Here is a 116,906-nt window from a genome sequence, read left to right on the forward strand (position 1 = left end):
AATTGAGTGTGGTGGAGGTGATTTGGACATTTCAGTACACAGTGTTTTTTCCAAGCGTTGCTCAGAGGTCGCTGACGGAGTGCCTTGTGTCAGGCAATGGCCTCTAATAAACTGTGCGATACAGTGTGAAGGGAGTGAACTGTGATACTGTGAACTGTGTGATACTGTGTGATACAGGGATCTGTGTGTTCAGGAGCGGCTGGAAAGGGGCTCAGCCTGGAGGAAAGGAGGCTCAGGGGGGACCTTGTGGCTCTGCACAACTCCCTGCCAGGAGGGGACAGCCGGGGGGATTTGGGATCTTATCCCAGGGAATAGGGACAGGACTGGCGACAGCCTGCAACTGTGCCAGAATAGCTTTAGATTGGCTATTAGGAAAATTTCTTCACCTGCAGAGTTTTTCTGGCCTAGCACAGGCTTCCCGGGGCAGTGGTGAAGTCCTCATCCTTGGATCACAAAGTCCTGTGGACGTGTGGGACATGGGTTAATGTGGGCTTGGCAGTGCTGATGAATGGTCGGACTCGATGACCTTGGAGGGTTTTGCAGTTCTGTGATTCCATGGAACCTTCCCCAAACACTCCTGAAGCTCCGAGGCGGGCGGGCAGGTCCTGCAGGTGGGCACGGCCGTGCAGCCGCGGGCCGAGCCGCTCCCGCTGCGCTCCGTCTGTCCCTGGGGAAGGCGCGGCGCTCAGCGGGATCGGCCGTCACGGTGGGTTTGTCCCGGGCCGCGCTGATGCCGAGCCTCCCTTCCCCGGCGGTTCCTCCCATGTCCCGCAGCCCGTCCCGCTGCTCGGCCCGCGGGGATGGTGGGAGGAGACTCCGCGGGGCGGGCAGGGCAGGGCAGGGCAGGGCAGGGCAGGGCAGCGAGCGGCGGAGCGCGGCGGCGGCGGCAGCAGGATGCGGGAGGCGCGGTTCAGGGACCACTTCTGGGTGAGTGGGAGCACGGCGGGACCGGGACAGCGGGGGCACAGCCAGCCGGAGCTGGGGGGTGGCACAGCTGGACGTGGGATCACTGCTCTTTAGTTAGAGCTGGCTCCAAAGCCAACGATCGTGGCCGTGGGGTGACGTTGCTGAATGCTCTGGCTCCATAAAACACTGGCAAAGGTTTCCCAGAGAAGGTGTGGCTGCCCCATCCTTAGAAGTGTCCAAGGCCAGGTTGGACGGGTCTTGGAGCAACCTGGAATAGTGGAAAGTGTCCCTGCCCATGGCAGGGGGTGTCATGAAATGGGCATTAAGGTACTTTCCAACCCAAACCATTCTGGGATTCTGTGATCCTGTGGGTGCTGCCCACCATGCATGTCTTGAGAGTTGTGGCTTTACAGCCTGCTCCATGCTGCCAAAATAATCCCAGCAAGTGGCTGCTGCCTTGCTGGAGGAGGTGAGTGCCAGGCTGAAGTGTTTGATGTCGTTAATTTACCATCAGTGAACAGCTTAGAGACACCATGGCGAAAAATGTTCTCTTGATGTGGAGCTAATCCTTGGCTAGTGACTTGCTGCCAGCTGTTGAACCATGAAGGAAAACCCACAGTTCGGGGAAAACCACTATTTATTCTTTTCAGTCTGAATTATGCTTTTATAAAAGGAGAAGTGCAGGAAACCCACTGCTGCAAAGCTTCAGCTCTGTGGCTACTCAGTTCCTCTTGTGGTGGACCTTCGTTCTAGGTATTGGCAACCAGGAAGTAAATTACCAAATTTGGTCTTCTGGGGCTGAAAATCCTCATCTGTGAATGGTTCTTGGGGTTTCCCAGATGTTGCCTGGAAACAGCTCCCATCTTGTAGGATGTGGGAGAGGCTCCAGGAAGAGCTGGCACCAGGTTTGGGGCTCCTGAGTGTTGAGGAGTAAGTGCAGAGCACCATCCTCACCCAGCATCATGAGGGAGTTAACGGTCATGGCATTGTCAAATATATAAATCCCACTCCCTGTTGTGGAGAATAAAGCCAGCTGGCAGCTGCTTTCCAGCTATTTGTTACACACAAGTTTTCCACTGTGCTCCCTCTGCTTTGCAGACGTGCAGAGGGGAGGTTTTGAGGGTGGTGGCAGCCCCTCTGTGCTGGGGGAATAACTGTGATGCCAGAAGGGCTGAGTTGACAGGGTTTGTGGTGCCTCAGCAGCATGTTGGATTGAAGAAGAGCTTCTCACCGCAGGGCTGACTTTGGCTCTTTCTGCCCAGTTTGTTCCTCTCCAGCAGTGGTGTGGTGCTTTTTGAAGGAGGATCCTGGAGGAGGGGGCTCAGTGGGGAAAAACACCAGGACAGGAGCAGCCTGCAGCTCCCAAGGAGGATCTGGAGTGTTGTGTGGGGTGCTCACCTCTGCTTGACCACTTTTACTATGAGCACATCTCTTTCCTGAATAATCCCTGGTCCTTCCTGAGCCCCAAACCATGGGTAGTGCCAGGGATTTTTCCTTGGTGTTGTCCTTTCTGAAGCCTGCATGCTCCAGGCCCCCTGACCAAGGAAACGTGCCTGGGGCAGGCAGCTGGGGTGGAGGTTGGATGGGAACGTGATTGATGTGACTCAGTGGAGAGACTGAGGCCCTTCTGCGGTCGTTGGGCCATGGAAAAGGCAGGTACCACCCCAAGCAGCTGCCACACCATGTACTGGTGACTGTGCATCAGCTGTGAGGGCTGGGGAGGAGGGGTGAGTAAGGGTAGGAGGAAAAAAGCCAAGGCAAGATTTGTGGGGGGCTGCACATCCAGCTTCCACCTGCTGCTGAGCGCTGTGAGTGGGCACACACTTCCTCCTGCAATTTTCCTCTTAGATTGCTTTGCGTAAGGCAAAAATAGAAGGAGAAGTCTTTGCTGAAGCAAGTGATTTCTTAGAATCATAGAAGCATAGAGCAGTTTGGGTTGGGAAAGACCTTACAAACCACCCTGCTGTAGTCAGGGACACTTTCCAGGAGATCAGGTTGCTCTATGCCCTGTCCAATCCAAGCTGGAACACTTCCAGAGATGGCGTAGCCACAGCTTGTGTGGGTACCCTGTGCCAGTGTTTTAATACCCTCAATCATAAACAATCCAACAATTCCTTCCTTATATTTAATATGAATCTCCCATTTCTTCATCTAAAACCATCATTCCTTGCCCTATCATTACAAAGAGCTTAGTGAGGCACAACTTTTGCTTTCTGTAGGTTCTTCACCTGTCAGACCAGGTGAGACCAAAAGGACCACTGCTGCATGCTACTGGGCAGGTGGTAGATGCTTGCCACACATTGTTCTTTAGAGGTGATGCTGCCTCAGCTTCAGATTTGCTGGTCCAACAAAATGTCAATGTCTTTTTTTTCTCCCTGCAAATTATCTCATCATTTCACTCTACCTGCAGAATCCCTAAATATTGGGAAAAATATATATTACTCTGGTGGGAGCAAATTTCTCAGTGGTTAGGACAGCCTGATGAGAAGGAGGAGACTTTGGGAGCACTCCAGGGGAGGTATGCTCCAGCTGATGGGGCAAAGTCTGAAAAATGTGCAAACTGTCAAAACCTAGGCCAGTTTTGCTGTTGGATCTTCCAGGTTTGAAATGTGACTGATTGTGAGTGATGATCTTATTTGTGGGGATAGGATGGTAAGGGTGAGGGTGGGCAGGGCTGGCACAGGGTGCCCAGAGCAGCTGTGGCTGTCCCTGGATCCCTGGAGTGTCCAAGGCCAGGCTGGACAGGGCTTGGAGCAGTCTGGGATGGAATGGGATGAGGTTTAAAGTCCCTTCCAACCTGTACCATTCTTGGATTCTGTGATTATGGGCTAAGCTGCAGCCCTCCCTTTGCTATGTCAGAGTAGCAGGACTGTGCTTCCAGCCTTGCCTGGGGATTGGTTTCATTTTAAACCCTAGCAATTCTGGTTCCTTTGGTGGGTGCTGTGTCTGCTTCTGCACTGGCTCCTGTTCCCTTCTGGAGCTGATGGTGTGACATTCCTGATGTGCTCTGTTGGGAAAACACAGCCCTCTGCACTGAAGTTTGCTCATGCTCTTGGGTCTCAGTAAAAAATGATGAATTGTCTTAAATAAAGTTTGCTCTCTGGCACCTCACTGCAGCTCCTGCTTGCTCAGGGACTGAAGTCCAGGCATGCCTGAAGCTGAACATTTTCTTGCCCTGCATGCTCCAACTCCCAAGTCACTTACTCCCACAGGCTGTGCATCCTGCCTGCCTGCGAAGGAGCTCTGCAAAAACAAAATACCCCAAACCTCGTGTTTGTTTGCCCTCACCCTGCCTGTAGTGATTGCCACGAGTTGGGCAAGCCTGATGTTTTGCTTTCATTTGTTTTTGCAATCTGCTCTTCTCTCACTGTGTGAGGTTTCTTCTTTCACTTTTTTTTCACTTTCTTAGTACATGTCTTGATCTCCACAAGCCTGTTCTTGCACCTATTTCAGGTAACCCAACAGCCTTGGGTCTCATCAGCACACTTTGGTGCTTTAAAACCGCTTGGTAAAAACAGAAATGACAGTAATGGTAAGAACCACTCTAATTCTGATCTGTGGACTAACAGCCTGCAATTTGGAGAGTGGAATTTTGGCCATTTTGCCTTCCATGAGGCAGTGCTCTGCTCCCTGTAGCACATTTAGTGATGCTGCTGAAACAGCCTGTGGCTGGGGGATGCAGCCCTGGGTTTATTCCCTGGCTGCTGACTGGTGGTGGCTGTTTCACTTCCCCTTTCCCCTGCTCGTCCTTCTCTAAATGGGGACTGGCTTGGTGGAACTTAGCAGCAGCATTGTGAAATCCCCAGGTCCTCGTTTCAAAGGAACAAGGTGGGATTTGTGGGGAGAAGAAGTCATTCATTTCATCAAGGCAGAATGGTCCATTGCTTTTGTTGTGTCTGGGACGAGCAGGGAACGAGTTTGCCCAGGGGAAGGAGACCTCAACTAGAAAAATACTAATCCAAAAGCTGCTTTTTGGAGGATGCTGGTCCTAGGTGGGCGGGTTTGCAGCGAGGCCTTTTCCTCCCTGCAGTGAGTTTTGTCTGTCCTGTTCTACCCTCCTGGATATGGGGTGGGGAGGAACCACAACCTCGGGCAGCCTCTCCTCACCCTGGTGCTGCAGGCACCAGCATCAGCACTTCTCTTTGTCTCAGCAGCTTCTGCAGGACCCTGAGCACAGCCAGCTACGGTTGCACAGTGTTTCCAACTGCTAAAATTGTCACCACCTTCGGGTGATTTTCTCTAGCAATACAAGGCTGAGGAAACATAATGAGAGCTTGGAATAAATATAGATCTTTCAAGAGATGGTCCATGAACAAATGCAGTGCCCCAAACCTTTCGGTTTGGGAAGGTTGGGACAGACTGATGGAGGGCAGGAAGGCTCTGCAAGGCTGGATCCATGGGCTGGGGCAGGCAGGGTGAGGTTCAACAAGAACAAGTGCCAGAACTTGCGCTTGGGTCACCCAACCCCTGCAGCTCCAGGCTGGGGCAGAGGGGCTGGAAATGCCCTGGGGGTGCTGGGGAAGGGGATGGACAGGAGCCCAGGGTGCCAGGGTGTGACACAGCCCCAGGGCAGTGCTGGCACTGCTGGGACACCTCCAGTGCTGGGGACAGCTCTGGAACCCTCAGGACAAGAGAGACACCGAGGGGCTGGAGCGTGTCCAGGGCAGGGAACGCAGCTGGGAAGGGGCTGGAGCCCCAGGAGGGGCTGAGGGAGCTGGAAAGGGGCTCAGCCTGGAGAAAAGGAGGCTCAGGGGGGACCTTGTGGCTCTGCACAACTCCCTGCCAGGAGGGGACAGCCGGGGGGATTTGGGATCTTATCCAAGGGAACAGGGACAGGAGAAGAGGAACGGCCTCAGGCTGGGCCAGGGGAGGTTTAGATCGGATATTAAGGACAGTTTCTTCCTGACAAGGGTAATTAGTCCTAGAAACAGGCTACCAGGGGCAGTGGTGGTTTCTCCATCCCCAGAGGGATTTAAAAGCCATGTGGATGTGGCATGTGGGGAGGTGAGTTAGTCCTGGGCTGGGCAATGCTGGGGAGTGGATGGACTTAATGGCCTTAGAGGTTTTTTGTAATTTAAACATTTCTGTGTTTCTCCCATGCCATTTGCTTCACAGGGTGTGTGTCTGCAGGGGTTTTCCGTGTAAAGTGGGGTAGAAGATGGAAGTGTCAAGCTCAGCAGCTTGCTGCGACTCAGACACGATCATGATGTGCTCTCGCATCCCCAGCAGAGCATTTTAGCCTGTCTTTTGGCTGAAAGTGTAACCAAGCCTCAAAACAAAACGTCACAAGCAGCACACAAATTGCTCCTCATTACTGAGTCCATTGGGTGCGAATCCAGGCAGCAGATCAGGAAGGGGGAGCTGCATGCCCTGTGAGCTCGGGAAGCATCAGGTGCTGCTTTGTCACCTTGAAATCATCTGTTTGCAGTTTCCATGGGCTGTCCTCTAAATAGCATGTGGCCTCAGGGCTCTGCCCAGCAGGGAGAACCAGGACAGATGTGTGCTGGAGAGGGATGTTTGGGCAGGGCTTGGTGCAACTCCCCATACTGTCCATACTTGCCTTTGGGTTAGTTTATTATGGTTTAAATCTTCTCCTCTGTGCCCATGGCTCTGTGCTTGCCGTGCTGCACTTCCTCTTCCATTGTTGTTGCCAGCCCTGCCTTTGCAGCCACAGAATTACAGAATGGTTTGCTTGAAAGGGACCCTCAACACCATCCAATTCCACCCCTCTGCCATGGCAGGGACACCTTCCACTGTCCCAGGCTGCTCCAAGCCCTGTCCAGCCTGGCCTTGGACACTCCAGGGATCCAGGGGCAGCCACAGCTGCTCTGGGCACCCTGTGCCAGGGCCTGCCCACCCTCCCAGGCAGCAATTCCTTCCCAATATCCCATCCAGCCCTGCCCTCTGGCACTGGAAGCCATTGCCTGTGTCCTGTCCCTGCATGCCTTGTCCCCAGTCCCTGTGCAGCTCTCCTGGAGCCCCTTCAGGCCCTGCCAGGGGCTCTGAGCTCTCCCTGGAGCCTTCTTCAGCCCGAACACCCCCAGTCATGCTGGTCTTTTTGATTTTTTCTGTGCCAAACCTGCCCAGAAGGTTTCTGCAGAGGCTGATTTGACTCTATACAACCCTACCTGGCTCCATCTGGGCTGGGAGCTCCTCCCATGGAAAACTCACATGGAGGAATTCAAAAGCCATATAAATGTGTCACTTGGGGACATGGGAAGGTGAACAGCTTGGCAGTGCTGGGGAACATTTAAACTTCATGATCTCAGAGGGTTTTTCCAACTTAAACAATTGTGTGATTCTGTGTTTCATGTAGCCCTTGCACCCTGAGGTCTGGCCCAGCCTTGAGTGCTTAGGAAACACACATATGCTGGGATTTAATCCTTCTACAGTAGGAGGAAGAGTGATAAAACAAGGAGCTTAGTGCACATTATTGATGGATACTCCCAGTTTTGCTCTTGAACTTTCTACCAGGCACAGAGAGCCCAGGTGTGCCAGGCAGCAGAGCAGGATGCAGGAGCCTCTGGGTGCCCCTGGACGTGCAGTGGTGGGGCTCTGACCTTCCCTCCTGCCTGGGCTTACAATGACCAGCAGCTGTGCTTTACATCCATTTTGTTTCCTTTTTGAGTGGGATAGGAATTCAAGTTAGGCTGTTCCTGTGTTTTGCAAGTGGAATGCAGTGTTTCCTTTTCACAGACCCAGCGAGCGAAGATGTGAGCTGAGAGCTGGCTGTGGGTTTATCAGTACTAACCTCATTTTGGAGGGACATTTGTACTTTGTGAAGGAAATTTGGTTTCTGCTTAGGTCTTGCTCCACAGTCCTGTCTTCCCATGCAGATCTGGCATACTTTGTATTTTCTGCCAGTCCCCCTCCACCACATCTCCCCTTCATGTCTTCCTTTTGGTCACTGACGGTCAAGGACTCAAATAGGGAATTCCACGTAATTAAGCTCTTCCTTTATCACAAATGCCAGCCTTGTTCCTTCTCCTTTATTGCACCAGGAACAAACTCATGAGAAATCCCCTCTTCTGCTGCCTTCAGTTCTGTGCCAGATCTCTGCATACTCTCATCCTGGCTTTGAACCATTTCCTCAATCTCTCCATCCTGCCACTGTCCTCTTCAGGTTTCTTGATAGCCTTTCATGGCTTTTGTTTCCTATTACTGAGCTTTGTATCTGCTCCTACTATTGCTCCCTTTTCTGCAGCCTTGCATAGGAATGTGAAAAGAATGGGGTAAAGTAAGTCAGCCTACATCATTGCTACATCTTTTTCTTTTTCTTTTTCTTTTTCTTTTTCTTTTTCTTTTTCTTTTTCTTTTTCTTTTTCTTTTTCTTTTTCTTTTTCTTTTTCTTTTTCTTTTCTTTTTCTTTTTCTTTTTCTTTTTCTTTTTTTTCTTTTCTTTTTCCTTTTCTTCTTCTTCTTTTTCTTCTTCTTTTTCTTCTTCTTTTTCTTCTTCTTCTTTTTCTTCTTCTTCTTTTTCTTCTTCTTTTTCTTCTTCTTTTTCTTCTTCTTTTTCTTCTTCTTTTTCTTCTTTCTCTTCTTTCTCTTCTTTTTCTTCTTCTTTTTCTTCTTTTTCTTCTTCTTTTTTCTTTTTCTTTTTCTTTTTCTTTTCTTTTTTTTTCTTTTTCTTCTTCTTCTTTTTCTTCTTTCTCTTCTTTCTCTTCTTTTTCTTCTTTTTCTTCTTCTTCTTTTTCTTCTTCTTCTTCTTCTTCTTTTTCTTCTTCTTTTTCTTTTTCTTTTTCTTCTTCTTTTTCTTCTTTTTCTTCTTCTTCTTCTTCTTCTTCTTCTTCTTCTTCTTCTTCTTCTTTTTCTTTTTTTCTTCTTTTTTTTCTTCTTTTTCTTCTTCTTTTTCTTCTTCTTTTTCTTCTTCTTTTTCTTCTTCTTTTTCTTCTTCTTTTTCTTCTTCTTTTTCTTCTTTCTTTTTTTTCTTCATGCATCAGTGCAATATATGTTTTTAAGGAATAATTTGGAAGAAAACGCTGACCTTTCAGAAGTCTATGGCAAGTGTGGGTGGCATAGATGTACCTTGTCTCAAATTGCCACCATTGTTCTCATTCTGGAGCCTCTCTCCCACCCAAAAAAAGGCTTTTATTTCATAAAGAGGCCCTGGCACACTTGCTCCCACTGAGCCATGGCCTGTGCAAATGCCTCAGGAGGTGGCAGTGCCATGGATTGCACTGGCAAGGACATGACTCTTGTTCTGTGTTTTCAGAGCACGGATCTGACCAGCACGGTTGGCTATGACAGCATCATTCAGCACCTCAATGATGGCAGGAAGAACTGCAAAGAGTTTGAGGACTTCCTGAAGGAAAGGTAGGGAGCTTTGATTTCTGCCCTCTTTACCTGATGTTGAAATGCTGTCCCATTAAGTTCACCTGGCTGCTTACCTTGCAGGAGATAAGGTTAGAAATTCTTGGCCTAAGAGAGCCACAGCTTTGTCCTGTCTTTGTCTCTGTATGTTGAGAACACCCCACAGTGTTAAAATTCAGTGTTAAAAAGTGGTAGGGTTAGGTACTGCTGTTATTAATCAGAGATGACCTAAGCAGGGGGTTCTGTGGCTGCAAAAACAGCTCTGATAATCTGGCCATGTATTTTGTCTTTATGGTTTTCCCACCTAAATATGAACATGTCCATTGTACGTGTAGAACATTGCAGACCGTGTACATTGAATTAACACCATTTTGGCAATGTCATTAATTGGAGAAAATCGGTGATTTTGGTAATGACATTAATTTAAGTGGAGAAAAATCAACCTCTGACTGCAGGACTCAGTACAGAGCATCCTGGAACAAACAGAATGGGGATGGACGGGAGGAGACCTGCACTTCTAAGTGTCTAATGCACCTACATCTGCTCAGGCTGTAATCCCGTGTTCCAGGAAAATTTGGGCCTTCCAAATGAGGAAGTGGACCCTGAGAAACAAGTCTCACTCATCTGTGACAGTGCAGAGAGTGACAAAACCTCCTCTCCACCCTGTGCCCTCTTTGGTCTCACAGGAGGTGTAGTCGCCACTGAAGCAGTGGCCAGGAGGAGATCAGAGGATCAGAGCCTGGACCTGGATTTGCCACTCTCTGGACTTGTCCCAGGGGTCCAGCACAGCTGTTACACAGCTCCAGCTATGGAGAATGTGCCTGCTGGATGTTTTGTCTCAAACAAAGTTAATGGGAATGTTGTTAGGTAGAGAAAAAAAAAATCAATCCATAATACAGATTTTTTTTCAATCTCCCTGTTAACTTCTGGAGTTTTTAGAGTTAAGGTAGGTGAATTTCATTGCCAGACTCCAGAAATCAACCACACAGGGGTCTCCACCTGTGTTAGTAGTTAAGGCATTCTAGAAAGTTATTTGTTTTATCCAGTAGATGTTGTAATGGCAGCTTCTGGCAATACTTGTTCCTTTCCACAAACAGCTAGGGCTGCCCACATGGAGAGAACTAAATTTGACCAGGCAAGTCCAGCCCTAATTGTCTGCAGTGATTTCAAAGCAGCTGTAAAAAACTGGCTGTTCTTGCACTGCAGTACAAGGGCTCTCTTCTCCTCCTCCCTTTCTTCCAAGAGGGGGAGATGATGTGGCCTTCAAAGGTGTTCTTTACATCACCTCACAGGACCTGGTCCCTTCTTCAGGTGCTCTCCCTAAGGATTAGTGCCAGGTGCAGAGGGTGCTTATTGCCACATGTAGACAGAGGGCAGGGATGGGTGGGATATTGGGAAGGAATTGAGGGTGGTGGAGCCCTTTCTGGCACAGGGTGCCCAGAGCAGCTCTGGCTGTCCCATCCCTGGAAGTGTCCAAGGCCAGGTTGGAACAGGGCTTGGAGCACCCTGGGACAGTGGAAGGTGTCCCTGCCTACCCTTGTCTACCCCTGGTGGGGTAGAACTGGATGAGCTTTCAGTTCCCTTCCAACCCAAACCAACCAGATGATCTCTCTCTTTGATTTCTCTCTTTCCTCAACAGAGCAATTATAGAAGAAAAATATGGCAAGGAGCTGATTAACTTGTCGAAGAAGAAGCCCTGTGGGCAGACAGAGCTGAAGTAAGTTCACACCTGCTTTTATGGGTGTCCCTGAAGCAGTGAAGGAGGAAGAGAAGGAAACTGTGAGACAAAACAGAATTTAAATGTGACTGAGATATTCAGAAGATGAGCTGAATCATTCTCATGAATGAGCAGTGCCCAGGGTTCTAATTTGCTTTGAGTTGGAGCCCACCAAGTTCCCCTCAGCCACAGATTAACCAGAGCACTGTGCATGCTCAGGGGGGTGTGGGCTGGTGCTACCTCCTTTGTTTCTGTATTTTATACATGCCCTGGTCATTTACTTCCAATTTAATGTTGAGGTGTCACTTAAAATGTTTTTGACATCTTTACTGTGCAATACTAATAGGGAGAAAAACTCTTTGCTTTTCCAACCACTGGCAAACACACACCATGCAGAAATTGTTCATCTATTTACAGTTTCATATTGAGGTGTCACTTAAATATCTTGGTCATCTATTTACAGTTTCGTATTGAGGTGTCACTGAAAATGTTTCTGACATCTTTACTATGCAATATTAATAGGGAGAAAAACTCCCTACTTTTCCAACCGTGTTGAAATTGTTCATTTGTTTTAGGAGGTTGCTGGAAGCATTTGTCATGAAACTTTGCATTTTTAATAGCATGCAGTGTTCAGAAATCTGTAAAGTAAGTGTCAAACCAAGTGAGCTGTGTTATACCTGCTGAGAGGAGAAAGAGCTGGAGGTACTAAGAGGATAAATAAATGTGCTTTGAGATACTTTGGCCACTGTTGAATGAGCTCTGTTTTAGAAGAGTTTCCCTGCTGCTGCCTGTGCCTGACTGTGCTTTCCCACCCTTTTTAATGCCCTGACTGTGTTTTTCAGCACGCTGAAGAGATCCCTCGATGTTTTCAAGCAACGTAAGTAATTTTTTGTAAGTGTAAGTGTGTGTTTGCCAGGACACTTGGCAGCACTAAAGCCTGAATAGCAGAGAAATCTCTAAAGCTGTGCAGTGCTGAGGCCAGGCATAGGCTGTACTGCTGGCCTGGTTCATCCCAGTGTGTGGGCTTTGGGACAAAGTGAGCCAGGACATGTGTGGGACAGCAGACCCAAAATTTTGGGATGTCTTGGGCTTTCAGGCCTGGCTGCAGCTCAGAGGTTGTGTTTGTGTTGTGCATAGGAAGCTGTGTGTGGGAAGCTCGTCTGGAGTCTGTTGGGCACTGTAACTCATACCTGAAACCTGGGGACAGCTCTGGAACCCTCAGGACAAGGGAGACAGCGAGGGGCTGGAGCGTGTCCAGGGCAGGGAACGGAGCTGGGAAGGGGCTGGAGCCCCAGGAGGGGCTGAGGGAGCTGGGAAGGGGCTCAGCCTGGAGAAAAGGAGGCTCAGGGGGCACCTTGTGGCTCTGCACAACTCCCTGCCAGGAGGGGACAGCCGGGGGGATTTGGGATCTTATCCCAGGGAACAGGGACAGGAGGAGAGGGAATGGCCTCAGCTATGCCAGGACAGATTGGATATTAGGGACACTTTTTTTGTGGAAATAGTTGTCCAGTCCTGGCACAGTCCAGGGCAGTGGTGGGATCCCCATCCCTGGAGAGATTTAAAGCCATGTGGATGTGGCATTTGGGGACATGGGTCAGTGATGGCCTTGGCAGTGCTGGGGGAAGGGTTGAACCTGAGGATCTTAAGGGGGCTTTTCCAGCCTAAAGGATCCTCTGATTTTAACTGGAGCATCTAAAAGATGGTGCTTTGGCCACTGTACCTTACCACGTGTCCCATCCTGCTGTGGTACCATCAGACAGCACCTTGAGGGTCAGCACTCTGCTGTCCTGTGCCCAATCCATGCCTTGCCCAATCTTTGCTGCCCCTGTGAACCTCCCTAACACGGCTCTGACCTCACCACTGCTGACAATTCCCAGCTGTGGGTTTGGAGCAGCTTTGGGGGTTGAATTTGGACTTGCTGGGGTGGTGTTTCCCAGTGTGGCCGCTTCCCTTCAGCAAGAGGAGCCTGAGGATCTTTTTTCTGTGCTCCAAGTTGTTACCTGCTGGCCTGGGGCAATGCAATGTGTTGATACATGCCTAGATTTACCTGCATGAGGGGCAGAGCTTTCTCAGACTGGGGAGCAGGTCCCAGCAGGACTGATCCTTATATTGGTGAGCACTGCTTGGAGGCTGCTTTAAACAAGCTGGAAATTTTTCACATTTCTGAAAGGGGATGTGTGATATGTTCTAAGCTGACTTGACCAACAATCTCTTTAGGAATATATATATATGTGTGTGTATATATATCTATATATATAAAAAAATATTGAATTTATTTTCTCTCTGCAGAGATAGACAACGTGGGGCAAGGTCACATCCAGCTGGCACAAACCCTTCGGGAGGAAGCAAAGAAGATGGAGGATTTCAGGGAAAAGCAAAAGCTGCATCGGAAAAAGGTCAGACGTGCCTTCCTGCAGGGTGCTGACCCTGCCCCAGCAAGGGGCTGATGCCCCTGCTGTCTCATGCCATGTCCCAGCTCCTTCCACGCCCCCACTGCCTGTGCTTCTGGGAAATACTGAGCTCCTTCCTATGTGTTGTAACTGTGTTGAACTGTGTAGTAACCTCCAACTTCCTTCTTCTCACTCCCACGTCTTCTTTGAGGGCTTTTTGGGGCCAGCCACAGCACTGGAATGTTCTTAAAGCATTTGTTTAAAGCGCTGTGTGATCTCCATAGGGGCTGCTAAAATGGCCAAGCCTTTTAACTTCTGGCTTGAGATTCCTTTGTCTGGAAAACCAGGGAAAGCTGCTAGAACCAGGGGCTGCTTTGGACTTAGCAGAGGGGAGTGGGCTTTCCGGTTTTGCCAGGGCCTGTGGAGGTGATACAGTAATATATATTGCTAGGATTTAATTTGTAGAGCTCCTTTGCATACACAATTAAAAGCTTAGGCAGAAGCACGAAGGATGAGTTTTGTGAAGGTGATTCGTGTGGGTGTAGGTCTTTAAACACAACTCAGTGTGGTCTGTGGCTCTTCCTCTTCTGAACCTCACGGTGTGTCCTGGGGCTTTGATGGTCAGTGATGTGCTGACCCCAGCTCTGTTGTCTCCACAGATAGAGCTGATAATGGAGGCCATACACAAAAACAGAAATCTCCAGTACAAGAAGACCATGGAGGTAAAGCAAATGTGCTGCTGCTTCTTGCCATGTGGGTTCATGCTGCTCACACACACACACACACAGAGCACTGGGACAGGCTTAGAATGAGAGGGGTTTCCTCCTCTGCTGTGACCCTTGAGGCTGTGAGTGGTGTGCAGGGTGTGCTCAGAAACAGTGAAGAGCACGCCAAAGACACGGCCATTGTTAGCCTTGCAGGGCTGGATACTAATGGTTTAGAATCAGAGAATTATTCAGGTTGGAAAAGCCCTCCAACATGCTTGAATCCAGCCATTTGCCCAGCACTGCCAAGCCCATCCTAACCCATCTCCCAAGTGCCACATCCACACCTTTTCTGAACACTTCCATGGATGGTGACTGCACCACTGCCCTGGGCAGCTTGTTCCCATGGCATGCCAAAGAGCACTAAAACCCTTTCTGGGAAAAAGTTTTTCTGAATATCTGCTCTAAACCTCCTCTGATGCAACTTGAGGCCACTTCCTCTTGTCCTGTCCCTGTTCCCTGGGAGCAGAGCCCGACCCACCCCGTCTGTCCCCTCCTGTCAGGGAGGTGTGCAGAGCCACAAGGTCGCCCCTGAGGCTCCTTTTCTCCAGGCTGAGCCCCTTTCCCAGCCCCTCAGCTGCTCCTCATCAGTCTTGTGCTGCTGCCCATTCCCCAGCCCTTCTCTGGACATACCCATGCCTTTGTTTGCCAGGATCTTTTCACCCCAATCCAAGAGCAGCCTGCCTTGCAAGGCTTTTCCCAAGCTGCAGGGCAGCTTTTGTGCCATTCTCTGCTCTGCAGGCAGCCTGTTCCTCGCAGGCTGAGCTTTTCCAAGGGCTGCCCCTGAGGTGTGTGTGTCTGGTGTCTGTCCTAGGCCAAGCGTCTGTACGAGCAGCGCTGCCGCGACAAGGACGAGGCGGAGCAGGCTGTGCACCGCAACGCCAACCTGGTCACACAGAAGCAGCAGGAGAAGGTATGGCAAACGGGGGGCTGCTGCAGCCCTGGAGCCTGGGGGTTTGGAACTCTCTGTGCTTTCTGGCACTGACCCCCAGGAGAATGCTGCTTTTGAGTTGAGGTCTGGGAGAACGCTTCCAGATTTGGGTGGCGGAGGTGGAATCGCTGGTGTGTGGTTTGAATGGAAGTGTGTAATGTCACGTGGTGAAGGGTTTGGAATTTGGGGTTTTAGAATATAGTAATAGGTATGGGACAAGGTGGAGGTTCTGGGGCATTGGCTCATCTTCCTTCTCCTTCCTTCTTCCTCTTGGTTTCAGGTAGTAGTTTTTGGATTGGACAGAAAATACTGCACTGTGGATGCAGGTGTTTGGTCATTGGGTCAAAGGTATAAATAATATAGATGTTAGCTTTTAATTGGATAGTTAGGCCTTAAAATACCTTGCAACAAGCAAGATACAATTCTATTTTGTAATTTTTAGCTGGTTAGCTAGAAGTGCTGTAGCACTCGCTGTGCTTTAGATAAGAATGTTCAGAATGAGTCTGAACACGGAAATCCTGACTCTGAAGGCAAAGGAAAAAAGAAGTCAACCACTAATAGGTGGCCACAGGGTGGAAAGGGATGTCTTTTCTTGCAGCTCTCATGCCCCATAGCTCTTCTCCCAGCTCTGGGTTTTGGGGTGAGATGGGATGGCTGGTGATGTTCCCCAGTGGGGCTGCAGTGCCATTGGGGATGCACCCAGCCTCTTCCCCACCTTCCTTGTCTCTCCCATTTTTGGCAGCTGTTCCTGAAGCTGGCTCAGACGAAATCAGCCCTGGAGGACACTGGTGAGTGTGGAAATGCCATGTTGGGAGGGTGAAGGGAGTGTTTCCAGGGTTAGGGGGTTGTGTAGCCATGGTGTGCCTCATGGGTGAGCTCACACCCAAGACAGTGGCAGTGAACAACTTCCCTGGAAAAGCCTGCATGGCCCCACCAAAGCCATGTCCTTCTGCTTTATCCCTGATCTCCCAACCTCTTCAGTCTTTCTCCAAGGCCTAGAATTGCAGTAATTTCACGATTATAAGACGCACCATTTTGACTAAAATTTTGGTCCGAACCCAAAGTGCGGCTTATAATCAGGTGCGGCTTATATATGGACAAAGAACGAAAAGTTGCTGTTTTAGTTTGGAGGACAGGTGTCTGCTGAGAAAGGCAGGAACTTCTCTTTGAAATGGAGAATGTAAACCCCCTCCCTCCAAATTATTATAATTTTGAAATCAAGGGGCTTTCAGGCAAAGATATGGGAATTAGGAATAACCGTTCTTTTCTAGGGAAATTAAAATAGAAACACAGTACTACAAAAAAACAAACTCCAAACCCTGACACAGTCAGAGTACAACCTGACACCCATCAGGCAGGGTGTTGGCAGCAGTCCCATTCCATGGTGGCTGCATCCTCCTGCAGTGACAGATGTGGCTCAGCTGGAGCAGTGCTCCTGTACAAGGTGCAGTTTCCCTCCGGAGCTCCAGTGGTGATGTGGAAAAATCCAGTTTTCCTCTGGAGTCCAGTGGAGAAAGGGGCTCCCTTAGTGTCCCAAACCTCTGTTTTTATCCTGGTAAGAAATGTTGGGCTCTTCCCCTTGGCTGGAGCAACTCCCAATGGGATGCAGTAATTTTATCAGTGCCACAGTGGGACTCAATGGCCATGAGCAGAAAATGACTGGCTGGAGGAAGGATGGGTTGTGAAAAGATAAAGAACACTGCCCTGCCTGGTTTCAATGGATGGCCCATTAGCAGAATATCTGCAGTTGAGATCAGGATCACTGCCCCCACCCTCAACAGATGGTGATAGAACAGATACCTTCTATCACACCCTGTATTGTAATGTGTGGTTTATACTCAGTGCGGCTTATAATAGTGAAATTACTGTGAAGGCATTTTTTTAAATGAATGTTAATCATGGAATCACAGAATCATAACATGGTTTGGGTTCGAAGGGACCTTAAAGGTCATCTCCTTCTAGCCCCACTGCCATGGGCAGAGACACCTTCAGCCAAAATATGATTTGTCTTGCAGACAGGAGTTACCAGCAGAGTGTGACCACAATGGAGAAGATCCGGGAAGAGTGGCAGAATGAGCACATCAAAGCTTGTGAGGTAAACGCCCCTAAACACCTCCACATGGCAGTGTGGTCCTCTGGGTTTGCAGTCTTGCAGGGCTCAGGGACAGTGCAGGTTTTGCTGTCTGTATTCCCCTGGCAGTGAACGTATTGCAGCTAACCCTGTGTGTGTCTCAGGCATGGCTTCTGGATTCAAGCCCCATGCTTCAAGGTTTATGCTCTTATATTATTATTTTTATTTTCCCACCACCTTCTAAAACTGACAGTGTCAAGGTAGTGACATTTTTGCCCACTACCTGCTTGCGTGTGTGGCGTGGCTGTCATCTTGAACAGCTGTGAGCTGGATACTCAGTGACTCCAGGCCAGTATGTCCTGGAGCCTCAACACCTGGAAGACTGTCTGAAGCTCTGGAGGACTTTACATGACTTTTCAGCCATGGTTGGAGGTGCTGGTGAAGCCATCTCCACATGCACACTGTGCCAAGGGCCCTTCACTTGTGTCTCACAGACGGTGCAGCAGTGTGGGAGCCCCTCTGAGCTGGGTGTATCAGCCTGAAGCAGACTGCCTCATACAGAAGTGGTCCAGCAGGGATTTCCAGCACATGCTGGGGAATTCCAGGCTGGTAGCAAGAGGGCTGAGCAGCTGCTCTGCTGCTGGTCTGTGATCTGTGACCAGGGGATGGACAGGAACTGCAAAGACAGATTTTATCCCAGATCTGCTTCAGGCTTGCAACCAGCTTTCCCATTCCTAGCTGTGCTGATCCCTTCCAAGTTACCTCTCTTCAGGCTGGTATTCTGCTTTTCCCTTTTGAACTGGAATTTGCTGTCTGTTTTGTATGGTGTGCATGGGTGTTTCTCTGCTGGAGTGCTTTTGGTGTCTTCTCTGGAAGCCTCTAGGATGGGGACACATTTTAGTGGTGGCTTGGCATGCTGGGTTAAGGGTTGGACTCAATGTTCCTCGACAGCTTTTCCAACCCTAATGATTCTGTGGTGGGGAATGGAAAACAGCGATTTCACTTTTGCAGATGGATGGTGTGGAAATTTTCCTCCCCATGTGTTGCAAAGGACGTAAGTGGTAACAAGTGTGGATGTTCATGGAAATGTGTAAAAACATGTGAAATTGAGGTGTACCAGGCAGTGGATTCCAAAAGGGTTTAAACTTGCTTGGAAAAGGGCTGGGCAGGAAAGAGCAAGAAAACCAACTAGTCAATACAGCTCTGTTTTCATACATCCCCAGTGTTTTTTTTTTCATTGCTCCATATCTGGAACATAGAAGTGTTAAAAAACACATGCAAGTGACACTTGAAGAAATGTGTTAGTGGTGGTCTTGGCAGTGTGGGAGTGATGGTGAGATCTGACGACCTTAGAGGGCTTTTCCAACCTAAATGATTCTGTGATTTAAGGGTACCTGTGTAAGGGAAGTGGGCTGGCACCACAGGAGTACAGGGTACCTTGGGAACCTCTGCTGCCTTCAGGAAGCTGGCTTGGTCTCCCCAGAGCTAGAAACGTGCTGGATGGTCCCCTCCACATTAGTCTTGCAGATTTTCCAAGCTCAGTACTCACCTTTGAATTACCTGGCTGCATAGAGGGATTATTTATCCTCTGGACAAGCCAGAGGATTCAGAAGACTGCAAAAGACCAACACCAACTGCTCTTGGCTGTCAGCTTTGTTGGGGTGAGAAGCAATCAGGACAAAAGAGATTTTTGCCTGGTTTTAAAGATGTTGTGGGTGGTTTTGTCTGTGTTGTTTCAGTTCTTTGAGACGCAGGAGTGCGAGCGGATCAGCTATTTCCGTAATGCCCTCTGGCTCCATGTCAACCAGCTCTCCCTGGGGTGTGTCCAGAATGATGAGGTACCTCAGCTGAAAATCTTCATTTTTCTGCATACAAAGCAAAGCCCAGTTTGTTTTCCTGGGCCCTAAGCTGTGTTACATTCGAGTTGGGCTGTGGCCCTTGACTGACCACAGAATGAGTGGGCAAGCAGAAGGACTGGCCAAAACTCTTGGAAATCAGGTTTCCTCTGGGATTCTTACATTTTTGAGGGTGGTGAGGCCCTGGCACAGGTTGCCCAGAGAAACTGTGGTGTTCTCATCCCTGGAAATGTCCAAGGCCAGGTTGGACAGGGCTAGGAGCAAGTGGAGGGTGTCCCTGCACATGGCAGGGGTGGATTGGGATGGGCTTTAAAGTTCCTTCCCAACCCAAACTGTTCCAGGATTCTGTGATTCCCCTGACACTGAAGCTTATGTGAATACTGGGCTTTCACCCTATGTGTGGTAAGCAATTGGGAAAAAGCCTTGTTTGCAAATGCACTTTATTTCCCTTTTGCAGAAATATGAGGAAATCCGCAAGAGTTTAGAAATGTGCAGCATTGAGAAGGATGTTGATTTTTTCGTAAATTTACGCAAAACTGGAAGTTTGGCCCCAGGTAAGATCTTAGTAGAATCTCAGAAGGTAGTGCTGACTGCTCTGTACTCCTCATGCAGCTGGCTGCTCTGGTCAGCATCATTTTGTGTGCAGAAAACACTGAATTTTGCATTTAATTTGTTACCATGCAGCACGAGTTTCTGCCACTTTTGACAGCCCCTGGAGATGACAGTCCCATTTTTTAGTTTCCTGATCAGGCACTTTCTCAGAGAGGGGAAAGACTTAGCAGCTGAATGTTGGTTTAGCAAGTATTTATGTCTGTAAGAGACTCATACTTTACCTACTGTCAACTTTTCCTAGCTCCTGTTGTTTATGAAAACTACTATAATGCCCAGAGAAATGTGACTTCTGCTAGAAGTCCAGCTCCTGTACCTATATCAAGGTAAGGTGTGTAGCACGTACAACTGCAGTTATTATTGCAAATGATGCTTGCTCCCTCAAAACAGACATGTTGTGCTCATTTCAGTCTATCAGAAGCTTGACTTAAGGGTATTAGAGGAAAATATTTCCTTGCATGGCTCTTGGTGTGAGAAAAGTTAAAAGTGTTTGTGGGTGGAGGGAGGAAGTGCAGAGCTGGGTTCATTCTCGTGGGACAGAAGCTGGGCAGGGAGGACACGGTGAAGGGTTTTTCTGTCACAGGAAAGATGATGACTGGGGCCAAGACTCATGCTAGGGATGAATGATTGCCACTTTGGCTGCCACACCGAGAGAGAAGTCATCTCCAGTTGTGGCTTCCTGATGTCTCACTCTGCGCAAAGACATGCCCTGAGGCTCACTTGTGAATTTTTGTCTGAGTCAGTGCTTTCTGGTCATTTCTTCCTCTCCTCCACTGTGTCAGGTTCAGCTCCCATGTTTGCCAAGTGGGCTGGGCGTGGTGAGCCCACCATGACTTGCTTTGTCAGGTCTCCATAAAGCCCAGCCTGGGCAACCCTCTTGTCCTCCCACCAGCCCTGAGGGGGCAGCTGGGGATGCAGAACCAGGGTAAAGGAGTCTCTTAGCCAGGCAGATCCTCAGCTCTGTGTTTCCTTCCTTCTGTGCAGGAGGGGACCCCTGCCCACCCCGACCAGTGCACCAGGTGAGTTACTGCTTCATGGGCTTTCTGGCCACACAGTGAATTTCCACTTCAGCCCAAAGTCCCTTCCCAGCTCCCCTGGACCCCCTTTAGGCACTGGAAGGAGCTTTAAGGTCTCCTTGGAGCCTTCTCCAAGTGAACACCCCCATCTCACCCAGCCTGGCTTGAGCCTCACTCTTGCATCCCATCCCTTTAACAAGAATGGTGTGCTTCTGCTCTCCTTAAAGTCACATAATGAGCACTTCTCACGGGAAACCTGAGGGGATTTTTTGTGCTCTTTGTTTCAGGGGAACCTGATTATGCCACAGTTGATGGCTACAGCTTGGTACATTTCTAGCAGCCACAGTAAGTACTCACCCTTGATGAACAAATGAGGCTTAAAATAAAGAGGGGGAGGGATTTTTTTACCAGGGCAGATAGTAATATGACAAGAGGGGATGGTTTATACTAAAAGAGGCTAGATTTAGATCAGCTAGAAGGGAGAAATTGTTCCCTGTGAGGGTGGTGAGGCATTGGCAAGGCTCTGCAAGTGTTGCAGTCCAGGTTGGACAGGGCTTGGAGCAGCCTGGGATAGTGGAAGGTGTCCCTGCCCAGGGCAGTGGGGTTGGAATTAGATGGTCCTGATGGTCCATTCCAACCCAAACCATTCTGAGATTCTGTAAGGAGAGATTTAATATGAGGTGAAACTACACAGAGGAGGGACAGTGGAGAAAGGTAAAGGAATGACATTTTGAGGTGATGCTCCTGTCAGCCCTCCCATCTCTTGTCTGAGCTGTAGCTGTGGTTTAGACAGTGTTGATCCTGTTCTCCAGGTGTTCCAGAAGGCAGAAGACACTGTTGGTCTGACCAGCGTGGTATTTTCAGTTATTCCCAGACACATAGAGCTGAAGTGCTTCTGCTTCTCAAGAGAATATTTGAGGACTCCAATAATTATTTGTACATTCAGAAAGCGCTTACTAAAAATCTATGCCTTTGATCAGCAAACGTCTTGGATGGATCTTCACACTCAGAGGAAGAAAAGGACCAGACTCAGGGGTGATCCATGTTGGAAGAAGTTTTTGATTTGAAGTTCTTCTAAAGTGTAGTCATCTGGAAGGTCTGGAGCCTCCCACTCTGTAGATAACTCAGAAGTTGTGTGCGATGAGAGGAGTGCTGCACGATGCTTTGGGCACACTGGCTTGTGCTCAGGATATGTGCATCCCTCCCAGATCTCAGGTTTTGCCTGTTCCTAAGGGCTTTTTCCTGTTCCTAAAGTCTTCCATTAGTGGGGATTAAACTTGTAATTTAGGTAAAATTTTATTCCTATCTCTCAGAAATCTTACTTGGAGGGGCATCAGCAGTTGCACTGCAAATCTGGCTTAGCTGTAGCTGTGCTCCAAGCTTCAGTGCTGACACTGCAAGCTGATTTTGCATCTACCCAGGGAGGGGCTGTGTCCCATCCAGCCTGCTGGGAACTCCCAGGAAGGATCTGAAGGAATTTATTCAGCTTTTCCAACCACCTCTCCAATGAGGGTCTTGTGAGCTTTTAGGTTTATGAGGTTGTCCCTGGTAAGCTCTGGAGACCAGGGGTGGATGGGCTTGGAGCAACCTGGTCCAGTGGAAGGTGTTGGAACTGATGCCTTTTTGGGACTGCTTAAAAACAGAGGCCAGACAAAATTAAGGGCAATAAAAAGTGATTATATTTATTGAAGGACCTTCAGGTACATTTGGGGCAGATGAAGCTCCCCAGGTGCTACACCCAAAAAATGGACAACGAGTCACAGGTTTTCATTTTTTTGTTAGTTTGGTCCATTTGCATATTGGAGGTTAATCTTCCAATTACAGCTTCAGGTTACCCCAAGTTTGCTGCCCCCCAACTCACTTTTGTTTAATTTCTCAGGGCCTGAGACAGTGAAGTGTCATTGATTCCCAGCCTAGAGAGGAATTGTTGTATCTGACCAAGAAAGGAAAACAGCAATTAACACTGGATATGGAGTTCAGAGTTATACACTAAAGAATTGCAGGATTACAAATATGTGAAAAATATAAAACCTAAAATCCTAAGGCATCAGAGCTAGGTGGTCTTTAAGGTCCCTCCCCACCCAAACCATCCTGGGATTCTCTGATTCTATGATTTAATTAACTTATGTGATTCTCTAAACTTTGGAACTTGTTCTGGCTGTGCATCGCTGGAAACAAACTTAACTACTGCTGGAGCCATGAAACTTGTTTTCTGACCTCATCTCCTGAAAGTTCCTGCCCTTGCTGTTCCCATGTATATGGATATGATTATTGCTTTGATTCAGAAGCTTTCCTGCCTCAGGGCTGCTGGTCTCTCTGATGTCCCTGTGTGCAGTGCTGCTTCACTGCTCCTCGCTGCCTTACGACGCTGCATACAGGGACACAGCACATGGGGATAAACACACAATTTACCTGTCTAAACCTGCTGCCAGGTCGCTAACCTGGGGCAACAGGATTTGCTGTTTTTACTGTGTTTTTTTCAAGTTGAATCTGCATGGCTTCTGCATGTGCCTCAGCCCACCCGTCCTTGGGGTTTTTACTGAATTTGCTTGTGTGGGGAAGATGTTGCTGAGCTCTGACATCTGCCCTGCTGCCTCACAGTGAGCTGTGCAGAGTGCACATGCCAAGGAATCAGCTATCCTATTTATTTCTGAAAGACCAAGGATACAAATACTCTTCTGAAGGAGCCTGCTGTAGTTTTAATTCTATAAATATATATTTTAAAAAATAAGTTTTGAGTCTCGTGTTCTGGATGTGCGTTCTGTTTTTGAGGTTGTCGTGTTCACTTTCTATTGGGGATGGGGTTTGGGATCCATGCAAAGCATCCTGTGTGGAAACCTACAAGATCACATCCTTGCTCAGCCTTTATTTCAGTCCTTGCTCAATACCAGCAGTGGGAGAAAACACCCCAGAACAGAATGGCTTGTGATTAGCCATGAACTGCAGACCATGCAGGGCTGATTGCCCTGGGAGAATGTCTGCTCTGCAAAAACTTGCATGGTTTATAATCTGGGATTTTTCCACTGACTGAGCACAATAGCTGCTGTTGGGCTTTTCTGGATGTAGAGGTCCCCAGTGAGGCTCGGCTTGTGCATTTACCAAAAGTACAGAAGTAATCCCAAAATTGGGCGGCTGGAGAAGGTTCCTCCTACACACACGTGCACTTTATCTTTCCTGCAAATACAAATGTACGGATACTGCAAATTCCAGGTCACACTTGTAACATAAAGACTTCTCAAGCCTTAAGTACAAGGTCCCACGGAGAGAACAGTGCCTGTTCAAGGCCATTAACTGCTCTGTGATGGGGGGCTCGTCCTCCTGGGCGTTGGGAGAAGCAGCTCCCACTGGGATTTGTGCCCTGCTCCAGCTGTGGCTCCCTGGGGATGGCTGGGTGCCAGGACAGGGATCTGAGGGACAGCAGCCCCTGGTCTGGGGCTGAGCCAGCATTCCTGCTGTGCTGATGGTGTCTCAAGCCCTGGGGCAGACAGAAGAGATCTCACACTCCTTATCCTTAAGCTTGTGCGGGCTTGGCCTCTCATCCCACATTCCCTGTGGCAGAAGCTTGGGCTGGCCCTATGGACAGACTTTGAGTCACTATTGCAGTCTGTGGTTCACTGCAGGCTGTCTGTGAGTCCCTGGAACAGTCTGTCTGTCCCTGTGGATGGTCTGTCTGTCCCTGTGGTGGACCCTGGTCACCCATGGAGAGTCTGACAGTCCCTGTGGACAATCCGTGGGTCCCTGTGGCTGACCCCACTCCCCTAGGGATGGTCTGTGGGGTCCCCACGGACACTTTGCGAGTCCCCGTGGATTGTCTGTGTGTCTGCATAGATGGTCTGTCTGTCTGTCCCTGCGCACTGTCTGTGTGTCCCTCTGCAGTGTCTGTCTGTCTGTGTGTCCCCATGCAGTGTGTCTGTCCCAGTGCAGTGTCTGTGTGTCCCTGTGCACTGTCTGTGTGTCCCCATGCAGTGTCAGTGTGTCCCATGCAGTGTCTGTCTGTCTGTGTGTCCCCATGCAGTGTCTGTCTGTCTGTGTGTCCCCATGCAGTGTCTCTGTGTCCTCATGCAGTGTCTGTCTGTCTGTGTGTCCCCATGCAGTATCTGTGTGTCCCCATGCAGTGTCTGTGTGTCCCCGTGCAGTGTCTGTCTGTCTGTGTGTCCCCATGCAGTGTCTGTGTGTCCCCGTGCAGTGTCTGTCTGTCTGTGTGTCCCTATGCAGTGTCTGTCTGTCTGTGTGTCCCCATGCAGTGTCTGTGTGTCCCCATGCAGTGTCTGTCTGTCTGTCTGTGTGTCCCCATGCAGTGTCTGTGTGTCCCCATGCAGTGTCTGTCTGTCTGTCTGTGTGTCCCCATGCAGTGTCTGTGTGTCCCCATGCAGTGTCTGTGTGTCTGTCCCCATGCACTGTGTGTCCCCATGCACTGTCTGCGTGTCTCCGTGCAGTGTCTGTGTGTCCCCACCCAGTGTCTGTCTGTCCCCATGCACTGTCTGTCTGTCCCCATGCAGTGTCTCTGTGTCCCTGTGCAGTGTCTGTGTGTCTGTCTGTCCCCATGCACTGTCTGTCTGTGTGTCCCTATGCAGTGTCTGTCTGTCCCCATCCAGTCTCTGTCTGTCCGTCTGTCCGTCCCCACCAACACTCACCGGGTCCCTCTGCCCCGCCCCCTCACCCATCCCTTCGCCCCGCCCACACCCCTGCCGCGCCTTGCGATTGGTCTCTGCAGCGGGGGCGTGTCGCTCCACCCTTCTCTCCATATGATTGGCCAGCGCCGCGGGGGCGTGCCCCTACGCCCATCTCCTTCTCTACGATTGGCCGGTGCTCTGGGGGCGTGTCGCACCGCCCACCTCTCTCCCTGTGATTGGCCGGCGCGGCGGGGCCAGGTCTCTCCGCCCACCGCCCGCTGTGATTGGCCGGCGCGGCGGGGGCGTGTCCGTGCGCAGGTCCGTGCGCGGCCGGGGCCGCCTCAGCGCGGGGCAGCGCGGCCATGGCCGAGGCCGTGCGACCCCCGCGCCGCGCCCGCCCCAAGGTAACGCGGCACCGAGGGGGGCTCGGGGCCTCCCCACCACCGGGGGGGGCGAGGGAAGGTCCCGCCTAGTGGGGGTGTTTGCGCCAGGCCGTGTTTACATGTGTGTTTGTGCGGCCTCTAATGGTGGAGGGTGGAGAGTGGGGGAGTGTGTGGGTGATGTTGCTGTGTTGTTTTCTTTTTTTCGTGAAAAGATTCCTACTCGTGCCTGCTGTTCTGCGCTCCGTGTCTGTGGGTTTGTCGCGTTTGCCGGCGGGTGGGGGCTGTTACAGGCCTTGGGCTGTATCAGGAAGTAAACAAGGTTGTTGTTGTGTTGTCGCGCTGCCTCCTGAGGGGTCCCGTGTCCTGTGGGAGAGCTGGGCAGGGTGCAGCGGTGGAACTTATTGTATTTATAGTGTTTTAATGTAGTGTGGGGAGACAGTCCTACACACATAGCCTGGGAGAAGGCTCCAGGGAGAGCTCAGAGCCCCTGGCAGGGCCTGAAGGGGCTCCAGGAGAGCTGCACAGGGACTGGGGACAAGGCATGCAGGGACAGGACACAGGCAATGGCTTCCAGTGCCAGAGGGCAGGGCTGGATGGGATATTGGGAAGGAATTGCTGCCTGGGAGGGTGGGCAGGCCCTGGCACAGGGTGCCCAGAGCAGCTGTGGCTGCCCTGGATCCCTGGAGTGTCCAAGGCCAGGCTGGATGGGATTGGAGCAGCTTGGGACAGTGGAAGGTGTCCCTGCACATGGCAGGGGGTGGAATGAGATGAGTTTTAAGTTCCCTCCTGATCCAGACCATTCAGTGGTTCTGTGTTACTCCATCTTGTTTGGTTTTGAAATGCTGAGAACATGATGCCATGTGCAGCACACAATAGTGCTGCTTTTTCATAAGTTGGTGCTGCAGTTTTTAAGTATCACCCTTCCTAGTTCTTTATCTTGTTTTGAGTGTGCTCCTTGTTCCCTATAATAGTACTGACAGCTTTCTGAAGGCTTTATTTTCTTTACATAGAATGTTTGTGAGAATGATCTGAGCTGTCTCACAAAATGGAAATGTTTTCCTTGGTTTCTTAGCCTCTTTCTTGTTGTCCCTGTGGACGACCATGCAGATCAAGGACATTCAAGTCATGACTGTCAAATTTCTTTGGAAACACTGAATTAATTGGCCAGTGTTCTGTAAAACCAGGGCTAAATCTAAGTGTCAGGTGTGGGTGTACTTCCTGAATGGAAGGCAAGTAAAGATTGCAGGGAAAAACAATCCCAGAAGAGTCCCTGTATCATTGTTTTGGTTTTGATTCAGCCCCCTGGTGTGTGTGAGGCAGTTAAAGCTCCAAACTGCTGCCTAAGAGAATTGGTTCCCTGCAGGAAGGTGGTGAGTCATGGATGACGCTGCTGTTTCATTAAGGACATGTGTGCAGTGACTCCAGTCTTCAGCCATCCCTTCCAGGTGAAATTCACTGTGAAACAATTCACTGGAGGTGTCACATGCGAGAACGCTGGATTCTCCAGTGCTGCACATGACCTATTTCTGGATTTCTGTTGCTATTACGGTGCTCACCTCTGTAAATACCTGGGTGTGCCCGGGGATGCAGTTTGCGGGTCGGTCACATTAAGGACCTTTCCATTCCCGTGCCACAGAAAAAGCTGTAGTCCTTTGAAAAGCTGGAATTCTTGTGAGCTGAGAGAAAGGCTAGCTCAGCTACAGAGCTGCCAAGTGGTGGAATGGAGCCCAGGGCTTTCTGACAGTAGTAGCCCCAAAGTTAGACTTGTGCAGCACCAGCAGCACCAGACTGATTCAAACACAGTGAAATGGCAAAACCAGTGCACTTGGAAACAGTGGTGTCCCTGTGTCTGCTTATTTCTGTGTGTGGCACTCAGGTTGATGCCTTATATATATATATATTTTAAATATATATATATTTTAAATATATTTTTCATATATTTGCCATCCTGCAGTTCTTTAGTGTATAACTCAACACTATATATATAATGTTAGCTGCTACTTTCCTTTTTTGGTCAGATACAGCAATTCCTCTCAAGGCCTGGGAATCAAGGACACCTCACTGCCTCAGGCCCCAAGAAATGTAAACAAAAATGAGTTGGGGGGCAGCAAACTTGGGGTAAATGTTTTTATTACCTGAAACTGTAATTGAAAGATTAACCCCCAGTGTACAAATGGACCAAACTTATAAAAGTGTGAAAACCTGTGACCCATTGTCCGTTTTTGGGTGTAGCCCCTTCATCTGCCCCAAATGTTCCTGAAGGCCCTTCAATAAGTACAACTGCTTTTTATTCTCCTTAATTTTGCCAGACTGCTGTTTTTAGGTAGTCCCAAAAAGGCATTGAGGTTGTTCTAGAGATGTTTCCTGAAAAGTTTGAAGTGTCCTTAGAATCTGAGGGTCGCTGATGATGTGAGAAGTGATCAGGCGTGGGGCAAGACCAATGACCAGGTGCCGTTTTCCCATCCCTGGCAGTGTTCCTGGACTGCTTGGACGGGGCTTGGAGTGACCTGGGATAGTGGAAGGTGTCCCTGTTTATGAAAAGGTTGGAATGAGATGGTCTTTAAGGTCATTTCCCACCTAAACCATTCTGGGATTCTCTGTTATGTGACTTTAGCAGAATTTCCCTCCTTGTTAGTTCAGAACTTGATTTCTCTCAGTCTTTCTCAGATGAACTCTCATTTAATGATTATGCCTTTTTAATTTTTTTTGCGTAGGAAAGGGAGAACTGAAAGGCACATAATAAATTTTAAAACCACCTGTGTCTGGGAGGGATGCAGGCTGATACTGAGAGATAAAGGGAGTTTATTTTGTGCCAGGGCTGCAAGAGGAAATGTTGAGATTGTAGAGCGGAGAGGACCAGCGTGTGTTTGTGAAGTATGTGGATCAATACCCTGTATAAATGTGATTTAGTGATACAGGATCCTGTGGAGATTATTGACTTTGAGGTAATTGTCAGGAGATGTTTATTATGACAAGTCCTGACTTAAAGAATTGCACTGATGTATTTTTAGCCTCTCACCTGCTGCTTTAGCTGGTGAGTCAGAGCTGTTTTGTGATCAGAAACCTTTACAGGTTTTAATACACCAGAAAACAGTATGAAAGCAAAGCTAGAACACTTTTTTTTGTAAAGGACCTGTGACTATATGTTCAGAGTGAAATTAACCTTGAGATTAAGGTGAGCTGGTGCTGTGGGCTGTTTTCATTTATGCTTTCTCTTAAGGCAAAAACATTCAGATGTTTAGTAAAAATATATGTGATACTGTGAGCAAGTTTCCAAAACTGTCATCTTTTCCCTATTATTATTTCCCCATATTAAAAACTTGTACTCATTTTACCTGTGTTCATTGTTACCTTATCTGGGTCATCCAAAACTGGAGCACTGTGACCTAACTCCTCAGTTTTGCTCCTAATAAAGTGCTAGGTCTACACAATTTACAGATTGGCTAATCACTTTGCCAGATTTTTGTTTTACAAGTTGGCAAATGATTTGCAGGTTATAAAAATCTTAGCACATTTTGTGTACTGTGCTTTTGAGAAGGAAACTAATCACCACCTTAGATTAGGTTTATGGGAATGATTTACTCTCAAACTAATTATAATTTCAAATTGGTTTATGGTTTTAATGGCACTATGAAGTTTTTCTATGTCTCCGGTGTGTATTGCCTGCTGAAAATAGGTATTTCAATAGTTGTTCAAATGTTACCATGGTTTGAGAATGTAGCTAAGGGTTACATTCCAGACTTGCTTTGTTTTGAAATTAATGTTTTGAAAATATCTTCCCAACCACTAAAATATTCTCTAAAACTTAAGATGGATCTGAATCACAGAATAACATTTTTTTTGTTTTGTCAGTATGGTGAAATTGAGTAACTCTTCTTAGGTATCAGGGTCCTGTTATGTTGATTATTTTCTGTGTTAATGAAACAGTTTGTCCTGTGATATTTATAGATTTTTACTTAGAAATGTTGAAACCTTGTGCAAGAGGTGGCCAAGAAAACACACTGGTATACTAGACAGTCTTCATAGAGCAGTTAGAGAACAAAGATTTATTTGGTATATTTATTTTTATCTTTAGTATTATGAAAATTAATATATTTAAAAGGGCTTTTGGAGTCGTAATGCTGACAAATACTACTTCTAGTGTTGATGGGACTTGGGCTGCAAGGTGGAGAGATTCACTTGGCACTGACACTATTAATTTTTTGTTTTCTTAGGAAAAGAAGAAACGAAGTAGTGAGGAGCACCAGGTACAAGAACCTGACGATGTTTTCCTGCCTCCTGTGGCAGAAGGGTCTTCTCAAGCCAGGAGAGTGCAAGTGGAACATCCTGGAGAATTTACAGAGATTCAGCTCAGAGATGAAGGAGACAGTAGGAAAACTATAAATGATGTGTCTGACATCCCCCAAAGTAATTTATCTTCAGCAAATGAAGGGGCTCTGGCAGTGACTCTGGAGCCTCCCAAAGATGCAGAAGAGGTCAAAGCTGGTCCTTCCCAGGAGGAAAGTGTGGGGGATGTTGAGAAGAGTGAGGAGAATAAGTTGGACAAACCTCAGAGCCCTGTGGAGGCAGTTGCTAGCGGATCTAGACATTCTGATTTATTGAGTAGTACCTTTCAGCCCAGTGCTGCTCCCCCTCTGTTAGTGATGGGCTTTGTACAGGGCAGAAGAGCTGAAAACCGACAAGACTTCAGAGATCCTCTTGCCTGCTCCTCAGAGAAGCTTCCCCTCAGCACCTCACAGCGCTCTGAGAAACCCAAGGCGCGCGTTCCGCGCCCGGTTTATCCAGACCTGTCCTTGGAGCTGTCCTACGAGAAACCCACCATCATGGCAGTAAAACCCCTGCTGCACCAGGAGAGGCTCTACCCAGAGCTCCCCTCCGAGCCTGAGCTGGTGCCATTCACCAGGGAGCAGCTGAAAATCTTTGAGCCCTGCTCCTGGCTGGAGAACGTTGACTCCTACGCGGAGGAATTCGAGAGTGTGGCTCACCAGGACAGGCACGAGTTCTACGAGCTGCTCCTGAACTACATGCGCTGCAGGAAGCAGCTGCTGTTGGCTGAGGCAGAGCTGCAGGCCATGGCAACAGACTGCCAAAATGTGAAGGGGAGATTATGGACTTTCAAGGAGCAGCAGAAAACTGTGCAGGTGCTGTTGCTGAAGCTACTTTTGAACCCAAACTATTTGGAAATTAACTTTACTTGCTGCAGGTTTATCGTAGTTAAGCTGTTTTGCTGTTAAAGTGTAACAGAACGTTAAGGGTTGGAGGGGACCTTTAAAAATCTTCTAATCCCGACTCTGCCTTCCATGGACAGGGACACCTCCCACTAGACCAGGTAGTTCCAGGCTTTATCCAACCTGGCTTTGAGCACTGCCGGGGTTGGGGAAGCCTTCCTGGGCAACCTGTGCCAGTGTCTCACCACACTCATAGTAAAGATTTTTTTTTCCTAATATCCAACCTAAATTCCCCCTTCTACAGTTCCTGATAAAGAATCCCTCTCCAGCTTTCCTGTAGGCCCCTTTCAGATACTGGAAGGTGCTATGAGGTCTCTACACTCCTCTTCTCCAGGCTGAACAGCCCCATCTTTCTCAGTCTGTCTTCATAGAGAAGGTGCTCCAGTCCTCTCCTCTTACCAACTTCTTTGCTTCCTCTGGACTTCCTCTAGCTCTAGCAGTTCTATGTCCAGAGATTATTGCCTCTGCTTTCCATCTCTCCACTCACCCCCAGTACTTCAGAATATCATCTTCTTGAGACTTATGACAGTTTGTTGTTTGATTTTTAACCTCTGGCATGTGCAGGGCGGTGGGATGTGTGTTGGTGGTTTCTTTGGGGTCAGAAAGGACGAGCTGTGTACACCCAGTTCTGTCCGTGGTGTCAGGTGAAGTTTGTACCACAGCACTCCAAGCAGATGTGGGGACACAAGGGGGAGTGACTGTAGCAGTGATGTCCTGCTGACCTGCTTCCAGCTGTAGGAACAGTTTCCATTGATGCCCTGTCTTGTTCCATAGGTGTAGCTGCAGTTTTTCTTACTTCCAGAGTGGGCATTGTACTCTCTAACACTTTTGTCTGCAAACCACAGGAGTTTATGGAGCTCTTTGAGGCACACATCAGAAAAGTTTTCCCCAGACTCCTTCTGTGGCATTTGCCTTTGGAGCTCGGTGTTACAGTGGGAGTGAATGAAATTGCTCTGATGCTGTTTGTAGCGTGATCAGAATTGTCCAGAGATGCTGAACGCCTATGCATAGGGTAGATTTTACTGTTTCTGTGGGTGCAGTTCATCAGAGTTGAGGAATTGAACGCATCTGGATTCTTTCCTTTTTCTTGGGGAATCACATGGAGCCTCACTGGATTCTCAGGTTTGCAGAGATAATTTTCTGTCCAAAACCAGTTTGGCTTTGCTCCTGCATCCTCTAAGGTCATCACAGAGTTGTCTAAGATTGCTTTATTTCATCGCAATTCACTATATATTTATTGTGTGTGCAGAATAATTGTCTTTATACCAATTTAAAATTCTTATTCAGCTAATTTAGGGAACAGGGTTGCTTTCAAGGTAAGCTTTCAAAGCTGGCTCTTAGGAATGTTTCCTGCATAAAAAGATTAACAGGAATGTTATGTATTGTAAGAATAACAAGAATGTTATTTATTGTGTTTTTCTTGTGCTGGAGAAGTAGAGATGAGGCAGAGGAAAACTGGCCTGAGCTTTTAATTTCAGTTTGGGAAAAGGTTAGAGTGCAGGTAATTTCTGAAACATGCAGTGGGGAATTGCTGCAAATTACAGTCTTGGGAGTGTGGGAAATATGTGTCTTGTTCCAGTGAATGTTTTAAGTGTAAAATAACAGATCCAAATATATATGGAAATATGTAAACTAAGGAGTTGGTGCACTCACTGGGAGTGAGACACCTGGTTTCGTTCACATCTCTCAGTGCTGCAGGCAAATAACTCCTGGCTGCTTCTAAACCTGAGTTACTGGAGGTTTATAGTATATTTTTTGTTCAGAAGTCAAGGATATGAATCTTCACTGATCAGCAGCTCTAAAAAGGACATAGGATATTGCCAAATGTTTGTCTTTCATAAAAGGGGATATTTCATAAATGAAAAGCTTTGAAATCTGTTTAGGAGAGGGTTATATCGTGCTTGATTTCTGTTAGGGTGACCCAACAAAATGTCAGAACTGCTGACATAAAATATTTGCTCTCTTTTTCAGGGTGTGTGTGCAGATCAGTGCAAGGTGACAGGTCACCACCGCTACCAGACAGTGGAGCTGAACGAGAGCGTGCTGGGCGAGCTGAAGAAGCTGTTTGAGGCCAAAGCAGAGCACGTGCACCAGACCCTGGCTCTGCACTCCTACACCTCCGTGCTGTCCCGCTTGCAAGTGGAGTCCTATGTTTACAGGTTGCTCAGCAGCTCATCCCTGCTGAGATCTGTGGCCCTGCAGCAGCAAGAACAAGGTGTGTTTGCCATCTGGACTGTTCCCAATCCTGGTCAAGGGTGCCCAGCACCTTGTGCAGCTGCAGTTTGGGAGTCTTGTGGTGGAATTTGTGTACTGGAGTGTTTCTCCTCTGATGTGGGGATCAGTGAAACCTTGTTTTCACAGGAAAATGTCCAGTTCCCTTGGCTTTATCACTGGGCAATAAAAGCTGACTGCAGGAGTGACTCCTGCTGCCTGAGCTGCAGATTGCTCTGATTACTGTGCAGAAACACTGTGTGGATGGGACACCCAAATTCCCAATCTTTTGTTGTCCAAGGCAATATCTAATACAGTTCTTTTTCCCAATTGTAAAATGAGCTGGATATTTTCCCTGCTTTACTTTTTCTTGGAAGGCCATTTGAAGTCTTAAGCTCTTAATATTTATAATTATCTTTTTGGTTTTCATCCTACGTGTTCATGCCAATATAATCTTTTAGCTAAAGTATTCTCTTCCTATGCCAGATATTTTTCTTTCTTACTGCTCCTCCCTTTCCACTCCACCTCCCAGAAAGTTTATATGCATAGTAAATGGTGGTTCTTATAAAGCTGGTGTTGAGGGAAAGCCTTTTGTGAGAGTAACCATAGTATGTTCTTCTTATAATTAGTGTTCAAAGCTTAATTATAAGATTAAACAAAGTACTCTAAGTATTCTTTTCTGACCGATTTAGGAGGCAGCTGTGTGGAAATATCTTGATGTCTGCAGATACAGTTTTATATGCAGCCCCAAACCCATTGTTCATGTTGCTACTTTTTGTCAAAACTTTGTTAATTCTGTTTTCAATTTACAGTTTCAAAGCAGTCAGAAAATCTCTCTTCAGACTTGAGCCACTTGAAGGAATGTATCAGTGTCCTTTTCAGCTTCACTCGCAGGGTTATTGAAGATCCTCAGTTTCACAGTGACCTTCTCATGTGGCTGCAGAGACTGGTGAGGGAGTAGACGTGGATATATCTGATCCAACACACAGGATGAATTTGGGAATGGTTTCTGAAAGTGTTACTGTTTCGCTTCCTGTCCCATGGGCAATGTTTTTGTTTTTTTTTTTGGTGGGGTTTGTCCTACTTGAGGAACAGAATCTCTTATCAGATCTTTAGAATTGATTCCCTTGTCTGATGGAGTCAAGCAGCATTAGTGAAGACTGGCACCTGAGCAGTCAACACTGCTTACACTGAACTTAATAATACTTACTGTGCTTTTACTTGTTTTGAAATTAGAACTTGTCATGTTTGAGAAACTTTCGTTCTTGCCAATTTCTAAATAAATTGGATTTTAATGCAGTTCTAGAAAAAAATAATTATGCCAAAGAAAATGGTTTGTTGCTCATAAGGCAAGCAAATTATTCTCCTGTATCACGCTATGGAAATTCAGATTTGTTAGAAAGTGTGAGAAAAGAAATTAACAGTATTACTCTAGTTAGCAAGGTTGTAAGGAAATGAACTTCAAAATTATTTACTTGATTTCAATTTACTTCGCTCTAGGTGTCTGTGCTGCAGAGAATTGGCTGTCCAGGTGACCATCTCTTCCTCTTCAACCACATCCTTCGGTGTCCAGCTGGCATCAGCGAGTGGGCTTGTCCATTCATTCAGGTGTGAATGTTTAATTCTTTACTGTCAGCAGGCTGGGGTGGGAGTGTGGGTAGGAGAGGAGAGTGTCTTGTGCCTGCTTAATCCCTCTTGACCCACACTGCCTCTCCAGGTGTGTGGAACCATGGTGGCAGTGAAGGGTTTGTCAGGGAATACATTTTTCCATGTCAGGCCAACCATGTGCAGGTTAACAGGGGAGCACATTTCACTCTTGACTGGAGAAGATTCATGAAAGGGAGTCAAGGCTTTAAGCACCAGGTTTTTGTTCTCCAAAAAGTGGAAAGCATATTTAGACTTGAAGCAACAGCTGTACAAAAAAGTGAGATTGGAGTCAACTCCGTGATGTGTAAGGGATCAGGAGGACCAGATGTTTTTGTGTCCTATACATTGAAGTGGGACTGGTTTCCCTGGAAAGTTCAGGATCAAAGGAAAGGGTTTGTGTGGTCTAGGTCAGAGGGAGTGCAGATATCCAAAGGCACCAGGGTGTTCTTTCAAAGAACATATTTGCTCCTCTAAGAGGAGAAAATGTTGGAAATGTAGTAAAAGGAAAAGGGCTACAATTGCACTAACAGGAAAGGCAAACAATGCAATGGAAGTATAGAACAGAATAAATTAGCTTGGGAAAGACCCTTAATATCATTGAGTCCAATTAACTTAATGTGGCAGGGATTTAATCTTCCTCTGTGCTCAGTCCTACGTGGTGCCCAGACCTACATGTGGCACAGAGAGAGGTTGTTTTTTTTTAATGGAGCTTTTGATCAGGGATTTTTTCCTCCCCTCTTTTAGTTCTTCTAAGTAATTACTTTGGACAAGTCAACAGTATTGCCATGGCAATACTTTATCCAGTGTGTGGGTGTTGCCTTTATGGATTCTTTTAAGTTTTAACAAAAAGCTAGTGAGAAATGTGAATTTCTGTGCTAGGAATAATTTACCCTTTGCTTATTTAGATTTACTTAGATTTTGCATTTAATTTCAGATCAAAGTCTTGGGTAACCCATCGGGTGTCTTTCATTTCATGCAATCTCTTGCCTTGCTTATGTCTCCTGTCAAGTAAGTATGAACATGATTTTACAAATATGTTCTGATTATTTAAGAGTAGAAAACACAATACACAATCTACTTGTAAAACTCTGAAAGTTCATTGCAGGCAAAGTCATAAAAGCAGGCACAAATAAATTCACAGTTTAATTCAAACTGTTTTTACTGTTTTTTAAAATTCAGCCTTGGCAGTGCCTCCTTGTGCTGTACACAGTATGATGCAGCTTGCTTTCAGCTGTGAAATAGCTTGTGAAGACTGACAGACCCACAGTTTTTGTTCTGAAATAACTCTTGCTTTGCACCATGGCCTGGTTTTTATACTATTTCTGCAATAGAATCCCCCAAGTAAAGGTGTTAAGCTGGTGTACACATTGACTGGACTTCTTTATTAATTTTTCATCCTTTTTTTGAAATTAGTTTTTAAAATCTAGTAGGAGCGTGGTGCTTGGAGAAGCTGTTTAATGAAATTAGTCACGAGCAAAAGGTGTAGGTTCTCCAGATAAAATGCATAACTTACCTCTCCCTCTGCCCAAATTTTGAGGTCAAAGAATCAAACTGCTGGTATTTAGGATTGTCACTGTGATTTTGATAGTTTGGGTCTGAGTTAAGTGGCAGTCTTGTTTATTGAAAGCTGTTAGTTTAAAGGGTTTTATTTTTACATTTCCTTTCTAGAGCTGCCTGGGGAAACCAGTGTGTGCTGAGGGAATGTGTGTTGCCCGTGTCTTTTGATACTTGTGTTTGGAACAGGGGCCACCTTAATGTGTCTGGGGTGCTGCTCTAAATGTTGATACCAGAACTCAGAGCCTCCACAGGGTCTGCTCTTACTGGTGAAAGAGCTGAGGCTTGTCTGTTATAGCTCCTGCCAGTCAGGAACGAGGTTATCCTAGAGTAATTTACAATCACAGGATTGTTTAGGTTGGAAAACATCTTTAGGATTGTTGAGTCTAACCCTTGAACCACTGTGTCCACTGCTGCACCATGTCTTGTGCCCCATCCACAGGCTTTCTGAACACTTCCAGGGATGTTGACTACACCACTGCCCTAAACAATTGGTTACAGTGCCTGAACAAGTTTCCATGAAGAAAAATTTCCCTAATATCTGATCCAAATCTCCTCTAGTGCAACTTGAGGCTGTTTTTAGTTCTATCAATTGTAACTTGGGAGCAGAGCCCCAGCTTTCCCCTCCTGTCAGTCAGGGAGTTGTGCAGAGCCACAAGGTCCCCCCTGAGCCTCCTTTTCTCCAGGCTGAGCCCCTTTCCAGCTCCCTCAACCCCTCCTGGGGCTCCAGCCCCTTCCCAGCTCCGTTCCCTGCCCTGGACACGCTCCAGCCCCTCGGTGTCTCTCTTGTCCTGAGGGTTCCAGAGCTGTCCCCAGCACTGGAGGTGTCCCAGCAGTGCCAGCACAGGGGACAGCACTGCCCTGGGGCTGTGTCACACCCTGGCTGGGACAACCCAGTGACCACTGGCCTCTTGCCCACATGGACTCCTGTCCAGCTGCTGGCACCAGCACTCCCAGGGGCCTTTCCTGCCAGTAATCTTTCTGCTTTACTTGCTAAAGTAAATTTCTAAATTTCTTCCTCTTACATCTAGGTTTTTTAGTACCTTCCCTTAACTGAAAGATTACTGAATTCAGAATTTTAAATTTTCTATTTTTTTTACACTTGATTTTTCATTTTAAACCAGAAATCGTGTAGACTTCATGTGCCATATGAAACCAAGTGAAAGGAAAAGTTCCTCTTCATCTGGGAAGGAATCTGGGAACTGGACTCTGGTAGATGAAGGAGGAGAGGAGGTATTTCTCTTTGTTTTGTTCTTTATGCTTTAGTTCAAGCTCATTTATCTTTGTGAAATGAATGAAGAAAATCTTACTTGTTAAGTTGAAAATTATGATTTGAATTTACTTCTGCTTTAGTCTCCTTTTATCTCTGTAGAGTCTCCACTGTAGAGTGGAACTTCCAGTAGTGAATATTAGCAGAGAGAATTCAAATATTTCATTTTTCTGTAAGAGAACTGTAATTAGTACAATAGTGAAGCCTTTTACTATTGACAACACCTCTATTTGTCTATAGGATGAGGATCCTGAAACAAGCTGGATTCTACTCTTGGAAGATGACTTGATTGCTTTGTTGTCACAGTTCCCATTTCATGAACTCTTTCAGCAGTTCCTCGGGTTTACATCTGAAGGTAAATCAGTTACTAGAGAGTTATTATTCATTTTGCTTGTTCTAATTAAATTAATGACTGCCACTACCAAGAGTGCTACTGTATTATGAAACTCTCTGAGAAGAAAATAATGAACCTGTGCAACAGCTTGCAGGCTAAGGAGATGAGAGTATATGCCATGTGTATGGATAAATAAAAACCTCATAGCAATATGCATGCAAAACATTAGAGTCTTTTCCCTTAGTTTGGATTTTGTTTTCAGGTAACTTTAAAAAGTGCTTTCAGAATTATTTTTCCCCCTTGCCTCTTAGTTATAATGTTAATGTAATTTTTCTCTGATTTTTTTTGTGTTTTTCAAAGTCTCTGGACAAATACATGAAGGTAATTGCTTGCCGGGGATATGCTTACTTCCTGCATAGTTTATTTGTACTTTCATACTTAGTAGGTAGTTACTGTTAATTTCATAAACAAAGCATACATTTCAGTTTACAGTATGGTGAATTGTTGTTTTGAGTGCTTGTTAAGTTAGTTAAAAATCCAGGAATCACTTTTTTTTGACTCTTATTTTTGTGTCTCCATCTTAGGTGCTTATTTTCCTGAAAAAACATCTCCCCAGAAGATGATGAAGATTTTTGCCTTTGCAAACTCCTTAGTGGAACTTTTATCTGTGGGATTAGAAACGTTTAATAGAGCACGGTACCGACAGTTTGTGAAGAGAATTGGTCAGCTCATCAAGTAAGAAAGTTTTTTTTCTCTGTGGTGTGGTTGAATCTATTTTAAGCATGTATTTGATATTCAGAGCTGCTAAAAAATCCCCAGAGCCAGCCATCAAATAGTCAAAAAAACCCAAACCCCACCCAAACAGTTCTCAGGTTTTGCTGTGGCATTTGGTGAGTTCAGGGTTAGCCAATCTGGGAATCTAAAATGGGGAATTGCAAAACCTAAATGCTGTGGGCACAAAGGGTCCAGGTGAGTTGTGGAACACCAGGCTGATTTCCATTAGTGATGTTTTTAGGCTTGTCTTGAGTGGTTGCTGAAACCCAACAAACAGAAATGCCATTTCCCCTATATATAACTGAAGTTACTGCTTTGTTTCTTTTGTTACCCAGAATTGTTTTGGACTTTTTAATTTGCTCCCTGAAAATTGTTGTCCTATTGTTGCAGTAAGTAAATGTAATTGAAGCCTAAAAGCTGCTCTTTATTTTTAAATCTCTGGCATTCATTCTACATGGCTTCTGTGTGCATTCTGAAGGGGGAATACAGTCAAATCAGAAACAAAATCTATCCCTTTCTGTTATGGAGGCATTGACTTTCTCAGTGTAATTATTCTTGTATGAGCTTTCTGTATGTACTGCCCTTTCATCCTGTACAGTTACTTAAGGCTCCAAAGGTCACACACAAACTAATTTGTTATAACTGAATATTGCACCTTGTTTGCTTGCAAAACCAAGGAAGGAGAACCTAGAAATTTGACAGATGCAATTTATATAGAAACCCAGAGGGCAAAATAGTGGACATGTCTCTTATGTCTGGACTCTGGTCTGGTTATCCTTGTTTGTGTTTTCCTGTGGTGGTGACATACTTAATGATTCTTCTTTGGCTTGTTTTCTCTGCTGTGTAGGATGACATTGTGTCATGTGAGTGACCACTGGGCCCAGTACGTTAGTGGCAATAAACAATATGGATCAGGAGAGCAGCCCTACTCCGTGGAAAAATTGCAACTGGAGTTTGATGAGCTGTTTTTTAGAACTGTTCTACATGTTCTGAAGGCAAAAAGGTGGGTAATCCCTTCACTGGCTTAGTTTTGGAGGAGTTGAATACTTGAACTGGGATTTGGAATAGCTTTAAATACTTAAAGGTTGAACCAAGACTGAAACAAGTAGGATTTTTCAGTGCATTGGTAGCATGAAAGTGGGGAGGAATTAGGCCATGAATTGTAGCAACTGACAGAAGCTCTGAAATCTTGGTCAGTTCAGAATGAGGTTGGCTTAGAATCTGAGGTGCTAATACACATCCTCACATTCCTAATTATGTTTATGTAGCAGAAGTGTGGGCCAGAGATGTCTGCTTTCCAAATGCTGGGATTTGTCAGGGTGGAGCTGTTCCTAACTGCCTGTTCAAATCCAACAGGTTGGGAGTCTGGCTGTTCATGTCTGAGATGCCTTATGGAACCTTGTCCAGCAACATGCTTTGGAGGCTCTTCTTTGTCATGCACTGTGCTGAGAACGAGCACCTGGAGCAGCTCTGCTCTACTCTGCAACCTGCTGACTATAAGCAAAGACTCAAAGGTAAAATTCCACCCCCCCTACCCACACAGAACCAATTCTAATCCATTCAGCTGCTGCTTTATCAGCTGTGGGTTTAACTCTGTACTGGTTGAGTTCTAAAATACACCCTTGAGAGCATGACTGCTCCAATGGCCGCAGAAATGTGTTGGGCAGTTAATGGTTTTCCATACGTATTTGTCCAAATTGTCATTTTAACAACAATTGATAGATTTGCTGCCCTAGTTTTCTCTGTGGCTGCCTCAGAGCTGCAAGAGTGACATGCAGGAGGTACTGTTGTCTATCCCATCTTGACCTTCAACAGTACTTGGAGAATGAAATTTAAATCCTCAAGTACAGACTTCGTGTCACTTCGGGTCAGTGTGCAATTTTTTGGTTGGGTTTGTTTGTTGATTTTTTGGTTTTTTTTTGTGACTGGTTGACTCTTGAGCTGCTGATAGTTATATAAATAATGTATTTTTAGCATCCTCCTTTTTTTCCCCCACTAAACTTGCTAATTTTGGCTTTAGTAACTCGCGTTGTGGGAGGCTGCTTATCATCCCCAGCTATGTTTCCTTTCTCTCAGGCCTTCTTTTCATGCATTTCTTGTCCTAAGTGGCACATTTTATTTTTATTTCCTCTTGACTTTTGTCCCATGTTGATCTCCACAGTGAACGTGGTGTCTTCAGCTATAGCAGGGCTATTTAGAGGCCAGCTGGAATGCTAGTTTCCCTCTGCTGCTGCATTCATGGATATTTCAGGATTTGATTGACAGGGGGACAGGTAAACAGTTTACTACTCCCTGCTTTACAGCTTCTTTGCTGTCTTCAGGGAGAGCAAGTAGAGTTACCCCATTTGCCAGGTTTTGATGGAGAAGCAGGAGAAAATGGTGATTCTGAGAGGTTACTGAGTGTCTTGGCTCTGTGCAAATTCAGCTAACATTTAAGGCCATTTACACAGAAAGGGAGAGAGATACCAAGATTGTAGTTGTGTGCACTTGATGAAGTGCTGATCTGATAAGCACTTGCCAGCCAAAACAGTAACTGTTACACTGGTCAGTAGAATGTCTTTGGTTTTGCTAGAAAAATTTTAATGCATCTATTATGAGTTGCAGTAACAAACACAGATTTTCTTTTTTTAAAAAAATATATAATTATCTTTTTCAGGCATTGTTTTGCTTCTAGCTAACTTCTGTTTCAAAGTCCCTGGTATGCTGATGTAGGATTTCTGTATCCTCTTCATTCTCCTCAGTGAGTTCTGTCAGCATAATACTCTTTTTCACCAGTGTCTAGACAGGGAATATCAACAATTCTTTCAGTGAAACCCATCTAATCTTCTGAAATATTTTCTTTTAACCATCATTTAACAAATTAATGCTTAATTTCCTGTAATTCATACCCTGGAAGATCATGACATTAGTGTTGTCTTGGGAGAGAACCTGTTTTAGTGAGTTCCTCTCCCAAATTAAACATGAAAAAATGTCGCTGAATCTCCAGGTGGAAGCAAGCCTTGATAATTATTGGAAGCTTTAAGCATCAAATCCACAGGGGGTGGGATTAATACCTTTTTGGGACTATCTAAAAGCAGGGGCTAGACAAAATTAAGGAAATAAAAAGTGTTTATATTTATTGAAGGGCTTTCAGGTACATTTTGGGGCAGACAAAGCCCCCTGGGGGGGCCAAAAAATGACTGATGGGTCACAGGTTTTCATATTTTTGTAAGTTTGGTCCATTTGCATATTGGAGGTTAATCTTCCAATTACAGCTTCAGGTAATGAAGTCATTTACCCCAGGTTTGCTGCCCCTCAACTCACTTCTGTTTACATTTCTCGGGGCCTGAGACAGGAAGGTTGATTCCCATATTCCCTTGATTCCCAGGCCTAGAGAGGAATAGTTTTGTCTTGACCAAAATGGGAAAGCAGCAGCTAACACTCTATATGGAGTTTAGAGGTATACACTAGAGAATTGCAGGATTACAAATACATGAAAAATATAAAAACTGAAATCCTAAGTCATCAGGAGCATGTTCTAGTGAGTGGCTGTTCTAGTGAGTGGCATCCCTGCCCGCAGCAGGGATTTGAAACTAGATAATATTTAATATACCTTTAATCCAAACATACTATGATTTTATTTGTGGTCACACTTCCCTTGCTACCAGTATCAGGATTTGAGAAGTCAGTGATTTTTAGGGTGCCCTGCACTTGAATTGTACTGTGATTTAGAGGAAAGGAATAGGGTCAAGTAGCAAGTGGATGGTGAAAATGCTGTTTCTCCTCTGTGATATGACAGGATTTAGATGGAGTCTCTGCTTCCCTTATTTCCTTGCCCCTCTTCAGTCCCAGGCTGTGGCTTGGTGTGGGTTTGAGGTTGGTGTGGAGCCCACAGCTGACCCCTTCTCCCCACTGTGGGTCACTCTGCTGTGCCTCTAGATACGGTAATGATGTGGTAATTTTTAATGTCCTTCTTCATCCTCTTAAAAAAAACCCCAAAGTACAAGGGGAAACACAATTGTCTGTAACTTCTGCCATAAAGATAAAAAAATTAGGAATTGGAAGTGAATGGATGAGGCACCCCCTGTTTGCCTGCTGTATCTATTAGCAGTGTAGTTTCTCTTACTGTTGGATGTTTTCCTTAAATTGCACAATCCTCTAGCGTACTGTTCCATGAGCTGTTTTGCCTGTACAAGCCTGACCTTCTCAGGTTGGGGTAGAGTTGCAAAATTCTTGAAAGCCCTTAAAATAGAATGTAACCTAAGTGCAAGTGTTTGATCACAAGCATGCTGAGGCACACGTGTGGTCAGGTTAGCTGAGTGCATAATGGGTGCTTTTTCTGTACATTTAGCTGATAAAATTACTGTAAGTAGTGTTTGTGCTAGCATGATGTGGTTCAGAGAAGGCAGATCACTCTCCAAAACTTTTTACAACTCAAATGCAGCTTTCAGTGCTTGTTTTGCTGCACAGACTCTTTTTAAAGTTATGTGGAAGAAATTAAAAATTCATTTTAAAACCCTGTACGAGTTCCTTTGTATCCTTAACTTCCTGTTGTCCAACACCCTGAGGCATGGGATATTTATTTGCTTTTGGCAATATCTCTTTTGAGTTTAAAAGGAAATCTCCCTTGAATTTGAGTGAAAGCATCTCTTAGCCTTCCTGCTTGTGCAGGTACAATTCTCTGTTTTCAGAGATAGATTCCAAACAAGTGCATCTGGTATTTTTTCTTGTATTGTATCTGGGAAACTAAAACTGACCTTTCTTTATAGCTCTTGGGCATAATGAAGACCTGGGGCTAGTTACTTGAATACTTTTTATTTGTAGTTGGCATGGAATGATCTCCACAGATCACTTCTTTGGGATTTGAGTGAATAACTATATAAATGCTGCTGATGTGTGTCCTATTGCACTTTTATCATGTTTCTTTCACTTGACTTTTTTTTTTCTAGATCCAGAGCACCTTGCACAGTTTGAAAAGTATCTCCAATCAATGAACTGCTCGGAGGAAATCTGTCTGCTCACCACATTTGCTCAGATGGCACAAACCAAACGGGCTGATGTCGATGAGGATTTTATCAAAATCGTTGTTTTGGAGATATATGAGGTGAGTAATATTACTGGTCCATTCAGGAAAAGAATTAAAATCCTGTCTTTATTTGTAACAGTGGAAGGTGTGAAGCTTCTGTAGTTTGTACTACTATGGAATTTAAAAACCGCTACTTTAAAAAAAAAAGTACTGAATTAAAATGGTGTGAAGTACTTGTTGTTTCTGGGAAAAAGAACAACTTTTCTGCAAGCAAAGCCAGAATGATACAAATAAACAAAAATACATTTATTTTGTTTTATTTTTCTCATGAAGGCTTAACTTGTAGCTCTGGAGTTCCTTATGTGGTGTTTTTTTCTGTTTTGGTGAGATTATTTTTAGTGTCTGTGTTGTTCCTGTGTTTAGTTTTAGACATTTTGTTTGGCACTGTGACACAGAACTTTCCTGGTCTTTTAGGGTGATCAGTTTCACTTTTCATGTGGGCATTTATCAACTTTGTCTATGATGACCAAGAGCAATTTAGTCTTGTGTTTTCCAAAAGACATTTTATTTCCATGTTTAGTGGAGGTCAACCAGAAGCAGTAACTTCTCCCTGCTCATCTTCTCAGGTGTCCTATGTTAGTCTTTCCACAAGAGAGGCATTCTCCAAGGTTGGTCGAGAACTCCTGGGAGCCATTGCCAGCATCCACACACAGATTATTTCTGTACTGCTGGATAGGATTAGAGAGACCATTGAGAAAGTGGGGATGGTAAGTGCTGATATCTGTAAGTTAAATAATTTAAATCAGACACTCAGTTAAACCTAAAGGCCATACCAGGTTGTGTGATAAGACATGGCTCAGTATGAATGGATGTGTTAAAGGCCTGTCTGTGGGAGGTTTTTGGTCATACCTCCCTTTCAAATAGCAGGGCACAGATTATTGTGTGCTGAGTACTGATTTGCACTTTTTGCTCTCTCTCCTCAAAGGTTTCTTTATATCTGTTTAAAGAGCTGCCCCTGTACCTGTGGAAGCCTTCTTCATCTGAGATAGCCCTGATCCGTGACTGGTTATTAAATTACAGCCTGACAACAGTGGAGAATAAACTGGCTTGTATTATCTTGGAAGGGCTGAACTGGGGATTTGGTGAGCATGTAAGTATTGAAAACAGGAGCTTTGAACCTCCTTGGTTTTTCAGAGCAAAAGTTTAACTCAACCTAGGATTAGAACAGAATTTCAGAACAGTTAATTGCGTGCTTTTATATTATGGCTGTACACCTAATGGCACAAAATGGGAATTTCATAATAATTCTTCAGCACACTGCCTGAGAATTTGCTTGTGCTGCTCTCTTATAGTGCTGCAGCTGAGTTTAAAAGAGATATTTAAGGGATTTTTCCTCTGTGAATGAGGCAATAGCTGACAGGACAATTTTTTATGAGTCATATGATTAAAATACTTTTTGACTGCAGGAATAGAGGAATCTTCTGAAAAATATGTAGGAGACTGGTGTGACTATAGTTTGCATGCTGGTATCTAGGTATGTTTTCCACAGTGCAAGAAAAGTAGTGATTGAAATGCAACATTTCAAAACCCTGAGCATCATTTAAATTACCATGAATTATTCTGTAATATTGGGTTGCTCTAGGAGCTCCATGACTTCAGGATATAATTGAGGGTGAATGCTGTTTCAGAAAAAGGAGAAATAGATGGAGGGAATAATGTTGCCTGTTTGGCATTGCATTCTGTGCATTTGGTCATCCTGAACTCCTCTCTTTGCCATACTGATGGTTGTACATGAATATTGACTCTTTCTCTGTTTCTTGTGGACATGTAAAGTGAATGTTAGGGAAAACTAACAATTCTTTCCTTTGCAATAGCAATGCTATGTCTGTACCCTTTGATATGGGGAAAAATGGCTCTTTGATGTGGCAATTGATAGAGGTGTTGCTGTGTTTTCATACAAAAGTGTGGTGATGGGATTTGCTTTTGTTTTTAAAGGCAAGAGTTCAAGTGTCTGTATTATGTAATTAAAAAAGGCATTTATGGATTTTTGGATTAATTATCATGCACGTGGAAAGTGAATATTACGATGCCTTTGAAAAAATAATCTCGTTATTGGGCTTTGTATTGCCCAGTGTGAGCCTGGTACTCTTTAACATTGAGCTGAATTTTTTTCACTGGGCAAGATTTTTGCCTAGATATTGCAGTAATTTATTTGAACAGCAGGAGAAATATTTGGATTTATTTCTCTGTGGTGCAGCTGAATGTGGAGTTGTAGAGACCTCTTAAATGACTCAAGGCTTTGTGTTCTGATACTGTTTTTAGCAGAATACTCTTCACCTGGATCCAGCTGTCCATTCTGAAGTTGCATTGATGGTCCTGGAAGCATATCAGAAGTATCTCTCTCAAAAACCTTATGCTGGGCTGCTTTCTGAAAGCATAAAACAGGTATCCTTTCTCCTTACTTACTAGGAGTAGCTTATGGATGGCTATGAATGGGAAAAGCTCCTTGTTTTCATTTTCTTTTGTTTTCATTCTTTTTAAAGCTGTTCTTTGTCCAGCTATAATTTCATAACCAACACTCAGTGTTGCCTGCCCCCACAGAGCTTTGAAAATACTGTTAGGCTTCTGTTGAACATTTGTGTGAGAATCACAGAATCATAGAATGGTTTTGATAGAAGGGATCTTAATGATCATCCAGGCAGGGACACCTTCCACTATCCCAGGTTGCTCCAAGCCTTGTCCTGCCTTGCCTTGGACACTTCCAGAGATCCAGGGGCAGCCACAGCTGCTCTGGGAAATCTGTGCCAGGGCCTCACCACCCTCACAGGAAACAATTTCTTCCTAATATCTGCTCTAAATCTGCTCTATCTCAGTTTGAAGCCATTCTCTGTGTTCTGTCACTCCATGCTCTTTTAAACAGTCTCTCTCCATCTTTTGTGAAATAGACATTTAATTTTGACTCACTTACAGGTTTGTGAACTGCAACAAACTGCTCCTCCTTTACTCATGCAGAGGTAGACAGTGCTTGCTAATGCAAGCCTATTTCTCATTATTGGTGATCTTGTAAGAGCTGCAGTGAGCTCTCTTCTTACTTGAAGACTCAAGTGTTAATCAATCCCTTTTGGAGCTTTTCAACAGTGGGCTGTGTTATGTGACCTGAACACACCACAGACACTTATTAAATTGATTTTACAGCACACTGGCCTCAGGAAGGGATACCTTCAAGTTACAGAATGTGACTGAAAGGATAGAAAGGTCAAGGTTAAAAATCCCTGTTTTGGATATTTGTCACATGTGGCATCCACACACATACACACTTGTACAGAATAACAGCTTTGGCAAAAGCTTTGCAAAAATTTAATAAGGTATGTACACACATTTACTTATGCCTGTAGTCTAACTACAGCAATCTTTCATGCATCTTCTTAAATCAGTTTCCATGCTAATGGCCTTGTCTTCTTGCTGTGGATACACTCAGAGTTCATCAATTGCTGTTTCTTCTACCAGCTCTGTTTGGCTTACAGGCCGGCTGTCAAACCCCTCCGTACTTCTCCCTTTTTGTATTTGAGCTACAAACACAACTGCCAAGGATTTTTGCGGGGCCAAAGATCTCCAGTCTTCAACAAGGCTTTAAGCCACCCAGTGATGCCCCAGCTCTTGTAAAAACTATTCAGCCACCCTGTCTTTCATCCACCAATAACTGATTGACTCTCTCTTTCAAGTTTGCAGTGCTTTTGTAGATTGATTCACTGTGATCTGATAAATTCATGCAACACATGCTTTAAAAATCCTGGCATCCATGACTGTGGGCTAACAACAAAATATCAATAGCTGCTCTATTTTGCAAAGTGGCGTATGTAATGCTATCTGCATCTAGTAATAACCCACTTTAAGCCACAGATATGTCATTGCTTTGTTTAGCTAACCAACAACCAAGTTTATTCAATGAGGACAGAGCATGAGCTACTGCAGCTATTGCAGATGCCAAAATGGATGCAGAAGCAATAGATGCAGGTCCCCAAAAAGCCAATGTCTTATCCTGACATTGAGAAGTAAATTCATGTCTGAGTGATCGTGTACCTCTTATTTTTTGAGGCATCATTGTAATGTTGGGCATCAATAGGATCAATCACCCAAACTGCAGGGACCTCCTGTTGTCCTGCTTGGAATAGCAACCCAAGCATGATCACCACAGATTAAAAACACACCTTTTGGTAGCTGCAAAGACACGTTAGGGGCATGTAATGTATGACTGAAGTGTAGTTACACCACAAGCTTGCATTTCTGCATACATCCAGTGTGGCATTTACATTCTGAGGCAGCCCCCCTGTCGTCTTGTCTTTCCCCTTTTAACTAAACATTACACAAGCATCCATTTGCAATGATCCCAGCAATTCTAGTTCCTGTGGCTCAATGGTAACCTGAGGCAAATTTGCTTAGAAAATGTCCCAAAAATCTACATTGTGTACAGGATTCACTGATTTACAATTAAAAGCTTGTAAAGGACAAGACTAGTTATCAAGAGGTACACCAACAAGACACATTGAGAGTGCATTTTTCAGGATTGTAGACTGATAAACACAGTGTGTCTTGATGTGTAGCCTCAACCAGTGTCACCCACACGTTCTGCTTTGGTTGTTGTGGAATCTTCCATCGTGTTCCTTCCTTTGTGCTCCAGGTAAGGCTTAACACAAGGAGCAGGAATCCAGTGTGGTCCATTTTCTGTAGAGACACAAGCATACCCCTCTCCCCAGGTCATTAAATCTACAGGACTACTTCATTGGCCACGAACCAAATCTCTCCCTTGCACCTGAGCAGGCTTTTGCAGCTCTGATTTCAAAATTAAAGAGTAGGGATGGTAAAGCAAAGGAGGTAAAGAAATTGTCTCTCTGTAGGATGAAAAGTTCAGCACATAAACTGTCCAGTCATGCCTAGGGGGGTTGTTCTTGCATTCCCCCTTTTTGTTTTTGAAGCTGGCATTTCAGTGTGCCACAAGCATGTTCAACAGCAGCTTGCCCAATGGAAGAATGAATATCTGTACTATATACAATATCCCAAGCAGCTAAAAAATGCTCTTTTCTGAGATACATAACCAGATCTATTATCAGTCTTAATTCACTGAGGCATTCCTAAAACAGCAAAAGCTCTTTGAAAGTGACAAATAACATTGCAGCTTTTTCACCTGCATATACAGTTACTCCAGTAGCCTGAGAGAAAGTATCAATTGATACGTGTCTTCCAAAATCAGCAACCTGAGTGATGTCTTTGCCAGAGTTGCAATGCTTGCAGCCCTTTAGGATTGGTCCCATAATATACAGGAACATGTGAACCATGACAGTCAGGTCATGCAGCAACAATTGAATGAGCATCATTGTTACTGAGGCCAAATTGCAGTTATAATGCTTGAGATCCCTGATGGGAAAATTGATGAGATAAGATTGCTTGTTGCCTGTGATCAGGGACTGTTAAGGCAGTGTTGGCAACAAGAGCATCAGCTACAGTATTTCCTTTTGTGAAAAATCCTGGTAAAGAAGTGTGACTGCAAATGTGCAGTACAAAATACAGTTCAGTGCGTTGCTGAATTATATTCCAGCAGCACATCAAATAAAGGTCGATGATCAATTTCAAATAATACAACCTTATCCAATTTTCGGGTCAAATTTGCTACATAAGCAGAGTCTGTCAAAATGTTTACAGCTTGAGGGAACAACTGAAGTGCAGTGGCTGTGGCTCACAATTCCACAATTTGAGGTGAATCTGTTTGAAATTTTATCACGTGTTACCAGTTGCCATTGATTTTCCAAGTTACTGCAGCTTTCCCTGTTTTTTCAGAACCATCTGTAAAAACAGCAGGTTCAACAATAGAGCTTTTTATACTTAACAGTTTTGGTACTTCCTGAAAAAGTTTTAACAAGGGGTGGCTTAGTAAATAAAACACCTGCCCTATAAAAGCAGCATAATTGTTGGCAAGACACCACTCAAAATACCAATTCTGAACAGGCAAAACAATTCTCTTAGCATCTCAGCCTGTTAATTCAACACGTCATTTACAAGCCTTAATAATAATTTCACCAATTAATTCAAAAAGACCAGAAGCAGTTTTTATAGGTCTAAAAGGTAAAAACAGCCATTCTAAAATATGTAAAGGATCCTCCCACTGATCACTCCATTGCACAAGAATTCCAAAAGGAGTTATCTTGTCAATCAGAATAAATAGTTGCCTGATCAATGTGAGAGACAGATTTCTCAGACAAAGCTTTCTCAACCTTCTCAAGAATAGAAAGGGCTTCTGGGGTCAACTTACAGACATCAGTAGGATTTTCTGACCCCTTCAACATTTCTAAAAGTGACTGTAATTGCAAATTGGTAAGTTCCTTATTAATTAGCCAATTAATTGAGCCCATTAATTTCAGTCAAGTTTTCAACCTTGTTTTGTAATTGTGTTTTTTGAGGTCTCACTTGTTTCTGGGATATGATGAGACCTAAATATTTCCGAGGTTCAGCAGTTAGATTTTTTTCTGGGGCTAAACTCAAACCATAATTTTGTAAAGAAGTTATTGCAGAAGGTTGCAAATCAGTCAATTGCCCTTGTTTATTAGCTGCTAACAAAATACCATCCACGTAATGATAACAATAACAGTCAGGATGTTTTTGTCTCACCAGAGTTAAGGCTTGTGCTACAAACCACTGACAAATAGTAGGTGAGTTTTCCATGCCTTGGGGAATTAATTTCCACTGATACCTCTTTGTTGGCTCAGAATGGTTAATTGTTGGCACTGTGAATGCAGATTTCTCCTTGTCTTGTTCTGCTAAAGGAATTGTAAAACACCAGTCTTTTAAGTCCATCACAACAATATTCCATTCCATAGAAATCATGGCAGGGGATGGTAAACCAGGTTGTAAAACTCCCGTTGTAGCCTTACAGAATTAATTTGTCTCAGATCATGTAAAAGTCACCACTTGCCAGATTTGTTTTTTATAACAAACAGCAGTGTTCCATAGACTGTGTGAAGGTTCTCTATGTCCTGTGGCTAATAGTTCCTGAATCAATGTTTACAGGGCAATTAATTTTTCACTGGGATGGGGCCACACAGGTTTGGTGGTTCACCAGGTCAAAGCAAGAGTGGGTTGCTTAATGCCCTGCAACACAGTTAAAATTTTGTAGTAATTTTCACTCCCCATTGACTGAGGCAATCCCGACCCCACAGATTCAAAGGAGCAGAGGTAACATACAGCTCTACAGTTGCTTTTTGCCCTTCAGGGTTTGTGATTAAAATGGTGTTAGCTGGAATTCCACCCACTGTGGTTCCCCCTAGGCCAATACCCCAGTGTCGCTTGCTTGCCCAGGCCATTGTGAGGGTCATGAGTGCAAAGACACAACTGTCACATCAGCCCCAGTGTCCAGTTCAGTTGTATCTGTCGAGGTCTTGCATTCTCAGAAGTCAAGGTACACGTCAGTGTAGGTCACTGAGTGGTCGTTGTGCCCAAAAAACTTGAGGTGTCCCAGTAGGTCCAAAGCATCCAGTGGAAGGTGGTTGATTCTCTGTTTTGGGAGCATAACTCAAAAAAGGAACAATTTGAGCAAGGCGAGTTCCTTTAGGTATAGTAACTGGTGGATAATTAATTGAAATCATATCACAGACGTGTCCTGTATTGTCAGAGCCCAGCAGGGTTGGGGTCTTTGGGGTTCTCGTGGCAAGATAGGAAGAGACACACACACCAATGTGATGCAGGTCTAATCCACTTTATTGCTTTGTCTGTGTACATTTATTGAGCAGCTGTCACGTAGCGAGCGGCCTTGTTCTCATTCTAATGGTACATTATTGATACTTATTGATACTTACACAGAAACTCTGTACTTTCTCATGGCTATCCTCTAATCCTAACATCCTACTTTGCTGCTATTCGGCACCTTGCCTAATCTCTTGCTTGTTACATCCATGGACTTTCTCATTTCTAATACATCCTTGTATTTTCTCATCTTCTGTTACATCCTTGTACTTTCTCAGCTCTGTTTTCCCAAGACTAAAGCCTTTCGTATTTGTGCAGCACAGCTAAAGCCCCAGCACTTCCCCCTCTTTTTTCACAAAGAGCATCAGCTACTTTATGCATTTGGCTGTGCAAGCATTGCAATATGCGGGGGGTAAATAACAGAATTATTATAAAAACCCCCAGTATGGTCATTCCTTGATGGAGAAATGTGGCTAACCATTTGTTTAGTCCTAACGACTGTAGCCAACCTTCAAATGACCATGATGATTCTTGCAATTTGTGTAAGCCTTGCCTTAGCCTTGCGATTTTCGAGTGAATAGATTGAGAATGATCAGAGATTCATGCAGCACATGCCCTCGTGAGCTAAAAGCAGATAATCTATTGAGGCTTGATTTTGCAAAATAGCATGATTAATACTAGCAACATCAGCTGTCATCTCCTGCAATATTTCTGAGGTTACATTTAGCTCAGCTTTGACCCAAGAAGCAACCTGCTTCAGAGGATGCATTGCTCTAGCAGCTGTACTTCCCGGGAGAAATGTTGAAGTCATGACAGCACGTAACCTTGACCAGAATATAGGATCTTCCGTCTCTGTGCAGTCTAATTCATGGATGCTTCGCTTAGCTCTTTTTCCAGATGTTATCTGCATCACCTGGGATATGTTTGGATGGAATAAAGACAATTTACCTAGATAACATGGTCCTCCCTTGGGATTGGCAGGAATTCCCGCCCATGTACAATTTCCACATGTCAGAAACATACCCAGAGGGAGAGATCGGGCTTTATTGCCTGTCATGTTACTCTTTGAATAGGTCAGGTTACTTGTTTCCCTTTCCTGCAGATCAGAATCAACTGTTACCCATGTCTTTCGATTTGTTTTCAGCCAATTGGAGTACGGTTCAGATGTTACCCACACTCCTACCTTGGTGGCATTGGTGGTGTTCAGACAACCCCAAATATCTAATTCTTCTGGTGGAGATGTTCTGTTGTCAAACAAATTCTTAATTACCTCACATCGCCAGACTCCCTTTCTTTGTGCATCCATAAGGCCAAAGGTTGTTACTGTAGCATTAACTTTTGTGAATTTCAGACAACTTTGATTCTTAACCCATTCTCTAAACTCTCTCAGTTGCCACACTGGTACTCCTATTAAGCAAATGCATTCTACATGCAAAGAATCAACAACCAAATTTAATGGAACAGTTGCAAAGTCTCTGAGAGCCCACAGGACTTAGTGAGTCCCCATTGACTCAGCACATCTTGTCCAGTAATCCACAGTGGTGTATGCACAATGTATGGGGTAGTCCAGGCAACATTCCCCTCTTCATCTTGGACTTTAATCCTCTGCTTGGATACTTTGGTAATTGTAGTGCCTCCAATTCTCATAACTGAGGGTGCTTGTATTGTTGGCCATTCAGGTGGCCAAAGGCTAGCAGGAATTATAGCCTGTGTCAATCATTCCAATTGCAGCCAATGTTTGTCCATTCTTGCTGATGAAAGTCACTTGTCTTTGTGGTCTTTGCATAGTGGTTTGTTCACAAAAAGCAACCTGTAAGGGTTCTGTTGATCCATATCCTCCACTCTGCTCTTCTGTGCTGGTCCGGGTCACCTGGCTTTTAAAAGGTATTAGCTGAGCTATTTTTGATCCTGCATGAATAGTTACAGAAGGAGCAAATACATTTATTATAATGTCAATTGGGCCTGTATAATCTGCATCAATGCTCCTAGGCAGCACAAATAATCCTTGCCGGGACGCTGATGATTTTCTTAATAGTAAAACTGACAGTCCGTTTCCCAGGGACCCTGTACAAGTAGAAGGCACAGCATATAGTTTTTCATCAGAGCTAATTACTGTTGCTGCCACGGCCAAATAAAATCCTGTGCCCCCACTGGTGTTGGTACAAGCTCGTAGAGGCAGCCAGGGTCCGTGGGTATTTGTTCCCCACGTCCAGTGGTGCGTGGGCCACTGAGTTTCCCGACAACGGAGCTCCATCCTTTCTGAGCCGCGAATGACATTCGGCTGCACGGTGTCCCCACTTACTGCATCGTACACATTCTCCAGGAAACTGAGTTGTGCTTTGTGAAGTCTGAGGTGAGTGAGAAGTCTGAGGTGGGGCCCCTTTCTTTTTATTCCTTCGGGGGCAGGTCTTTTTAATGTGCCCTGTTTGCCCGCAGGAATAATAAACTCCTTTTAACCCCTTACTACTCTTTCCCTGTCCTTGAGCTTGTTTAAGAGCAGCAGCCATAGCAGAGGCATGAATCTTTGCTTTCTCTTCTTCCCAGAGTAAAGGGGCACAAATTTCAACCATCTGAAAAAGGGAGTAACCCAGCTGCAGTGTAGCTGTCAGCCGCCTGCATACCTCATTTGCGTTCTGCAGTGCGAGCTCTTTAGTTAATGTGTGCTTCAATTCTGGTGTTACATCTGGTGCCAGAGCTATAGCCTCTCGTAGTCGATCTACAAATTCACTAAATGGTTCCTGCATGATCTTTGTATATGGATGCAATGGTGTCTCTGTTTGTGGAAGGGCAAGAAATGTTGCTAAAGCTGCATTTTGAGACTGCTGTAGAATTCTGTTGTGTAGAGCAGCCTGCCTCTCTGCGTCACGATACGCTCCTGTCCCCATCAGCTATTCAAGAGTAGCAAATCTTAACGGGTTGCCCGCAGGTAATTGAAGATTTTTTAGCATGTTTTCTTCTAATTTTGCTTGCCACTTATTTAACCATAACCTATAGGAAGTAGGTCCCAGGATAAATTCCATTATACTTTTTGTATTGGATGGTGTTAGCAACATGTATTTAAATATAGCAGTTACTTGATTCTGCACCAGCTTATTTTCAATCCCATACTGCATAACAGTCTTTTTTAAGTTAGTGATCATTTTCCAGTCTGAAACCTCCCATCGATCTCCCTGTGCATTGCTTGCCACTGGAATTGCTACTGGTTCTAAAGTGAAATCTCTGGTCAATGGAGCCATTTCTGTAAACCCTTTCCAGCACTTGTGGTTATCAAAAGAAGGGTCACGAGGTGGTAGTGTTTCCTCATTTTTCTTATGCTCGGGTTTTTGTAATCCTTTAAAGAGCCAACTAATCAGCCCGTACCCTGCTTCTTTCTCAAATTCCGGATTACTACCAAATTGGATCTTTTCTTCTTCAGAAATAGTTGCACTCAGGCCATACTTGGACTGCAGATAGTTGTCTGCTTCTGCAAAAGTCCATTCTTCTGCTCTCATTCTTTCTAGGACCCAAAGCCTACGATCTTGCAGAACTGCGGGGTCTGGCCCCTTTCTTTCATTTAGCTCCTCTCTTTCATCTAGCTGAGTTGCAATATGGTTTAGGCCACTTACAATTGCATCATGAGCCTTTTTATAAGCCTTTTTAATATCTCTCTTTTTTTGATCCAGCATCAAGTCTTTTCATCTCCTCCAATAATTGTGTCATAAGCTTAGCATGTCCCTCCAAGTTACAGCCAGAATCGTCAGGGAGCGGGATACTTGCAGGATCACCTTCCATAGGGGAAGTGGTAGGAACTTCTACGGGGGGAGCGGTAGGCTGCAAAGGTTGGGGCAGACTCTCCTCCGTGTAGGGAGGTAGTTCATCATCAAACATTCCCCACGCCTCCCTGTCTGCCATTGATATTGGAACGGCCGCTTTCTTGTTCTTTACTGCCATAGGCGAGGGAATGGTCGGTAAGGAGGAACTGTCATGCCACTCTTTTTGCTCTTTCTCCTCCCGACTCCCTTGTTGGAATACAGTCTGCATTGCAGCTGTGACTTGTGCCTGCCCTTGTAAATCTTCAGTTAGTAAGCTTACGTCTCTATAAACTTGTACTAACTTTTTTGCCTCTGGAGACCCTTGCAGAATTTGCTCCCGCAGTTCTTTTCCTATCTTTTCCCGCGTGCCAACCGAATAAATCGGAGTTGTTTCTGCTAACAGTCCTTTCTGTCAGCACCACAATAATAACTTTGTAACTGTCGAGCGGTCCAGCTGCTTATTTGTCTTTTCTGCAAGCCTCATGAGGCTTTCCAGCGCAGCGCGCTCCACTGCTGATGCAGCAGCTCCCATCCTGCTCCCTGACTCACCGGTCAGTCGTGGCTGCTGTGTGCCTCTCTCGAGCACCCTGGTGGGCTGTCCTCACTGCATCATCTGCAGGATGACTCGCCCTCACTCGCTCTGTCTGGCCCTGTGTCACAGCACCATCACGTTGGGGTCACCAGATGTCGGAGCCCAGCAGGGTTGGGGTCTTTGGGGGTCTTGTGGTGAGAAGGGAAGAGACGTGCACACCAATGTGGTGCAGGTCTAATCCAAATTTATTGCTCTGTCCATGTACATTTATAGAGCAGTTGTCACATAGCGAGCGGCCTTGTTCTCATTCTAATGTTACATTATTGATACTTATTGGTACTTACACAAAAGCTCTGTACTTTCTCATGGCTGTCCTCTAATCTAACATCCTGCTTTGCTGCCATTCGTCACCTTGCCTAATTTGTTGCTTGTTACATCCATGGACTTTCTTATTTCTAATACATCCTTGTATTTTCTCATCTTCTGTTACATCCTTGTACTTTCTCAATTCTGTTTTCCCAAGACTAAAGCCTTTCATTTTCCCAAGACTAAAGCCTTTCATATTCGTGCAGCACAGCTAAGGCCCCAGCACTGTATAGTCAGGACAATTACCCCACTATGTACATTAAGTCCCAATAAGGTGGCACTAGATCTTCCAGTCAAAAGAGCACTTAAACCTTTGCCAGTAGGTCCCCATGTTTCCAAGGGTACTTTAACAACATCAGGAGTATTAATAGTTACTGTGTCTGCTGAACCAGTTGTTGCCCCTGAGTATTGTTCACAAATGGATAACTGCAGTGCTGGGACGGGCTGTGGTTGCTGAGGTATTTGTGTCCCTTTGTGTTCTTTTTCACATTTCTCTGCAGTAATTGTCTTGCATGGTGTTTTGATTTACACTGTTTAGCAAAGTATCCAGTTTTACCACAATGATTGCAAGTAATTTTATTACCTAGATCCATTTTAGATTTCACTTTTTGTTCAAAATTTTAGGGCACTGTGCTTTTAAATTCTCCACAAGAGAAACATTTTCATGGAGGCCTCAGGACTGCTGCCAGTGCAGCCATTTTATGCTGGACTGTGCCAACTTTTGAGCAAGCTGTTACATCTCTAGAACAGAGGAATCTCCTGGTAGAGCTTCAATAATTTTTTGGCAGTCCTCATTTGCATTGTCTCTGGCCAGCTCTTCACACAGAACTTGTCTTAAATTTTCATCATCTACCTGATTTTCAATTGATGCAGCAATTTTTTCTACAAACTGCGAAAAAGGCTATTTAATACCTTGTCTTACTGGGACATATCTTGGCTTTGGAGCTACCATTTCCACTCTTTTAATTACAGCACTCATACCTATTTGTTGAGCCTGTGTTAAAACCAGAGAATCCCACTGTGCCTGTAAATGTGGGTTAGCAAAAGGCCATGGCTGAGCAAAGCATCAACTCCTACAGCATGGGGAGGGTCTTGCTGAGGTAGTTGTATATTATTTAAAGCTGTTTGCTCAGCTGGTTGTCTCCTGGTGTTTTGAAATACTCCATGCTGTACTGGTTGAAACAGAATTGTAGCCAAATGCATAATATCATAATGAGCCAACAGATCTGCATTAATAACACGAATTAATTGCATTACTTCAGGAGAATTAATACCAAACTTGGTCACTTTCACTTGGAGTGAAAACACCTGATGGCTGTAATTCTGTCCTGAGTTAGGAACTGCTTTAAACACAGGAAAAGCCATTTTATCACCAGCAACATTCGTATCAACACTCTGCATATTCAGTGTCTTTGGTGGACCTATTTTTTCCAATAAATCCCACTCTCCTACTTCAGTTGCTTTCCTTTTAACATGTTCCCAGAATTGTAAAGGCTGTTGAGCAGTTACAGTAACTTGACAAGAAGGCAGAGTTCTTGAAACATCAAGCTTATCTCTGTTACCAGTTTTACAGCAAACCGATTTATGCATTAATTCAGACCTTTTAAGTCTCTAATTTCCTCAGAATTATCAGTATCAGTAGGCAATGGGGGATAAAGAGTTAATGCTTTAATTTGTTTGTGCAGTTCAGGAGAAGCAAGCAGAGGAGTGGATGGCTCAATTTGTTTCTTTTCTAAGGTCATTTTAGGCAGCTGCTGTGTTGGAGACTGAGGATTAGATTTAACACCCAGTGGCTCACCTTTTCTCCAGGTGTCAGAATCAGGTCTGGACTGGCAGCTGCACCCAGCTACTCTTTAGTTTGACTGGCTCTGATCCCATTGCCCCCAGCCTGGCAGTTCATCACATCAGGGTATCACCAAATATCACTGTTGGGTGGGATGTGACATCCACACACACACTTGAACAGAATAATATCAGCAATCTCTTTATTGTGTGTGTTCTCCGGTTTATACACTCTCAACAAAGTGTGATCTTAAGCCATTGACCACATCAGAATAGCTTATTGTAGTCATTGGTGCAAACCAAATCAATATATTTGGCAAAAGTTTTGAAAAAATTTAATAAGGCACATATACACATTTACTTATGCCTGTAGTCTAACTGCAAAAATCCTTCGTGTATCTTTTAAAATCAGTCTCTATGCTAATGGCCTTGTCTTCTTGCTTGCTGTGGGTACTCTCAGAATTTATCAAATGCTGTTTCTTTTACTAACTCAGTTTGGCTTACAGGCCAGCTGTCAAGCCCCTCCATAGATATTCAGTCAAAGGTGCTTATAGTTACTTATTCAGAGGTTTTAGCATTGTGCTGGGCTTTGTCCTCCCAGTATTTTACTGTATTTTCTCTTCCTCTGTCCTTTTTTCCCCCAGCCTTTTCTTCCCACACTCTGAATGTTCTTTGTTGTCTCTGCTCTGTTGTGACTGTGTTGTGCACAGCTTAACCATGGTTTGTTACCTTGTGAGTTCTCTTTTTTTAAGCCAGTGTCAGCCCTAGCTGCCACTTGTGCTGTTGAATCTGTCCTGACTTGCATGAACCTGCAACTAGAATTTGAGAGAAAATAGTGCTTAGGTTCCTCTATTCCTATTCAGAGAATGAAATATCTGCATTGCCCTCCAGCTCTGAAATTTACACTGCTCTGTGAGAACTTGTATGTTTTTTTTCCTCCAGAGATTCACAATTCCTTGTGAACTAGACATGGTCTTTGTGACAGCACACACATACATTTGTGACCCTGTCTTTCCACGTACAGGCTTTTTTCTAAGGGGAGGCTGCCAGGTTTTAGGCTTTTTGTTGTCAGATAATATTTTTGCATAGATTTTTCTGTTTCCTTTCACTAGCAGTCTTAAATGTTTTAAGCATTATTGAATGTTGTGTCTAGCTTTTTTTTTTTTTTTGGGTATTAAAATTTAATTGAAGGTCAGCATCTAGCTTGGAAAAGTTTAAGTGTAAGTTGATAGTGTTTACCTAAAGGGATTGGGGGGAAGGAGAGTGAGGTAGAAATGGAGGCCACAGGAAGAGAGTGTTTAGGTAAACTGCATGGTGTGTCTAAAACATGATTGCTGTTAGTCTAATCCTGGAAGGTTTGGGTTGGAAGGGACCCCAATTATCATCCAGTTCCCCTTCTATGGACCAAGAGCCACACGTGCTGTGTCATAGGTGTGCTTCCTCTCATTCCTGCTCCTGCTGCTCTGTTCCAGGTCTCCTACCTGGCCAGCATCGTTCGCTACGGGGAAACACCAGAGACTTCCTTCAATCAGTGGGCGTGGAGTTTGGTTTTGAGGCTGAAGCTGCACAGGAATGACCGTGGGGTGCAGCAGAGCGGGCTGGCCGTGCCCGTGTGCGACGGCGCGCTGGACACGGCAGAGTCGGTCACGCTGCATCCCCTGCTCAAGGCTGTGAAGGCAAACATCCCCCTTGGCTGCTACCTGGCACTGGCAATGACCACCCTGGGCCACAGGTGAGGGATTTTTTTGGGGTTTGCCTTGGGTGGATGGCCCCCAGGGACTGAGGAACCTCCCTAATGCTGGGCTGCGGGTTGTTAACAGCTTAGTGCCTGTTTAAAGAGTAAAGGGTTTGTAATGGAAGGGATTGAGCAGCTTGTCACCTCTCTCAGGAGGAGGAGCTGGGCCTGCTTAGTCTGGAGAAGACTGAGAGGGGATCTCTTTGATACAGACAAATATCTCAAAGGTGTGTCCAGAGGATGGTGCTGGACTCTTCAGTGGTGTCCAGCGAGCAGATGAGGAGCAAACACAAGAGTTTCACCTCACCGTGGGGAAGAACTTCGCTACAGTGATGATTCAGGGCCCTGGAACAGCTGCCCAAGGAGGTGATGGATTCTCCCTCTCTGGAGACATTCCAAACCCACCTGGACTTGTTCCTTTGTCTCCTGCTCTGGGTCAACCTGCCTTGGAGGAGTTCAGACTAATAATCTCAAACCCAGATTTCTGTGATTCTCTGACTGTAGTTTCACAGAATCCCAGAATTATTTAGGTTGGAAAAGACCTCCAAAGTCATCAAATCCAATCTGTGGCCAATCCCCACCTTGTCACCCAACCCAGAGCACTGAGTGCCATGTCATTCCTTGGACACCTCCAGGACTGAGGAATCCACTGCCTCTCTGGACAGGCTATTCCATTGCTTAATAATCCTTTTTGTGAAGAAATTATTCCTGAATTCTTTCAAGCAACGTGCTGTTTCCTTTATTTTGCTAGCAGTATTTTTTTTGCCTTTTTTGCCTGCACTTTAGGATCCACTCCTAAGAAATAGTACTGGAACTGGAGGTTAACAGTGATTCCTCTGGACAGGAGTAACTTTGAACCACATGTACTGAAAGGGTTGTTCTAGAGGTAATTTCTTTTATCAGGGCAGCACTGCATTCAGAAAATAGTGAGGAGAAAAATCCCACTCACTCTGGGAATGATTATTAAAGTGCATTGTAAGAGCAGTGAACCTCTTAGCCATGACTGTGTACCAGCACAGTCTTTTCCAGTGCTTTTAGCTGGTTTGTAGGTAAGGCTTTTGGATGTATTCAAATATTCTTGTTTGAGGTACAGAGCCACACAAAATTTGGTCAGTTCACACCAGAACTGTTTTCCCTGTGCCTGTGATCCCTTTGGTTATGTGCTGTGCTATTCAAAATTTTCACTAACTTGTTTTCTTTGTATAATACTGTGTTACTCTTTTAAGGAAAAATAATCTGGGCTTTCTTCTCCTTCCCCAAGGAAGCCATTGCTTCATGATAAGATTGTGCCATAAATACTTTAAAGCACTGGAGTAGTTTGAGACTGAGAGTGGAAATTTTTCCATCGCTTTGAGCATGGAAAAATAACCAAAGAACCTCTTTAGTCTGTTCCCCTACACCTTCTCTGTTTGGCCTTTGGCATTTCTTTTTCCTGGAGAGGGAGGCGAGTTGTCCAACTTCGGCAAGAATAGTGAACTTTAAAGTGATAGAAACTTGATGAAGACTTGCATCTCCAGTGATTTTTGGAAGATGGGACACTGATCCTCAGAAAGGAATTTGTGAAGGAAGCAGATACTTAGTAAACATTTGAGAAAGAAATACTTAGCAAATCTGTCAGCAGTTGAGTGACTCCTACAGCTGAAGAAAAAACTCTGTATTTAGCTATTTAGATTTTCAAAGATAAAGTGTAAAGTTATGAATCTATTACATCTCAGTTAATGAGAATTAAATCAACACCTTGTCTCCCTTTCTGCTGATAGTATGTATTTTTCTTGTATTTTCTTCTGCTGAATGTATTTTTCTTGATTTTTGTTTTGTTTTCTGACAGCATCGAGAAATTCTGTGCTGAAGGGATCCCTCTTTTGGGTGTACTAGTCCAGTCTAGACATCTGAGAACAGTAGTCCATGTGCTGGATAAAATTTTACCCTTGTTTTACTCTTGCCAGTATTACCTCCTGAAGAATGAACAGTAAGCATTATGTGTTCGTAATATGTTAATTTTAAAGATTTTAGACATTTGTTTATTTAGTTTATTCATAGTTGCAGTGAAAGTTAATAACAATTTTTTGGTTTAGACACCTGACAGTCTCCCAAACAAGTACTGAGTAAGATTTGGGTGCTGATGTTGATCAAGAGCTGTATTTAGTCCCAGTGAGCTGCCTTGAATTACAGGCTGGTGTGAAATGTTCACACTGCCCAGTGTATGGCTGAACTGGAGCAATTAAATCTGCATTGTGGTTGTGAATCAAAGCCTTTCCATATGTGTCTCACTGGTGCTCTTGGGCTGGTTTTAAATTCTCTAGATGCAGGCATTCTATTTGATATACAGTAGGAGATATTTTAATTTAATTTGTTGGCATTCCTAGGTTTTTATCTTATGTGGAACTGTTCCTTCATCTGGACAGTGGAGTCCCTCAAGGGGTGACCCAGCAGGTTACCCATAAAGTGACGCAGCACTTGACAGGGGTGAACTATGGAGAAAATGTTAAGCTGCTCAGCAGTATGATACAGGTAAGAAGATTATTTAAAAAAGGGGAGAGAGTGTTTAAAACCAAGCTTATTTGACTGAGTTAGTGTTAAAGGTTAGAAAGGACACTGAACCTGGCAGTTCAGTTACAGAGTACCCTGCATAAAGCATTAGTAGTTGGGTTTTTTCCTGAAATGTTGCTGCTTAAACTTGCTTTAATCTGGTAATAAGTGTGAGACTAACAACAATATTTGCCTTTCAGACTTCTTGGAAAATTCATTTTCCCATACCAGGTCAAAACTGTTTAAAAAAGGAAATGCAATATGCAGCACTGCTTTCTTATTTGTGTTATTTGAAGAATGCAGCAGACATATTAATGTTTGCAAGCTCTACTTTTTACCATTAATTCAGGGCTCTGGAATGTAAAAATGTTCTTGAGTTAGGGAACAGTAGTGGGATTTTTTTAAGTACTGAGAGGTCAAAACCCAAGGCCCTCCAACATTAGGGAGAGGTAATGGGAACAACTTAATCTGGGAAGGCCTTTTGCAGGATCAGCAGACTGGACTTTGGAAATAGGTGCTGTTTATGCCTGCAGGAGTCCTGCTTAAGGCTTCTGTGTCTGTTTTTGCTGATTGCACAAGATGCTCTGCTCTCCAGGCTTCAGAATCTGCAGGAGTTTGGAGGCTGAAGATGACAAAGCTCTCCTTACTTGGGTATAGAGAGTGTTGTTGTAAATTATTTAGTTTAAGGACAACCCCACATCTCAAGCAGTTCAAACAGTTCTTTGATAAATTCTCAAGCTTTACTCAGAGCTGCGAGCTGTTGACCGGTTTTCCCCTTTAATTTGCCAGACTCACATTTTTCTGAGTGACCATCCAAACGGAGTGGGGCCAGCTGCAGTCCTGGAGTTCTGGGTGCAGGTGCTCACCAGCCAGCAGCTGTGGCACAGGGACCGGGCCACGCTCTGCCTGCTGGATGATTTGTGCAAAGCTGCTTTTCAGTACAGCCAAGAGGACTGTGTGCAGAAGCTGCTTTACCAGCAGCACAAGGTAAATAGCTGTGGTGTTTTGGTGGGGCTGTGGAGTAAATGGTCAGCTTATGTGTTGCACAGTCGGATTTTTATGTGAATGTATTTTCCTGAAGGGCAACAAAAACAACTGTGAAATCCTGGGATGGTTTGGGTTGGGAGGGACCTTTACAGCCCATCCAGTTCCACTCCTACCATGAGTAGGGACACCTTCCCAAGCCCTGTCCCTATTCTTCTTCAGCTCTTCCAGGGATGAGGCAGCCACAGCTTCTCTGAACAGCCAGTCATGATGATGAGTGATGATGGGGTTATCTGATTTTTTTTCTGAGTGTTCAAGAAAATTTCTTTCTGAGTGGATCAAGATCAATGAAATGTCTGATATTTTAACCATAGTGATAATCATTACTGCTAAAACCAGTTTGGAACATGGTTTTCATTCATGTGAGTTCTACTGTGGTTTGTCTTCTTTGCATTTCAAATATTTGGAGTATTTAGGACAAAAATGGAGATCTCTACTGAAAAAAACCAGACACAGTCACTGCAATGGTGTGTTGTTACTGACATGGAAAGGCCAAGGAGGCATTTCAGTGTTGCCTGGCTGAGCTGGGGCTGGAAAGTAGCAATAGGAGGTGGAAAGGAACTTGGAAAAAGATTTAGTGATACACCTCTAGCTTCTAAATCACCTGGTCATGAAAAAACCTAAATGTTTTCTGTTTCTGTGCAGAATGCTTTGGGCTATCACTGTGACAAGGGTATGCTGTCTTCACTGGTCAGCTGGATCGTGGCAGGCAACGTCACACCATCCTTCGTGGAGGGCAGTGCCAACTCCTCTCAGGTGAGTGCCACGATGGTGTTTTATGGTGGTGGGAAAAAACAGCATAGTGGTCTAAGGCTCTGGGTTTGTTTTTGGTGTTTTTTTGGGTTTTGTTTTTTGGGTTTTTTTTGGTATTTTTTGGTGAGATTTCCCTCTCGGTCACTTTTTCTTCCTGTCCCAGAATTTTCTTGCAAAGAAGTCCCAGTTTAGCCTAAGAGAATGCTGTGGGTTCATTGCACTAAAAGGAATATGGATATTTTGCACAGAGAGAGTTTGTCTAATCTGTCCACGATATAATAGGACTTATTAGTTAAATTTTCTTCTAATCTAGTATTGTTTTTGATCTGTTTAACAAGACAAAATCTGTAAAGCCTGACTTTTCTATTAGATTAGTCTTCATCTGATAAATCTTTTGAATTTGAGTTACTTTCTCTCTGCTTAAGTGAGCTCCTTATTCAAGCAAAAAGGAAAAAAACTCGCAGTACCAGAGAGAGGTGTGTAGTGCAGGTGGAAGAGAAGAGATCTTATTTTACTGAGTTTGAAAAGGTTGTTTCCCCTAGAGCTCTCTGGGTAATTCTGTCAGTTGTGTCTGCTTTTCTCCTTCCTTCCCAAGATTGTACAAAGGGGAAGTTTGAATTTAAGGATAAAGAGATTTTGTAGTTGAGATGTGATACTGCTTTTTGCAACTCTGCAATGAGAATCTGTCAAACACTTATTCCTCTTCAGAAATCATCAAGCTTCCCGATCCTGCCCCCTGCTGTTTTGTTACCAATATTTCTGTCATTTCTGTGTTGTCCAGGTCTGGTTTGCATGGATGGTGTTAAATATGGAGTCAATATTTGAAGAAGATTCACAGCTTCGCAGAGTTGTGGAGGGGGAACTGGTTATCAATGCTTTAACTCCTGATCAAGCTTTGAAGGTGAGAGAACTGCTCATCCCTTTTTATTAAGTAGAGAGAACTGCTGGAGAAAAGTGTTCCCTTGTATCATTTATTTTTTCTCTTATGTACTACTTTCTTACCAGGATAAATGCATAAATAATGCTTTACCTGGCTGTGCAGGAAAAAATATTCTGTAGGGAAATTTTCTTATACATTTTGTGCATATCTGAGTTTCTTTACATTTAAAAGCTACCATGGAAATACCTGATTTTACTATATCAGTATTTACAGAAAACTAATTTGTGTCTTTGCATCATTTTCTGAGTCATCTAAATGCCTTACAACCTTCAGTGGATTTATTCTATACTCCTGATATAGGGAGTACTTATTTTTCAGGTGGAAAAATGTGGCTGTATTTCAAACAGATGATTTCTCAGATGACCTGAGTTGTGCAAAGAGTGGCCTTTACTTTTCTCTGTTTTCTGAATTTTTTTCCAAGGCTTTCAAAAGTATTTAGGTCTCTCCTTTTACAAGGCGTTTAATCAGCTGTACTTCAGGCCACATTGCAGAATTTTCCAGCTTCTTGCCCAAATTCAGTTAGAAATTCTGGAGTGAAGCAAGTGGAAACCAAAGCTGTCCATTCTCAAAGTGTGCCTTTTGGCCCATCCTTCATCTCAGCTATTTCAGTGTGTTTCAGTGAAGGAGGCTCTGTGAAAATAGGTTTGCTTGCCTGTGTCAAGTACAAGTCTTGCATCCTTGGAGCTGGTCTGGAGAACACTTGCTTTTTGGCTTGTTTTGTCTTGATTAAGCTGGAAAACAAAAGGAGTGTGTGGAAAAGGATGCCAGAGGTCTGGTGTAGGGAGTGTCAGGGTCTGCTCCCAGTCCTGGGAATTCAGAAAAGTCTCCCATTCCCTTGCTTCAGGCCCAGTCCAGGGGAACTTGGAGTGGAACTGTTTAACAATTTAGTGGGTCTGTGTTGTTGCTAAAATAGGATGCTGCTACTTATAAGTTGCTTTTTTTTTCTGCTTTTGCTTCTATGTTCTTTCTTGACATTAGTTATACTTTGCATTTCAAATTTTCACTAGTGCTGTATCAAATGTAATCTGGAAAAAGTTAGAAGTAGCATGCTGGAGATCTAAACTGGGGACATCTATTTCTGTGAGGAAGAACAGTAATTAACTGTAATTAACACCAGTGGCCCATATGTTGGCCTTGTGTCAGAGCATTCATGCTGGGGTTTTGTAGGCATCAGAGGTGTAGAGCATAGCTGTGAGATGGGCAGCTCATCCTTCAAGGCCTGTAACAGATGTGTGACTGCTTCCAAAGTTTTCTCTGCTGTAATTACCAAGTGTTCATGCTGTGTTAATCTGCTCAGTTAACCTGTGTCAGCCTGTCACAGCACCACACTTGTCTGGAAATGTTGTTTCTGCAGAAAGCCCAGACCCAGCTGAAGCTGCCCATCGTCCCTTCCCTTCAGAGGCTCATGATTTACCGCTGGGCTCACCAGGCCCTTGCCACCCCTGCAGGTCACCCTCTCATGCCACTGATCTGGCAGAAATTCTTCCTCCTGTACCTTCACCGACCAGGACCACAGTATGGGTGAGTCTGCCCTGCTCCAGCAGATTAGTAAGCATTAATTAAGTGCACAGCAAGTGAGAGTCAGTGCATTACACTGACTGCTCCTGAAAGCAGTGGGTACCAGCAGCTTCTCTGGTGAGCCAATTTATCTGCAGAGATGCTGATTGAACATTTGCAAGAAGACTTAGTTATGCTTTTTTGTTCATTTTTAGATTACCTGTAGATGGCTGTATTGGAAGACGCTTTTTTCAGAGCACAGCTCATGTTAACTTGCTAAATGAGATGAAGCAGCGGCTGACAGAGGTGGCAGACTTCCACCACGCTGCCAGTAAAGCACTGAGAGTGGAGAGTCCTGAGGGCAGTGACAAGTCACCAGAGAAGGCTGGCTGCTCACCTGTTTACCTGACTTCACCTGAGCTGCATAAGGAACTCGTCAGGTAAAAAAAGCCTGCCCAGTTCCAGGTTAATCAACACAACTGCCTAAGTAACTGCTACTATAGCACAGTTGTAGCTGTGTGAGAAATGGAGGGTTGTGACCCTAGATGTACTGCAGGCACTTACTGAAAGCATAAAATCATAGAAGCATTCAGGCTGAAAAAGCCTTCCAAGATCATCAAGTCCAGCACTGTCAAGGCCACCACTAAACTATGTCCTCAAGTACATAGCTGGGCTCAGATCCATTCCTCTGTTTGCATAACTTGTTTAGTTTGAGAGGGGGCTGGTTTTACTACTAAAAATAAAACATTGTTGATAGGTTTGTCACTCCCTTTAGGGGAAAAGCTTTGCTTTTTAATGAATGGTAGCCCCATGCTGGCAAAATATTTGTTATTTAGGCATATCTGCTACTCGTATTTACAAATGTAAAACTTATATATATGTATGTATAAATGTAAAAGGTTGCTTGGTGTGCATATGTTTGCCACAGACCAGGGCCTAAATTTAAGTCTGAGTAAGATTACTGCATCAGGAAATTTACTGTGGACTTCAGCACATGGTTCAGTGCAGTTTGTTTGGTTGGCAGCCTGAAGGTGAGCTCTGACAAGTATTTTCTATGCCACCTGAGAAATGGTAAATCTGCTTACCAAAACTTTGCCACAGGATTCCCTTTTTGTCTTGGAGTAGGCTAAGGAGAGGGACACAGTGAATGCTCACTTTTGGTAGGGATGGTAGCTCCTAAGAGATATCTATACCTCATGTCCACTAAACCAGAGGAAGGTTGTGAATATTGTGAGGAAATAGTTGAAAGGATTATTTGAAATAATTCGAAAAGGGTCCCTTGTTTGGGGATCTTAGGCGTTTGGACTCTGAGCTGCTGCTCAGTGCTCCCCTCAGCATTCAGTAGGTACTGTACAAACAAACAGGGGAGATCATAAATCCCACTTGGTTGTCTTTGAAAAATAATCCAGAGATGCTCACTGGGTGAACTAGATTAATATTTTCAGTCTTTCCTTTCAAATAGGTTCCCCACTCCAACAGAAAACCAGACTGCTCTACGCCCAAATAAATCTTATACTCAGGAAGTTTAATGACCTGTCTAGGTTCCTAGACAGGAGGGAAATTATTGGTAGGGGTTATAAGGGCTGATGGTTGGAATTGGTCTACTTCCATTTTTTCACCAGTGACACTGATGAAGGAAGCAGGAGTTTGCTAGTGATATTTAATACCATAGTGTGAAGATTTAATGGCATTCTAGTGCTTCCTTGTCAGGAAGGCTTGGATGGTGTGGTTGTGGAAATGGTAGCAGTCAGTGGACTGATGTCAGCTGAAGAAAAAGGTGTATTTATGTTAAAGTTTTAACAAAGGAGGAAATAAGAACGAACTAGCCATGGAAAGAAATTAAAAGATGTGGCTTAACTCAGGCATGACTTTTTTTGAAAGGCACTGCAGAGAGATGGTGGAGTGAGAAGCCAAAACTTGCTCATGTGTACTCTATTTATTCCTTTGGTCTTTTGAAAGGGATTGTGGTGATACTTTTTGATATAAGAGACTATTCCAGTCCTGGGTCTTATACTAGTTTGCATAAATATTTTCCTTTTCAGAATTTGTCCTCTTACTCTTTCATTGCTTCCCATCATATTTTTCTAAGTACCTTCTTTCCACTACTGGTTTTCAACTTGACAGTAAATGAGTGAAAAAGCACTGGAAATGTCTTTTTTTTTAGCCATGTCACCTTGTAGCATTATTTGTTGCCTTAATTCTAACCTTAGAACAATCAAATTCACACTGATTTTTTTTCCCTTTTTTTTTTTTCTTTTTTTTTTGCCCCTCAGGCTTTGTAATGTTTTAATTTTGTGGTTGGAAGAAGAAAGTTTCCAGAAAGGAGATACATACATTCCCTCTTTACCAAAGCAGTATGATGCACATAGACTTGCTAAAGTCATGCAGAATCAACAGGTGGGTTACTAATAACACTGGCAGTCTGAAATCTAAGGTGCACTTGCCAAAATGAGTCTTTGAAATTAGTGAGAGAATTGTGTTACTGATACACATACAGCATGTATGATACCTTCATAGCTCTAACCTTTTCCTAAAATCCTGTACAATTCCAAACTGCCTTCCTTTATGTTTGAAAGAGGACTCATGTAGATTCCTTGCATATCTGTAATTTCTTGCAACACAATCCTTTTTCTGTACAGCTCTGTGATTATTTTCATGTTCTAAGTTAGTATTAGATGATTATTTAAGTTGCAACTTTAAATAACAAAAGTCTGGATGCCAAAAACCTGCTTGTGTTGGTAGTCTGTAAAATGTCAGCTTCAAATATAAATTAGTGAGTGTGATTATTCTATTCTTCAAGCCTAAAAACTTAGTATAAACAAAATCCTGCAAGAGGAGAGATTTTGGAAGGGCATTTCCTTAGGTGACTGCTGGAAATGCAGCCTGCTTTAGCCTGGCTGCAGTTAATCATGCCATGATATTTTTGACTGTCTTGGTCTCTTATATTCCCTTTTAAGAGCAGATTTTTAATAATCTGTCTTTCCCTTTGTCTCTTATGTGTTAGAAATTATACCATGTGTTGGGTTTCATCTCTAAGTGTCACAAATGCTTTTCAGTAGATATGTGTGTATGATATTTGTAATAAAAATAGTTCAGTGTTTTTCTTCAGCTTAGATTTTTTGCCTTGAATAATACATCTCCTATGACTTAAAACTGCAGGTTATATTTTTTATGTACTTACTTTAGTTCCCCAGCTACTGGGATGGGTGGACAGCACATGGTGCTGACCAAAACGGGATGATAATTTAATTCTTTTGTGCTCCAGGATCTGTGGATGGAGTATGTCAATGTGGAACTCATTCACCACGAGTTTCAGGAAGCACTGAACCATTGGCTGCAGGTTCAGCTTGAATCACATGCAACCTGTCCTTCTTCAGGGGAAACAGATTTCACCAACCCTTTGTCAGGTAAGAGATAAAAATACCATTGAGGAAACTGCACCTTGAAGAGTTACTGGGATGTCAAAGCCCTTGTTTCCTTAGGAGCTGGAAGATGCCTGCCAATAAAGATGTTCATATGGTTTGTTTCCTGTCAGTACAATATTTTCCATGAAGTTGTCATGGTTTTCTCATAAAATTTTGGAGTGAGAGGCTAACATTAATGCTTTTTGGCTTCAAGCTTGCTGTGTCAAAGAGCACAGCTAAGCTGTCATGAGCGAGCTCCCCAAAAGTTCCTCTGCACAGAGTGTGCTCCAGGCATTTTCCCAAAATTTAGAGAGAGACAGGTACAAGCAAAGGTAAAACCAACTGCATCTGAAAACATACTGTCTCTGGGATTTTATTTAGTTTAGTTTAGTTTATTTGTTCGATTTCGTTTTGTGTTGTGTTTCCCCAGAATTTTGGCATGGACAAAGGGTTGTTCTAGCACAGAAGGGGTGATGGTCTTAGCTGGTACATTAAGGATGTGGTAAGGAGATTGGATTTGGGGCTGATCCAAAGAAGAGGAAGGAGTGAGGGAATAGAAGGGAGCTGGAATAGAGTCATAGGTGAATTTACACTGTTTGGACAAAGAAACTTGAATGGAAATGAGCAGGAGGAGAGGGCTGACCCAGAGAGACTCTGCTCCAAAAAGGAATTGACACTGACAAGACTAGAGGTGAGGATGAGTTGTAGGGAAAGGAAGACGAATTTTGCTTAGAATTTTGTCTGGGTGCCTGTGTCAGATGAGTAAAATAAATGGAGTGACAGGAAGACTGGAAGATAGGAGTGTTTGGGGAAAACCAGCAGGTCTTTTGATCCTAACCTTTGTGTGATGGAAGAGCTGGTCATGAAAATTAGCTGTGTGGAATAAAGTTTGACAAAACCAAGATCAGTTGTGTGATTTTTTTTTTGTTGTTGTTTTTTTAATGGAGAAACCTGAGAAATATTTGTCTGCAGTTAAAAATGCTTCATGCAGAAAAATTAATGTTTTTGTTCACTTTTTCCTAAACTTTTCTTATTGACCAAGCTTGCTTCTGCCTTTTTCAAATTCTTTTGTAGCCAAAATGAGGATCTTGAATAATTTGAAGAAGCTTGATACTCCCAAGCCCCCTCTGCCTCTGCAGACAATGAGAGCTCCTGTGCCAGTGATTTCCTCTGCCACTCTCGTCAGCCAGAAGGACGCGATCCAGCTCATGCGCAAGGACCTGAACATCTTGCAGCAGCACGCCAAGTGAGTCATGTCTGTGCCCCTTGTGCCTCACCAGTGTGTCCAGCAGTGCCTTAAAATCATCGTGGAGTCACAGAATGGCCTGGGCTGGGAGGCACCTTAAAGCTCATCCAGTGCCACCTCCTGCCATGGCAGGGACACCTTCCACTGTTCCAGGCTGCTCCAAACCCTGTCCAGCCTGGCCTTGGACACTGCCAGGGATCCACAGCTTCTCTGGGCACCCTGTGCCAAGGCCTCCCCAGCCTCACAGGGAACAATTCCTTCCTAAAAATGCAGCCTCATATGCAGTGTTAGCACAAGGCTGTCAGTACTTGATTTCTGCTTCTTGCCCCTTTTTTCTTCTCTTCACATTATTATTCTACTTCTTCAACTGATGTAAGAGTGCACAACCCTTATCTTATGTCTGAGACTACATCAGATGGCATCTAACTTACTTTCTTATTTGGCATATTTCCTGAAATAAAGCCTCCTTTTAGGCTAGGTTTGTAGACAATGAGTTATTTAACCCTTTTGCACTAATGTAGTAGTTGCAATATGAAGCACCCAGGAGAGAAATCAGATTTCTGGTTCTGCTAGCTTTGTGAATGAAAGGGACTTTCTGTTTTTAATGTTCCAACTCAGATAATCCAGCTGAATTGTTTTCAATAACAACTGGTCAATCTATAGCTGTTCTTACTGAATGTAGTAATTTAATAACAATAGTATTAACCAGAACAAAAACTACTAAGCCCATGAGAGGCTGTGTCTAAACAATTCCAGTATCAATTTTAGGTGGGTTCTCTTTTCTCTCTTTTTGGTTTTTTTTCATTTTGACTGAATTGTCACCTTCCAGCTTGCTTTTTTTTTTTTTTTTTTTTTTTGTCTGGTGGAAAATTGCATTTCCTACTGAGATTATTCTGTTTAGCTTCCTTCCAGGTTGTCATGTCAAGCAATTCAAAAGAACTCACACATACTTGAGTAGTTTTGCTTTTATGAACCTGTTTTTTTATTTCTTTGAAGTACTATTACTTTGAAGTTTTAGCTCAATTTCATTTAATAACCTTTTATGTTTTCCAGGAAAGTGTCATGAGTCTTTGTACAGCACAGTAAATTGAAGTCACGTCTTTTACAAATTCTTAGCATTGCCGTTTTCAGGAAATATTTTGGTAATTTTATTAATAACTGCCTTTCAGAACTGCAGCTCTCTGGGAGTCTCAGCATGTTGCTCTGAACAGTGAGATCCTGGACACAGTGCCTAAGCTGTATGTCAACAGGGAGGAGCAGATCACCCTCCACCTGCAGTGCCGGGGAACTTCAAATAAAGAGTGCCAGGGAGCAGCTCAGCTCACCATCCAGGTTAGAGGCATGGCATCACCTCTGTTTTGGGGCTTTTGAACACAGAGGATGAGTGTGAAATGGCTCAATTATTACAGAAGTGGTAGCATTTAACCAGTTAAATCCACATGCATATTAGTGATCTGAAACACCTCATGTGTAATGCTCAAAAGGAGAAGCAGATCAACAGCTGAAGAATAAGCTGTTGCATAATTTGTTATGCTCGTGGCATCCATTCTGAACTACTTCCCAGCGTATGGATGTGGGAATTTACTTGCTCATAGGAGTAGAAACTTGAAAATGTTTATGGAAATACTCCCATGATGCTTAGTAAATTAATTTTTTGATTCCCTCTAAGTTTCAGTCCCTGTGGATTAAAAGCCTTAAGATAAAAGACATGAATTCTATTAGTGTGTGTGATAATTAATTAGGAACTTGACCAAGGATGTGTACTTGGGCATGATGTACTAAATCTGATCAAAGCTCTCAGGAGGAAAGCCATTCAAATTCAGAGTTCTCTGACTGGACTCTGCTTTGTTTTTAGAAATAGCTGCAACATGGAAGAGTTTTAGCAAAACCATGTTAGTTCTGAAATGAATGTGTGTCTTTCTGTCATTTAGTTTGAAGGGAAGCACAAAAATGAAGCAGTGAGCCAGCAGCTTCATGCTTTGCATAAAGAAGTGAGACAGCTGCAGGCAGAAGCCATGAAGCCACCTTCCCTGGGTGTTGTGGAAGCAGCTGTACACGTGGAGAATTTCATAACGTAGGTTGCTCGGATGCTTCTCTGGGCAGTGGTGTTTGGGTTTCCATTTTGGTATATATGAGTTAAAATGTGGAACCTGTTTGTGTGTTTTTGCTTGTGCTCATCGGCTTGGGCCAACAGAGCTGGAATCCTGAGACCTCTGTGTTTGTGACAGTAATTCTTGTTATCAGAGGGTCACTCAGGCTCAGCAGGGCACACAGTATTGTGCTCTACTTCTGTTTATTGTTTTCTACTTTTTTTATTGTACTGTGCATTATAATAGCCCTCCTAATGCTGTAAAAAGGGCACTGAGCAATGACAAGGATGCTGTGCTAAACTTCAGGAAGTTCAGGCAAACTTGTACCACAACTATCTCAGCTATAGGCTAAATTGCATGATTTGAGTATGACTCTCAGTGGGATTTCCTCTTTCTAGTGCAGAACATAAATCTTTAAAATAGTGCTACAATTTGAAATAGTTATTCAGTAGGTGAAACAAAATGGTGCAGTGGAAGCAGGCTAGATAATACCACTTTTCTGGGGGAGCTGTGAATAAAATGGGATCATCCAAGACCCTCTTGAAGACCTTTTATGGTTCATCCCAGAGGTCCACCTTTGCAACTTCATCCTCAGTCTTCCAGATTTCTCCTGGGATTCTCTTAGTGTAACTGGTTTGCTGTAGAGTGTAATGATTGTAAAAGTAAAAGGATTTATGTACTACTTCTCTTGTTCATTCTTGATCATTAATCTGAAAAATTCTGTGGATGAGCTAGTTCTTGGGATTTATGTCTGTGAAATTACATCTTCTTCACCTGTTTTAATTCAGACTTAGTGAAGACAGGGATTTGATCTCAATGAAACATTTACTTGGCAATACACAAGACAAGACTGATTCTGTTTTAATTCTTTTATTGTTGAGCCTGTGAAATAAAATGGGGTAGCTTTTCTTGCAATACAAAGGCAGTTGAGAATGCCATCAGAATATAAGGAGTACATGATGAAAGGGAGAAATAATCCATTGGAACTATGCTTCAGAAATCTTTCAGTGTTCACTTTCTGAGACTTTTTAAGGTTTGGACGTATCCATTTCAGGCAGCAAAATTACATAAGTTAAATCTGTGACTTTTCAGTCAGAATATGAGAAGATGGGATACTCAGTGAGTATCACAAGTACTCATCTCTAGACTATATGTTGCCAGGAAGCCTTTTTTTATTGTCACAGATTATTCTCTATATGTAAATTTAATTTGTCTTTTAAATTTGATATTTTTAGGGCCCTGATAAATATCTACAAGGTGCAGCCTATGCCTGCAATCAAGAAAGTTGGAATTGGTTTGTTTTTCACATTGGTAGAATATGTGTGTGATGAAACTCAACGTAATCCTCCCACAAGACAGTTCTTCACATCCTGCATTGAGATTCTGGGCCAAGTGAGTTTATTTCTTGAATATGAAAATATTTTCTTAATTTTTAAAATTTGATTTTTGATGCTTATTCTTACTGCAGTTTCACTGCTGTTAGTGAGGGGAGGAGGTCCTAAACATGTTCAGAAGCCTAAAAGTTAATTTCAATTCCAAAAGTTAATTTCTATCCCATTTTTTTTTCGACTAACTGTGTAATATACATAGCCCTTAGGAGAGATAAAACTTGCATTTAAGCAAAATAAAAACTGTTGCTCTGAGGTGCCTCTGTTTAGTGTTAATAAATTATCATTGTGTTAGTTAAATGCTGGAGTTTTGGGCAGGTAAACTAAGGTTTGGATACTTTCAGTTCATTAAAGTGTTTCAGCACAGACTTAGTTTTTACTTGTTTTCTGGTTGATGCACATCTCGTTAATCTCTGTATTTGGATACATTTCTTTTAGAGCCTTCCAATGTTCTCATATAGTGAGTTATATCAGAATTTTGCTGATGGAGAAGTGCTTGGTGGTGGTGGTGGTGGTAATGTTTGCTGTGTTTGTGCTCTGCTTTGGGTCCAGATACTTTTATCTTGGATGGAGCTGATTTCCCTGTGCAGCTGTCCTTGAGCACCTCTAACAGCTGAAGTGCTGAGAAGTTCTTCACAGCTGTAGTTTTGTTAAATTTTTCCTATTATCAAGCAAGGCGGGTGAAATCAGGATTAATTTTCTAACGCTATTCCATCAGAAAAAGATGGTATTTCTAGGTGTTTTTAGACAATGTATGTTACCACAAATGCTGGTCTAAAGCAAGCTAGGAAGGTGTGTTTGTTTTATGATATATCTTGTGGAATAACAGCTTTTAGTTGATGTTAATCTTATAATCTCAGTCTTTTGTTTTGAGAAAAACTTCCCTTTTTATAAAAGGACCAAAACTGTGGGTGCCTCAACAACAAGCTTAAGAGGTGTATTTTACAGTTGACTGATATTTGGCTGTTATTTTTCCCACCATTCCCACTTTTCTCAGGTGTTCATCAGTGGGACCAAATCAGAGTGCAAGCGTCTGCTCCAGACCATCCTGCAGAACCGGAGGCTCTGTACTCTCCTTTCTCCTTACTTCACTCCTGTTGCCTCTCCCAGTGAATTTGTGACTTTATATGAAAAAGTCGTGGCCTTTCTGAGTGAGGATAACAGCGATGTTGTCTTCATGCTGCTGACAAAGGTGAAGTCTGGTCTGTGGGTGTTCTTTTCCTAAAGACCCTGTCCTTAAGCTAAAGAGGAAAGAGATGCAAATCTGGTACTTTAAAATAGCATTGACGTGTTCTGTAGAGCTGTGTCAGTCATACTGAATAGTAAGTGTTGCATTTTAGTTCAAGAGAGGCTGGAGTCACAAGCAAATAGCATAAGTAACCTTTTCCAGCCCAGATAGTATCAGTATGTGTTTCCCAGGGCTTACTGCTGAAATTTAGACCATCTCTCAATGATTTCTGCCTGGTATCTCTACAAAGACATTCATCACAATAGCCAGTCAATGCTGGATATGTAACAATCAAAACACAATTTCTGATAGTGTCTGCATTTTCCAGCTCTGTTTGGCACCCATGTCCTTCCTGTCTTAAAACAGATTGAGGTAACAGCAAGTGGTTTGCACATCTCCTGTTACTCATACTGCCAGTGGAGAAATAAGGGTAACACTTGACCTTTGATATTGCTCTGATCCTTCTCTTTAGTTACAGGGAAACAGCTGGGAGCAGGAAGCAGCCTGTCCTGGGCAGGACTCTGAGCTGACCATGGTGGCAGTGGTCGCTATTGTCCCCACTGACCAAGGCCCATCCTGACGCTCAAGGGCCTATGAAAGCTCTGCTCTACCACCTGAAAATGTTTGGGCTGTGTCTGGGTTTCCACACAAGTTTAATGCTTGTGTGGAAACTCAGACATGTCTTTATTAATCTGAGCCCCTCTGCCAAGGGCTGTTTCACAGATCTAGAGACTTCTGCACTGTGCTACATGATAGCCTTTGAAGAGTGAGGTTTGGAGTTAGGGCTAATGAGATGCAAATTCATGAGCTTTTTCTTAAATACATAAAAATGTCATGATTTAATTTCACTGGTGACTTCTCCCTCCTCCTAAAGGTGTTGTGTCTGTTGAACCCCCTGCTTACAAACGCTCCCTGTGCTCTGTTGTAGTTTGACATCACACAGTGGTTGAGCGTGGCCAAGCCGCCTCTCTCGGAGCGCACCCAGCTCCTGGAGTCCATTCACTTGGCTCTCAATGCATGTGGCATGGAACCTGAAGAAGATATTTTGATGCCATTTAATATCTTCTGCAAGCATTGGACTAACCTCCTCCAGTATCAGTTCCCTGACCACTACAGTGATTTCTTAAGGTTGTTTGTGCAAAGTGAGTATCTGAGGTGATGCATCCTAAGCCTTTGTGCAGAACCCTTCTGGCTTAAAAATATGAACTCTGTGCAGTAAACTGCAGAGTGATTTACACTTCGCTAGGTTTCTACCTAGGGCATTTTTATGTGCCTTTTGACAAATTGTAGCTCTTCTGTGGTCAAGGCACACACATCAGTGACAAGAGATTTTTCAGCCCATGTAACAGGGGAAGGGTGGAGGAGAGTCTTCTGTTAATGGAAGCACCTATTAATGGTTATGCCATGGTCTGTAATGCAGAACCCTTGTTTTTGATTACCCTTCAATATCAGGCAGAGAGCTGGAATTATGAAGATGTGTAACTGACACTGAAATCTGCTGAAAATGTCCTGGTTGACATTTGATGCCACCCATATTCTGATGCCCCCCCTCAAATGAGAACAGAAGTGCTTCTGTTTGTCAAACCGTATCTGCTGAGGCAGCCACTGTCTCTTAATGTGTATTTGCAGCCAGGAATGTACAAAGTGCCTGGAAAGCTGTCTAAGAAGAGAAACATGTAGATGCCAAAAGGAAATGTTGATTACATTTGCAAACTCGAGATATCTCTCACCCTTAACTTGGGGCTTTCAAACTCCCACGTTACCTATTTTTTCATGTAGCAGGGAGCTCTAATTTCAACCTTTCTTGACTTGTTTGGAGAAAGGGACTAACATCTTTCTGGTCTTCACAAATGCATTCCCTTCTTTCTCCTAAGGTTCATCAGAGCAGCTTCTAAGCCCTGACTGTTGGAAGGCATCACTTCAAGCTTTGGGGTGTGATTCAGCAGTGACTGAGCAGGGCAGTTCCAAGAAAAGTGATTCTGCTGAAGGTCCTGTGGTGAGGGATGCTGCAAACACTCTCCTCTCCACAGAACAGGTGAGTGCCTCTTGAGTTGATATATGTTTTTTAGGTGAAACAGGTGCCCTCCAGTGACAGATAACACTGCTGTGCAACCTTTCTGCAGCTGATTGATAGCTTCCTTCTTTTTACAGGTCAGAGAGACAATAGAGTGGCTTTCTACATCCTTCTGCAAACTCCGACTGGCCTCTGTGGACTTCAGGACTTTTGGCCTGTTTTCAAAATGGACTCCTTATGTGCCTGTAGTGAACACATTCCTGGAATATCTCATTAAACGACTGATTGACACTGAAGTTGCTAATTTAGCCCAAGAGCCTGTTGGCAGTAGCAGAATTTTAGCAGGTATTTCTCTTTAAATGCAAATTGCGTAAGAACAGACACCTGATTTCTCTAATTCCCTCTGTTACAGGCCAGTTAAATATACAGTAAAATTTCCTTACTTTGCATTTGTGCAATAATGGTAATATTAAAATGCAGATGGGAAATGTTGCTGCTACTTCATGACCATGTAGGATTTGATGCTTTATAATCTGAGAGGAAGCTTTTTTATATTTGAGCTTTCTTCAAAATTATTTACGAGGCAATTGTACTTTCTTCAAGAAAAATAGTCTTTTGCACTGATCAGAGGTTTGGAAAGAGACACTATTGAATTTCATCATGTATAATTTAGATCTGGAGAAAGTTAGCTTTTCTTTTAATTTTTAATTAATTTTAATTTAAATTTTAGTTAACACATTTTAATATGCGCAGATTTAAAGTGTGATCATCATTGCTCCCACAATCTCTGGTGTGTAAAGTTATACTAATAAAATGTCTTAACAATGCAAAATGCTTATGATGGTTGTTAAAACAGCCCTGTTGTTAACTGGAGTAAGCATATTGTATTTTAAATTTTTATTTGGCCAGAAAGGTTTTGATTGAATGGTTGGACTGAATGATCTTAGAGGCCTTTTCCAGTCTTGATTATTCTATAATTCTGTGAATGTTAGAGTGAGAAAAGGATATTCTATGCAAATTTTAAAAAGTGTAGTATGTTCACTGTTTTTGATTTGAAGGAGAAAAGCAGCTTGTTTTGTTTCCTTTTAGCATTGCAGTCCTTGTATTCAGTCATTGCTGGACTCTTTAAACCATGGATATTGGTCTTGGAGAAAGAAGATGCAAGGTATATATTACATTTAATTTAAATTAATTTTTGCTAAGGTAGAGACTTTAGTTCTCTAAGAATGGCTTTCATTATTACCTGGTTTTTAATAATTTGTGACTGTCTTGACTTCCATTTAAATAGTTCTCACTTTGTAATTTCCTTAATAATTACAGAAGTAATTCATGAGCTACATCAAATTTTCCAAGGTTTGGATAGAATAATTATTTTAGATATGAAAAAGATCGTGTAATAATATGAACAGAGCTTGTTTATTTGAAGGATTTCACTCAGTTTTAAAACCACGGAAACTTGAATTTCAGATTCCCTTTTTTAGCATCTGTAATATCTATAACACCTGTTTAAAAAAAAAGAAAAGCCAAAACAAATATAACCCCCAATACCAGGGGTATATAAAGACACTTCAGGTTAAATGGATGCTGTGAAGATCTATTGCCTTGTGTCTGTCTTCACAAAAAAAGTTAGTTATGTTACTGTGCATTCAAATTTTGCTTTCTTTCAAAATTAAAAGCTTTTGGAGTTGTGAGTGCACCTTCAGCACTGAAGCTGGAAGTTGTCTGCAGCTGGTGGTGTCATAATGTCATTGAAAAACTCTGTTCTTTCAATTCCACTATGATATATCAAACAAGTAATTTCTGCTTACTCAGTGGATCTTCATTGTGATAGTGAACTGTGCAGCTCTTCTAAGGAAGAAGAGAGGAGTCCCAAAAAACTGAAACTGGGGGGACTGCTGATACCTGTACTTCCCTGCTTAGAGTATTTAAATTGCAAATGTTTCAGCTCAGCTACCTGAACACTGAAATTTGTGTTGCGCTTCTTTTCAGTAGCCAACCCTGCTACCCTTGGTTGGAGAGTGACACTCCTGTAGCCTCCACTGTGGTCTGTCTGTTTGCAGATTGCATCAAACTTTTGCATGAGAGCTTCAAAGGTGAGCATAAAATCCTAAGCCTCCCCACTTGTTGATTTGGAGAAAAATCAAAACAACAACTAAAGTTTAATCTGCATTTTTTTTCTTTGAGTGTATTTTAGTGTAATTTGCAACCTTTCCATCTTCAAAAATAGATTTTCTTCTGAAATCGAGTTTTATCTGAATTTTTTTCTGTTATTAATTTGGCTATCTTCTTTGATTCTAGAAAAGCTGTTGCCAAGTCACCATGGGGCTCTCTGGTTACACCTAATGCATTACTGTGAGTGTTGCACAGCCCCCAAAATGCCAGAGTTTATTCTCTATTCTTTCCACACTGAGTTCAGAAGGCTTCCATGGAAGGAAATGCATCCAGACCAGATGCTTATGGAAGAGTTCTTTAAGGTGAGTTTGTGGCATCTGTTGAATGAAGTTCATAGTCAGTGGTGCCCTTGAAGATAGCTGGAGAGCAGGACACAGTTGTTTTACCAAGCAGGCTTTTCAAGCTTGTTTGTAGCATTCACAGCTGCTCCATTTAAGATGGATTTTTGTGAAGGAGTGTTTTTCAGTCTTAACAAAGTTGTGGGGAGCTGTACAGCTCCCTCTTTGTTGAACTGCCAGAATGTCTCATTTATTGCATGTGTATCTAATGATTTTCATTAGATTTAATATATTTTGCTATTCCCATGTTGTTCTCACTTCCAAGTCAACTGAGACAAGGAAGAGGTGCAAGAGGGGGAAATGATGGAGAAAAGACATTTGTCTATTCCTCTGCTGACCTAAAATGCTGCTGTAGATTTACAGTTGGCTAGGGAACTGGAAAGTATAAAAGTTCTTACATCTTATTTTACACACCCTTTCCCCTTTCTCCTTCCTAGATCGAAAGAGGCAGCCCCAAGAGTTGTTTCTTGTTCTTGGGTTATGTTTTATGTGAAGTAAACTGGGTCAGTGTCCTCTCTGATGCCTGGAATCCCAACCCTCACCCTCAGACTCATGGCATGATTGTCTGTTTGCTGTACATGATGGTCCTGTTGGCAAAGGAGGAACAACTTATAGGAGAAGAGGTAATTTTTTGTGACAGTTCATGCCCATCTCTTAAAAATAATCCTTTACTAGAAAGGAGACGAGATGTGGCTAAATCTCATTCATTATTTCTGGGAGACTCTTCAGGTGTCTTGATCATTTTCAGGAAGTCCCATTTCACATCAGCCAGCTTTCTTGCACTTGCAGTATCCTCTGCTCTCCATTTCCTCTGAGGCATTACAAGATGCTGCACCAAGATGTCACCAGCAGGCTTTGACCATCACTGTATTTCGGTTTAGGAAAATTACCAGAGTTTACGTGCTTTGACCTGAATATGTTTCCTTATCAGAAGCTTCTTAAGAAGATAGCTGTTTGCACATGGTGTGAGTCAGCCTCAGGAATTCCCTCCTTCCCTCCAGCAGTGTGTTAAACTGACACACTATCAGGAGATTTTTGCCTCTCAGAGCACTCCTGTGACACCTTGATCTAAATCTCAAACTTTCTCAGCCCTGTGTTCCAGGGCATGAGCAACCTGAGGAGTACTTGTTGTACCAGTGTCACATTCCTGAAGAATTAGTGTAATTTAGGTTAGTTCCAGATTATCACCACAATTCCTGTGTTTGTTCATTCTAAAACCTGTAGAAAACATAAGATAGGATATAGAATATTCTGAGTTGGAAATAATCTTCCAGCCCAGCTCCTGTCCCTGCACATTCACCCCAACAATCCCCCCCGTGCATCCCTGGAACAGTGTCCAAACTCTCCTGGAGCTCTGGCAGCCTCGGGGCCGTGCCCATTCCCTGGGGAGCCTGGGCAGTGCCCAGCACCCTCTGGGGGAAAAACCTTTCCCTGATATCCAGTCTAAACTTCTGACACAACCCCATGCCAGTTGGTGTTCCTCTGTGTCCAGGGCGCTCTTTTTCACTGCAGATGTTTAAGAATAGATGGGAGCTGCTCATAGACAGAGAGACTTTTACATCTGCTGACTTGCACTGCCTGTGTGAGCTGTGGAGCTGCTGTGCTGTTCAGGGTGGTATTTATGAGAATAAGCACATGAGGAGTTCCCCAGGCTGGTGGATGATTCACTAAATGGAAAATTGAGGGACATTGCTTCTCCTATGCACTTACATTAATGTAATCTTAAAAGTAATATTTTAATGCCTCTTTTAAACCTGTACTGAAGTGACTTTAACTTGAAGGGTCTCCATATCTTTCTAGCTGTTTTTATGTGTTTACATGTTGAATTTTAACATTTTTCACAGACTTTTGTACTTGGTTAGAGCTGCTGCAACAGTTCTGCAAATGCTACAGATAAAATACATGTGTTAGCTTACTGCTTGAGTAAGGAATTGCTTTTCAGACAGACTTCCTAAGGTCATCTATTTCTGTGGGTTTTCTGTTCCATCTCCTTCAAATTCTGAAGCCAGAACTTCTTTCCAATATTGAGTACTGTGAGTATGAATTGAAAACTGCAAAGAGGTGTAGCTTAAACTCGTGTCTTTAAATCTTCAGGAATCTCCACTCATAAATCTTCTCGGACAGACCAGCTCCCTTCCTTGGCAGCTTGTGGGCATTTCATCTTACGAAAGCATCATCAGCTACTGCAACAGCCACTACCCTCCCTCTGTTATCCTTGCTAAGGATGCTGGAGCTGAACTCATTGTGAAGCTCCTGAAAATCTCAGCAGGCTTTGGGGCATCTTCAGATGGTCACATCCACCTTGTGAGTTGAACTAGTTTTGGAGCATCTCCATGCTGTTCTTGGCTTTTGTGAAGTTCTGCTTGTGTGTATTATGGAACATGGAAAGAGTTCTGGATGTGATTTTTCTTTTTTTTCTTTTTTCCTAATTGATTTTGGTTTTGTTTGACAGGATGCCACACTGAAGTGCCGAGCGTACATTCGCCAGGTGGTTCAGTTCCTCAGCACCTTGGAACAAAGTGGAAAGATAACCCTTGCAGTTTTGGAACAAGAAATGGCCAAGTTGCTAGATGATGTAGTCATCTTTAATCCCCCAGGTTTGTGTTGTGGAAATGGCAAATTACTTTAAAGCTGTCAAAATCCTTTATTTTGCGTTGTGGATTGATGAACATCTGTGACAATTTAATTATTTGCATTACTTTCAAGTCTCCCTCGTGGTGCTTTGGTGATGTGTACATAGGTGGTATATTAGCACAAAGTAAAAATATGAATCTTGCCCTAAAGAGCTGTCAAGAGTGACAGAACCAATACTAGAAACAGGGGTTATGTTTGTGAGTAAAACTGGCTGATATATAGGAGCTTTAGTGATTCATTTGTTTGTCATCTGCTGGTTTGGGTTTTTTTCTAATTTTTTTTTCTTGTCATTTAACTCTTTTTTTTAAAGAGAAGAATGGCACAAATCCATTCTCCTGATTCTGAGGGATTAGGAGTAATGGGTTCAAACTGAAAGTGGGGAAAATTATGTTAGGGAAGAAATTCTTACTGTGAGGGTGGTGAGACACTGGCACAGGTTGCCCAGGTAAGCTGGGGATGCCTCAGCCCTGGCAGTGCTCCAGGCCACATTGGGTGACCTGATCTAGTGGAAGTGTCCCTGTCTCTGACAAGAGGACTAGAATGGTATTTAAGGTCCCTCCCAGCCCTTAATATTCTACGATTCTGTGACTCAGAAATGGTTCTAAATTGTAAACCCAGGAGAACTTGGCAGTGTTGAAGTCAAAGAGGTGTACTGGTGTACCCTAGTGGTATAATTTGTCCAGACACCCAGGATTGTGTGGGGAGATTACCTAGATCTCATTTTTAGTGCTGGTACTGTCTTGAGGGTCCTCTGTCCAGCTGTGAGTTCAGGTGAAATCTGTGTCTCGCTGTACTCCACAGAAATGCTTGTAAGAGGTTGTGTGTCTTCCTGCCCATGGGTGTGTAACAAGGAAGAGGCTTTTCCCAGAAAGTGTCCAGTGGTGGGGCTGAATCTGGGTCCCAGTGTCTCTTCCCTGAAAGGTTTCTCTGTTTTGTGACTTGCAGACATGGATCTGCAGACGCGCCACCTGTCCCTCAGCAGCCTGTTCATGGAGACGCTGATGATGCTCAACACCTCCAGCATCACCACGGCCGAGTCTCTGCGGGGCAGCCTGCGCAGGTGGATCGACAGCAGGGTGCAGGGGCTGCTGGCCATGCCCCTCCTCACAGCTGCCTGCCACAGCCTGGCCTCCGTGCGCCACATGGCCGAGACCACCGAGGCCTGCATCACCTCCTACTTCAGTGGTGGTAGGAGCTTGACTCTGTTTCACAGCCTCTGGTCGCTCTGGGATGCCACTGAGCACAAATCTTCTGAGTTATGGACTGGTTTGGGTTGGGAGGGTCATTAAAGATCACCTTGTTCCAACCCCTCTGCCATGGGGAAATGGCTTCACGCTGTCACAAAGGTGACGGGATATGAGAGACAAAATTCTTCCCTTTCAGGGTGATGAGGCCCTGGCACGGGTTTTCCAGAGAAGCTGTGGCTTCTCCTTCCGTGGAAATGTCTAAGGCCAGGCTGGATGGGGATTGTGGACAGTGGAAGGTGTCCCTGGCCATGGCAGGGGATGGTAGAAGATGGTCTTTTATGTCCCTTTCAACCCAAGCCATTCTGGGATTCTGTGATTGTGGTTTGGGTCTTACAGCTGCTCTGATTGTGTGTTTTCTTAATATCCATACCCATCTCTCTGAAAACTGATTTGTTCTTTGTAGTGTTGCCATTTTTGCAACTAAAGTAGAGGACTTTATAAAAAAAAAATCACCCCAAGAGAACGCAAGACATTTTTCCAGTTCTCTAGTGTTCTGTCAGCTAATTTAAGAAAAAAATACTCAGGTTTGGTAGAACTCTGAAAGTGTGGAATGAATGATTTTTTTTCTTTCTTTTCTTCTTTTTTCTGTTTACATAATCCTTGTGCAGCTACATTTTTATTTCTTTCACTGTGTGGAAGATTTCAGTACACCTGAGGGAAATACTTCTAATTCCATTTTAGTCCTGGCTGACTGCTGGGAAAATACCTCACCTTGACCTCAAGGAGGTGCCCTGTGATAAGGGAATTTTTCTGTTCTCTCCATAAGAGTTGCATGATGTGCTGATTACCTGAAAAACAGCTGAGCCAGCCCAGATTCTCTTAATTAGTAGTCCTGATTCTTGGATTTTACCAAGTGCTGCTTTCTCACATGCTTTTTGTTCTTTCCTTCTGCTTTCTTCAAAGATTCCCCTCATCACCAGGAGTTGGGCTGGGGCCCTATACTTGCTTCCCTCCAAGTTCCTGAGCTAACCATGGAAGAATTCCTGCAGGAGTGCCTGTCTTTAGGAAGTTACTTGACCCTCTATGTCTACCTGCTGCAATGCCTGAACACTGACCAAACCCTTACCAATGAAATGAAAATTCTGCTGACCATCAGCAAATGGCTGGAGCAAGTGTACCCCAGGTATGAAACCTGAAACTTCTGAACTTTTATTATTATGCCTGGACTTTTACTATTATTATTTAGATTAAAGTTTGTTAAGAGTTGTATAGCTGGTATAATTAGGTGGCCCTGGTTAATTAAGTTAATTTCAACAGAGTGCTGGATGACACGACCTGTCCTTCTGTATCTACTAATACAGGGTCTGTCCTTCTGCAGTGCCAACAGAAAGTAGCTGTGGTGGTTAAATGGAAGAAGGAATTTAATCTTCTAGAAAAGTCATTTTTCAGTCAGACAGTCTTGGTTTCAATGACAGCCCAGATTTGTACTCTGTAAAAATGACTCGAAGCAAGCCCTGAATCATTCTGGGTTCCACTTCCCAGCGTGTCCACAAGGTGGAATGAGTTATGTGCTAAGTATTTAGTCTGGCACACTGAGAGAACTGGTGTTGAAAGCTGCTGGATGGAGACTGTGCAGCAGCTCTGAACCAAATCTGGAGCCAGTGGATCTGATGGGTCAATGGCCTATATTACTGTAAAACATCTTAGATAACTGGGTTTTGAGGAGAAAGGATGCATAACTTTGGGGTCAAAATAAAAATATTTAATGTGTGTAACAACTGTAGTTAGAGTTGCTGCTGAAATTGCCAGGATTTAGCAAACCTGATTATTATTTTTCTATGTTAATGTTGATAATATTAATATTTTCTGTAAAAGAACAGTTTGGGAAAATGTATGTTCCCACTGTTTCTTGAAATTCAAAAAATACCTTCACTGTGGTAGGTACTGTAGTAATTTCATTGCCAAGGTTATGAAGGAGATAGCAAAGCCACCATATAAAGCAGATTAAACCTTGCTGTAAACATCAGATCTGAGATTGCCTGCAATGGGAAACGACTGGGAGGAGTAATGTGAGGACAGTCTGATGCAGGAAACTCGTGCTGGTGCTTTATGTGGAAAATCTGAGCTTGTTAACTTAAACTGCCAACTGTTTGGGGAAAGATTAAAAATAGCATAGGGAGAACTTCACTTTGGACTTTACTCAACAAAAAGCTTCAGTGTTTCCTTTTCTCAAGGATCATATTAAATATCTAAATTGTTGTGGTAACAACATCCAGTGCTTCCTGAAGTGTTTTATTGGTAAGTGAAGAAAAGAACAAAGGAGTAGAGATACAGCTACATTCCTTTTGTGCCAAGTCTTAGGCAAGTTTAAATCCACTTATGACTGCAGTATCATTTATTTCCAGTTGTAAAGCTTAAAAGGAAGCACTGTTCTTTGTCCTGTTACAGGCCCTTAAAACTGCTAGCTGGTGGATCAAATCCATAACAGTAGCAGTCACTGCAGTGTAATAATGGGTGGGGTAGTATAGTTATGCTGTACTCGTGATAAAATTAGTGTTATCAATTAACAAGCTGAATTCTTCATGGACCTAATGAGGAGGGAAATAAATTCTTAACCTATTCATATGACTCTTTAATTTTTATTTTCTCTTACGTTTTTCTTTAAATTTTACCTAAAGCTCAGCAAAGGAAGAGGCAAAGCTGTTCCTGTGGTGGCATAAAGCCATGCAGTTATCCTTGGTGCAGCTGGAGCAAGATGACCCCATTCTGATTGAATCTGTCCTCCGGACCCTGCTGTCCATCCAGGGCCGGCAGAGCCAGCTGGCTGAAGAGAGACTCACTTCTGGAATACTTGGTGCTATTGGGTTAGGCAGGAGGTCTCCTTTGTCACCCAGGTGAGGGCTGAGGCTGTGTTGGATTAAGTGGTTTGAGTCATGGCGTTAAACAAACTGCAGCCTGGGTGCAGAATGCCAGTCTGGGTCCAGCACAGTGTTAAAAGATGATCAGAGTCCACATTGCCCCCAGATCTATAATGTTCCTTGAGCCTGTCACAGAAATAGCACAGTGAGTGTGTTAGTCAGATTAAGAAACAAGTATGAACCTCTACAAAGGTTGTGGTGAAACAAGAGAGAAAATGCAGTTCTAAACCTGAATTAAGAGTCCAACTCAAGCAAAGTTTGTATGCAGACTGTTTGTTAGAAGAAGGTACTTCCACCTGATCTTTAGAAAACTACTTCAGTTGACTTCTCAAGATTTTGTATATAAACAGATACATTGCAATTTCTGTCCTAACCTTGAGGTATCTTAAACATTAAGAGATGGACAAAGGAGCATGTGCTTGCTTGTTATTGACTTCACCTTCTAAACAGAGACACCAAGTTTGTCAGGTGTCAAAATATAGTTCACTCTGGAAAGAATGCTGAGAAAAGAGCCCCATAAATGTTTGTGGAATAACAATTCAACCCTGCACCTGAACGTAACTTTGTGTTTATAAAGCCCTTCTGAGATGCAGTACTGTTCAAATTGCCCTGAATTCTTGGTGTCATTCAAGTAATTCCCTTAATTTGGGTGATAGAAATGTTTTACATTTGTCACCTGAGGGGTATTTCAGATGCAAGGTGAGGAGTATTTCAGCTAGGCTTAAAACAGATTCAGTATTTCCCATCAAGGTATTATATTATCTTCTAGTATATGTTGTGTCCTATTGTGTGTATACTCAGAGAAGCTGGGATCCCCTCCCACCCCTGGAAGTGTTCCAGGTTGGATGAGGCTTGGAGCAGCTTGGTCTTGTGGAAGGTATCCCTGCAAGAGATACCTCGTGGGCAGATCTTAACACTTTATCTGCTGTTGAGCCTTGCAGATCTGGTGTCACCCTGCCCCTCTGTTCTGTCCCCGTGCAGGTTCCGGGTGGTTGCCCGCAGTTTGTCCGCCTTCCTCCTGGTGCAGATCCCTGCAGAGGGCCAGGTGCGCCTCAAGGCCGGCTCAGAGCCCAGGCTGTCCCAGAAGGCTCAGCAGGTGAGGTGTGCCCATCTCTGGCTGCTTTGGCATGCCCCCTCTGCATGCTTGTTTAGCTTTTCGGGTGAGCTTTGTAAAAGTTGCTGCAAGCATTTCTTCAAGGTAAATCCTGCTCTCACCTTGTTGCTAAAGTTTGTGTTTGACTCTGTCCTGAAGTACCCTGGGTAAAACTTTATGCAGTGTTCTGCCTTAATATGAAGGCACCATTTCTGAATCTTACACATTTAAAATGGGCTGATTAACTTATGTCTGTAAAGCCTGACTTCGGAAAGTTTGGAGCGTAGCAGGTAGAAGGAATTTAAAACAAACAGGAAAAAACAGTGCTGCTGTGCTTTGCACTGCTTTTCGGTGATAAAGCAGGGCTACTTTATTCACACTGACATTTATTTATGTGAGGTCAGGGCTTAAAAGCCCTGTGACAAATAAACATTCCCCCTTTAGCATGTGCACTGACCGTGGTGTTCTCTCAGTAAGTGCTTGAGGAGAGGAAGGGGGAGTTGGTTAGAAACCAAAGCAAAGTAGCTTGGTACAGCTTATTTCTCTAAAAAAAGAACAAAACTTGTTCAGAAATATTTTCTGCATTTGCCCTTGCTTCCTGCCAACATAGACTTACCTATATATAATTTTTAACTTGACAGTTAATATCTAGCTTTAATACTATTAATGGGAGCAAAACAATACCTTTATGAAAGTCAATATATTCATAAGAACAACCTGAAGTGAAGATTTTAGTGTGTTGCAGCTTATAGTTTGACATAATTTCTGTGATACCATCTATTGAGTTAATGAAGTAGATATTTGACAATATTTGGGTTACAGAATCCTAGGAAGTATTAATAGGACTTTAAACAGTTAATAGTTTTTGTGTTGATCTTGGAGAGAGAGCAGCTTGGAAAATACAAGTTGACTTGAAACATTATTATGGGATGTTAGTTTGCTACTGTTTTTTGGGGTTCTGTAGTAGGTGAGGATCCTTTAGGGGAATTGTGGAGATAGTATTGTGTTATAGGCCAAAATTCACTAAACTAACAGAACTTTCCCTTTTCCCTGTAGGCACTGAGTGCTCTCGAAGCCATGTCATCCAACAAACAATACATGGATTACCAAGAGCAGCTCTCCCAGGCCTCTGTGTTCATCAAGCACCCTGAGCACTGCCTTCAGGATGGCAATAACCTCCTGTCCCTCCTGGTGAACACACTGTACCCAGAAGTGCATTTTTTGGACAGCATTCGGTAGCAGTGCTGGTGGTGGCTTTGGTTTACAAACAGTGTCCTTATTGCACAAATTACAGTAATTTCATGATTACAAGCCACACCTGATTATAAACTGCACTTCCAGGTGTCGACAACGTTTTGTTCTTTGTCCATATATAAGCCGCACCAGATTATAAGCCGCGCTTTTGTTCGCAGCAACTTTCACAAAGTTGCCAATTAGTAACAGAATCGTGGGAATGCGGGGTTTACTGGCTCGGCTTGGGGCCGTGTGGGCTTGGCCTGGCTCCTCTCCCCCACCGGGGAGCTGCCCCAGCCTGGCACAGCTCCCCCCTCCCCTGCCAGGGAGCTACCCCAGCCCGGCTTGGCCCCCACGCTGCTGCCAGGGAATGGTCCTGGCCCGGCTCAGCCCCCCTGCCACCGCTGGGAAGTGTCCCCGGCCTGGCTCCCTGCTGCCAGCCCTGACCCCGCTCCCCTATGGCCGCCGGGGGCGGCCCTGGCCCTGCTCGGGGCAGGGCGGGCTTGGCTTGGCTCGGGGCTGCTGCGTGCTCGCGTTTCCGGTTGGCAAATTTCTGAACTTTTTTTCATATATTGGCCACTCCAGAATACAAGCCGCACTTCCAAGTTCAGACCAAAACTTTAGTCAAAATGGTGCGGCTTATAATCGTGAAATTACTGTTCAGAGTTCCATTTTAATTAAGTCAGACCTGTGAATAAGAACTGCACACTGTCAAGTTTTCTCCACTTCAAGGTTTTATTGCTTTCCTCTTGATTTTTAGGCCTGTGGAACCACTTAATGGTTTGCATTTTGGTTTTGGTTTTGTTTGTTTGTTTTTGGCTTTTTTTTTTTGACTGAAAGCACTTGATTATCTTCTGTGTGTGGTGCCCTTTGGAGAGAAGGGTGCCTGGGGATAGGTGTAAAAATCACAGCACAGCTCTTCTTGTAGTGTCTGCTTGGTGCCTTTTTTTATTTTACATTGTGTCATCACTCAGGCTAGTTCAAAAGTGAGCGGAGGATTGTGTGTAAAAGAGGTTTGACTTTCTTAACCAGGATACCTCTGAGTCTTACCTGATGAGTGTGTGTCTAACAATTTTTGTGAAATCTCTGTATTTGAAAGGATGGTATTTTAAATCTTGACTTTTTTGCTATCCCAGAGAAATCCGTAGTTTAGAGGCATGCCTACAATCTTTATCCACTTCTGTAAATACCAACAAAAATGGGTACTAAGAAAATTTTTTTTCATGTTTTCTAAATATTAGTGTGTCTGCATCTGTATTGCTTGATTAAATGCAAGTACAGTAATTTCACGACCATAAGGCACACCGGAGTATAAGGCGCACCTCCGGGAGTCGGCAAATTTTGCAACTTTGTACATTATATAAGGCGCACTTTTTTTTTGCTGATGCAACAAAGTAATGAAATAGTAACGGAATCCCACGATCGTGGAGTTTACTGGCAGGCGCTCAAATTAGAAACATTTTTCATAGATTGGCGTAGCCTTTAAACGCAGCCCCAGGAGCCCTCTTTGTGCTGTGAGCGCCGGCACTCCCGCCCGCCCCCGGCACCGACTGGCGCAACGCAGCGGATCCGCGGGGCCATTCCCCATCACAGCTCTGGTGCCGCCTGTCCCTCGTGGCTCTGCAGTGCCGTGGTGCCACCTCCCCCTTGCAGCACAGGGCTGCCGTGGCTCAGGGGGGCACAGGGCTCCTGTGGCCTTGGGGCTGCTGCGGCTCGCACTTCCCTGTTGGCAAATTTCTGAACTTTGTCCACATATAAGGCGCACCGGAGTATAAGGCGCACCTCAGGGAGTCGGCAAATTTCGCAACTTTGTACATTATATAAGGTACACTTTTTTTTTGCAGCGAGGATCTGTGCTGAGCACAACAAAGTAACAATTTAGTAACGGAATCCCGTGATCGTGGAGTTTACTGGCAGGTGCTCAAATTAGAAACATTTTTCATAGATTGGCGTAGCCTTTAAATATAGCCCAAGGTGCCCTCTCCGTGCCGTGGGCCCTGGCACTCCTGCCTGCCCTTGCCACCAGCTGGCACGGCTCAGCGCCGGGGCTGCCGCGGCTCGCGCTTCCCTGTTGGCAAATTTCTGAACTTTGTCCATATATAAGGCGCACCGGCTTATAGGGCGCACTTTTGGGTTCGGACCAAAATTTTAGTCAAAAGGGTGCGCCTTATAGTTGTGAAATTACTGTAACTTGTAACCAAGTTCAAGGGGATTTAAATCCAGAGATGTATTTTCTGGATCTCCAGTGTCTGAGAGGGGAACAGTCAGCTATGATCATATTAAATAGAATTCCTTAATTCTTAAGTCTGGTTGTTTAGGAAATGTTTGGCAACCACCACTTAAACTTATTTTCTTCTGCCTGGCTGGACATGACATGACAGGATTTTAGATGACACTGTGAAGAGGTATTTTTGTTGTATTAAATTTGGTGATCACTTGTTAAAATTCTGTTGCCAAAGCATGAACCATGAGCCTGTAAATCTGTTGTTTCAGCTGAATGACCACTGGTTTTGTTGCCTTGTCTGATCATGGGATGCACTTTTGTTTAGGAAAAGCAGAAGGTGAATTTTCCCTGGTGCTTGTTTGATGTCCCTTTAATCACTGATCTGTTTGAGCTGGCCCAAGGTCCTGCAGTCCGAGTCCCTACACCTCTGTGAAGGAACTGATCACTTTTTCTTTTCCTCCATTAATTGTGCCTTTGTGGTTTTGACATGGTTGCACGTTAAAATGAGTTTTGGTCAATAGGGGATAGAAATGTGCTACCTACTGTCTGGTCAATGATGCTTTGAGCTGTTGCTCTTAAACCATGGTTCTGGTGCTAGAGGACAGATCACCTTTTCCTTCTTGGCAGGTTCTGCTAATTATGCCAGCTGGGTCATTAGATCACCGTCATTTTAATGTGGTCTTAGAGTTCTTTGCTCTATCTGCGAGCCTATAAATAAATATATATATGTACATCCCTCTGTATAGTAACCAGATACCAATGCAGCATGGTTTTTAACAAACTCTTTTGGAAAACTCATGTCTGGAGGAATAATTTCTGCTGCTTTCCCCCCCAAAGACATAAAAGCACTGGGTTTATTAGGTTCAGTGTTACTGATCAGTTGCATATAAATGTGAAGAAGTCAGAAGTATGTGTTTGATGTGCACTTTCAAAATGAGGAATTGTTTCAGCTGTTGAGTTTTTACAAATGTTGTATTTATAATATGCTCTGTCTGCAAAGACCATGCAAAATAAAAATGGAAAATCAAGCAGTTGGTGACAGACACTGTGGTATTTTCAACTTTGTAGAAGGATCCACATCAGATAACAAATAATTTTTCTATGTGTCACCTGCAGTCTTCAGGCTTGGCAGTGGCTGAAGTCTGAACCTGTATTGTTCTCTGTGTACATGTGAACTCCAGAGCTTGGGAGTCCAAGTGGTGCCCAACAGATTGACTTTTTTATGCCTTCTAGTTCTACTGGAAGGACTTTGGCACTCCCTACATCTTCCAGATGAGTTGAATACCTGAAGTGTGCTGGTGGGTGCACTGCTGTGTTTTGTCTCTCTAGTTTATACTGGCTGGAGTGGGTGTTTGAGCCTCCTGTGAGGACCAGAGGGAATGCAGTTTGTCTGGGGACATGAGGTCTGATGCTTCTATTTGGACCCAAACGGCTTGAGTTAAGGAAGTAATTTTTGAGGAAAAAAATTCAGAAAGCCATGCCTCAATAGCATGCACAGGTAGAAATGAGTTCTCATTACTCTGTCTGTAAATCATAAGGGCTCAGAAATCCAATTCAATTTGTCCAACTGATGTTTCTGAGGTCTCTTTCCTCTGTGACACCTATGAAGCTGAGCTTACAGGTCTGTGACTGTACTGTCTGCTGCAACTTCCCTTTTCTCTTTGCATCTCCTGTTTTCATTAAATCTGGCTTTGTCACTGCTGGGATTTTAAGCAGGGATTCAAAAGATCAGGTTCAATATATCCTTGCTTTTTTTTTTTTTCCCCTTATCATTCTGGTTGAGTCGTTTAGAATTCTGCTTTGCTTTCTCAGTGCAGATATTATGAAGTGGTGAACTTTAAAATAATGATTCTCAGCCTGGGGTTGAGGTTGTAAGCTTGATGGTATTTCAGTGGCAGTGTGGTGGTTGTTACCAGGGACAGGATTGTTTGGGGAACAGTTTTGGAGCTGCTGCACTGGGATGGTTGCACAGAGCATCAAATCTCAGTATAAACATGAAAATAAGTTCAAACCACCTGCTCTTTCCTAATTCTTTCTCCTTCTCCTCGTCTAAGCCATCCTGGGCCTCTGCCTGCCTCTGCAGGTTGACCCACACTGGAATACCATAAGCTGGATCTGTTTACCTGATCTTGGAGGATGTTCACAGGGTTAAAGATTTGTCTGTGGTTGGCCTTTGTGACTTTGTGCCCTTTGGGACTTCCCCTACCACTTCATAGTAGTGACTTCATCTCAGAAGAGAGATTTAAGAAATTAATAGTCAGACCTTAAAGAAACTCCTTTGTGTAACACAGAGATGGAAATGGTTTAGAAATATTCTTTTTGCTATTAAAAAATCCCCAAACAACCCAACAATTTTGTGTATTGGAACATTTATCACAAAGCTCTGAGTTTCTGGGCACAGACTAGTGTTAGGCTTCTTGTATCCTACTTTCAGCTGTACCAGTTTTTGGAAAATGTCTTTTTCGCTTGGACTCCTCTTTAAAGTTAAGGTTTCCTTTAAACTCTAAAATAAACTCTTCTAGAAGCTTAGGAATAATAATAATACTTATTTTAAAAAAGGAACAAACTCCATCAGAAATTCCAGTAGTGTTTTGGCACAGCTAGGATTTATGTCATGTCAGTAGCCCACTTGGGTGTGGTTGGAGTGGTGAAAACGGCTTTCCAGAGTGATGTTTGGAAAATACCGAAGCAAAAAGCTGTGAGGCAATTTTATACTATTGCCTGCTTGTTAAATACCTGTAACAGGCTAAAAACACACAGAGAGGTTAAAACTGACCATGTTTTGCTCTTCCAGCTCCATCACTCTTCTCTTTTCCCCATCAAGGCTGCTCTCCCTTGTGAGGAGAAGCAGGGCTGGAACTCATAGCATGGTGCCCTTGCAGATCGTGCAGTTCCAAGCTCCCCGAGGCTGATGTGACCTCGGGCAAGGCTGGCTCTGTGCTCCCAGGGGAAGGAGATCCGTGGGGATGGGTCCTGCCTGGCCCCTCAGCTGCGCCCCAGCGCTGCCCCTGCCGCGGGCAGGGTCTGGTGCCTGCGGTCGCAGTTCTCGTAGGTGCACTCTGGCAGCTGTGCCCTGGCAGGAGGAGACAGGGAGAGGGTTCAGGCTGCTCTGGGCTTTGCCAGGGGCTCCAGAGGATGTCACACTGCAGCACTCTGAGACACATCACTCTTTGGTAGATTTTAAGCTGCAACTGCTGTTCCCCACCTTAAAACTTTCACATCTTAGAGCAATCTCCTGCACCTTTAGCATCCACTGTGCTGCTGTCCTGTCCTGCCCAGAGCCTGGTGAGGTTGTGACAAACCTCTCCTGAGGGGGATCTTCTCATGTGAGTGTTGGCTTTAAGCCTTTTTATCTGTGTAGGAATCTAAGCAAATATAAACAATGTGGCTTTGACCCTAAATCAGCAAAACTGGACTTTTTAATGTTTCTTTACAAATAATTGCAGATTTGACTGTAGGATTAAATTCCTTGTTTCTTTGGCTGTGCCCTGTACACTTGACTGTCCCGCTGGAATGGCCATTGTTGTTGGGAAAGGTCAGGAATGGTGATGTGGGGTAACTCAGGAAGGAGGTATCACAAAGAAATGACTCAAATTGAAAGGGAGCAGCCCCATGCAGATGTAATTATCCTTGACCTCAGGTAAGTCTTCTTCACCATGAGATCAAGGGTTGGTTTTGGTGGGATTTTTTGTTTATTTTTTGTTTATTTTTTATTTTGTTTTTTTCCATCCCAGAAGTTTGGCCACCCCAGCTGTCAGGAGTGTCCAAGATCAGTGTTGTGCTGGATAATGGGAAATGCCAGCCCTAGAACCAGGCCCTGTCACACCTGAGCTGGGCTGTTTGCTGTCTCCATACCTTCCCTGCACACTTGGCTGAGCTCGCCAGCTCTGGTGGGGCAACTTTTTCACCTCCATTACAAACTGGGGTGCAGAGGGAGGGGAAGATTTCTGTTTCACAGTGTCAGCACAGGAATCCCCATCCCTGACCTTTCCCTTGGGTGGACGATCCATTGCTGGTTGAATGTGGCATCACAGAGCCATGGAATGGTTTGTGTTGGAAAGGATCTTAAAGGTCATCCAATTCCACCCACTGCCATGGGCAGGGACACCTTCCACTATCCCAGGCTGCTCCAATCCCATCCAGCCTGGCCTTGGACACTCCAGGGATCCAGGGGCAGCCACAGCTGCTCTGGGCACCCTGTGCCAGGGCCTGCCCACCCTCCCAGGCAGCAATTCCTTCCCAATATCCCATCCAGCCCTGCCCTCTGGCACTGGAAGCCATTGCCTGTGTCCTGTCCCTGCATGCCTTGTCCCCAGTCCCTGTGCAGCTCTCCTGGAGCCCCTTCAGGCCCTGCCAGGGGCTCTGAGCTCTCCCTGGAGCCTTCTCTTGTGCAGGGGAGCAGCCCCAGCTCTGTCTGCAGCCTTCCAGCTCTGGGCTTATGGCTCATCTCAGCTTCTCTCAGCCCTTTGCTGGTACAGCAGCCATGTGTTATGGTTTTTCCAAACTGTTGCCCAGTCCCCTGTCCTCACACCACTGGGATCTCCTCTCAGCTGTGCCCAAGCCAGAACCTCCTCCCAGCAGTGTCCAGTCCTTGTCCCCTCACACTGGCTCACCTGGCCATCAGCTCAACCCTCTCCTTGCCCCAACAGCCTGCTCTGAGGCCCAAAAATTGTCACCAAGACCAAGGACACGCTGCATTTCTCACCTTGGCCATCCTCACTCTCCTGCAGGGTAACACGAGTAGAAGGCAAGACATCCTTACCTGGCCAGGCTGGATGGAGCAGAGGGGGCACCTGTGAAGTGGAAATGATGATGTGGGTTAGCAAGGAGGCCAGAGTGGGCTGGGGAGCCAGGAGTGGCCTAGAGCTGCTGGGAAGCTGCACTGGGGGGTGGCTGTGACGCTCCAGTGAATGGGAAGAAGCCCTGATGTCAGGCATGTGTCCCTCTCCATATCCTTGGGAATTAGGCACTGGAATGTAAGGAGCAAAGCAGTTTTGGCTGGTCTGACAACTACTACTGTTCAAGAAAAGTGGTGGCTTCTATGAGTGTGACTCCAGACTGTCCCTACAGATGGCATCTCATTCTTCTCTGTCCCCTCCTGCCCATGCCACCGCTCGGCAGCATTGCAGGGCTGGGGACCAGCAGCCTCCTGGCTGCTTGGGATGTTGTATCCCTCATTCCATGGACTGATTCTCATCTCCTGTAGGCTGGGCTCTCCCCGACCTCACAGCCTTGGCGTGGCTGGAAGGTGGGATTTCACAAAGGCTGGGAAAATGCTGGGTGGTGAGGCCCTGGGGGACTGACAAGGCTCTGTAAAATGAGGATGCCAATCCCAGGAGATTAAATTTGTGTGATATGCAGCAAAGGTGAATCCTGGCTGTGAGCTACAGGGGAAGAGATAGTAATTAGCCTGCTTCAAGGAAAAAAACCCAAAGATTTGGTTATATAGGCAGTGGGTTCTTCACTAATTTTGCCTCTGTTGGTTTATTAACATTTCCTCTTGGGCACAGGGAAACTCTTGCTCCCTCTGAGTTTCCAAAGGCCCCTCTGTCAGCCAAGATCTCTTGGCTCTCCTTAGGTTTCCTGCTAGAATCATCCTTCTCCTAGGGCAGAAAATCACAAAATCATTAACACTCCTGCCCTCCCAACAAACCCTGCCTGACTTCTGTGCGCATCCAGAGGGACGGAGCGGAGCCAGGACACTGACCTTCTCTGGAGAAAAAGGTGAAGCTCAGGATCACCAGCAGAAGCACCACCTTGATAGCCAGGGGCACGAAGATGAGGACCATGAAGGAGGAGCTGTCGGATGCTCTGAACCTGTAGAAGTAGACGGCTCCCTCCGCCCTGCCGTGGCTGTTGACTGCCGTGCAGGTGTATTTGCCGTCGTGGCTCAGGGACCGCAGCTCCTTGGTGACGCGGTGGCTGGAGATGCTGCTGGAGCTCGGGGCGCTCTCGGGGGGCCCGCTCCAGCTCAGGGCAGGGGCTGGCTCCCCCTCGGCCGTGCATCGAGCCTGGAAGGTGTGGTCCCTGCTGGAGCTCACCGTGATGTTAATGATCCTGGGGGCGGCTGCGGGAATGGCAAAGGCGCAGGGAAAGTGGGTCAGGCTGCAAAAGGCAGGTCTGGTGCAAAACACCCAGGAGGAAGTTTTGGGCTTGGCGGACCCTCAGTGTTCTGTCAGGGTAAAGTTGGATATTGGGTGAGAGCTGGACCCAGTGAGGGCAGCAGGGCAGGGGGGATTGTGCCCCTGTGCCCCTGAGCTCAGGTGAGACCCCACCTGCAGAGCTGCCCCAGCCCTGGGCTCCAACAGCACAAGGACGTGGAGCTGCTGGAGCCAGTGCAGAGGAGGCCACGGAGATGCTGCAGGGCTGGAGCCCCTCTGCTCTGGAGCCAGGCTGGCACAGCTGGGGCTGCTCCCCTGCACAAGAGAAGGCTCCAGGGAGAGCTCAGAGCCCCTGGCAGGGCCTGAAGGGGCTCCAAGCAAAATGGACATAAATTTTTTACCAGGAGTTGTGACAGGACAAGGGTTGATGTTTCAAAACTAAAAGAGCAGAGATTTAGATTTGATGTAAGAAGGAATTTTTTTGAAAAGAAGGTTGCCCAGAGCAGCTGTGGCTGCTCCTGGATCCCTGGAAGTGTCCAATGCCAGGTTGGATGGGGCTTGGAGCAACCTGGGATAGTGGAAGGTGTCCCTGTCATGGCAGGAAGGTTGGACAAGATGAGGTTTAAAGGTTCTCTTCAACAGAAAATAATGACTCTATGGATGCTGGGATCAGCCTTCTCCTTCCTTGTTTTTCTTGGCCCTTCTAGATTTCCCCACCCAGCCTATCTGGATAGAGGGACAGAAGGATTCACCCAGCAAGGCCTGGATGCAAGAAGTGTACTCTATTTGGTTTATCCCAGTAAAGGCTCACACATTTTTCTGAACTCTGGTCAGCTTCAGCTGTTGTGCCCTTCCGTGGTGGCAGAGAAGTGCCACCCACACTGTAGGCACAGGTGCAGCTGGTGACCTTTTTGGAGCTGGCTGCACCTGCACAAGGTCCAGGACATGTCACCCACAGTGTTCTGCACAAGCATTTTGTGGCTGTTCCTTTGATCTCTGAGCTTGAGAGCACACGTGGATGGGCCCTTTTGTGTGAGCCCTTTGCTCAGTGCCTGAGGCTTGCCAGATGTGTCAGGTTAGTTATAGGAAAAATAATCTGCTTCTCGCCACAACCTATTTTTGATTATTTTCTTTCCAGCCTCAGAGTTACCAGGTCACTTTCAGCTTGGACATTTGGAGAAATTTCTTCATGGAAAGGGTAATTGGACATTGGAAGGGGCTGCCCAGGGAGAGGTGGAGCCTCCATCCCTAGAAGTGTTCTAAAAGGTGTTGCTGGAAGTGAGTGTCTTCACAGAGGAAGAGCAGGAATTCATATTTTTTTTCAGACTGGACAACAAAAATAGAATTTGTCTTCCCTTTTGTCCATGTAGGAATCTGAGGCTGTGTGTCATGGCTCTTCTGGTGTTTAAATTAACCTTTTAAGCATTAATCTGTATCTGTATGTGTTACCATTCCTCTGGTGTTAAAATCCAGGCAGCCCCTGAGAGACAGGTCTTGCTGCCATGCTGCCCTGGTCCTGCTGTGTGTGGGTGTTCAGGAGCTGCAGCAACTGAGGGAGAGCCTCAGCTGTGCACAATTTCTCAAGAAACAACCAAGCTCATCATCTGACACCCACACTGCACAACAGGCATAAGGAACTTCCCTCCCAGAAGAAAACCATCCAACCTCATGGCCTGGGTAAGATCTGAGTCTGCTTCTGGGTCTTCTGCATCTCCTAGCTCCCCCTCAATCTGCGAGTTTGCCCTGAGAAGTGGGATTAGCACTTAGCATTTGTTGTTCTGAGCTGGTTTTCCAGGAAAAACTTTGTGTCTCACGCTCCAGAGGAATGTCAATTTATGGCACCTGGATCCCAGGTATCTCATCTTTCCAATCCCCCGTTTCCACCCAGGCCCTGTTGTGCTGCCAGCTGTGAGCTTGTGCTCAGCCCCTGGGCTGTCCAGTCTGAGTTTTGGGTTCTGATGTCCTTAACCCCAGCTTGGTCTGCCCCTGCAGCCTGCCCTGACAAAGTGTGGTGCTCAGCTTTTGGTGGGCTCTCACCCCAGCTGCAGAGCCCCACCATTCCTCACCAGCTGTGCTCCCATTCCCTACCCTGCACCGTGCTCTCTGTCTCACACTGGAAGACTGACTCATACTGGAAAACGAGTTTTCCCTGTTATAATGGAGAAAGAAAACCCAACCCTTTGGAAAACCATCTCAGGTACACTTCTGTCATCTCCCACACCCTTGTGGCTCTTCCCCAGAGGGTGGCTTTGCCTCCTTTGCCTATTGGGGGAAATAAAAAAGGTGTAAAACTCTCAGAAAGCAGTGTGAAGGCAAATCTCAGGATGGAGAAAGGCAAGAATGCTGAAGATGCAAGGAGAAGAAACGATAGGGCTGTGAGCTGTGTGGAGATAGGCCTCAGGAAAATATGTTAAACAAGATAGTATAAATATATAAGCTTAATGATGAGTATTTATCCATTGTTTTAAGCTATTACAGCAAGTACTGTTCAAAGCAAGATGTACCTGTGGCTTTATTAATTGGCCTGGGCAAACTCTTGTCAGCTTTTAATTTATGCTGTTGGCTAGAAAGTTGTTAAAAGACTTTGTAACAAAGAGAACTTGGTGTGCTGTGCCAGCAGCTGAAGCTGCTCCATCTCCCTTGCTTGGTTCTGTAAAATGAGAGTGATTGTGGTTGGAATAAATCTTTGGGACAGCTGCCCAGCAATCCTGTCCTGTTGTTTGTGTACAGAGGTATATGTAAATATAAAACAAGAGAAAAAAACATTCCAGGAAAGCCCATCAGCCTGTCAGGCCCCCTTACCAATGACGTGTAGCTTGATCCCATTCCTGCTCTCGTACTTGTCCTGGCTGTCCCCAGCCAGCTCCACCCTGCAGAAATACCTCTCGCTGTCGCTCCAGGTCAGGTTGTCCACCCTGATGGATAGGTCCTTGTGCCGGGGGTTGCCCAGCAGCTTGTACTTGTTCTTGTGGCTGATGGCAGTCCTGCAGAGCTCGCTGCTGCTCTGGCTCACGCACTTGAAGATCACCGTGCCGTTGTAAGGCTCCTTGATCCTCCAGATGGCCGTGAGAGCCCGGTCAAATGTTTTGTAGGGGTGTGTGAAGGTGCAGGGCAGGACAACCATCTTCCCAAGCTCCCCAGTAACGTCAGAGGGGACGTGGACAGACCAGCCATTGCACTGCACACCTGCAAGCAAGCAGGGATCGTGGAATTGCAGCATGGAAATTGGCTGGAAGGGGCCTTAAAATTGATTTGATTCCACCCCCCTGCCATTTCCACTGTCCCAGGTTGCTCCAAGCCCCATCCAACCTGGCTTTGGACACTTCCAGGGATCCAGGGGCAGCCACAGCTGCTCTGGGCACCCTGTGCCAGCCCTGCCCACCCTACCAGCCGAGAATTTCCTCCTATTATCTAATCAAAATCTTCTTTCAGTTTAATATATAGACATACCTATCTACCCACTACTCTGCTGCTATCAACAGCTGTAGCAGCAGATTGTGGCTTCAGAAACATCTGTGCCTCCATTCCTGTCTTTTGAAACTCGCTTCATTAGATCAGGGGCTCTCAGTAGCTGAGAATACCTGTAAAATGTAAAAGCATCCTGTAAGTAGTTCCACCCATCCCTGGACTTGCTGGCTCCACCATATGGGCATTCAGCTGTCAGATTACTCCTGTTGGACTCAAAGATAAGATTTGTTTTTTGTTCCTGTATCTGTGGCCCATAGCACTTGACAAACATCCCCGTGGCAGTGCTCCCTGTACTGTATTGTGCTGTATTGTATTGTGTGTTACACAATGGACAAAGGCCATCCTAGGGCCAGCTCTCTGTTCAGATATTTACATGGAGTCTGCTCCAAGCCAGTATTTTGATTGCTGAGATCTGGAGTCGTGCTGCCCTGTCATACACAATAACAGTATGGGCACCTTTTCCAGCTCAGGTGATCTAATAAACAATGCTGCAGCACTGCAGGAGCTTCATGAAGCTCATGGGCCTTGAGCACGAGGACCTGGCACTGAAAACAGTAATTGCTTTTGCTTTCTAGCTTATTTGCTCTTGTTTTAGTTATTTTGCAGCAAGTCACTGTAACCCTTACTTTAGGAGCACTGTAGATTGTGTGCTTTTGAATATGACTTGCATCTCTGCCACCCCTTTGATTAGCTTTTTTTCTTTTTTTCAGTCTTAAGCAAAGAATACCTTTTTATTTTATTTTTTTTTTAGCATGTAAGCCCCCCCCTTGCCTTCCAGATGAAAAATAATGTTAAAAATAAGTGCTTTTAATGCTAGCATCTCCGCCCATTTCCATGGAAACACAGTTTGCCTAGCTATGAGTGGAGGGAGCTGTCAACTTCCAATGTATAATCTACCCTTAACTCCAAAGCCTCAACATGGTAGGTCTTTCATATTCCTTTTGTTAATACCTATTCTCCATTTGCTCCTGGAACTGAGGCTCTCACAAGAAAGGGAGAGGCACATAGCCTGCACACCTTAGAGAAGGTAACTCCCAAAAGGAGCTGTCAGGCCAGTGTTACTGCTGGGAAGGGTCATGAAGACAACAGCAAGAGCAGGAGACCAGCTCAGCCACCACCCTTGCCCTGGAAAATGCAGTTTGGCAGTGAAGCAAAGCAAATCCTATGGAGTTTAATGGAATTTAAGTGCACATTTGAAGTGAAATGTGAGCTTAAGTGCTCAGTGGAACTGGAAAATATTGTGCCTGTTGCATAATAACTCCTAAGGAATATGAAGCAGAGCAGTGATGAAAATGCTGCATCCACCTGGCAAAGCTGGGGAAAAATTAGATGAACTTCCCGCTCAAGTTAGGAAAACAGAAAAATGCAAAACCCCCCCCAAAAAACCTGATGACCTCTCTGGCAATCCCTAATCCTGAGTTTTCCCAGTGTTCCCACATTCCCTCGGAATTTCAGGATACTTTACAGCAACGTGACGGAGAGTGCAGCTCTTGGAGAGTTTGCAGCAGCAGGCAGTTTCCTGGCACTCAGACCAGAGAGGAGAAGCTGTGATGGGGCAGGGGCTGGCAGCCAGCTCGGGACTCACCCTTCCTGGAGATGCGGAGGAGGCACAGCAGAACCAAGCCCAGCTCTCTCATGCTGCTCGGTGCTCTCCCCCGAGGGGCATCAGCAAGCCACAACCATCTCCTTACATCTGAGCTGCTGCCCTTGCAGCCACAAAAGGTTTTTCCAGGGAGTAGGAGAAGTTGTGGTTTTCTTCTCTGTGGAGGGAATGAGTTGTTCGGCTGAACCAGCTCTGGGTTCAGGTATTAATAGCTCTGCAGTCAGTCATATGAAAATTACACCAGAAGGAATCACAGGATGAACCATTTTCCAGCTAAAGGGAAGGAATTGCAGGCTGGAGCTGCAGCCATCCACACCATGTGTGTGATGGGGTAAGAGGGGATGGATTTTGCTACCCACTCACCAGCCTAGAGGGAATCCTTGCCATGTGCCCGAGGCTGTGACAGGCAAGGCTCTTACTGTCCCAGCTCAAACAGCTCCTTCTCCTGAACCTGGAGCCTTCAAACCAGCTGTGCTTTACCCCTTGTGCTCACTGGATCTTGTCTAGTACAGAAAAAAACCCCAAACCACTTTTCTTTTGGAGGAACTTGTGCCCAGGGTCACTGGTGCATGAGTGGTTTGGTGTCCCCTGGTGCTCTGTCCACACTCCCATGACCCTGATGAGTGAGTCATTCCTTTGAAACAAGATGAATCCCAGCTTTTTGCCCGGAGCCCTTGTGCAAATGCTTGCTGTTTCCCTTCTGGGATTAGCTTTATCAAATTTACTGTGCGGTTTGCTCATCTGCAGAGCTGCTGGTGTTTTTATTTCCCTTACAGTGATCTCACGGCTAAGTTTAACAGCCTTGAGGTGTGAATTCCCTGCCTGGCTTCAGCCTGAGGTTTGCTGCCACTGCTTCAGGCCAGAGGGAGGGAGGAGTGGTGTGTGCCTGGATAATCTCACCTTGCCTGGGGTGCTGCTGTAGGGCTCTACTGGCTCCCTCCTGGGTGGTGATGGGGACAGCAGCACCCACAGGACCCACAGACAGCTTGGAGCAGCCTGCTGTAGTGTCCCTGCCCTGGGAAGATGCTCCAGGTGCCTCCCATCCCGGAGCATTCTGTGATTCCAGCTGCAGGCAGCCGCTGGAGGGCTCCCAGAGCCAGGAGAAGATGCTGCTGAGTGGCTGCTGCTGCTTTCCCTGTGCCCTGAGCCAGCGACCACCCCAGGAGGAATGACAGGGCTCCCCTTGGCTCCCCTTGGTGCTTCATCCCTGCTCCTGCCACCTCTGACCTCGAGGAAAATCTCCTAGAAGGGGGACCCTGAGATGGGGCAGGGTGAAGAGTGTTCTCTGCTTTCTGATCCCTTCCTTCCTTCTCTTCACAGTGTTTGTGAACAGAGAGGTTTCTGTTTTCCCCAGGTTTTTTTTGGAGGAGGCTCTGAGAGTGCTCAGCTCTTATTTATGGCTGTTTGGACCTGCAGCCTCTCAGCCAAGGGTGTTAATTTTTCAATTACTGACTTAGATCCCTGCCCTGTCCCCTCTGCATGTCATCCTCGGGCAGGAGCATCAGGACCAGTGCTCTGATTACTTTGCAAACTCTCCTTAGTAGCTGTGAAACTTAATTCATGCCACCAGCAGCTGAGAAACCTATAAGGTTTCTCAGGATAAGGATAAGGGTGGTGGAAGCAGCAAGTAAGAGACCTGTAATCCCCACCACACCTGTGATATGTGCCTTTACTGTGCACCTCCCCCTCCTTCCCCTGTGTGCAGTTTGATTTTGTCTATTTGTGATGTAAAGTTTTTGGTGGTGTGACTCTTTTCAAGCATTTCACCACTCATGGCACAGTGGGACTCAGTGGATTGAAGTGAAAGATTAAAGTGAAATCCATGTTAAAAACATCTTGTTACAGTGAAGCATAAATGATTCATGTAAAGAATAGCTGCAGTTAACACCAGTATGATCCTCTTCCTCTTCAATGTTTTACTGCAGCATCTCCTAGAAAAATATCTGGTAAATCAGAGCAGAACTGCAAATCCTTTGAGTTTTATCTGTGGACTGATTTTCTTCTTGGACCATGGCTATTGGAATGAAGCATTTTAGAGTTTAAAATACAGAGTTGATAACGTATAGCTGAAAAGATTTACAACTATTTGAATTAGCCAAAAAATTTTGTGAACAAAATCATCCATGGCTATATGATCCACAGATTCTGTGACCTTTTTCTCCTGGTGTGTACTTAAATTATGTGTAAGATTTCAGTATGGAAGCCTGCTTCTGGTCCAAAACCAAAACCAGGATGCCGTCCATATTTACCAAATACTGGTTTTAGTAGTAGTAAATTTAAAGGCTGCTAATAATGACATTTTTCCTGCCTCCCTAAGAAATTCCTGCAGTGTTTCATGATGAATGATTGAGGAAATACCCCAGGGGATGTTTAGGTTGGATATTAGGGAAAATTTCTCTCACAAAAAGGTGCCCGGGGCAGTGGTGGAATCCCCATCCCTGCAGGAATTAAAAAGCCAAGTAGATGTGGCACTTGGGTCAGTAGTGGTGAATGGTTGGACTGGACGGTTTCAGAGGACTTTTCTACCCAAATGGTCCCATGTCTCTGTTTGGGTGGGGATGATCCCAAGCTGCACCATGTGGCTGGAGATGAGCATGGCAGAGCTCATCCCTCCTGCTCCCAGGTCTGGCACTGGGGACTGAAGCAAAGAGTTATTTGTGTAGCTGTGCCTGTGCTGACAATTCACCCACTCATTCAGGGACCAGAGGGAAGACAGCTGTTTCCCCTCCCTCCCTTCAGTCTTTGTTTCAGCTCCAAGGTTTTCACTTCGGTTCCTTCAGCATTGTCAGTGTGTTCCTAGTCCTCTGAGAGTGCCAGCCTGCACACATTTGAAGCAAAAGCCTCGTGTTTTGTCACTTCTGTCTCTCTTCCCAGGAGGGATTGGCTCTGTGAAGTACTGGGAGGTGAAGCTGGGAGGACAGAGGGGTTTTCCCTCTGTCTGGTCCCTGTCAGCAGCAGAAAGGGGAGCCAGGCTCCTTTCTGTGAAGATGCTGTGGGCTGCCCTTCTGCACCTACTGTACCTTCCCTCTGGATCTATTTCATCCTCACCATGGAAGAGGCAGAAGAAGAAAAAATCTGGGTGAACCTACAGAGCAGGGAAAGTAGAAAGGGATGGAGGCATCATTAATGTTGGTGACACTGATCCTGTTTCCTGGCTTTGAGTGGTGCTGCAGAACACTGCCACCACTGCCTCAAGCTCTGCTGATCTGGTTTGAAAATCTGTCTACAGCTTCAGCCACTTGCCCTGTGGTGTGTGCTCAGCCCTCACCAATGCTCCAGACCTGTGAATTTCTCCTGCCTGCCACGCCATTGCTCCAAGTCTGGGGCTGTTCCATCACCAAAGCTGTGTTGGCAGGCTGGTGGAGCTGGAGCACGGGTGCTGGTGAACCCTTGTTGCCTCTGGTGAGCATCAGCCAAAGCAAATTAAGTGTATAATTGGGTAATTTGCACCTAGTGGGCAATTACTGCATGAAAAACAGCTTGAGTTACGGGCAGAACATGGCAGTGGGAAAAGGCAGAGGAGGTGTCTCTCTCTAAATTGTTTGTTGATTCTGCAGCACATCCATTGAGGTGGATGAACTGCTCTGATGTCCCAGATTCGTGCATTTCTGCCCCTGGTGCTGCCTGGTCCCAAGCCCAGCCAGCAGTGTGGATACCCCTGCTCTAAGCACAGCTCTGTGCTGTGTGTGCACTCATTGCAGGAGCCCCAAGAGACCCTTGACTCACGAGGGATCTGTGCCAGCTTGCTTAGTGAGGGCTGTGGAATGTTCTAGGGCTGCCAGCCCTCCCCAGACCCAGGTCAGCTCATCAGCCACTGAGTGTCCCCTCCTGGCCTGGCCGTTCTGTCACCCAAACCAGCACAGTCCGTATGTGACACTGGGATTAGCCTGAGCCAGGGACTGAGCCAGCTGGCAGGGCAGAGACACCAGACATCCCTCCAGACTAACCCAAAGGTTGTGTCTGACCAAAGGCACTTGGAATGCCACCAGAGCTGAGGTCCCTGCCTACCAATCCCACTGAAAGTGAGCCTTTGGAGGTTCGTGTGCTCTGTCCCTCCCTGCTGAATGGGCACTGCTGGTGACTGAAGAGATTTCTGCTCTCCAGTTGTGGATTTCACATCCCTACTCTGGGATGAGAGCTGCTCTCCTTTGGGAAGCAGTGTGGGCTGTTTTTTCCCACTGGGGCACGCAATATCTGAAGCACATCCCGAACTTTGCCTTGACAGAGCACTCTTGGCCAGTGAAAGGGTGGATGTCTGATCCATGATCTGAGCTCTGCTGCCTCACTTCACAGGCTCCAAACAGATTCAAAAGCACACAGAATGAGACCTGTGGTAATGAATGTGGCACCTCTCTAGGATGAGACTCTGGGGAATAACCCTGGACCCCTTGTTGTCACTCACTCACCCACACCCTGCCCTGCCTGAGATCCTGTGCCCTTCAGAGTGACATTTATAGAATGACATTTATTGAGTGACATTATTGTGGCATCTTCTCTGGGAAAACCTGTTGTGCTTTGTCCTTCCTAAACTCTGATAGCCTGTAGTGTTTTAATTGATTTAAATGCAAAGTTTAACCAGAATGCTGTCATGTCTTATGTTTGTTTTTTGTTTCTTCATGGCAGTTTGTTGGGGTTTTTTTGGAACCTTAGTGATTAAACCTGGGCTGTTTATCCAATTCCCCTCACTGAATTTCTCCATTGGGCATTACCTGTTGCTGTGTGGCTCCAGAAGTGCTCTGACTGCTCTTCAGCGTCTGCAAGCATCATCCACATGTTTCTCAGCTTGCAAGGGTACCTCACTATCATCTCTACTCTTAAATATGGCCCAGCACAAGTTTGAAACTACAGTAATTTCACTATTATAAGGTGCACCTCCAGGAGTCGGCAAATTTTGCAACTTTGTACATTATATAAGGCGCACCTGACTATAAGGCGCATATTTTTTTTTTTTCAGTGAGGATCTGTGCTGAGCGCAACTAAGTAACGAATTAGTAATGCCTCCCAGCCAGCTCTGCTCCAGGTGCCTGAGGCCGCCCAGGGCCACCCCCTGCCTCCCTGCCAGCGCTGCTCCCGACACCTGGGGCTGCCCGCGGCTGCCCCCTCATCGCTACTCGGCACTCCCACAGCGCCACCCCCCCTCACGGCTCTCACTTTGAGTTTGGCAAATTTCTCAACTTTCTCCATCATATAAGGCGCACCGGACTATAAGGTGCACTTCTGGCTTTGGGCCAAAATTTTAGTCAAAAGGGCACGCCTTACAGTCATGAAATTACTGCAATCAAGGCCAGAGGATACCACTGCATCTGCTAATCTGTTCTGCCATGTAATTCCTAGCACAGCACAGAGGGTTTTCATCCTGAACTGAGCTCCAGACCTTGGGTTTGACCTGGTGCTGAGCTGCCACATGTGGTGGGAAGGAGTGAGGGAGGGCACAGCTCCCACAGCCCCTGCCCTGGGCAAGTGTGGGAGGAAAGCTGCAGATCTGAAGCCAAGCTGTTGAGAGAATAAACGAGGCAGGGCTGAGTGATCACTCTTCCCCATGAACTGTCAATATTCATTGACAGCCTTGACCTGATTGTCCCAGGATTGTCTGTGCTGCAGTTAAATCTTAGCTGAGTTATAGGCAGAGGCAAGACTGTTTTAATGGCACTGTAGAAACTTGTGCCTTTAAGGAGATCACAACAAATAATTTTTGTAGGTAGCACATGACCTGGGTGAAGAGCAAGCTCTGAACTGCTATTGAAACAGGAGACCTTGACTGGAATTCTTGGCAGAGCCTCTCAGTGCAAGATCAGCTCCTTTCCAGCTGGGACAGGAATTAGATGAGAGAGATGAAGGCAGCAGCTTCCCTTGCTCTGAGGGAGTGATCCCTCTCCAACAGAAGGAATAATTTTTTGCCCTGTGGCAGGGGTTCCCCAGAAAGCAGTTTGGTGGTGGGCTTTTCATGCAGTTTAACTTTCAGTGGAGTTGATCTTAGAGTTTGGTTTTCTCAGTGGGTGTGATTTTCTGACTGATGCAGGCAGCAGGGATACAGAGGACATGCTAAATCGAAATCACAGAAATGCAGAATCACAGAATCAGAGTTCCTGCCCGTGTGTTTACCTTTACCTTAACCTCAGGAAACCTCCTTCTGCTAGAAAATGGAACCTTTAGTGGCAAGAGGTGGCAGAGTGTGGGTAAGAGTCCAAAACCAGCTGTTTCTGTGCTGCTGGTCTGCTGGGTCAGAAGGTACCAAAGTGGAAGTGACATGTGAATCGTAGCAGGTAAATGAATTTATAGAATCATAGAATGGGACCTTAAAGATCACCTGGTTTCAACCTCCCTGCCATTTATGGGGACACCTTCCACAGTCCCAGGCTGCTCCAAGCCCTGTCCAGCCTGGCCTTGGGCACTTCCAGGGATGGAGTGGCCACAGCTTTCCTGTGTCAGCCAGTACCTCACCACCCTCACAGGGAAGAACTTTTTCCTAATAGCTAGTCTAAACCTACCCTTTTTCAGTTTGAAGACAACTTTCCCTTTTCCCTTTTGCTTGCTCTGGTCTCTGATAGCACAGAAGTGTTCCCAAAAAAGCCGGTGCTAACCCTTTCAGGCCAGTGTAACCTTTACTTAATTGCAGGACTGACATATCCTCATGTGGCTGTGGAGATACAGAGCGAGATAAGGGCCCTGCCTAGGGGAGCTCGCTCTCATTAACAGTGATTGATGATGGCATTGACTCCTGGGATTAAGATCAGAGGCTGATAGGGTGCAGGAGAAGTGCTACGGGGAGTGCATTGTTCATATCAACTCTCACCTCATGCGGGTTGGAGCGAACAATAGATAATTTTCATTCCCCAGTACTCCCTGCTCAGAACCATGTGTGCACGAGGCTGTTGGCTCAAGGACTTTGCTGGAAGTGTTCCTGTCCAGGCAGGACTGGGAAGGGAAGCTTCACCAGGGCAGGGAAGATGCTTGGCACAGAGTGAGAGAAGCTGAGGAAGTGTGGTGGGAAGGTGGGGTGGAGGAGAGGAGCAGGGCTGGGGCACAGGGGATGCTGCAGGGTCAGGGAACAGCAGAGCTGAGGGCAGGATGGAGGATCCATGAGGATATTTTATAGAATATCCCGTGCTGGGAGGGACCCACAGGGGCGTGGAGTCCAGCTCACAGCCCTGCACATTCACCCCAACAATCCCACCCTGTGCATCCCTGGAGCAGTGTCCAAACCCTCCTGAAGGGGCTGTGCCCATTCCCTGGGGAGCCTGGGGGAAGAACCTTTCCTGAAACCCAACCTAAACCTCCCTGGCACAGCTCCAGCATTCCCTGGGTGCTGTCCCTGTCACAGGGAGCAGGGATTGCTGCTGCCTTTTCCTTACAGTCATTTCTCTTCTGCCCAGTCCTGAGCCCCCTTTATGATTGTGACCTTTGTGAGGAGCCTGCCTTGGAGCACAGTGGGAGGGGGCCAGGGCATCAGCAGGGTGAAATTGGTCACGCTGCAGGGTGGGTGGAACACAGGCAGCCCGAGCTGAGGTCAGGTGGAGCAGGTGGTGAAGGGACTGTGCTGGTTAGGAGTGGACGTGATGGATGGGGAGAGCAGTTAATGGCACTCCTTGGCAGACAGGGTTTCTCACAGAGCTCTGCTTCTCATGTGACATCCTCAGAGACCTTGCTGCACCTAACCAGAGGCTCTGCAGTCCCTGGAGACTCTTCCTGGGGTTTCCACAACCCACCAGGTTGGGCCTGGGCTTACCTTGGGGTGCTTGGAATTCGCTCTGCCGTGTTTGCTGCGTGTCCTTAAGCACGCAAAGGGTTAAAAACGTGTCACCCTGGATTGCCCACGTTGTGATTCCCAGCAGGCAAGATAGGAAAGGAGGTTTCCCTTTCTGCTGGGGAGTTGGGTGACTAAGGCAAACAACAGGCAGGCTTTGAAGGAGTGGAATGCAGGTCATAACATCATAAAATAGTGTGGGTTAGAAAAGATCTTTAAAGCTCATCCAGTGCCACCCCCTGCCATGGCAGGGACACCTTCCACTGTCCCAGGCTGCTCCAAGCCCTGTCCAACTGGCCTGGGACACTTCCAGGGATCCAGGGGCAGCCACAGCTCCTCTGAGAAACCTGTGCCACTATTGTCATAGAGAGAAATTTTGATTAAGCCCATGTTGATGAAACAGAGCCAGTTTCTTGTAGACAAAGAGCATTGTTTTGTTACAGATAATCACACTGTGGAAAGATTAGCCCATGATTTAGCAATGAGAGGAAGAGCAGACATGTACATCCTCTGAGGTATAATCACTCATTTGTCTGTCAGGTTCAGTTATTTTGAATAGTCAGGGTTTTGCCGTTTTTCTCTGAGTATATAAACAATTCTGAGTTATCTTTTGAACGCTTTTGGATAAGTTCCCAGGAGAACTTAAATCTTGCATGAATTTGTAACACGCCTGTAGGCAGCTGTGTTCTCCAGTCCTGGTTTGTGGTTACCCCTCCTGTGACCAGAGGAAAATCTGGTTGTGTGTACATGAGGAGCACTGGAGCAGCCCCACGTGTCTGAGTCAGACTGTTTGGGGGCATTTCTTCTGTTGCCTTCTCACAGCTTCACCTAAAATCACATAATTCTGCAAGCCTTACAAACAGTTCTTTGGAAGGAAACTGGAACAAAGGAAAGTGCAAAAATTGCTGGCATGATTATCAGTCACATCATAAATGAGGCTTCTGTTGCCTCCTTAGATTTATGACCTAAACCTGCAGCACAGAAGTCAGCAGGCTCCTCTGGGAGAAGCATTGTTGCAGGGACAATGTGACTTTCCTGCACAGCATTCTTGGGGACATTCCTCCTCAGCTGTTTGGGCTTCAAAATGCCCTGGCCTGCCATGTGCTCCAGCTGGAAGGGCAGCTCTGGTTTTGCCTGGCTGGTGTGTGTGAGCCTGGTGGGTTCCCTGCAGAATTCCCACCTGGGAGGCAGTGATCTGCTTCCAGCTGAGATTTCCAGCCCTGGGAAGGACCTGGTGGATGGTTTGGTTTGCTGTGAAGGACCATCCCACAGACTCTCTGCAGAGTTTGGGCTGGAGCTCTGCAGATTGCATCCCTCATGTGTAATTCTTCTTTTGGCACCTGCTGAAGATGAGAGACAACTTCTGCTTTCAGGAGGTAAAGTCAGGGGGAAACTGTTCCTTTGGAAATTCCATTGCAGGCAAAATATGAAATGAAAATGAAATTCTGTGACAATGAAAAAAGCCTTTGGTATTCAGTGGGTAAGCCTGGGTGTCTCAGTCCCTCTCAGCCTGTGTCTCAAGCATGTTGGGTGCCCCTCATTTCTGTGGCACCCCCTTTGCTGCTTCCCAGCACACCTGGAGACACCTCAGGGATCAGCACAGATCTCCTTTCCTGCCCTGTTCTTGCTCCCAGCAGGACTTTCAGTTCACAATGTGAAATCATAGACTCATTAAGGCTGGAAAAAAGCTCTGAGATCGTGGAGTTCAACCCTTAACCTGAATTAGCACTGAATTCACCACTAAACCATGTTCCCATGAGCCCTTTGAGCACTTCCAGGGATGCAGATTCCACCCCTGAGCCTGTTGCACTGCCTGTCCATCCCTTCTGTGAAGAAAATTTTCACAATAGGCAAAACCTCCCCTGGCAGGCCATGCCAAACATCTCTCATTTGGTTTGTTAGGGGAATTTGCCCTTTCAAAACTTTTCTATCTCCTTTCTCTGCCTTGTATCGACATTCACCTTTATCTTAGTAAAATAAAAAAAGTACAGCATGGCAAATTCATCCCAAAGCTGTATCACTCATGTTTTGGCTATATGTAATCTTGGGCTCTCTTATTTAAAACTCCATTATGTTTTGGTGTTTTGTTGCACTGCTGAGCGGATCCTTTCTTTCTTGAATCCATTTTTTTTTTTAAATTTCCCAATTAAATTAGTGCAATCTAAAAGTGTCTTCTGTATCATGAGATTAAAAGACAGTCAAATAGCATGCAATCTGCCCTTTCTGCATGCCTCAGCGCTGGTTTTGTTGCTCTCCCAGTTCTTTGGTGCTGATCCTGCACCTGGATGGACTACAGTAATTTCACTATTATAAGCCGCACCATTCTGACTAAAATTTTGGTCTGAACCCAAAGTGTGGCTTATAATCAGGTGCGGCTTATACATGGACAAAGAACGAAAAGTTGCTGTTTTAGTTTGGAGGACAGGTGTCTGCTGAGAAAGGCAGGAACTTCTCTTTGAAACGGAGAATGTAAACCCCCTCCCTCCAAATTATTGTAATTTTGAAATCAAGGGGCTCTCAGGCAAAGATATGGGAATTAGGAATAACAGTTCTTTACTAGGGAAATTAAAATAGAAATACAGCACTACAAAAAACCAAACCCCAAACCCTGACACAGTCAGAGTACAACCTGACACCCGTCAGGCAGGGTGTTGGCAGCAGTCCCATCCCATGGTGGCTGCATCCTCCTGCAGTGACAGATGTGGCTCAGTTGGAGCAGTGCTCCTGTACAAGGTGCAGTTTCCCTCCAGAGGTCCAGTGGTGATGTGGAGAAATCCGGTTTCCCTCTGGAGTGCAGTGGAGAAAGGGGCTCCCTTAGTGTCCCAAAGCCTCTGTTTTTATCTTGGTAAGAAATGTTGGGCTCTTCCCCCTGGCTGGAGCAACTCCCAATGGGATGCAGTAATTTTATCAGTCCCACAGTGGGACTCAATGGCCATGAGCAGAAAATGACTGGCTGGAGGAAGGATGGGTTGTGAAAAGATAAAGAACAATGCCCTGCCTGGTTTCAATGGATGGCCCATTAGCAGAATATCTGCCGTTGAGATCAGGATCACTGCCCCACCCTCAACAGATGGTGATAGAATAGATACCTTTGATCTCACTCTATTGTAACCCAAAACAGTTGCCCACACCCAGACGTGCAGCTTATATTTTACATGCTTTTTGTCATTCTCCATTGACAGAAATGGAATTCTGTTGTCTTTAGGGTTTTTTTTTTTTTTGTTGTTTTTTTTTTTTTTTTTTTTAAATGAGAGAAATTAATGGCATGTGCTTTGCAAGAAGCTGCTGAGAGCAGTGAGGTGAACTCCAGTGAGAATCCTGCTCACGGATGACTGCAGGTGGACAGGGAAGGAACACGGGTGCAAGGAGACACTGGATGAGCTCTGGTGGAAACTGGAGGGTGTTGTGGCTAAAGCACGCCAAGGATTAGTGAATTTGAAATCTTTAGCAGCGTGGAGCAGCCAGAAATCTTTCCTGGAGGGGTTGGAGACCACGTGCACCACCACCCACACACTACAGGCAAACCAGGATTGGGGAAATGGAACAGGGAGTGATGGCTCACAGAGCCATTCATGATGGGATAGCCAAAAAGAGGAGGTGTATCTTGGGGCAAACAACAAAAAATTTGTTTGCTCTGTGGAAAAAAGTGTTTTGTTGGTTGCTCTCTGCTCCAAGTGTCTGGCAGAAAAGCCACCCAGAGGCGCCTCTTGCTGCTAAGCCACCACCACAGCATGCCTGCTGTTGGGTGGAATTTCTCTCTCTGGGGAGGGAGAGTTGGTGTTTTAAGGTATTTTGTGTGTGAGTGTCTATGTCACCTCCTCTGGACCTGCCCTTTCCTGCAGTGTCACACTCTCTCCCCCAAAACCAGGCACTGCAATGAGTTTTGTGCCTGCTTTGTGACTGAGGCACCAGGGCTGTTTGCTGGAAAATTCCACTTGAAAAAATAATTTCTTTTCCTTCTCAGTGCATCATTCCAGGGCCACTTTTTCCTAGAATTATTTCTCTAAGTGTTCTAATTAGCAAATCTGACCCTTAACCTCCCACTGATCTCAGCCTTATCCGATTAAACTGATGACCAATCCAAGAATGTTTAATTTAAAGTGAGGGGATTTGTAGTTAGTCAGTCTCCTAGGACCATGGCTGCTGTCAATTTTCTTCTAATCTATGTATTTTCATGACAGGTGAAAGGAAAAAAAATACAGAATTTCTAAAAAAGTGTTTGCGTTTGAACTCCCATTTTTGCAATTGTGCATATGGAGTTTTATTTCACTCAAAAAATTGCTGCTGGTGACATCACTGGTCTTAGAAACAGAAGCAATTGCTCCTGTGTTCCAAGTAGAACTGGGCTGTATTTTCCCTCCCAGGTGCTTCTGATTGTCCACAGGATTGATTTTGTTGTTTTCTCCTAAGTGTTTGAATTTGTTGTGGGAAATCCTCATGCCAGCGATCTCAGAGGTGTATTCCAACCTAAATGGTGAGCACTGTGAAAATGAACTTTTATTTATTTTTGCTTTGAGGAAACAGCCTCAAGATGTATCAGGGGAGGTTTAGGTTGGATGTCAAGGAAGAGTTTCTTCACTGGAAGGGTTGTCCAGCCCTGGCTGGTCCTGCCCAGAGCAGTGTTGGATTCCCCATCCCTGGAGGGATTTAAAAGCTGTGTAGATGTGGAACTTGGAGAAAAGTGGGTCAGTGGTGGCCTGGGCAGTGCTGGAGGGAACTTGATTATGATTTTCCAAACTAAACCATTTTGTGACTGTATTCTGTGATTCTGCTATGCACTGAGTGCAACAAGTCAAGGGGGCTCAACCTCCAGCTAAATAATTTAACCATCTCAGCCCCTTTGCTAGTAACACCTTTGGGCACCTAAAATGATCCTTCTGACCCACACCCCTGAAATATTAAGTCCTCCAACTCCTTTTTAAACAGTTTCTGTTTCACTGTATGTGGAATTAATTACCATGGTCTCTGAGAGCATGGAGAGTGAGGGCGTTAAGTCTCTGGGTGTATTTATTTTGAGAGCTAGACTGTTTTATCATCTCATTCCAAATCTGGAAAAATCCCAGTTGGTAACAAAACAGGCCTTGCCACCTGAAGGCAGTTTTCCATGGCAAGACAAAGAGAAACTCCAGAGAGGTGTTAATTTGTGCCTAACAATTCACTTATCACAGAGTCCTTGCACTCTGAGGGAGATGGCAACAAACAAGAAATAATCAAGAATAATTTTTTCAACGCCCAGCCTTGCTTCCTCGTGGGCAGCATCTTTCTTAGTGGGTGAATTATGCCCAGCTATGGCCAAATTCTGTGTCAATTCCTTCACAATAAGTGTCAAGATTCAAAAGATTAGATAATTATCAACACTAACATTTTTGCTGTTTATATTTCAAACCAAACAGAACGTGCAGCAGTCCTGGAGGATCAGATACAGGACATTGCATTGTTACATTTCCCAGTTCAAGCAGATATTTCCCAGTAGTTTTTTTAAACTTTACTTTTTTATTTATGCTTTTGTTTGTTTTTATTATTTTAATGCAAATTATTTTAAAATAATATTTACTTATTTATGTATGTGTGTATTCCTTGTCATAACTATAAACACAGTGACAATTTTTTGATGGCACTGGGAGGGAGTGAAGGAAAATGCCCCAAAATTTCTGCCCAGTGTGTTTCTTATGAGTCTGCCATCCCCTGTATCAGAAACAACAGTGAGAAAAGAGTGCTTGAAAAAGAAGGGTGATCTGAACAGTATTTATTTGGCCTAGAGACAAAACAAAAAACAAACCACCAAAAAAACCCCAACAAAAAAACCCAAAACACCAAACCAAACAAAAAAAGAAAAAACCCAAAGAAACCCAAAAATCCCCTAAAACAACAACAAAACCCCCCCAAAAACCACAAAACAAAACAAAACAAAAAACCCCAACAAGACAAAAAAAAACCCACAAAAAATCGCCCCAAAAATCCAATTTCAATAATAAGATAAATTAGTTCTGTTAGTCAAGACAGTGTTTTGAAAGATAATGAGAAAATGCATAATATACATGTTCTGACTGACTTGCATGTCAAATTTCCAAATAGCTGTTATTTTCTGAGGGGTGATAGGAAGAGTAAATTTGCTGGATACTATAAAATTTAGAATTAATTCTGAATGATGTGCAAAATCTCTCTAAATGGCTGGGACATGGCCTTCATCTTTTGTTGCTCTTCACTTCTGTGCATATGATTTCTTTATGGCACTGCCAAAATGTCTCTGTTGCTCAGCAACAGCGGGCTGGAATAGCACCAGTCAGAGGAAATCTGATTTACTCTGGACATAAATTGTGTTCTCTTGCTCCAGTGCATATTTTGACATAAGGGGGAAAGCAGCCTTTGTAGATTTGCCTCTCTGGGTCACTCATGGTCCTGGGTGGGGAGATCTCAGTTCAGACATTAAAATACCTTTTTACACTGCAGTTTGATAAATAATAGAACCAGGGAATGGTCTGGGTTGTGTTGGACACACAAAGTCATCACTGCAATGAGCAGGGACATCTTCC

General features: G+C 44.8%; 3 protein-coding genes across 3 annotated transcripts; 2 read left to right on the top strand and 1 right to left on the bottom strand.

Annotated features, from left to right (window-relative positions):
• The first annotated feature begins 856 nt into the window (after positions 1-856).
• PSTPIP2 (proline-serine-threonine phosphatase interacting protein 2) lies at positions 857-23,300 on the top strand. Its single transcript, XM_033086393.1, has 15 exons — positions 857-927; positions 9,118-9,218; positions 10,855-10,932; positions 11,775-11,809; positions 13,222-13,328; positions 13,982-14,044; positions 14,901-14,999; positions 15,760-15,805; positions 17,033-17,112; positions 18,828-18,926; positions 19,402-19,498; positions 19,798-19,879; positions 20,538-20,572; positions 20,857-20,914; positions 21,382-23,300. Exons 1-14 carry the CDS (start codon positions 895-897, stop codon positions 20,904-20,906), a joined length of 1,005 nt encoding a protein of 334 aa, XP_032942284.1. The 5' UTR covers positions 857-894; the 3' UTR covers positions 20,907-20,914; positions 21,382-23,300.
• A 2,244-nt stretch (positions 23,301-25,544) lies between these two features.
• EPG5 (ectopic P-granules autophagy protein 5 homolog) lies at positions 25,545-89,359 on the top strand. Its single transcript, XM_033085658.1, has 44 exons — positions 25,545-25,586; positions 29,780-30,706; positions 32,765-33,008; positions 33,817-33,953; positions 34,505-34,612; positions 35,586-35,659; positions 37,330-37,438; positions 37,716-37,830; positions 38,394-38,544; positions 39,431-39,586; positions 39,940-40,097; positions 43,512-43,666; positions 44,215-44,355; positions 44,574-44,738; positions 45,911-46,033; positions 59,263-59,522; positions 61,354-61,494; positions 61,892-62,036; positions 62,844-63,041; positions 63,744-63,854; positions 64,633-64,752; positions 66,146-66,312; positions 66,504-66,728; positions 68,562-68,685; positions 69,554-69,695; positions 70,767-70,938; positions 72,108-72,270; positions 72,870-73,012; positions 74,264-74,420; positions 75,414-75,608; positions 76,573-76,786; positions 77,519-77,679; positions 77,796-78,003; positions 78,748-78,823; positions 79,648-79,751; positions 79,957-80,132; positions 80,606-80,791; positions 82,263-82,472; positions 82,621-82,765; positions 83,748-83,990; positions 84,953-85,172; positions 86,668-86,883; positions 87,889-88,003; positions 89,057-89,359. The coding sequence occupies exons 1-44, from the start codon at positions 25,545-25,547 to the stop codon at positions 89,237-89,239; spliced, it is 7,725 nt and encodes a 2,574-aa protein (XP_032941549.1). The 3' UTR covers positions 89,240-89,359.
• A 5,083-nt stretch (positions 89,360-94,442) lies between these two features.
• Positions 94,443-102,663, bottom strand: SIGLEC15 (sialic acid binding Ig like lectin 15). The gene is made up of 5 exons (XM_033086153.1): positions 102,612-102,663; positions 100,361-100,744; positions 97,165-97,524; positions 96,220-96,250; positions 94,443-94,530 (listed from the first exon to the last, which is right to left on the bottom strand). The coding sequence occupies exons 1-5, from the start codon at positions 102,661-102,663 to the stop codon at positions 94,443-94,445; spliced, it is 915 nt and encodes a 304-aa protein (XP_032942044.1).
• Between the last annotated feature and the right edge of the window lie 14,243 nt (positions 102,664-116,906).

The sequence above is a fragment of the Catharus ustulatus genome, chromosome Z (genome assembly GCF_009819885.2).
Source record: "Catharus ustulatus isolate bCatUst1 chromosome Z, bCatUst1.pri.v2, whole genome shotgun sequence".
In the NCBI taxonomy this organism is placed as follows: domain Eukaryota; kingdom Metazoa; phylum Chordata; class Aves; order Passeriformes; family Turdidae; genus Catharus; species Catharus ustulatus.

What these genes read in the sequence shown, in the direction of transcription:
- EPG5 (XM_033085658.1), top strand. Translation starts at nt 25,545, where the DNA reads ATGGCCGAGGCCGTGCGACCCCCGCGCCGCGCCCGCCCCAAG. An exon ending in CCATTGAGAAAGTGGGGATG is followed by an intron (nt 44,356 to 44,573) that starts GTAAGTGCTGAT and finishes CTCTCCTCAAAG; the next exon opens with GTTTCTTTATATCTGTTTAA. An exon ending in CAGATGGTCACATCCACCTT is followed by an intron (nt 82,473 to 82,620) that starts GTGAGTTGAACT and finishes TTTGTTTGACAG; the next exon opens with GATGCCACACTGAAGTGCCG.
- PSTPIP2 (XM_033086393.1), top strand. Translation starts at nt 895, where the DNA reads ATGCGGGAGGCGCGGTTCAGGGACCACTTCTGG. An exon ending in GAGGACTTCCTGAAGGAAAG is followed by an intron (nt 9,219 to 10,854) that starts GTAGGGAGCTTT and finishes TTTCCTCAACAG; the next exon opens with AGCAATTATAGAAGAAAAAT. An exon ending in CACCCCGACCAGTGCACCAG is followed by an intron (nt 20,573 to 20,856) that starts GTGAGTTACTGC and finishes TCTTTGTTTCAG; the next exon opens with GGGAACCTGATTATGCCACA.
- SIGLEC15 (XM_033086153.1), bottom strand. Translation starts at nt 102,663, where the DNA reads ATGAGAGAGCTGGGCTTGGTTCTGCTGTGCCTCCTCCGCATCTCCAGG. An exon ending in GATCAAGCTACACGTCATTG is followed by an intron (nt 97,525 to 100,360) that starts GTAAGGGGGCCT and finishes CCATTCCCGCAG; the next exon opens with CCGCCCCCAGGATCATTAAC. An exon ending in CACCTTTTTCTCCAGAGAAG is followed by an intron (nt 96,251 to 97,164) that starts GTCAGTGTCCTG and finishes TCCACTTCACAG; the next exon opens with GTGCCCCCTCTGCTCCATCC.